Raw genomic sequence first — 144,179 nt, 5'->3', positions numbered from 1 at the left:
TGGGGCCTTGATGAAGGATTTAAATTTGGTGAATATTTGGAGAAGGGTTAATAATACAGAGAAGGATTTTTCTTTTTACTCGTCTTGACATTCATTTTCTTGAATAGATTTTTTTTGGTATCGGCACATTTACAAGGAAGGGTATTACAGGCAGAATATAAAACCAGGTTTATATCAGATCATTCTTTATTATTTTTTTCTTATGTAAGTTCAGAAGTGGTACGTTCATCTTATCAATGGAGATTTAACACAATGTTGTTGAAAAAAACAGAGTTTAATCTGTTAAAGAACAGATTACTTTATTTGTCTGAAAATGCTAAAAGTCATTTTGTGTTATGGGATGTGCTAAAAGATTATTTAAGAGGACAGATATGGCAGAAAGTTTAGAATTAGAAAAGCAAATTGACGAATTGGAGAAGGAATTTCAGAAGGAAATGACAGAAGATTAAAAAAAGTGGCTTTGACTAATTTGAAATTGCGTTATAATATGTTGCAGACTTATCAATTTGAACCTATAATTAATCAATCTAAGCAGCGTTATCATGAGTTGGTGAGAGGGCACATAAGGTACTTGCATGGCAAGGAACAGGTTTCATGGATTATTAATGCTGTAAAAAAGAATTCAACAGTTATCTATAAACCTCAGGAAATTAATCACCAGTTTTATTCATTTTATAAAAAAATTATATACTTCTGAGGAGAAACTGGATAATGGTTCTATTGATTCTTATTTATCTAAGTTAATATTATCAGCATTAGAAGAGGAGGATGTTATGGATCTGGAAGCTCCATTTACAGAATTAGAGATTAAGGCGGCAATGTTGGAAATGCCCAATGGGAAGTCACCAGGTGAAGATGGGTTTTCGGTGGAATTTTATAAAACTTTTAATGAAGATTTATCTTTGGTGTTTGAGGAGGTATTACAACAAGTGACTGAACAGCATGAATTACCAGAATCTTGCTCTAGTGCTTTAATTACTGTAATCCCTAAAAAAGATAGAGACCCATTGAAAGTGTCTTCGTATAGCCCTATTTTTTATTGAATGTTGATTATAAAATTATAGCAAAAGTGTTAGCAAATTGACTTGCTAAGTATTTACCTAAATTGATACATGTTGATCAAACAGGTTTTATTAAACATAGAAATGCTTCAGATAATATTCTTCGATTGATTAGTTTTATCAATGCATATCGACAGCAGCCCAACCATTCAATGGTGGTTGCATTGGAAAAGGAAAAAGCCTTTGATAGGGTTGAATGGGATTTTTTTATTTAAAGTATTGGAGAAGTTTAAATTTGGCCCTGTTTTATTGGTTGGGTTAAAGCTTTATATATGAAACCGACTGCTAGGGTGGTGACAAATGGTCCAAGTTTCATCATCATTTAAATTGATGCATTCAACTTGACAAGGTCGTCCATTGTCACCAGCTCTGTTTGCATTGACTATTGAACCGTTAGCTGAAACGATAAGGCAGAATGAACAGATAAGAGGGATGATAGTTATGGATGAAGAGTATAAGATTAATTTATTTGCAGATGATGTTTTGATATATTTAACAAACCCAGAACAATCATTGCCACATTTGCGGGAATGTTTATTACAATATGGAACATTTTCTGGATATAAAGTTAACTGGGACAAGAGTGAAATTTTGCCAGTCGGAGAAGGAGATTATTCAGAGCACAAAAATATTATAAAACTGAAATGGGCTGATAAAATTAAATATTTAGGAATAGTTGTAAATACTGAGTATCAATCTGTATACAAGTTAAATTATGTTCCATTATTAAAAAAGATTAAAGCAGATTTAAATAAGTGGAAAGATCTTCCGTTAACTTTAATTGGTCGAGCTAACTGTATTAAGATTAATATTATTTTCTTGTATTCAATATTTATTTCAATCAATACCGTGTTCGCTTTCAAAGTGTTTCTTTCAGGATTTAAATAAAGTTACGAGAGAATTTTTACGGAAAGGTAAATTACCACAGGTAGCATTATAATAAAGTTGCTTGGAAGTATGCGTTAAGTGGGATTCAATTACCTCATTTTCAAAATTATTATGAAGTAGTTTATTAGTAAACTGATGGATTTAGACCAGTCCCTGAGTTGGGCTAAAGTTGAGATGGCTTGTATTTCTGAAGTCGAGGTGTATCAATGTATATTTCGATGGAATGTAAATTTGTTGAGGGAATATAATATGCCAATATTAAAACATTTATTAAAACTACAGATTAAAAAAAAAGATTTTAGGATCAAAATGTAAATTGTTAATTTTAACTCCATTATATAATAATCAGCTTATTTCTTTTTCAATGTTTAATAGTCATTTAAAGAGTTGGGATTCTAAGGGTATAAAAACATTATGGGATTGTTTTGTAGAAGGACAGTTTCTTTCTTTTAATCAATTGTCAGAGTGTTTTGATATTGCTGAAAATTCTTTATTTGTTTATTATCAACTTCGAGCTTTGTTGAAAAATATGTATGGTAGTGAGATGATTTTACCAGTATTGACGGAATTTGAGTCTTTGATTTCTTCTATACCAAAAAGGGGTTATATTTCTGTTATGTACCAAGTATTACAAGACAATATGGATAAGTTGGAATGGGAGAATTCTAAGCTTAAATGGGAAAATTATTTAGCTTTTGTTTTTCCTGAAGACTACTGGGCAGATATGTGTCATGATAATGTTACTAAATTGACGAATGTGCAGTATGGAATGGTTAATTATAATTTTCTACATCAATTGTATTTAACACCAGAGAAATTGAAAAAATCTGGTTATAGTAATTCTGATTCTTGTTTTAGATGTGGTGTATATACTGGAACTTTTTTTACATGCTGTTTGGTCTTGTGTGCATATACAATAATTCTGGGATGAAATTAAGTTAATTTTGGAAAAAATATATAATTTTAAGTTACCATTAGAACTATCTATTTTTTAAATGGGTTATATGATTCCTTTAAAGGAATTAGGGTTGAATAAATTTCAAATTGCATTTCTATATTTAGCATTGTCTGTAGCTCGAAAATGTGTAGCAAGTACATGGAAAGATAATATAGTGATTAATATAATGCGATGGCATAATGAAATTAAAGCTTGTATTGTTATGGAAAAAATTACATATAATCTGCATGACAATTATTCCTTTTTTGTTAATAAGTGGTTACCATATTTGGAATATATGCATTTAGATATATTTTGATTTATTGTATACTTTTAGTTTCTGTTTATATATTTTAGCTCTCCTTAAGAGAGCTGGGTGATAAGGTAGGGGTGGGTGGGGATTTGATTTAATTTTTTATTATTATTATTATTTTATTTATTTTTGTTTTTTAATTTTTAAAAATATATATATATTCATGTAAAAGTCTCTTTATGGAATGTATTACTATTAATGATTCTTCAAATAAATAAAGTTTAATAAAAACAGGATGGATCCTGTAACAGAGACAGGGATTCAAAGTCGTAGTTTGTTGCTGGCATGACAGTTTTTGCAAGGATAATCCTCGACAATGAATTTACCATCAACACAAAAATTTAAACAGGAAAGGAAGGAAGGTTTCAAGCAGATACATGTTGAAAGAAAAGGAAAAGACTTGTTTAACTTTTATTCACATTGATTATGTACTCTTATTCCCAAAAAAATACTTGCATGTTTAATGGGAATTTGCTTTCTTAATTCTTTTATAAAGTATACAATTAATGTTTTGCAATAATTATCCCTGTTCTGTTTTATTCTATAGTTTGAATTTTACATGGAATAATTTGATTACTGATATCAATTTGTAAACTAAATTGGCCTAATTTATTGAGTGGGCACACTCACTGTTCAAACATGCCATTGCTCTGCATTTTCCTGGATTTAATCCATGAGGCTGAAATTTGTTGACCAGTGATTAACCAGTGTATGCTGATTGGCAAGGCTTCGGCATCCAATGTGATGGAAGAACCTTGTACAACAAAATTGAGTCAGATGGGTAGTCCATGGGTAGTCTGAGAAACAACTGAGAACTCCTGAAGAAAATGGAAAAACACTTTCCTTGTTTTATTTTTATTTGTCAGATTGTACGTAATCCAGTTAAAAGCAACCTTCTCATTAAATCAGGTATAATGTGACAAATAAACTTTCTTTTTGTCAGAGCTTTTGAAATTACATGTTATGGGTGTGGTCAGCAGATGCATTAAAATCATCAATGATAAAGAGGATAATGAGTTTATTCACCCAAATTCATACTTGCTGCAGACGTTCAGGCATTTGTTTAAAAAAAAAATGGCAAACTTCATTTAAAAAGAAAATAAATACATAAAACGGATAGATCATAAGTATTCACAGTTTCGTAATCTGAGTGCAAAAATAGTTCAGTCAGTCCTTTTGTATTGTCAGAGCAGTCCCCATAATTAGTGTAACAAGGGGAGGAGTGTAATGGTGTAGGGGAAGGAGGTGGACTCATGACTCTCCCAGGGGATTAAAGTATAAAGCCCAAATTAAATGAATATTTTTAAAATTAAAGTTTATTAAAAACCTCTGGAACTTACCTGCGTACTGTTGGATATGAAGGAAAAAGGAAAGAGACAAGAAAATTGTGAGTAAATATACAAAGAAAATCGAAGAAAAGCGGCCTACCTTAAAGATGGAGCCGGGCCTCAGATTCCGAAGTCCCCACAAGTGACGTGCACAATGACGATCTTCTTTCAGCTGAAGCCAGCACCACCTCACGAGAAATCCGGGGAAGATGGCGCTGGATCTATTCAGATCTCACCTGAAGAATATACTCACTTAATGCAAATGTGCCGCCCACTCATGTCCAAAGATGATGAAGATGCTTTAGAAGGGTCACTCGAAAACCCCATTCCCATTAGTATTGGAATTAAGGAACTGCAATCTGACATATAAGAGTTGTCAGAAACACCTGTAGCTTTGACAGCTGGTGATCAACAGAAAAAGGAGATCAAGAAGAATTGGATTAAGATGAAAAAGATGAAGTGCTGGGAGCGTCAGAATATAGAGATAAAAGCCCCAAATATAAAAGATCTTTACTTACTAATAATTCATCAATATCAAGTTATAAGAGCTGATATTAGGAATGTCAGATCTGACTTAAAGGAGCTTAAAAGTGAAATGTTGAAATACGCCTCAGAGGTATAGCAACAGTCCAAAGAGTTGACCTGGATGAGCAGATTATAAAATATGATGTGGATATCTGCATGCCTAGAATTGAGAGGGTCGAAAATTCAGATACTCTCTGGAAAAAGCAGAGGAAAGAAATGATAGAAAAGATGGATATGCTGGAAAATCAAAGTAGATGAAATAATGTTGATTGTTGGCCTTAAAGATTTTGAAGGAACTGGAGATCCTGTGGAATTTTTTTCAAAAGTGGATTCCAGAATTTTAGGAGAAAAGTATTTTCCAGATGGAATTGAATTGGAAAGAGCTCATTGAGCTTTACAGAGAAAGCCACAGCCAAATCAATCACCTTGGGCTAAATTGATTAAATGTCTGCGATACCAGAACAAAGATCTTAAGACTTGCAGTTCAAAAAGCAAGACAAAATAAATTTCTTTTATTCAGATTTAAGTAAGGCAGTGGTAGATAGAGAAAAGAATTTAATCCATCAAAGGCTACTCTTTGGAAGAAGGGTTATAAGTTTACTTTCAATTATCCAGCTATGTTAAAGGTGTTTTTGATTAATGAATGACCAAGGTTTTTTTACATGCGGAGGAAGCATGAAGATTTTCAGAATCACTTCCTACAGTTAAGGAAGAGCAGCAGGAATTATTGAGTTTAAGCCCTCAGCAAGAAATACAAATAGAAGTGTTGAAAAACAAATCACACTAAAGAGATTGATGTAGGAGACCTGGGAGAACGGGATTGGAAGAGACTTGGATCTAAGACAATGTTAATGGGCTGTAACATTAAAAGGAAAAGAATATCAAGTCATATGATATTTTTACAAGAAACTCATTTGACAAAGAAGGAACATTTTAAATTAAAAAGAGATTGGGTGGGCTAACTGGTAGCTTCATCTTTTAATTCTAAAGCAAGAGGAGTAGCAATATTAATAAAAAAAACATTACCAGTAAAAATTGTAGATACTATAATTGATCCTGGAGGACGATATGTTTTGATTGTCAAATTTTATTATGAAATGTGGACACATAAGTATTTATGCACCAAATGTGGATGACGAAGATTTCACAAGGGATATTTATTTTAAATTTTTGGCTGAAGCTCAGGAAAAGGTTTTAATAGGAGGATTTTAATTGTTGTTGTGACAGATAGGAGATAAACTGGAAAAGGTTTGATAGAGTAGGTTACATACAAATATTTTAAAACAGATCTTATTTGAAATACTGGAATTCTGCCCAATGCTAGACATATCAGAACTTTTGCAAGAGCTTTGAAGAGTGCTCAAGTGACTTCACTTATGGATTGTTGTTTACAAAAGGCAACAGATGAAAGAGCTTGTTGGAGCACCATATAGTCTGGAGGAGAACTTTCTGTTCTGAGAGGATCATGTGGTTTTGCAAGCAGAGAAAGTTAATCCAGCTTTTTCTCAGAGAGAGAGACACACACACAGATTAAGTGTACAGTGTTACAGCCAGCAGACAGCAGCTGGGACTGGAATAGGACAGGATGGCAAGCTTTTGGAAGCCACATTTTGGAAGATGGCCTAGTCAAACCCCTTGTGGTTGGGCTGTCTAACGTTTCACTTGGAATAAATGGAACAGAAAGGAACTCTGTAGTGACCTGAAAGAAAGAGGTTATCATCTGGAGAACTCTGAAGGGGCAGATTTCGTCAGCAAGACACTTGAGTGGCTGATGGAAGTACATCAGTTGTGTATGTCCTAGAACAACACATCTCTCTCTGAAGACTGACAAGAACCTTCCTGAGCGGTAACCATTTACCTTTCAAGCACCAAAGCCTGGTGAACTTCATAAATGTTCAATTCTGTGCACAGTATAAGAATTGCCTGCCACCAGTGAATTTGAAGGAATGAGAAGTGAGGTTGGACTGCGAACCAAAGAACTTTTCTGAACTTACACACACACACCTTACATACACGTGCGCTTAGAATTAGAAGGGAGTTAAGTTAATAGTGATAAGTTGAAGTGTGATTCTATTTTCATGTTTAAAGATAATTAAAAGCAACTTTTGTTTAAGTAACCATTTGTCTTGGTGAATATCTATTGCTGCTGGGTTTTAGGGTCATCTGGGCTCGTAACATTTTATGGGGGATTGTCCATTCGATTTGAAAATTTGAGTTTTTGTGATTTATTAGTTAATTGTTTTTTTTCAAGCTAATTTAAAACTCGTGTTTGGAAAAACAGCAGCAATGGATGTTAATACATTTGTGTCACAGCCATCACCCAAAGAACTGCAGAGCAAGAGAAAAGAGGAACTGATGGTTATTTCTAAGGCATTAAAACTGACTGAAGTTAAGCATTGGAAAATACAAATACAGAGGATTATAGTGAAATATTATATAGGTGAGGGAAATTTTGTTGAGAAAGACATAAAATTTTCCAGAGGATAGATCTGGTGAGTTGCAATTGGAATTGGAGAGATTGAGGTTGGAAGAAGAAAGAGAAAAATGGAGGGTGGAAAAAGAAAGAGAGAAACGGAGCGTGTTAGAGGCTGAAAAACAGAGGATATATGAGGCAGTGGATGCTGAAAAACAGAGGAAATATGACTTGGTCACAAAAAGTGACACATGGGAAGAACATCCAAGGGAATTGGACAAATTGTTTGCAAGGTTATCCAAAGCAAACTTAACTGTTAATTTAGCAAAAAGTCAATTTGCAAATGCCACTGTAACATACTTGGTTCATGTAGTTGGTCATGGCAAAGTTGCACCTATTCAAGCTAGGGTGAATGCAATTTCTGAGTTTCCTATTCCCAATGCAAGAATGCAGTGAGAAGGTTTTAAGGAATGGCAGGATATTATAGGAAATTTTGCAGAAATTATGCTGAGGTTTCTCTTCCTTTACCCAACCTTTTGAAGAAAGGGGAACAATTTGTGTGGACTAAAGTTTGTCAGCCAGCTTTGAAAACTTTAAAGGAGAAGCCATGCCATTGCCTTGTGTTAAAATCTCCTGATATTGACAAACCATTTTTTTTAGCATTGGATGCCAGTGAAGGGGCAGCAGGTGCAGTTTTATTGCAAAAACATAATGAAATTGACCTTCGAATTGCCTACTTCTTAGACACAATTCTGGAAAGTCAGTTCAGAATTCAGTCTTAGAAATCCTGTGTTGCTTTTTTTAAATCAGTAGTGGTCTGTCCGTGTTAAGTCAATAGCCTCTGTAGAGTGGGGTTTGATAAGCAGAATAGTAGATTAGTGTTTTTTTTCCCCTCGTCTTTTTAATGTAACATAGGTTACTGTATAAGATTCTATAAGATTTGTTAATATTCTATTTTATTCTCATGTATATATTTAACATTTATACAATGAAACTAATAAAGACCATCACAATGGTCATTATCCAATGCAGGAAATCTACTGCTTCCTTTAACCAGAAATGGGTCAATGAAAGTGGCCTTTTCTTTGGTCACGGTGTGGTTCAATAATTTCCCTGACAAGAAGAATCATCCATATTGTCCATTTCACACAAAGTCACTCTACCTGTGTTCATAAGATGACTGTTGGTCAAAGCTGCTGATCCTTTAAGTGGCCCACTCATGTGTCTCTCTCCCTACCTGTGTTCCTGGATAAATGTTCTTTCTCTTCATGGGAAATATCAACTTTTGGGCACAGTAAGTACCTGATTGTTGCCGCTCAGTTCTCTCCACAGTTGTAAACGGTCACAGCCAGTAATCCCCTTAAAGTAACAGTCACAAAATATTACAGGAGCTCATAATACCTCCCCCCAAAAAATAAAATTTTGAGGTGGAAGAGCAAATTTTATCTGCAACCTCCAATGTTTGAAATAATACATTCACTATTGTTACATGATATAATACAGACAGTATAACATTTTTCAGCAATATTGCAAACTGAACATCTTGAAAGGCAATCAACAATTACATTATCCTCGCCTTTAATATGAGTTATCATTAAATCATATTTGGCAGAATTAGATTCCAGTTTAACAATTGTCTATTTTTGTTTTTCAATTTACTCAAGAACACAAAGGGATTATGGTCAGTACACTCAATAAGTGGTCCCTGTGCTGTGCAGATGTAATGCTATAAAGCCAGTAAAAGTGATAATAATTATTTCTCTATGGTAGAATAATTTTTTTGATGTTCATTGAATTTTTTGGATTAATAAACCACTGGGTTTAGTAAACCAATGTCATCACAACCATTCTTTTGTAATAGCACTGCTCCCGCAGCTTCATTACCAGCATCTACTGCTAAAGAAAATGGCTTCTCAAAGTCAGGTGACTTAAACACAAACTGGTGACATAAAATGGCTTTCAGCTTATCAAATGCTTCCTGATAAAGTTCTGTCCAAGTAAATTTTTCACCCTTCTTCAGAAGGTTCATCAAAGGGTGATATCAGGAAAATTTTTACAGAACTTTCTACATAATACCCATGGGAATGGGGAACACAGAAATCATCTGAACTTTCACCTGAACTGGCGCCAACTTGCCTTGACCAACAACATAACCAAGGTAATTCACAGTAACAGGACCAAATTCACTTTTAGCTAAATTAACAATAAGGTTTGCTTTTAAAAGTTTGTCAAACAATTTCTCTAATTCAGAGATATGTGCTTCCCAGGTGTCATTCCCCATAAACAAATCATCAATATAAGCATCCATATGCTTATCATTCTTTGGAATATCCCTGGAGCATATTTCATTCCAAATGGTAAAACAATGTATTCATATAACCCTGATGAGCTCATAAATTCAGAAATTTTCCAAGCTCTGTCTGATAAGGGAATACACCAGTAGCCTTTTAATAAGTTCATCTTTGTAAGAAACTTACCCTTTCAAACCTTGTCCACACAATCATCCACCCTAGGGCTAGGATATGCATCTGACTTTGTTACCACATTAACCTTTCTATAATCAGTGCAAAATCTAACTGTCCCATCTGATTTAGGCATCAGGACATAAAGTGAACTCCAAACTGAGGTAGAATATCTAATAACATCATTCTTCAACATATATTCAATTTCTTGATCTACCAGTCAGTACATTTCAACATCATTCAATATGGATATTGTTTGATAGATTTTACATCTCCACCATCAACCTCATGACAAGTTATTGGGGTTCTCTAAGGCACATCAGGAAACAGTTTCCTAAATTTTAAAAGAAGCTGTTTCATCTGCTCCTTTTCCTGGGGCTGAAGATGAGCCAATTTAGCATTCAAATTCTGCAAAACAATTGAATGAGACAGACATACTAGGACAATGTTTTGTTTGAAGTGACCTTCACAAGAGTCATCTTGTTCCATCTCATGGTCACTAGACTCCTTAGTTCTGTCAACAACCAATACCTCAGTGGAAGATTGTTCTGTGCTAAAAGCCACGTTCTCAAAATAAAGTTTTAACTTGTCGGCATAGCAGCTCTGTTTTACGTCTCCAATCTGGGGATCTAACTATATAGCTGACTTCATTCACCTTTGACTCTATTTCATACAGGCCTGAAAAGTTAGCCCTAAGGGGATTAGAATTTGTTGCGAAAAAGGATTAATACTTCATCCCCAGTGTAAAAGTTCACATCATAGCCATTTTATCACACCAGACCTTCATTTTGCTTTGAGCCATTTTCAAGATCTCTTGAGCTAGTTTAAACTTCTGCAAATGATCTGTAAACTTTGAAGCATAATCTGACAAAATCAACTGCACCTCTTCATTAACCTATTGTTCCTTGAAATAATAGCCAACTATCTCTTTCTTAATTTCATCATCAGAAAGAGCCTTATCTCTCACTTTAATAAGATCGAGGTCTCTGTTCTGCCCCACTACAAACACTTTTCAGCTAACAACAAATTCTTACTCTCGTGTTTATCACCAGAAATATGGTCCAGTAAAGAAGGAGATAAAGGCTTTGGCTGGTCATTTCAACCTGAGTGCTGTTTTCCAGTCCCTTTGAAATCTGTCTGCACAGGTCTGTCTGCACTGGCAAGCATTTTAGCCATAGCCCGAGTCCCTGCACAAGCTGGATATACACCGCAGGGACAATTTTACCCTCTGCATAGTCATTTTCTAATAATAACGAGTAAACTTGATCGGATCCTTACTGTAATAGGTCCATCAGCTAATTCTGATTTCAAAATTATCCTGTGCAGATGTATCGACTCTAGATCACCCTCAAGACCTCAAATCAAATTTATTTCTCCTGTGGCAGTCTCATCGCCAAACTCCAAAACATTGACCAACATGAGTGATTAGGCAGCCCCAGTATCTCAAAAGACTTTCGCTGTCACTTGTGGTGACCTTCCTTTAAAGAAACCAAATGCTCTGACAAAAAAATATTTGAATCCATCCTTACTGTACCAGCAGGCTTAGATACTTTTTGACTTGTATGTTTTCCATTTCTTTGAATACAGGCGTTTGGTGCTGCCTCCTTTTCTCTTTTATCTCAGCACAAAAATTTTTAACTGCAACCTACAATGTTTGAAATAATACATTAACTATCGTAACATGATACAATACAGACAAATCTAACATTTTTCAGCAGTGTTGCAAACTTAATATCTTGAAAGGCAATTATATTATCCTTGCCTTTAATAATTATCATTACATAATATTAACCATATAATAACCATATAACCACTTACAGCACAGAACAGGCCAGTTCGGCCCTACTAGTCAATGCCGTAGCAAATTCCCACCCACCTAGTCCCACTGACCAGCACCCGGTCCATACCCCTCTAGTCCCCTCCTATCCATGTAACGATCCAGTCTTTCCTTAAATGTAACCAATGATCCCGCCTCGACCACGTCTGCCGGAAGCTCATTCCACATCCCCACCACCCTCTGCGTAAAGAAATTTCCCCTCATGTTCCCCTTATAATTTTCCCCCTTCAATCTTAAACCATGTCCTCTAGTTTGAATCTCCCCCTTTCTTAATTGAAAAAGCCTATCCACGTTTACTCTGTCTGTCCCATTTAAAATCTTAAACACCTCGATCAAGTCCCCCCTCAATCTTCTACGCTCCAGAGAAAAAAGCCCCAGTCTGCACAACCTTTCCCTGGAACTCAGACCCTGAAATCCTGTCAACATTCTCGTGAACCTTCTCTGCACTCTCTCTATTTTGTTTATATCTTTCCTAAATTCTGCAGAATTAGACTTCAATCGTCTATTTATGATATCACCTGAGCAGGTTTCTTACAAAAGGGGGCCAGAAAGTTTTCCTTTTTCTTGCTTTCATTCATCTTTACCCAGCACTACTTCCCGATTTATTTTCTGACTTACTTGGATAATCCATATTACCCTTTTGAAAGTTTCCACCTGATATACATTTAACCTTGTGGGTTGAACCATATTCATCTGCTAATTTTGAATTTTTTTTCCAAATTTCCACTCCCTTTTCGTCTAAATATGCTTTTCTGTCATTTGGAACATACCTTTTATTTTTCTCAAATAATACCACCTTTCTCAGTCATTTATATTTTTTGATGTGCACCATCAGTCAAAGTGCAGTTTTGGCACATGCAAAATCCATATAAGACTGGTTTACCAATATTCTTAGATTCCTGAATTTTTGTCTTTAAGCTTCTGGAACCAATTCATAAGCCTTAAGCACAACTTGCTTTACAGTCTCGTAATCAGTAGCTTGTCCGATTGTAAGAGCAGCGTAAGTCTGTTGGGATTTCACTTTAATCACACTTTGTAACATGAGGGACCAATGTTCTTTTGACCTTTTTAAACTCTCAGCAACATTCTTGAAATGATGGAACCATTTATCAATATCAGCCTGATCAAATGGAGGAACTAACCTAACATCCCTACTGGTTACAAACCTCTCATTAGAACCAAAAGGTGGAAATCCTTCTCTCCTCTTCTCTTTCTGAAACACCCTTTGCTTCTCTGCTTCCTCCAATCTACGTTTTTCTAACTCTAACTCAAGTACATGTAGCTCAAGCTGCTTTTGTTCTCTCTCAAACTGCTTTTGCTTCTCCTCCACCTCAAATCTATATTTTTCTAATTCAATTTGTTCCACTGAGAAATTAACTCCCCCCTCTCCAAACTTCCCCACGGCTATAGAGTGTTCAACTATAACTCTCTAAATCTCTGCCCTCTTCATTGACTATTTTACCGCCACAAGTTCAAACTTTTGGGTGACAGCCACCAATTCATTCCTTTTTGCCCTTTGCAATTTTGGCGATTCCAAAAACTCATCAATATCCATTGCTGATGTTTTTTCACACACAGACTTTTTAATTGTTTTTTTTTTAAAAGGAATTTAACCAATCAAATCGAAAATTAATCAATCAATAAGCTCCAAATATTGGCCAGATCTGGGAGAATCCCCCAATTTGTTACATTGCAGAGCAGCAGCAATAGAAACTCACCAAGACTATTTTTGTTTTTCTTTTAAAATATTTATTAATAACTACTAATAATATAACAACTTATCTAAACATAACCCCCAACAATATGCAAATATACTTGTGTGTGTTGGTGTAGAATATCCAAACCATTACAACTTAGGCACAATTCTGGAAAGTCAGGTCACAGTTCAGTTTTACAAATTCTGTGTTGAAATTTTTTAAAAAAACTTAGGCTTTTAAACTGTTGCCCAGAAATAATTACGAAGGAAATGGGAGAGAATGAATGATCGGACTTCTGAAAACTTACGAATCCTAGTTGAGTGTCTTCCAGAGAAATGTCCTTTCGTATGAATGGCTGCCACAACTCCCCTTTTCCTTGCATAGGGGAACAAAACATGTGACTTTTATGATGCTTCCAAAACCCAGGTACAGGTCAATCAAAATGACCATCACAATGGTCACTATCCACTACAGGAATTCTACTGGTTTCTTAACCCAGATATGAGTCAATGAAAGTGACCTCTTTGGTCATGGTGTGGTTCAATAATTCCCCTGACAAAGAGAATAATCTTAATTGCCCATTTCACACAAAGTCACTCTAACAGATGGCTGGTGGTCAAATCTACTGTTCCTTTTAAGTGTCTCACTCATGTGTCTCTTTCCCCACCTGTGTTCCTGGATAAAGCCACAAAATGTTCTTTCTCTTCCTGGCGAGTATCAACTTTTGGGCAGAGTCAGTACCTGATTGTTGCCACTAAGTTCTCTCCACAGTTGTGAATGTTCACAGCCAGTACGAGCCCTTAAAGTGACAGACACTAAATATTACAGGAGCATGTAATAATACATATTTTCTCAGTGGAAATTGACTATGTTAGAATATAGAAAATTAGAGCACAGTGCAGGTTCTCGGGCCTATAATGTTGTACTGATCTATATAAACCTATTCAACAAACTAACCCTCTATTTTTCTTTCATCCATGTGCCTGAATTTTTTAAAAATGTCCTTGTTGTACAAGCCCCCATCACCACACTTAGCAATGCATTCCAGGCACTCACTACTCTCTGTGCAAAATTCTTACCCTTGATGTCTCCCCCAAACGTTCTTCCCTTCACTTTGTACATATATCCTCTAGTGTTTACTACTCTTGCCCTGCGAAAAAGATCTTGGCTGTCCACCCTATCTAAGCCACTCATAATCCTGTAGCCTTCTATTAAGTCACCTCTCATCCTTCTTCATTCTAAACAGAAAAGTCTCAGCTCTGCTAACCTTGCCTCATACAAGACATATTCTCCAATCCAGACAACATCGTCCTGTAATGAGCAGACCAGAACAGAACACAATATTCCAAGTATGGTCTAACCAGTTTTAAAGAACTGCAACATTATCACTCAACTATTCAACTCAATCCTCCAATTAATGAAGGCCAGCATACCATAAGCCTTCTAAACTACCCTATCAACCTGTGTGGCAACCTTAAGAGATCTGTGCATTTGAATCCTAAGGTCCTCTGTGAAATGCCAGTTGATGAAGTAGACAAAGACGATGGAAGGTAACGGCCTTCTGGAGCTTTGAAGTATTGCGGTTTGCATTCTGCGCAAACAGGACAGCTTTTAGTCAGTTTCCTGACTTCTTCCAGAGAGTAAGGAAGGTTGTTAGCCCTTATGTAGTGGAAGAATCTCATGACTCCTGGATGGCACAGTCTGCTATGAATCTCTTTTAGCCCCTCCAGCTGAGCACCAGCAGCAGATCGTGACAATGCGTCAGAGGGATCGTTTAACCTGCCCGGTCTGTACTAGATCTCATAATTATAAGTTGAGAGCTCTATTCGCCAGCGTGCCATCTTATCGTTCTTGATTTTACTTTTGTGTTTAGTCCTGAACATGTAGGCTACAGATTTCTGATCAGTGACAAGAGTAAATTTTCTGCCAACTATAAAGTGTCTCCAGTAGTGAACAGCTTCAATAATAGCCTGGGCTTCTTTTTCAATGGCCGGATGTTTACGTTCAGGTCTGCGTAACGTGCGGGAGAAGAATGCCACAGTTCTGCCCTTTCGATTAAAGGTTCCTGCTAAGGCACCATCTGAGGCATCAGTTTCCACTTGGAATGGGACATCCTCGTCAATGGACGAGAGTTATTCACCACCCTCTGTTCTTCCACTGTGTTAAGAATTCTGCCATTAACCAAGTATTCTGCCTTCAAGTTTGACCTTCAAAAATGCATCACTTAAAACTTAGACAGATTGATCTTCATGTACCACTTTCCTGCTTACTCAGCAACCTGTCCACATCCTGCTGTAATTTACAACTTTCTACACTATCCAAAACACCTCCAACCTTTGTGTCACCTACAATGTACTAACCTATCACTCTACTTCTTCATCCAGGTCATTTACAAAAAAATTCAAAAAGAGGAGTCCAGAAGAAATCCCTGCATATCTCCACGAGTTATACGTTCTATCCACTATTACCCTCTCCTTCATGTGAACAAGCCAATCTGAATCCACACAGCCAAGGTTCCATGGATTCCATGCCTCATGATTTTCTGAATGAGTCTACCATGGGAACCTTGTCAAATGCCTCACTAAAATCAATATCCTCCGCACCTACTGCCCTACCTTCATTAATTTCTTTTATTACCTCTTTAAAAACTCAATTAGGTGGGTGAGGCACAACCTATTGTGATAGATTATGTTGTATTTTGAATTGTATATAGATATATTTTAAAGGAGATAAATTGTGGCAGGATTTTTAGTGCAGTTCACATGCAAACACTTCAAAACAGATCTGATTTAAAAGACTAGAGCTCTGCTCAAGCCAGAGAGGCCAGACTCTGAATGCCTTTTCAAAAACATTGAAGAATGCCCAAGAGACTTCACTAATGGGTTGTTGTTTTGAAAAGCAACAGATGAAAGAACTTGGAGGATTTGGTTTGGAGCCAAAGGCTGTCTGAGTGCAGTTTGCTGTTCTAAGAGGGTCATGTGGTTGTGCAAGCAGTGAGAGTCAAACAGGCTTTTTTTCTGAGAGAGAGAGAGAAAGAATTCAGTTCTACAGTTCAGCATCAGGGACTGGAACATAACAAGCGGGAAAGCTTATGGAAAGATCCCATTTTGAAGATGGGTTGTGAGTTCTTAGTTCAGCCTGGTCAAAGCTCTTGTGGTCCATCCAAGAGGAGAGGATTGGCTGCCTAATGTTTCACTTGAAATAAAATGAGAAACAAAAAGGAACTCTGTGGTAACCTGAAAGAAAAGGTTATCATCTGGATGGGACAAGTTTCTTCGGCAAGATACTAAAGTGGCTGATTAGAAGGAATCAGTTTGTGTCAAGCGTACAACAAATCCCTCTCTGAAAACCAACAAGAATTTTCCTGAGCAGTAACAATTTACTTTTCAAGCACCAAAGCCTGGTGAACTTCATAAATGTTAAATTCTGTGCACAGTATAAGAATTTCCTGCAACCAGTGAACCTGGGAGAATGAGAAGTGAGATTGGACTGTGAATCAAAGAACTTTTCTGAACTTCACATGTGTTTAGAATTAGAAGGGGTTGTTAGGTTAAGTAAGTTAATAGTAATAAAAGTTTGATCCTGTTTTAATGTTTAAAGATAACTGAAAGCAACTTTTGTTGAAGTAACCATTTGACCTGGTGAATATCAGGTTTTGGGGTCCTCTGGGCTCGTACAACTATTTCTCGCATAGCCATACTGACTATCCCTGAAAAGACTATACTTCCCTAAATGCTTGTAAATTCTGTTCCTAAGAATCCTCTCCAATAGTTTGCCCACCTCTGATGTCAGACTAACTGGTTAATAATTTCTAGAATTATCCCTATTACCATTTTTAAGCATGGAGATTATATTTGCCATTCTTTTAATTGCTATGAAAACTTTTAATAGCATCAATTACTAATTCACATTATTTAATAATAGATGATAAAATTTAACTATAAGAATTATGATGTAGGAGAATTTCTTATGTAACACCCATGGTTTCAATCAACATTCATCCTAGTTTCTGTCTTCAAAGCTCAATTTCTAAAACAGAAATGAGGGCCATCGCTCTACTTCCTTGGATACTTTCAGTCACATCTTCCTTTTGTTACGAGTCCAGGGGACTCCAAAACCCAGCAGCAATAGAAATTGACCAAGACAAATGGTTACTTAAACAAAAGTTGCTTTTAATGATCTTTAAACATGAAAACAGGATCACACTTTAACTTATCACTATTAACTTAACTAACCTAACTTAACCCCTGTCATGATAATGAATATGTATGAGATGTACCGGAAGTCACGTGGTATGAGAGAGAGGTAAGAACACAAGCAGGAGAACAAAGGAAATGGGAAAATAAAGCCACTGAGAAGTTTACCTGATAAAACTTGTGTTTGATGTTTTATTAACTTCACATTTTGAGCCACAAATGTGACATTGGCGACGAGGATGAAAGAAGCTTGAAGAAAATTAAAGACTAAACAAGATTACAGAGGATTACAGACAACTTCAAGGTGATAAGAATTTTCTCTTTCACTTAGTACTTTTGGGGCTGGAATATTTCCTCATGGCTGGGGCAGACGGTGACTTTCTAACACATAGTGGAATTGCTCATTTTGACCCAACGGGTGATGCAAGCACTGTAAGTGTGAAGTGGAAGACATGGCTGGAAGAATTTGAATCCTACGCCGACAGTCGTGGCCTATTTCTACATACCGGTACAGTTGAACAAAAAGCGCAGAGAAGGGCGTTACTTCTTTTCACTGCTGGACCTGCAGTTCGGGAAACATTTAAGACACTTTTGAATACTGGAAGAGAGGATGAGTACCGGAAAGCGGTAGATGCATTAAATGCACACTATGTAGTGACACCGAATGCTACATTTCAACACCATTTGTTTCGGAGAACGAGACAAGAAGATGGCCAGACAATTGCTCAGTACGTGACGAGACTACGCCAACTAGCTGTTGGATGCAATTACATGCCAGCTGATTTGGACAACCAATTACTGGATCAAGTCGTACAGCACTGCAGATCAGATAAACTCAGAAGACGTCTACTGGAAAGAGGGAGTGAGTTGGAATTCACCGATGCTTTATCCATTGCTGCTGCATTAGAGGCTGTTAAAGGGCAATTTCATACCATGACCCTGAAAGACAACTCAAGCCAGCAAATCAAGAGGCTCTCACATCGCCATAACCAGCCAAGATATACGTCGACACATGTCGTGGAGTGTTATCGATGTGGAAACCGAGGTCATTTTGGAAAAGACCCATATTGCCCGGCCAAAGGCAAAGTTTGCAGAAAGTGTGGAGGTAAGGACCACTTTGCAAAGAAGTGCAAAAGCAAGTCCAATGCAGACCAGAAGAGAAAGAGTACAACTTCCAAAGCCAAACCCTGGGGGAAAGGAAAGTATCCTGGAAAGAAAGATACCATTCGCCAGATAGACGGTGACGATGATGATACCCAGGAGGAACAGAGTTGTTACCAATTTATGTTGAATGAAGTACGTCATGAGAAGGTCCCAGTGATAATTGGTGGAGTGACAGTTCAGGTCATTGTAGACTCAGGCAGTAACAGTAATGTGATTGATCGACATTTATGGGAAAAGTTGAAAAGGAAAAAGATCATCTGTACCTCAAAGAAGTGTTCCAAGAAACTGTATCCATACACAGCAACAAAGCCATTGCAGACCATTGGATGTTTTACTGCAACTGTTGAAGCTGGAGATAAGTACACCGAAGCAGAGTTTATGGTCATAGAAGAGAGGGAGAACCATTGCTGAGTAGAAGCAAGACCTGGCAATACTTCATATTGGAGCTTGTGTCAATTCAATTCAGTCATACGAGGATATGAAGCAAGAATTCCCCGCAGTCTTCCAAGGAGTAGGAAAGCTGAAAGGTCGACAATTGAAGCTAGCGGTAGATGAAACGGTCAAACCCAAGGCACAACCAATGCGCCGAACTCTGTTTGGACTTCGTGGGACAGTCAAAGCCAAAATTAAAGAATTGATCGAACAAGACATTATTGAACCTGTGGAACATTCGACACAATGGGTCAGTCCCATAGTGATTGTGCCCAAACCAAAGGGTGACATAAGACTATGTGTTGACATGAGAATGGCCAATGAAGCTATAATTAGAGAACGACACCCTATACCAACAGTGGAGGAAATACTTCAAGAACTAACTACCAGCAAGGTATTCTCAAAAATTGATCTGAAATGGGGCTATCATCAATTAGAGCTGGATCCAGGTTCCCGAGATGTGACAACATTTGTGACTCACTGTGGATTGTATCGTTAGAAGAGACTATCATTTGGAATTAATGCAGCTTCGGAGATCTACCAGTATGAAATCCATCGAGTGATTCAAGGCATTCCTGGAGTTGCCAACATTTCTGACGACATCATAGTCCATGCATCAACGAAGGAAGAGCATGACAAACGGTTGAGGCGTGTACTATCTAGACTACAGGAGGCAGGCCTTACCGTGAATGGAAACAAGTGCCAGTTCGGTGTGTCAGAAATGGACTTCATGGGACACAGACTTACACGGGAAGGACTAAACCCTGCAGAGGCCAAGGTGAAAGCTATTGCAGAGGCACGTGCACCTCAGAACGCAACAGAGGTGAGGAGTTTCCTGGGATTGGTCAATTTTTGTGCAAAGTTCATTCCTAATTTCGCTACAGTGGCAGAACCACTAAGGAAACTAACCAGGAAAGGTGTACCATTTCATCAGAAGAAAGCGTTCACAGCGCTGAAGCAAAGCCTGACAGATGCAAAAACTCTTGGATATTACAATCCGGCGGCATCAACCAAAGTCATAGCAGATGCCAGCCCGGTTGGTTTAGGAGCCGTGTTGATCCAGATGCATGATGGAGGACCAAGAATCATTGCCTATGCCAGCAGATCGTTATCAGATGTGGAAAGAAGATAATCTCAGACAGAGAAAGAAGCACACGGACTTATATGGGCCTGTGAGAGGTTCCATGCATATTTATACGGCATTGAATTTGAACTCATCACAGATCATAAGCCATTAGAGGTGATCTATGCACCTAGATCCAAACCATGTGCCAGAATAGAGAGATAGGTACTCAGACTACAACCCTTCAAATATAAAGTAATCCACATTGCAGGGAAAACAAACATTGCAGATCCACTGTACAGATTGGTGAAGGATGGATGTCCACAATCCAAGTCAGAATTGGGAGCAGAAACAGAGAGCTTTGTACGCTTCATAGCTATTCAGTCGACACCGAAAGCTGTGACTATGAAGGAAGTCGAGAGAGAATCCGAACGTGATCCAGAACTCATGGAAGTAAGAGAATGCATACAGAGTGGACAATGGGACAAGTGTACTCACAAGGCTTACATTCCCATTAGAGACGAACTTTGTTGCATCGGACAGTATGTATTGAGAGGTTGCAGATTGGTGATACCGCAAAGATCGAGACCGAAGATTGTATCCTTAGTGCATGAAGGACACCTAGGTATTGTTGGTACCAAGCAGAACCTCAGGACCAAGGTATGGTGGCCAAGTTGTGATAAAGACGCAGAGAAATTTGTTAAAACTTGTCACGGATGTCAAATCATAAGTAGGAGTAATCCGCCAGAACCGATCCGGAGTACGCAACTTCCGACAGGACCATGGATCGACGTAGCTGTTGATTTTCTTGGACCTTTACCGACGGGTGAATCAATTATGGTAGTGATAGATTACTACAGCAGATACTATGAGTACATGGTGTTGAAGTCCACAACCACTGAAAAAAACAATACAAGCATTAGCAGAGATATTCGCAAGATATGGATTACCTGTTACAATATACTCTGACAATGGTCCACAATTCATTTCAGAGACATTTGCGGAATACATGAGGACCACAGGTATCCACCATCATAAAGTAACTCTGAAATGGCCGCAAGCCCACGGAGAAGTAGAGAGACAAAATCAGTCCATTGAAAAACGATTGAGGATTGCACATGCAGAAGGACAAAATTGGTGAGAAGCATTGCTATCTTATGTGGCTGTCTATCGAGCAACGCCTCATGCAACCACTGGAAAAAGTCCTGCAGAAGCATTTTTTGGGAGAAAAATCCGCACAAAAATGCCAGAAATAAAGGAAATCCGAGACGACCAGGAGATGAGGGACCACGATGCTGAAAAGAAAGGTGCAGCAAAGCTGTACACAGATTCGAAACGTGGAGCCAAGTACTCAGACATCCTGCCAGGAGATAATGTTCTAGTGAGACATGAAACTGGTGGTAAGCTAGACACACCTTATTACCATCAACCCTATACTGTCGTATCCAGAAGTGGCAGTATGGTGACAGTCAAGTCTCCGACTGGAGTCCTGTATAAGAGAAATGTATCAGGTGTAAAAAGGTAACAGTCCAGAGATACATCGAGTGAAGAGGTTGAAAGGCCAATACGAGATGTTGAAACTGAGAGACCTGATGATGTTCCAGAGGCAGTTACCAGCACTCCTGATGAAGTGACTAGAGCGCCAGAAACACCCGAAGCCGTGGCGAGCATTATTTCCGACGCTGAGAGTGAACAACCGAGAAGCGACGACAATATCGCAGGCAGCCCAAAACAAAACCGGAAAGTGCCCAAACGATACGAAGACTTTGTGCCATAGTTTTAATAAAAACTTTGGGACAGTATTTTAATCTTATATCATAAAGTGCATGTATGAGTGCTGTAGGAAGTAAATTTTATGTAGTTGAGTTATAGTATTATCATTAGTTACGATGTTTGTATGTTTCCGAGGGATATTGGTAAGTGAAGGTAAAGTTTATTTCTGATTAAAGGAGGGATGTCATGATAATGAATATGTATGAGATGTACCGGAAGTCACGTGGTATGAGAGAGAGATAAGAACACAAGCAGGAGAACAAAGGAAATGGGAAAATAAAGCCACTGAGAAGTTTACCTGATAAAACTTGTGTTTGATGTTTTATTAACTTCACATTTCGGGCCACAAATGTGACAACCCCCTTCTAATTCTAAGCATACATGTATGTAATGTGTATGTAAGTTCAGAAAAGTTCTTTGATACACAGTTCAATCTAACTTCTCATTCCTTCAAGTTCATTGGTTGCAGGTAATTCTTATACTGTGCACAGAATTTAACAATTATGAAGTTCACCAGGCTTTGGTGCTTGGAAGTAAATGGATACCAGTCAGGAAGTTCTTATCGGTTTTTAGAGAGAGATTTGTTGTTCGCTGGACACTCACAACTGATTCTTTGTAACCAGCAACTTCAGTGTCATGCCGAAGAAACTTGCTCCTTCAGGGTTCTCCAGATGATAACCTCTTTTTTTCAGGTCACCAGAGTTCCTTTTTGTTTCTCTTATTTCAAGTGGAGCATTAGGCAGCCAGTCTTCTACTCTTGCATGAACCACAAGGGCTTTGACCAGGCTGAACTTTTATGCTGAACTTTATTGTTCAGAATCCATGAGATGATAATAAAATAAGAGATCACTTGAGACTAATTAAATTACCTGTGTTAAAGGAGGACGGAAAGATAAGACTGCTGAGAATTTTTCAGACAAAGAAGTTTATGACATTCTAATGTTTCTACAGAATAATAAGGCACCAGGTGAAGATGGTTTCCTTCCAGAATTTTATAGAGTTTAAGGAACTATTAATACCTGTATTGATTATGGTATTAGGTCAAATGAAAAAGGTTAATGATTTACCTGAATCTTTTAAAACAGCATTAATAACTGTAATTCCAAAAAAAAGGAAAGATTGTTTACAGCCTTCCTCATATAGACCTATATCATTTTTGAATACAGACTATAAAATTGTATCAAAATTGTTAGCTAATAGGTTAGTTGAATTTTTGCCAAAATTAATAAATTTAGATGATACTGGTTTTATTAAAAATAGAAAAGCAGCAGATAACATAGTTACATTTTTAGGTTTGGTAAATATAGCACAAGAAATAAAGATTCCCACAGCAGTGACATCATTATATGCAGAGAAAGCATTTGATTGATTGTAATGGGATTTTTTATTTGAGACACGTAATGCTTTTGGGATTCTAAATACATTATAAACTTGATAAAGGCATTGTATGATGAACTAAAAGCAAAAGTGATTACAAATAAACAAATCTCACAATACTTTTTGCTTGAAAGATCTTCTATACAAGGTTGTCCATTATCATCCCTTTTGTTTTTATTAGCGATTGAACTATTGGCAGAAGTAATTAGAACTGATAATGAAATTAAAGGATTTGAAGCAGGTAATAAAGAACATAAAATTAATTTATTTGCTGATGATGTTATAGTATATTTAATGAGACTAGAAATATCTGTAAATAAGTTGAATGAGAGATTAAAATAATATGGGTTAGTATCGGGTTATAAACTGAATGTTGATAAAAGTGAAGTAATGCCTCTGGTGGATATGGATTACTCACAATGTAAAAGACTGACAAAATTTAAATGGTAAAATGAAGCAATTAACTACTTAGGAATTAAAATTAGTAGAAATGTAAGTAATTTGTTTAAACTAAATTATTTGCCATTGTTAAAAAAAATTGGAAGAGGATTTGAAAAGATAGAAAGGTTTACTAATAACATAAATAGAATGAGTGAACTGTATTAAAATGAACATTTTTCCAAGAATACAGTATTTGTTTCAATCATTGCCCATTCAAGTACCAGAATTCTTCTTTCGAAACTTGAATAAAATAATATCAGAATTTCTTTGGAAAGGTAAGATATCAAGAATTGGTTTAGAAAAATTAAGTTGGAGATTTGATCAGGGTGGACTCAGACTACTAAATTTTAAGAATGATTTTAAAGCAGCTCAATTGAGCTTTTTGACCTCCTATTATCAATGGGACGAAAAACCAATTTGGATTCAAATAGAAATGAATAAAATTGGTGAAACTATTCTGGAGCTAATTTTGTATAAATCGTTGAAAGGAACGAAAGATTTTTCCATACCGAAACATATTTTAAACATGTGGAATAAAATTCATATTGAGAGAGGAATTAAAATTTTTCAATTACCAAAAATGTTGTTGAAACAAAATCAACTTCTTCCTTTTATTTTGAATAATCCTTTATTTGATAATTGGTTCAGTAAAGGTTTACAGAAAATAAAAGATTGATTCATAGGATTTTTTAAATGAACTTTAGATCAATTAAAAGATAAATATAATATACATAATAATACAATTTTTGCATTTAATCAATTAAAATGTATTTGAAAAAGAGATGGGAGCAGATTTGAGACTCCCTAAACAAAGTCAATTTGAAGATATGATACATTAGTTGTTAAAAAATCTATTACTAATATGTATATAAAATTACAAGAGGCTATAATGAAGAAAGATTTATATAAATCAAAAATCCAATGGGAGAAAGATTTAAATATACAAATTCAGGAGGAGATTTGGTCAAAATTATGTTATAGAAAGTGTTAAGGATTATGTGTCCTGATTATTATTAAATATTTTTTACCTTTTATAATTATAATTACTCATGAGATGTACTCTAATTCTCACTTGTAATCCTGGGCCCGATGTAATCTTATTAGTTCGAAAGGGCCCATTCAGCATTTATTACACGGGGGGGGGGGGGGGGGGTGGGGGGAAGAATGTTGGGTATAAGCCTGCCCTCTGCTGGGCATCATGACACCCTTTTATATTAACCCTGTGTTTCAGTAGCCTTGTTAGTCTAATAGAAGTAAAGGATGAGAAACCACCACGTCTCCAAGTTTTAATTGTGTGAGTGCATATACAACCAAGGCCATGCTAGTTTGGGCCACCTTTATTTTAGATACTGCTGAGGCTAACTTATCCATAACAGGATCCAGCAAAAAATAAAGTCACGCCCCCTACAAGTATATTTTGTCATCCCCGATACCTTGAGAAAAATATCCTGAATAAAGAATTGATCATCATAGTTAGGTGTGTATAAATTTTAAAGTGTCCAGGGTTCTGAGTAAATCTGACAAATAACTAATACATATTGGCTTGATGATTCAATAGTTTGTCCAATCATCACTGCAATGTTTTAATTTGTCAAAAAACCACCCCTCCCCCCAGCTTTGGAATTAAAAGATGATGACAATACGTGTCATAACCATTCTCTCCTCAATTTCTTATTCTCCTGTATAGTAAGGTGGGTTCCTTGTGTAAAAGCAAAACAAATTGGCAATTTTTCTCAGCGTGTCAAGACTCTTTTCCTTTTAACCTCTCCATTTAATCCATTCACATTAAAGCTAACAAATTTCACTACCCTTTTCGTCAACAATAAGTGTATACATATATCAAAATTTTGTGACCTATTTGTAGAATCTCTGTTCAAGAAAAAATGTGTCTCTCATTATAAAATAATAAAAGGTTAGATAAAGAACTGACATAGTTAAAGAAAAACCCACCCTCCCCCCTCCCAGTGCAGACTACTGAATATTTGGCACTACCTACCCTATCAAATGGGGATGGCACTTGGCACTTGTCAGACATAACATTTCTGGCTGATTTATTAACATCTTTCAGAGCCTAAGGCTCTATCTGAAAAAATGAATTACCATATAAAAATATCCAATTTTAAATTAATGTTGAAAACACCGATTTCAAAAATTACTATTACAGAAATAGTCAATTTTAAGCTGAAGCCCATCGTTAATGGCTGTTTTTATTCCAATTCAGCACGCCCCTTTAAGAGTAGCATGAGCTCAGTCCCCTGGTGCATTGTGACATCATAATTGCTACCCAGGGTGCACGCTGGAAGGGATACTGGAGTCAGAGAGAAACCTCTGATGACACCATTTCCCCTTGGTTGCCCTGCCATGTGGCAATACAAGAGGGGCTGGTTCGCCATGACGATGAGCGCCGCCACACAACCCCGCTCCCCAGAACTGGCTACGCATCCTGTCACTTGGGCATGGCCGTCTGCACCAGCTGTGATAAGTTCAGATGGGCCGCCTTCAGGTGGTCCACCCTAAAAAGTTCCTCTCTCCCCTCCAACGTGCAGAGTGAAGGTTCTGCTGGACTAGACTTTGTATGGCCCCTCGTACGGTCACTGTAGTGGTGCACCTTGTGGTCCCCTCAGTGTGAAAACGAACTGGGCCGAGTCGAGCTCTTTCGGGAGATGAAACGGCCAGGTGCCATGGCGTGCCAGGGCTGGGGGGGTGGCTAGGGAGGCTAGTCACCTGCATAGGTCTGCCAACAGGTTTTTGTCAGTGGCCGTGGTGTCAAGGTCTGGGCCAATAAACTCACCCGGCAGGGAAAGCGATGCGCGATAGACCATCTCTGCTGCTGAAGCCTGCAGGTCCTCCTTGGGTGCCGTCCTAATCCTGAGGAGGACCCATGGTGGTTCATCCACCCAGTCTGGTCCAGAGAGCCTGGCCATAAGCGATGCCTTCAGTTGCCTGTGGAACCTCTCCATCAATCCATTTGACTGCCGGTAGTATGCTGTGGTGTGGTGGAGCTTGACCACCCAGGAGCTTCACCATCTGAGTCCAAAGGGAAAACGTGAACTGCGCCCCTCTGTCACTAGTGATGTGTGCCGGAACTCTGAAACGGGCGTTCCATTGGCTGACCAGAGTCCTAGCGCATGGCTCCGCGGAGGCTTCCTTAATTGGGGTGGCCTCTAGCCACCTTGTGGACCAATCCATCACTGTGAGGAGGTAACCAGCCTCCATGGATGCTGGCAGGGGCCCGACAACATCAAAGTGGATGTGTTGAAATCTCTGAACCGCCAGGTCAAAGTTCTGGAAGGGGGCTCGCGTGTGTCACTGCACCTTGAAGGCCTAGCACCTGGTAAAGTTCCTGGCCAGTTCCGCCACCTTCTTCTTCAGCCTGTGCCACACAAACTGCTCCATGACCATCCGCACTGTTGTCTTTACTGGTGGGTGAGCGAGGTCGTGGATCAGACTGAAGGCCTTTGCCCTCCAGTGCACTGGGACCACTGGGAACGGCATGCCTGATGAGACATCACAGAGCAATGTGTCCGGGCTGCTGGGCACCCAGACATCCTTGAGTATGAGGCCTTAGATGGCGGTCCGCAAGGCTGAGTCTCTGCATCATTCCTCTTGTGCCCGAGCTAGTTGCTCATAATCCAGGTCGTGTGTGAGAGAGTTGATGGGTGGATGGGTGAGAGCATCTGCCACTACATTGTCCTTGCTGGCCTTGTGTCGGATGTCGGTCGTGAACTTAGACACGTACGAGAGGTGGCGCGGCTGTCTGGTGGACCACGGATCCTTGGCCGTCGCCAGTGCTTGAGGGACGTGATCCATGAAGGCTGTGAACGGCCTACCCTCGAGGAAGTTACAGAAATGGCGGATAGCCAAATAAAGTGCCAGATCTCCCGATCGAAGGCACTGTATATGAGCTCCGGTGGGCACAGCTGCTTTCTGAAAAATGCCAGCAGGTGCCATTGTCCATCAAGCCATTGTTCCAGAAACCTCCCCCCCCCCTCCACTGCCGTAGCTGAGGCATCCACAGAGAACGGTGTGTGGGCCTCCGGCCACATGTGCACCAGCAGCTTGGTGCTGGCTAGAGCCTCCTTTGTCATGATGAAAGATCTGTCCGCTCCTCTGACCATGATAAAGTCTTTTCTTTGGTGGCCATGAGCACGAGCAATGGGCACATGGTGCGCGTGGCTCCAGGGATGAAACAATGGTAAAGGTTCACCATCCTCGTGAACTCTTGGAGGCCTTTCAACGTGAAGGGTTTGGGGAATCGTTGAACAGCCGCTACCTTCTCCGGCACTGGTGCGGCCCCAGCCGCCGAAATGGTGTTCCCCAGGAACTGGAGGGACTCCTTGCTGAACGAGCATTTGGCCACATTGACCGTGAGGCTGAAGTCTGACATCCAGGCAAAGATTGTGCAGAGGTAGGGTTTGTGTACATCAAGGTTGCGACTGGCAATGAGAATATTGACTAGTTAAATGAACACAAAGTCCAGGTCTTTTCCAACTGCATCAATGAGGTGCTGGAATGTTTGGGCTGCATTCTTTAGACTGAAAGGCATACGCAGGAATTTGAAGAGGCCAAAATGAGTGATAATGGCCGTCTTACCGGCATTGTCTGGATGCACTGAGATCTGATGGTATCCCCACATGAGGTCACTTTGAAGAAGACCCATGTGCCACAGAGGTTGGTGGAGAAGTCCTGTATGTGGGGCACCAGGTACCTGTCGGAGGTAGTTGCATCATTCAACCAACGATAGTCTTCACATGGTCTCCAGCCCCTGGATGATTTTGGGACCATATGGAGAGGCGATGCCCAGGCGCTGTCCGAGTACCAGACGATTCCCAGTTCCTTGGGCCTGGAGAACTCCTCCTTTGCCTGTTGGAGTTTCTCGGGTGGCAGACATCTGGTCTAGCATGCAGTGGGGGGCCCTGTGTGGTGATGCGGTGGAAGACCACATGCTGGGGCAGGGCGGCATTGAACTGTGGCTCTAAGATGGTGGGGAATTCATGGAGGATCTTATTGAACTCATCCCTGGCTGTGGCTACAGTGGTGATTTCGGGCCTGCGGGCTTCTGCTGTGTCCAGTCGGGTGGAGTGGAACTTTCGGGCAATTGACCAGTCTTTTGCCCTTCATGTCAACCAGTAGGCCATGAGCTCTGAGGAAGTCTACCCCTAACAACGTGGTGTCCACGGAGGCTAGGACGAAACTCCAGTGGAACTTCTCCTTCCCAATCTGGATCTGTGCCCTGCAGGTGCTGTAGGTCCTGATGGTGGAGCCATTGGCTGTCCGCAGAGTTGGACCTCAAGATTGGGTGCGAGTCTCTAATGCTGTAGGGGAAGGATGCTGAGCTCAGCCCGTGTCCACCAGAAATCGGCGGCCACTGGATCTGTCCATCACATGAAGGAGGCTGTTTGTGTGGCTTGCCATCACACCCATCAACGGTGGCTGGCCTGGTCATTTCCCTGAAACCCTCAGGGCTGACGGCACTTATGAGCTTGCGCTCCCCAGCGCTGGTGGTAGAAACACCAGGTCGACTGGCCTTCCTCTGGCTTGGTCTTGGGAGCGGCTTGCAATCGTCTGGCTCCTGGTCATGCCACCTGGTTGAGAGCGGCCTCATTCTCCTTCTTCGTGCGCCAGAGGGCATCCGCACAGGCTGCTGTTCTCCTCGGGTTCGAGAAGTCTTCATCTGTGAAGAGCAGCTGGATGTCCTCTGACATCTGTTCCAGGAATATCTGGTGGAAGAGAAAACAAGACGTGGTCTTCCGCCGGGGCCAGCATTTTGTCCATTAGCGCCGATGGACTACAGTCCCCAAGCCCATCTAGGTGAAGGAGCCTGGAAGCCCATTGCTGGGGAGTTAGCCCAAAAGTTCCAAGCAGCAGGTCTTTGAGGGCGGTGTACTTGCCCGTAGCCGGGGGATGGTGGATGATGTCATCCACACTCGCTGCCGTATCTTGGTCCAGAGCACTCATGACATGATGGAACTTTGTGGTGTCTGAGGAGATGTTGCAGAGTTGAAATTGTGCTATCGCCAGCCCAAACCACATTCTCGGTCGGCGGGTCCAAAAGGGGGGAAGCTTAATGGAGACCACATTAACCTCTGCTGAATCCATGATGTTTTGTGTCCAGAAAAATGTCTGGGCTCATCGGGGCCACCATTGTGGCAGAGTGAGCAGTGGAAGAGAGACAGCCACCATGTTGATGGTCGTTAATGACTGTTTTAATTAAAATTCAGCATGCCCCTTTAAGGGCAGCATGAACTTAGTCACCTGGTGCATTGTGACATCATTATTGTTGCCCAGGGTGGGCACTGGAAGGGATGCTGGAGTCAGAGAGAAACCTCTGATGATGCCATTTCCTCATGGCTGTCCCGCCACGTGGCAATACAAGCGGGGCCACAATATATTAAAATGAATATTATTTATAAATAGTAGGGTCACAGAGAGTTCTTTTGACAGATACTCACCAGTCTCATTGCCTGCGGGAAGAAGATGCTCCTCAACCTGATGGCTCTGGCTCTGATACTTCTGTATCTTTTTCTACCAACAGGTATTGCTGAACGATGCTGGATGTGAGATGGTAGGGTTCCTCTCTGATTTTGCTAGCCCTCTTTAAACAACAGTCCCATTAAATCAGATTGATGGTGGGGAAAGGAGATGCCAGTGATCCTGTCTGCCACTTTTATGGACCTGTGTATTGACCTCCAATCTGATGCTCTGCAGCAAATGCACCACACTGTGATGCAGCCGGCCAGAACATTCTCAATAGAGCTCCAGTAGAAAGTAAGAAGTAATCATGAATATCTGTTGACATTGTGGATGAGATAAACACACAAAAAGCTGGAGAAACTCAGCAAGTCAAACAGTAACCATTTTTATTCCGCAGGTGAGCAGTGACCCTACTTGAACCTGGTGAAATTTCCAGGAATTCAGGACCTCCTGGGCCTTTCACATTGCCATCCAAATTACCATGAATTTGCTCTCCCTGGCAAATTATGGGGGCTCACAGGAGTAAGTTCTCCCTCGTCTGTCGGTCACTCACCGCTCCCCGGCCATTTAGCCATCCATCAGTCATTGGATCAGTCGCCCACATGCCTCTCCTCTACGGGGCTGGTTCGGCACATCACAATGTGGGCTGAATCGCCGACTTCATTTCCCATAATTCCTCATGCAGCTGGAACTGCTCTTGGAAATACAGAGCAGTTCCAGCTGCTTGAGGGATTATGTTTAACGAGAATGGCCATTCATCCCACATTGTGCTGCTGTTGCGACGCACTGAAGCAGCCCGCTGATGTCAGGAGGTATGAATCTTTTAATTTTAATTATCTACATAACACAGCATGCAAAAGCTGATGTCACAAGGCTTCCCTTGCTTAGCCATTTGCCTTTTCACATTGCAGGGAAAGAGTGGTCTGGGAAAATTATCCAGCCAACCTTTTCACACCACAGGTTCACAGGAGGGTTCCTATGAAAATTTCCAGGGAATCTTCATTTTATACTGTGGTGTGAAAAGGTCTAGTGCCCTTTATGTAGCAAGGTATGAGGAAATGTTGGCAAGTGTCCGAACAAAAAGATAACAGGGGTGGGGGCGGAAGTGTTCAAACAAAATGATGGGGGGGTGGAAGGTTCCAGTTCAAAATTAACAGAATAGTGGCCAGTACTCTTGACTGCCTCAACCTTCCAAGGAAGCGCAGTCGCTGTTGCGTGTTACTAACAAGTGAGGAGATTTTGTGTATCTAGATCACTTGTTAAGAGGACTCCAAGGATCTTCGTACTCTCCACTCTCTCCACTACCAAGTATACATGTGTACAGGACGGTAGTCATCCTTGGACCTTCTGAAGTCCACAATTACCTCCTTTGTCTTCTCTACATTGAGACACAGGTTGTTATTCTTGCACCATTTTTTCAAGATTTTCCATCTCTTCTCTGTATTGCGACTCATCATTGTTGCTAATAAGGCCGACTACTGTTGCATCATCTGCAAACTTGAAGACTCTGTTTATGGATATGGCATGGGTCGTGGGTTAGTAGCATGAGCAGGAATGGGGTGCTCCAATGCTCAACGTGACAATGCTCGACATTCTGCTGCCGACCTGGACATACTATGGTTTTCCATTAAGAAGTTCAGAATCCAATTACAGAGAGGAGCGTCATGTCGCATCAAGACAGTTTCACCACATCTTCTAATGCATGATTGTACTAAACGCCAAACTGAAGTCAATGAACAGCAGCCTGCCATGTGACACGTTAAAGGTATGAAATGTAGGTCAGAAAAGTTGTTGAGATATGAAAGCAGAACGTAGCAAATTCTCCACACATCATGCAGTATCTGTGGAAATAAAATAACCGTCCACTTCAAAGAGTAAAAGGCAAGTTATCTAAAATTGCTGAAGTCCATCTAGATGGAAAATAAGGTGCTGAACCTCAAACTTACATGGCCTTCATTTGACTAGTATAGAAGGACACAGACAGATAGTTTGAAGAACAGAATTAAAGTAACAGACAACTGGAAGCTCAGGATCATTTGTCACTGTGGACAGAACAGAGATGTTCTGCAAAATGGTTACTGAATCTATGTTTGGTCTTCAATGTAAACCACATTTTCAGCATATTTTGAAAGACTGTAGCAAATAAACAAATCTGTTGGAGGAAGTCAGCAGTTCATGCGGCATCAGGGGAAGTAAAAGAATAGTTGATGTTTCAGGTCAGAACACTTCATTAAACTGAGTTGCTAAAGCCCATTTTTTTCCTCCAAATTCCAGTATCTGCAGTCTCTAATGTGTCTCCTTGATAGATTACAGTCTTGGGAATTTACTTGTCCTTCAGCCACGTACTTTCACATTTTCTTTGTTTCAAAAAAACACTGCTGGTTTTTGAATACAGATAGCACTTAAACCAGTCATAAAGTTGGCAAAAATATACCATACCATTGAAGTAATCCGAAGGTGAAATTGAATATTTTACGTCTTTCCTACGACTGAACAATAGTTGATGAATGTCTTGGAAATACGTTTTCTGATATTTCATCTGTTACACCAATTTTCCGCTAATACATGTACTTGCATCAAAGACATGCTTGGACACAGCCAGTTATCTTCCTCAAGAGGATAGTCATGATGGCATGGTGAAAACTGTAAATTAGTAAACAGAAAATTTACTTACAAATTACTTTTCTGCCTTAAGGTTGAGGATAATTGCAGTACTCTCTGGATTTTGAGGTAAGGGTCATTACAAGATCAAATGACTGATACAGGTGGGACATGAAACATTTGATTTGTGGGTAGTGAAAGTAAAGTAGTACACTCATTTGATTCAACAGATTCCTAACGAGGAGACTTGAGGAATCTATTCCCATCCCAGATGCTCATTCTCCATTTTCTGCTCAACTGTTGCCACACTACTTTTCTCTACATATTAGGTGATTTGAGGACCACCCTTCATTTTAAATTTTCAAGAAACTAAGATTTTGTGAAAGAAAACACTGATCTTTAAAATCTAATGCTGTAAATATTTACACAATCAAATTATTGAACAATAAACCATAGATTATAACCAACCATTTTGAAAACCGTCTCAACTTGTTCTGACACTTTCAAAAGTTTGGAAACATACCTCCCCTAATCTTAGAGCTCTTGCATTCCATTTAAAATTTTCTTCTTTTTGTCTCTTAAAGAAAACTCAACAAACCCATTTTGTTTGTCCTTCAATATACTGATATCCCATTGTTGCTTCAATTGATGACTTTTATGTAAACCTGATAAAATGCTTCCAGAACCAAGTTGAGATAATTGGTACCTATGAAAGGGAGTACATTGGCAATGCAAGTCCAGCAGCTGTCTCACAGCTCCAGTAACCAAGTTTGAATCTAATATCTGATGCAGCCTGTAAAAGGGAGTATTCCAGGGTGAAAGGAGTTTGTGTGTTATCCTTGCAACCATGTGGGTTTACCCATTTCCCTTTCCGATACTCCAATTCCCTTCCACATGCCAAAGACATACAGGTTTGTAGGTTAATTGGGTGCTATAAATTTTCCCAGAATAGGTTGGTGGCAGGATCTTTGGAAGTTGTGGGGAGTAAGGTGAATTGTTAGTGGGTAGATGTGAGAGTGGACTTTTTACCCCCTCCATAAATCTTCGTCCGCGAAGCCAAGCCAAAGAAAGAAAGAAGAGATGTGAGAGACAAGTTTGTAGGGGAAATAAGGGAAGGCATAAGGGCTTGTTTTGAGCGTAAGCTCAATGGATCTCCTACTATCTTGTACTAAAATATGGTTTTAACATTGATCCCTGAGGAACTCTAATATATTCTTCCTTTCCATCAAGAAGAACAACCCTGGGGGAAGTCACGTGATGGAGTAGTGACCGGTAAGAAAATACCAGCCCTCTCCAGAAAAGTTTAAAAAAAGTAAAGAAAAAGCAAAGCTACAAACACAGAAACCATAACAAATTAAAAATAAAAGTGTGGAGAAAATGGCAGCAAAGAAAGAAAAATCAAAAACAACGGGAAGAAAAGAAGGATGAAGGCCTTACCTGTACGAGGAGGCCCGCCGTGGAGAGAGAAGCCCACTCCCTGAGGTCAGTGGAAACCCCGAACGCAGGACTACAAAGATGGCTCAGGGAGCCAAACGTGAATCCTCGCGCATGCACGATGCACAAGACAAAAACAACACCGAAGGGAGTGGGGGACCAGCTGAGGAGTAAATCTCCACAGCTTAAACAGACAAGAATAACCTGACAGAAAGACTCCCAACAGGAAAACATAGAAAATAACGGAAACAAGAAGGAAGAGAATAAAAAAAGGAAATCGGATAAACAACAGATGACTAACCCAGAGGAAGAAGACCAACACCAAGACACCTTTAATAAAAATAATAAAAACAAAAATACCCAACAAAATAAAACAAACAACCCAACAAGAAAACCAGAAGAGACAGAGGTAAAGGACACAGATCCTGGAGTGGACTCAGAAGAAGAGGAGGGAGAACATCAAACTCTACACAGAGAAATGGAAGATGAAGGGAAGGGACAATACATGGATAAAAATTTTTTAAAGAATATATGGAAACATTAAAACAATGGCTGACACAAGAATTCAGTGAAATAAAAAGAATAAAAGGTACAGAAGAAAAAGTGAATAGATTAGAGATGGTCATGACAGAAATAGAGAAAAGAGTAGACAAGGTGGAAGAACAAGAAACAGCCATAGAAATGGAGGTAGATGACTTAAAAAAGAAATTGGAAGAATCTGATAAGAAAAGTTAAAGAAACACAGGAACTGTTAGCTCAGAAGATAGATAAAATGGAAAACTATAATAGAAGAAACAATATAAAGATAGTGGGCCTTAAGGAAGATGAAGAAGGCAAAAATATGAAAGAATTTATAAAAGAATAGATCCCCAGAGTCCTAGGAATGCCAGAATTACAGGAAGAAATGGAAATAGAAAGGGCACACAGAACATTAGCCACAACAAAATCCAAGATCCATTCTAGTAAAATTCCTAAGTTATATGACAAAATATATTGGAGAAAGCAATGAAAAAAAATAAGAGAAGACAAAAAGCCACTGGAATACAAAGGTCAAAAATTTTTTTTCTATCCAGATATAAGTTTTGAACTCCTGAAAAAGAGGAAGGAGTTTAATGCAGCAAAAATGAACCTATGGAAAAAAGGTTATAAATTTATGTTAAAATATCCATCGGTGCTTAAAATAGTTATCCCAGGGCAGCAAAGCAAACTGTTCTCAGATCCAGAAAAAGCACGAAAATTTGCAGAACACCTACAAATCAGACAGAGAGATGAAGAGATATAACAAGAACAAAAATGACAACAAACTATATATGAAGAAGAAGAATAAAGTATAAGTAAGAACTAAGAAGCGAAAGAAAGGGAAGAAAGGAAGTAAGGAGGAAATTAATAGAGTGAGCTTTGTTATATATGAAGATTAAAATCTTTTCTGGGAGGACTGGGTGGGGAAGAATAACAGTCACTGCGAAATCAGTTGACGCTTGCGAGCGGGTTCGCAAATCCAAATGAAGAGGGGAGATATGGTTGCCCGACAAGGGACAAAGGGCAACTCAGAGAGGGGAGGGACTATTGGGGTTAAAGGAATTTTAGATATGGGAATAGTGGAAATATTTTATGTTTTAGAAATGTTGTCTTACAATGTGTTCAAAAACAGAAAACAGAAATGGATAAGAAGGGAAGGTGGTGATGAGGAAACGGAAAGGAAAGATAAACAAAGTATGAAATGGCCATGTTGAACTATATGACTTTAAATATTAACAGAATACATAACCAAATCAAAAGGAAGAAACTGTTAAATTTACTTCAGAAAGAAAAAAATTGATATAGCATTCATGCAAGAAACACATTTAACTGAAGTGGAACACAAGAAATTAAAGAGAGATTGGATAGGACATGTAACAGCAGCATCATATAATTCAAAAGCCAGAGGAGTAGCTATATTAATCAATAAAAATGTACCAATCAAAATAGAAGAGGAAATAATAGATCCAGCAGGGAGATATGTAATGATAAAATGTCAGATATATTCAGAATTTTGGAATTTACTCAATGTATACGCACCTAATGAAGAAGATCAAAAATTTATGCAAGATATCTTTTTGAAGATCACAGATATGCAAGGGAATATACTAATAGGAGGGGATTTTTTTTTTGAAATTTATTTATAGTATCTCCATACATTCATTTCAAATTGACTTAGTATAATATTACATAATAGATACTAAATAATTTTCAAATTTTCACCTCCCCCCCACCTCCCCTAACCCCTTAGGAAACCACCTTGTGGTTAATTCCCAAAAACCCAAATGGGTGTGGTATAAACCACAAGTGGCATATGACTTTCGGGAGCAGAAGTACCACCCCCTCGCCCCCCTCCCCCAGGCAGACAAAATACACGTATAAACCGAAAAATCATCATTTCTTATATCCATAAAACCCCGGTCCATCAATTTAACCAATCTTATTCATAAACTCTTTTTTTTTTTGAAAATCCAAACTTGATATTAAATTTTGCACCCTTTCCACCCTCCCAACACTGAGTTAAACATTGTTTACAATTAATAAAAGCTTTTTTTTTAAATTTTTTTTTCAAGTCTTCCTGAATTTCATCCACTGAATTAAAACACCTCTGAACATCCCAGTTCAACACCGAATCTTCCATTCTTCTCAGTCTCAAGTTGAATATGTAGCTTACTTTCAAAAAAAGTTTTTTCAAATCTTTTAAAATTTTCTTGAACATAATTCCTTCGGTCTTGATCTTCTAAAGCATCAATGTTATTCATAAGTTCTTTCTTCTATGTTTCCCAATTTAATATCAAATTTTCCACTTTGTCAATCTTCTCAATGTTAAGTTGAAATTATTGTTTATTTTCAAGAAAAACTTATTCAAAATTTTTAACTCTTCTTGGACATTGCTCCTTCAACTTTAATTTTATAAATCATCAATCTTTTTCATAGTTTCTTTCGACTGAGTTTCCAAATTTAATAAAGTTTCCGTTTTTCCAATTTTCTCAATATTAAACTGATCTTGTTGTTTAGTTTAAAAAAAAACCTTCTCAAAACTATTAAAATCTGTTTGCAATGTATGCATACTCACAGATAATAAATTCACTCTTCCAATATTCCATCCAAGAAAAAATCACTGATAAACCTTATTGCAGATCAAGGAGTTCCATATATATGTTTATCTTCAGAAAATATTTCAAATATTTCAAATCAACATTCGTCGCCATCTTTCAAAAAGGAGTCCGAAATCAACTTTAATAAGTTCTGTTCTTGAGAAAATTCCAGCACCAACTCCGGCTCTGTCTGGGCAAATAGGTCAAATTTCTTCCAAAGTCAAAGAATGTAATTTTGTTCTGTATTTATAGATAATAAGTTCATCCTTCCGATATTCCATCCAAAAAAAATCACTAATAAACTTTAATGTTATCTGGATTTTTAAAACTCACGGGCAACCAATGCCAATTACTGCAATTTATCTTCATAAAACATTTCAAATCAATATTCATCACCATCTTTCAGAGGGGTGTCCAAGGCCAGCTTATCCGACAGTCCAATTAATGAGCTCCGTTCTTAAGAAGATTCCAGCCTTGACTCCGTGGTTCTGTCTGGGCAAGTAGGCCGAGTTTCTTCCAAAGTCAGAGAGTGTAGTTTTGTTCTGTATTTGAACTCTATTTTCCTTAATCTTTGTTGCCATTTTAAACTAAAAACAATTGATAAACAAAACAAAGACTTTTAACAGAAAAGAAATATTCTTAAAACGGGTATTTATATAATTGCCTGGGGGAGACCGGGAAGGCACGTCCGCTCCCTACGCCATCTTGCCATGCCCCCTAGGAGGGGATTTTAACCTTAATTTGGACTCAAACATGGATAAAACTGGAAAAAATACTAACAGAAAGAACAAAGTAATCAAATTTATAATTAAATCAATGCAGGAAATGCAACTTTTGGATATATGGAGGAAACAACACCCAAAGTAAAAGAAATATTCATATTATTTGAGTAGACATAAAATATACTCAAGGATAGACCTATTCCTGTTATCAGCCCACATTCAAGGAAGAGTTATGAAAATGGAATATAAAGCTAGATTGTTATCAGATCACTTACCCCTGTTATTGGCAATTGAGCTAGAGGACATCCCACCAAGAATAGAGATTAAACTCCATACTACTTAAAAGACAGGATTTTAGAGAATTCATTGAGCGACAAATTAAAATGTACTTTGAAATAAATACGGAATCAGTGAAAAATAAATTTATACTATGGGACACAATGAAAGCATTCATCAGAGGACAGATAACAAGTTATGTAACTAAGATGAAGAAGGACTACAATCGAGAAATAGAACAGTTGGAAAGGGAAATAACAAATACAGAAAAAGAATTAGCAATAAAGGAAGATACAACTAAAAGAAGAGAATTGACAGACAAGAAAATAAAATATGAAACACTACAAACATATAAGGTGGAGAAGAACATAATGAAGACAAAACTGAAATATTATGAGCTAGGAGAAAAAATGCACAAAATACTAGCGTGGCAGCTTAAGATAGAACAAACTAAAAGAACGGTACTGCCATCAAGGAAAAAGGACAAACAAATTACATATAACCCAACGGAGATCAACGAAAACTTCAGGGAATTCTACGAACAATTATATCAAACTGAAAATGAAGGGAAAGAAGACAAAATAGATGAATTTCTAACTAAAATTGAACTACCGAAATTACAAACAGAGGAGCAAAATAAATTAATAAAACCATTTGAAATAGAAGAAATACAGGAGATATTAAAAAAACTACCAAACAATAAAACACCGGGAGAGGATGGACTCCCAATAGAATTCTATAAAACGTTCAAAGACTTATTAATTCCTCCTCTCCTGGAAGTAATGAACCAGATTGAAAAAACACAAAACATACCAGATTCATGCAAAACAGCAATAATTACAGTAATACCAAAGACAGGGAAAGATCCACTAATACCAGCATTGTATAGACCAATATCTCTACTTAACACAGATTATAAGATAATAGCTAAACCATTAGCAAACAGATTGGCCGACTGTGTACCAAAAATAGTAAAACTAGACCAAACTGGATTTATTAAAAAAAGACAAACAACGGACAATATTTGTAAATTCATTAACTTAATCCATGCAGTACAAGGAAATAAAATTCCAACAGTAGCGGTTGCTTTAGACGCAGAGAAAGCCTTTGACAGAGTAGAATGGAATTATTTATTCAAAGTACTACAAAAATTCAACCTACCAGAGAAATATATTAATTGAATTAAAGCATTATATAAGGGACCATTGGCAAAAGTCACAGTAAATGGATATATATCAAACCAATTTAAATTAAGCAGATCAACAAGGCAGGGATGTCCACTATCTTCCTCACTGTTTGCATTAACCACTAGCAGAACTGATAAAAACAGAAAATAAAATACGAGGGATAAAAATAAAAGAGAAGGAATATAAAATCAGTCTATTTGCAGATGACGTTATAATATACTTAACAGAACCAGAAATATTAATAAAAGAATTACATAAGAAATTGAAAGAATATGGAAAAGTATCGGGGTACAAGATCAACGCAAATAAAAGTGAAGCAATGCCAATAAATAATGCGGATTTCACAAAGTTTAAGGAAGAATCACCATTTAGATGGCAAACACAAGCAATTCGATACCTAGGTATACAACTAAATAATAATCTCGGCCATCTATATAAACTAAATTATCAGCCATTAATGAAAAAATTACAAGACGACTTAGAGCACTGGAAAGATTTACCACTAACACTGATAGGAAGGATAAACTGTATTAAAATGAACATCTTCCCAAGGATACAATACCTATTTCAATCATTACCAATTCACCTAAGAGAGAAATTCTTCAAGGAGCTAAAGAAAATAACAAGGAAATTCTTATGGAAAGGGAGGAAATCGAGGATAGCACTAGATAAATTAACAGAATGGTACAAACAAGGAGGCTTACAACTACCAAATTTTAAGAATTATTATAGAGCAGCACAATTAAGATACCTATCAGATTTTGATCAAACAAGGGAAAAACCAGATTGGACCAGATTAGAGCTAGATAAAATAGGGGAGAAGGTACCTGAGCATATACTCTATAAGTGGGATGAAAAATTGGTGCAACGTAGGAATTCACCAGTATTACACCATCTGCTCAACATTTGGAAGATGATTCACAAAGAAAGAAATAAAATAAATTATCAACTACCAAAATTAATATTGACATAAAATCAACTAATCCCTTTCACAATAAATAACCTTTCCTTCAGAGAATGGGAGAGAAAAGGGATCAAAAGAATAGAAAATTGTTTTTTGGAAAATAAATTATTATCTTTTGAACAAATGAAGGACAAATATAATATAACTCACGATACAAGGTTTGCATACCACCAACTGAAAACCTACTTGAAGGACAAATAGGGAAGCAGATTGAGGTTACCAGAAGGAAGCAATTTTGAATATGTGATTACAGAAACAATGATAATTAAAAAATTTATAACAAACATGTACATCAAACTGCAAGAAAAGGAGAACGAGGAAACAAACTATAAACCTAAACAAAAAATGGGAACAAGATCTAAACATAAAGAATGAAACATGGGAAAAGCTATGCTCCGGAACTATGAGAAATACAATAAACACGAGGTTACGCACAATACAATATAATTGGTTATATTATATAACCACCCCAAAAGTTAAATAAATGGGACCCAACAGTATCAGACAGATGTTTTCGCTGTAAAAAGGAAACGGGAACAACAATACATGCAATTTGGACATGTGAGAAAGTGGAAAAATTTTGGGAAGATCTAAACCAGATATTAAATAAAATCACAAAAAGCAATATACCAAAAAAACCCAGAGATCTTCCTTCTAAGTAATATAAGAAATAAAGAATTTGGACTCAATTTGGATGGAGCACAGAAAAAAATTATTATGATAGCCCTAGCTGTAGCAAAAAAAATGTATTATGTCAACCTGGAAATTAGAAGACAACTTGAGAACACCACAATGGTACATAGAAATAAATAAATGTATTCCATTAGAAAAAATAACATATAATTTAAGAAATAACATCACAATATTTGAACAAATATGGGAACCATACATGAAATACAATAGAGAAATCCTATCATGAACCTCCACCACCTAAAATGACAGAAGGAGAAGACAACAAAATGAACTGACTCAGTATATAAAAGTAAAAGATAAAAATTTCTTGTTTATTTTATTAAGTGACGACATTGTTTAACAGATTTAATGTATCTTATAGATTGAATAAATGAGAAGGGGGGAGAGGGAGGGAGGGAAGGGAGGGGGGAAAAGGAGAGAAAATAACGCTGTATATATTCAAGAGAAAAATGTCTGTACGTATTTTGGTCAGTATGGTTTATTGTGTGAAAAATAAAAAATTTTTAAAAAAAGAACAACCCTCATCATTATAGTCAATCTATTATTCTGTGGCGGCTCACCACTAGGCAGGCGAACCGGCCCCGCTTGTAAGCCACACGGCGGGGCAGCCGGCCCAAAATGGCACCATTGGGGGTTTTCCCTTCCTCCCAGCATGGGGCTCAGAAGCCCACGCTGGGGGACCACGTGACGCCCGGGTGACGTCAGCACCCTCCATTGTGGGTCTCAGCCAGGTCCGGGCTGGGAGTATAAGTGCAGCCCAGCAGCCTACAATAAACTAGTCTGCTCACTGAGCTCAAACCGTTTGGTTGTGTGTGTTATTGCAGGAGCAGAGTAGCTGCCGCTACAATTGGTGACCACGACTGGTTCAAACGTCTTTGAACCCATCATGAGCGAGCCTGGGATCAGTGCTATAGCCATGAAAATGCCTGAATTCTGGGTTCAGGAGCCGGAGACCTGGTTCGGCCACATGGAGGCTGTTTCACCTCTGCTCGATATCATCCAACATGACCAAATTCTACCAAGTGGTCGCTGCCCTGGACCAAGCCACCACCAGATGCGTGCTGCACCTCGTTCACCACCCACCCGCCAAAGACAAATACCAGACCATCAAGCGAGTGCTTACCAGATCCCACGGACTATCCAGACACCAACCAGTGTGCCACTCGGATGCTGCACCTCGACGCCCTGGTGGACAGATCCCTGATGGAGCTGATGGATGAGATGCTCATGCTCATGGGTGAGCAAACCAACTGCCCACTGTAGAGCTCATCGAAAGAACCAAAGACTTGTTGATCCAAACCAAGGCTTTTATTAGCAAAAGACAGGAGCTCTTCACAGGTGGCTGACCAGTCTGGAATGATCCGACCTGGCTAGGGACACAACCCTTTAAGGCCCAGACAGTAGCTGTGGCTAAGCTCTCAGCCAATCGCTGTAAGCACAGTCATTACACTCTAGATACTGTAACTATATACATTGGTGATAGGTCTGTACTATCACACCCACTCTTCGAGCTCATTTTCCTTGATCATATGCCTGGGGACGTTTGGCCGCTGCTGGCCCAGGAGAGCTTCACTGACCCGAGGAAGGTCGCCCAGAAGGTCCAAGAGCTATGGTTCGCACGATTCTCGGAGGGCTCAGCAGTTCAGCAGGTCACGAGGCACGGACATGGGCACGACCATGCCAAGCACCCCCCCCCCCCAATCCCAGCGCTGGTAGAGCATCCAGCCCCTGCATGGGACTCCAAGAGCATAACCAAGGCCACAGCATCTGCTCCAGGCCTCTGCGTCTACCACCAGCACTGGGGAGACAAGGCTCAGAAGTGTCGTCAGCCCTGCTCCCCATTCCAGGGAAATGACCAGGCCAGCCGCTGTTAATGGCTGCGGCAGCTGGCCAAGGACACAGCCTCTTCTACCTGCGGGACTCAGTCAGCGGCTGGCGGTTCCTCGTTGACACTGAAGCTTAGATCAGCAACATCCCAGCCATGGTCGTCGAGTCCAGGAACTGACCTCATAAACTTCCCCTCCATGTGGCCAACACAACAGAAATCCAGACGTATGGAGACAAGACAGTCCACTTCCAGATCGGCCAATGAAATTTCGTGTGGAGGTTCACCGCCTCATCCCTCCTGACCGCCATCCTGGGTGCAGACTTCCTCCTTGCACACGTGCTTCTGGTGGACTTTTGAGGTAGGTGCCTGGTGGACGCCCATACCTTCCAGGCCGTTCGCCTCGACGCCTCTCGCTTGGAGGAACCGCAGATGGCCACGATCAGCACGCCCAGAGACGAGCTTCAGTGAATCCTGGATGAGTTCCTGACACTCCTCAAGCCACAGTTCTCTGTTGCCTCGCTGCACCATGGAGTGTTCCACCACATCCCCACCCAGGGCCCACCGGTTCACGCTGAGGCATGCCGGCTCCTGCCTGACAAGCTCCAGGTGGCGAAGGAGTTTTTACACCAGTTGGAACTGGGAATCATTCGGCGGTCCGACAGCCCATGGGCCTTGCCGCTCCACCTGGTCCCGAAAGCCTCCGGCGGCTGGCATCCCTATGGAGACTATCGACGGTTTAACGACGCAACAGTTCCTGACCATTATCCCATCTTTCACATCCAAGACTTTACGGCCAACCTGCACGGTGTGAGGGTTTTCTCCAAGGTTGACCTGGTGCGCGGACATCACCAGATCTCGGTGCACCCTGAAGACATACCCAAGATGGCCATCATCAACCCCTTTGGCTTGTTTGAATTCCTGCGCATGCCGTTTGGGCTCAAGAATACCACTCAGACCTTCCAGTGGCTCATGGACTCTGTGGGCAGAGACTTGGAATTTGTATTTATTTATTTGGACGACATCCTCGTCGCCAGCAAGGACCGGGTGCAACACAAGGCCCACCTAAGTGCCCTTTTCTCCCAGCTGGCCGATTTCGGCCTTACCATCAACCCAGCCAAGTGCCAGTTTGGGAAAGAGTCCATGCAGTTCCTGGGCCACACCCACTGCTGCGAAGGTCGCCACTATCAGGGAGTTCCTACACCTGGACAGCCTCAACGGGCAGCAGGAGTTCACAGGTATGGTCAAGTTTTACCACTGCTTCATTCCAGGAGCTGCGCTCATCATTCAGCCGCTATTCACCCTCATCACTGCCAAGCACAAAACACTCGCTTGGAACCCAGAAGCCTGCACCACATTCGAGGTCACCAAGGTTGCCCTCACAAAGGCCACCATGCTCACCCACCTGCACACCGACCTGTGCCTCTGCCACAGCCGTCAGTGTAGTCCTGGAGCATCAGGTAAATGGACTTTGGAAGCCGCCGGCATTTTTCAGCCACCTGCTCCACCCGCTGGAACGCAAGTATAGTGCCTTCAACCGCGAGTTACCTGGAGGTGCGGCATTTCCGCTATCTTTTGGAGGGGAGGACTTTTACCATATTCACCGACCACAAACCCCTCACCCAGGCGCACACGATGGAAAAGGATCCTGGTCGGCCCGCCAGCAGTGTCATCTCTCCTTCGTGTCGGAGTTTACCACCAACATTCAGCACAAAGCGGGGAAGGACAATATGGTTGCTGATACACTCTCACGACCAGCCATCTGTGGGCTGATGCCCGGCCTTGACTTTGACCAGCTTGCCTGGGACCAGAAATCTGATGAGACGAGGGCCTTCAAGACCGCCATCTCGGGCCTGCGCTTCTGAGACCTTCCAACTCCGAGTGGCAAAGACACCATCCTGTGCAATATCTCCATGGGCACCCCATGACCAGTGGTTCCCCAGCAGTGGGACAGGTAGGTCTTTCATCACATCCACGACCTTTCACATCCGTCCATCAGGTCCACAGACCGGATTGTGGCACAACGGTTTAGATGGCATGGGCTGCGGAAGCAGATCGCGGGCTTCGCCAAAACATCCACCCATTGCCAGATGTCCAAGGTGCACCGGCACACCAGGGTGCCCATACAGGAAATCGAGCACGTCCGGGAACAGTTCAGCCACATTCACGTGGACATCGTTGGGCCCTTACCCTTTTCCCAGGGCAACCATTACTTGTTTACGATGGTGGACCACACCACTCACTGGCCCGAGGCAATCCCGATGCCAGACGCCTCCACCGACTCCTGCTCCCGAGCACTGTTGCATGGTTGGGTCGCCTGGTTCAGCGTCCCGGGCCACCTCACCAGCGATTGGGGCGTCCAGTTCATATCTGCGCTCTGGGCACAGCTCACCAACAGGTTGGAGATCCAGCTACACCGCACCATGGCCTACCACCCACAGGCCAATGGACCTCTGCTCCGCCACCTTAAGTCGGCACTCATGGCCCACCTCACCAGTCCCAACTGGGCGGACTAACTACCTTGGGTGCTCCTGGGCATCCACTCCACTCCCAAGGATGATCTGCAGGCGTCATCTGCTGAGCTGCTCTATGGTGCGCTGCTGGCACTACCTGATGAGTTCGTCAAGGCACCTCACAATCCCAAGCGGTCGCCGCATGAACTACTTCCTCACCTCAGAGCATGCTTGGACTCATTTGAACCCCCACTGCTGCCCAGGCATGACACCCGCCTGTCTCACGTTCTCAGCGAACTGCTTTCCACGGAGTACATTTTTGTTCGGCGGGGCCCAACCGCGGCACCTCTGCAGCGACCGTACGAGGGGCCGTACAGAGTTGTATAGCGTTCCGGCTCTATGTACATGCTGGACATTGGCGGCAGGCGGGTGCTGTTTATAGTGGACAGGCTGAAGCCAGCGCACCTCGATCCCACCGTAGCCCAGCCCAAGAAGCAAGGCCGCCTGGCGGAAAAGGACATTGGCGCTGGTTCTAGGGGGCTGAGTGGTGGCTCACCACTAGGCAGGCGAACCAGCCCCGCTTGTAAGCCACACGGCGGGACAGCTGGCCAAAATGGTGCTGTGCTGGGGGACCACGTGACGCCCGGGTGACGTCAGTGCCCTCCACCGCAGCTCTCAGCCAGGTCCGGGCTGGGAGTATAAGTGCAGCCCAGCAGTCTGCAATAAACTAGTCTGCTCACTGGGCTCAACCCATCTGCTTGTGTGTGTTCTTTCAGGAGCAGTGTAGCTTCCGCTACAGTTCATAAATTTTATTGTATCTATTCTGACACTGTCCCATTTTATCATTTGAGTTTTAATTCAACAGCAATTTATCATATTGAAGACTACTTCAATGTATATGTTGATATCTATTGTGTTATCCACATTAATCTTCTCCACTCAATTAAGTTAATCAAATATGTTTTATGTCTGACAAATTTTTAAGTCTGTGTAATGATGTTTCCACTGTTGCAACAAAAAAAAACTGCAGTCAGAGGCTATAATTCCAAACAGAAAATAAAACTGCAGTCAGAGGCTATAATTGCAAACAGAAAATGTTGTGAGAACTCAGAAGATGAGGCACCAACCATGGAGAGAGAGAGAGAGAGAGAGAGAGAGAAAGTTAACATTTCAGGTCCATGGTGCTTCAACAAAAAGGTAAGAAAAGCAGGTTAGTGGCAGAAAGGTGGTGATCACAGAAATGTCTGTGATCGGGGACAGACCAAAGATGTCAAGTTAATAGATGCCTCAGTTTCTCGCAGTTAGAGACAGAAAGGAGGAGGGGAACAAAAAAAACCACACAAATGCGAGGTTTGAAACCGAAATCGCCAGCGACATCAGTTCAGGGAGACAGAAGGTGGCTGGTTACCTGACATGCTCGATGTTGAACTCCCAGAACTGCAATGTGCTGAGGCTGTGTTCGCCCAGATGCTGTGGAGGTGGTGAGACAGTGAGAGAGAGAGAGAGAGAGAGAGAGAGAGGGAGGGAGGGAGGGATAGAGAGAGGAGAGAGTGAGAGAGAGAGGGTGGAGAGAGAGGGAGGGAGCGAGAGGGATAGAGAGAGGAGGGATAGTGTGAGAGAGAGAGAGGGGGAAGAGAGAGAGAGGGGAAGAGAGAGAGAGAGGGAAGAGAGAGTGTGAGAGAGAGAGGGGGGAGAGAGAGTGTGAGAGAGAAAGGGGAAGAGAGTGTTAGAGAGAGAGGGGGGAAGAGAGAGGGGGGAAGGGAGAGGGGGGAAGGGAGAGGGGGGAAGGGAGAGGGGGAGGGAGAGGGGGAGGGAGAGGGGGGAGGGAGAGGGGGGAGAGAGAGAGGGGGGGAAGAGAGAGGGGGGGAGAGAGGGGGGGGAGAGAGGGGGGGGGAGAGAGGGGGGGGGAGAGAGGGGGGGGGAGAGAGGGGGGGGGAGAGAGGGGGGGGAGAGAGGGGGGGGGAGAGAGAGAGAGGGGGGAAGAGAGAGAGAGGGGGGAAGAGAGAGAGAGGGGGGCATTCCAGGAGGCTCAGGGCCAGCCCCAACTGAAGGGAGGGGCTCTGGAAAGTGCCCTCGGTTTCTCAGTCCTGTGCAATAGGCAAATGGGAAGAAGCCCATTAACTCGATGGTATCGTGATAGAAATACGTCCTCTCGCCCGAAACACAAACGGCTGGACTTTGAGCCACATTCCTCACACCGACGAACCCACATTTCTGAAATACCCGCTGCCACTTTAATCGCCGAGAACAATTTTTCAACCCATAGACGGTCTGGTTCGGTTTCCTAGTTTATTACCCCTCTCACCTTTGGGGGATGAGGGGGGGGGGGGTTTGAGGAACAAAATTTGCAATTAACCCCCCCCCCCCCCCCCCCCCCCCCAAGTTTCAGAGACGAACGAATTCTTCCCCTTGCCGGAGTCTTGAGCCTCGCGACCCGCTCTCGTATCCCGGGCGGGCGCCGCGACCCGCTCCCGAGACGATCCGGTGGACACGAGCATTGGTGGTGGGGGGTGGGGGGGTCCCCGCCGTTGAGCTGCGACACGTGCGCAGTGGTGCAGGCGCCGGGTGGGCTGGGCGCCGGCGTCGGGGGGAGGCTGGAGGAGAGCACTTTGGATGCCTTCGGCCGCCTGCAAGTGCGCGCTTATCCCTCCCTCCTCCGGGGGCGGCTCCCCTCACCCATTCTTGGCTGGAAGAAGCCGGCGAGGGGGGTATCGCCTCCGATACCCGCCGGTTCCCCTTTGGGGGGGGGGGGATTTCATTGCTCAACTCTCTGATGAGACGAATGGAAATATTCCTCCCGTCGTCTTGATCTGCGATCGGAATCCCATTTAGGTCAACGGGAAGGAGTTCCTGGAGGAGCAGATTGGGTGGGTGGGTGGGTGGTGGGAGAAGATAGCCGGTAGTTGGAGTGTATTCCTCGCCTCCGGGGCAGATATTGGCGGTTCCAGTGTGAACGGTGCTCTGGGGGGCGACCCCGTCACGGCGCGGCTGAACGATACCAAGTAAGTGGGCATCCTCGGGTCGTGGCTGCTGGGCTCGGCGGGAGATCGCGACTGGCAAAGTATTAGACGGCATCTTTTGTTTTGAGGGCGAGAGAGCAAAGATGGTGCGTGGTGTTTTTTTTAATTTTAAAACCATGAATGTCTTCGTCGTCCGAGAGTCGGTGTGTGGACTACGGGAGGGACGCGTTGTTTCCCTTCGATTTCCTGTTGCTCGTCCAGTCGCGGGCAGCAGGAGTCGGCGGGCTCGCCCGCCGTGGGGGACGGGGGAAGCAGTGCGGCAGTGGCGGGCGGCTTGCTTCGTCGGCGAAGGGTGCCGCAAGCGGACGGGGGGGGGGGGGGGGGGGCTGCCAGGGGGCTGACGGTCCGCTCCGAAGTTCAATTCGATCACGACCCGCCAATCCCTTCGGAAAGTTACGGTCCGCGGGAGCGTCGGGGCATGGTTGATTTAGCGCTTTTAAAAATTTCAAAGCGAGGGAATGTGTGGATGCAGAGCAGCCCAACTGTGGGGTCGGGCAGGGGAGTGGGGGGGGGGCACTGATTCTGGTGAGCGACGCCGCTTTTAATGTCAGCTCCCCCTCCCGCCACAAGAGTCTGCACGCAGTTCAGGAAAGGGTGTTATTCCCACCGGGTCGGGTTTGTTGCAAAATAAGAAAGGTGCATTGCCTTCACGAAAATAAAACCAATATGGCCATCGTCCATTCAATGCTCGAAGTCCATTGTGGGGGGTGCAGATGTCACCATGTGGAGGAGGATCGCTGGAAGGTGCCTCTTCGCGATGCCCGGGTTTATGGCGAGGGGTCCGAAGTGAAGGAAGTTGCTCCGAAAGTTCTCGTGTTTGGTCGAGGGACGATCCAGAAAGGATCGGATTTTTGCGGGTCCCCATTCACCTGGAAGAGGAGACGCCGTGTGCTGGGACCGAACCAATCGTCCGTGTCGGAGCGACTCGGTCGCCAACCGATATTAACCTCGACGATACGCCCTCCCCCTCGGTGCAACATTTGAAATCCACAAATGCATTGTTGATGGTCAATGTCTTTCCAATAGAATTTTAAAGTCAAATTCAAAAAATGGGTTCGCTTGTAATTAGAGGAGGCGATGGAGTTTCCAAAGGCTCGGCGTGGAATGAACCTATTTAAAAGAGTGCCGAAGTCGTGACCCCTATTCCGATTCAAATGCATTGTGGCCATTCCTGCATTTATTATGTCAAATGTATTTGAGGGGGGATGCCGCAAAAATACAGGCGATTAAATATCCCACAAGTCCCCCTTAGTTTTACTGTCATGTCCCTCTCTGAAAGAAGCCATAATGAAACTAGTTTGCCCTCCTTCTTTACATTTCTCTTTTTTGTATCTGCGAGTTCGGTATTTTGCTCCACCGTTCAGTAGAAATTCTGCTTGACCTGCAGGGGGGAAAAAGAACCTCAGGGTTGTAGGTGACGTCATGTGCATACTCTGACAATAAATCTCAACTTGGAAATTTTGCTGGCTGAACCGATTAACCGTTCTTTGAATTCCTGACAACATCGTTGTTATTGGTCCTGTCCACTCAGTGGATGCTGTGGATGTGATTGGAATTTGTCACATGTGCTGAGGTGCAGTGGAAAGGTCTCTCATTGAATGTGTCACTTTTTCCTCGCATTCCTATCGCTCACCTCACTCAATCTCACCCCATCATTTCCTTGGATATTATGAAATGCAATCGTCTCCAAACATTACTAAATCTCTCCAATTCTTGAAGACTATTCTTGGAAGCATATTTCTTCATTGAACTTGTGCAAGTCTCAATACGCATTGTTTTTTTTTCCCCAATATATTTTTTCATTTCCCATGTCCTGTTATTTTTGCTCTGTTTCAATGCTGGTTTTCTTTTCACATTCAGTTGAATCAATTTGGAAAAGACCCGTGAATCTGCATTTATGCATCATTGTATTCTACTATTGTTATGGGGTATGTTAGAATGGTTATGGATAAATAAGAGATAGATTGTGGGGGTCTGGTAGATTACACTTCACATTTAAAATGCAAGAGCTTTGCTGAAACTAGTCGTTGAGACTCCGGTTGACCTTGCAGGGACAATTAAACCATGTGGGAAAGGAGGTGCAAATGGAACAAAGTCCAGGCTCAAATACAGATAAGATCTTTCAAAGATTGGATTTGGAGCCCTGTAAGAGGCTTTTTTTGGGTTTACAAATAGAGAGAGGACAAAATGAGCAGGTGATTTCTCTTTTGGGAGAGAGAAGTCAGTTCTACAGCAGCAGTTGAGGCTGCAGGATGACAGCCTTGTTGAAAAACCCCATTTTGAAGATGGGTTATGAATTCTGAGTTCAGCCTGTTCAAATCCCTTGTAGACCTTACAAGAGGAAATGGCTGGCTAAAGTGTTTCTCCCGAAATAAGGGAAATAAGAGGAACTCTGTGGTCACTTGGAAGAAGAGGTTATTTGGAAAACCCATGATGGGGCAAGTTTCTTTGGCAAGACATTGAAGTGACTGGTTGGGAGGAAATCAGTTTGTGTGTGTCTAACGAGCAACAAATATCTCTCTGAAACCAACAAGAACCTTCCTGAGCGGTAACCATTTAACTTTAAGCACCAGAGCCAGGTGGAAATTATAAATGTTGAATTCTGTGCGCTGTATGAGAATTGCCTGATAGCAGTGAACTTAGAGAAGTGAGAAATGAATGATTGGACTGTGAAACAGAGAATTTTCCTGAACATATACATATTGCATACACGTATGCTTGAATTAGAAGGGGGGTTAAGTTAATAGTAATAAGTTAAAGATTGATGCTGTTTTCATGTTTAAAAAAAATTAAAAGCAACTTTTGTTTAAGTAACCATTGTCTTGGTGAATTTCTATTGCTGCTGAGTTTTGGGGTCCTCTGGGCTCATAACACTATAGCAAAAGAAAATATATGAAAATATACTTCTTTACAATATTTGCTCTGCCATTAATCTTTAGTGCCCCTATCATTTTATTTGAGGCTGAATGTGAAAGAGGTAGATGCCATTTAATTTCACAGTGATCAAAAGGAAGGGTTGTTATCCAATACTGTCTGCCTGATAAGATCTTCTATTGAATTCTTGAGGGTAATGCTCGACCCCTCTTGGTAACCTCTTCTAAATTCTTATCTATGAGAGCCCACAAATTATAATGGACCACTCTTCCTGTTTTGAGCCCAAAAATTATGTGAATTTCTTCCATTATTGCATTCACAGTTCTTTGATGTAACTACTCTGTAATCCCATTTTATGCAGACTCAAGAAATAGGAGTAAAAGTGAGCCATTTGGCCTGTTGAGACTGCTCAACTTTTCAATATCTATGAGAATGTCATGCTTTATGGCCGTTTCATAACATTGAGTTGTTTGGCAGAAAATACAAAATATTTGAATATAGCCATACTGTTACCTCATACTTTGGTTCCTTTTCACTATTGTTAATAATATAAAATGAAAATCATCCTGTTATAGGGTATATGTTGTGCTTCAGATGTTTGTAGCAGTGTTTTCATCCAGCATTCTCCACAATCTATCCAGTATAGCTTCAGTTGGGAGGCTTGATATTTAACATCATAATCATATTGGGAGAGAAGAACAGTCCATTCCTGCATTATTAAGGCTACCATCATGGGAATTGCAGGCTTAGATTGAAAATTAATAAATTAGAGCTTGCGGCCAGTGAGCATTCTGAATGGCCTATTAACTGAAACCATTGATTCCAATGTGTTTGCCAGCATCTGGGCCTAATTCTACTCCTGCTTTGTTAGCATTGGTGTTAGTGTCCAAGCAAATTTCTATTACTGGCAATTATCCACAAGGTCCACACAAATGTAGAAATTAAGAACAGAATTTAGTCACTTGAAATCTTCTCCGGTCCCTTATATCCCTGCTCCACTATATAATAAAATATGACTGAAGTGATGTAACTTCAATTCTACATTTCTTTCTACCATTGTAGCCTTTCACCCACTTTTGTATGTCTGTCTGAAAAATGTTCACTGTGCTTCTCCCACCATTTGAGGAAGAGTTCCAAAAAAGGTATGACCTGCTGAAAAAAGAAACTTCACCACATATTTTCTCGAGGAAACATCCTCTTCATATTCAAATTGTCAACATCCCTTGGGAGCCAGTATGCTGCAATTCCCCTCTCATTTTTGTAAGGTCCTGACCTGTATAACCTTTCCTAATCTCACTACCTTCTAATTCCAGTCTGATAGATATTCTCTGTTCTGGTACCAATGTATTTAAATCTTCCTTAAATAAGAACACCGATACTGTGCAAGTACTATTGGTGCAATCTCACCAGCGTCCAATCTAACTGAATTTCCCAATTATTGTGCAATACAGATGAAGAATCCATAGAAATTAAAAGGTAACCAACATTTCGGGCTTGGACCCTTGTCAGGTATAAGCAAAAACAGGTAGATGTCTAAATATAAAGGAGGGGAGAGGTAGGGCCAGGGAAAGGAGCACAGACTAATAGGCAAGAGATTATAGGTTGACACAGGTGAGAGAGTGGAAAAGAAAACAAAATGTTGATAAGTGATGGAAGAATTCCAAGGGCAGCTCTCTGATAGGGAAATGGGGTGGGGAGCTGGAGGACAGGAGAACAGAGAGACATAGTGGAGGAGGTTAATGGAAATGTGTCCTCAATGATAGTGATCATGGTTGCATTAGACTTGGCTGCCAGCAGGAGCTGACACAGAGCAAGAGACTACAGTATCTAAGATCTGTAATGGAGGCTTGCAGCCTCATGGCATGCTTCATGGTGCTGTTTACATCAATTTTAAAGTAAATAACCTTTTTCTTCATCCATGTGTTGTCTAAGAAATCACACATATGAATACAAGATAAAACATGTACCATCCCTCTATCTCTTTTCCTCCAACTCCTCACCTATCCTTATATCAGAGCTACATTTGGTCTCTCCTTCCTCCCATTCAGTTGAGAATCTGGGTAAGACTGAAAATAAAGTACTCTATTGGGCAGAAATTTTGGATGGGGGTGGTTGGAGATGTAGCAATTGTTTGATTTAATTTTTTTTAAAAATTAGACATAAAGCATGGTAACAGGCAATTTTGGCCCACGAGCCCATGCCGTCCAATTTACACCCAATTAATCTACAACCCCATATATTTCTAATGGTAGAAAGAAACCAGAGCCCCCAGAGAAAACCCACGCAAACACTGGGAGAAAATATAAACTCCAAACAGCGCAGAATTTAAACCCTGGTCTTGGTCACTGGTGCTGTAAAGGCATTGCTCTAACTACTACACCAAATGTGCCACCTGATGTTGAGTAGATTGTTGTGAAAATGGGTGTGTGGAAGTTGGGAAACAAAGCACACAGGAGAGCCAAGCAATTGAGTGATTTAAAGGTACCAATCTAAGATATTTCTGTAACAGGACAGGATACGATCATAGATGACTATTCAAGTTCTAAGAATCCGAGGTGCCTGGAATGCCTGCTTCTGTATGACTAGCCAGTGCACTCCACAAATTTATTTTATTTATTCAAGATAAGTGTTTATCACAGCTGAGCCAGCTTTTAATTGCCCAAATCCAAGGTGTCCTTTAAAAGCTGGTGGTGAGCTAAGTTCTTAAACTGCTGCAATTCTTGAGGTGTGGGTATTCCCCCCAATTTGGTTCGGGATAGGATTCCAGAATTTTGTTTCAGCTACAGTAAAGGAATAGCGATATATTTCTAAGTTAGGATAATGTGTGGATTGGAGGGAAATTTTCCAGGTGGTAGTCACTTTTCTGTCCTTGGTTGGTAAGGGTTATTTATAGGTTTGGAACTTGGTGTCTAAGGAGTCTTGAACCCTAACCCCTCATTCCTTTCCTTAGGCAAGATCCATTCAATAACATAAAATTTTATAGCTGTGGTCCCACAAATAAAACATTTGTTACTATTTCACAGCTGTAGAACTCGTCAAAAGAATCAAAGACTTGTTGATCCAAACCAAGGCTTTTATTAGCAAAAGACAGGAGCTCTTCACAGGTGGCCGACCAGTCTGGAATGATCCAACCTGGCTAAGGACACAACCCTTTAAGGCCCAGACAATAGGCGTGGCTTAGCTCTCAGCCAATCGCTGTAAGCACAGTCTAGATACAGTAACTAGATACACTATGTACATTGGTGATAGATCTGTACTATCACAACAGCCAAAATTTAACATATCTTTGCTAATATTCCATGCTAATGTCAGAGAAAATGTACATATTCTCTGCTGTCTTTGTTCACAAAATGTTCTTGTTTTCCTTGTTTTTATTTTTCCTACTGATCTTCCTCTTTCAGTTTCCTGCGAATTACTGTCTCTTCTTACCATTCCTCAGCAAATGCTAAAGTTTTCTTTTTCAGACATTTGTCACAAAGCCGATGCTGAGAATTTTATCCTTGTTTCAAAAATGTAAGACTTTTGAACAATATACAGTAAAATCCCTGGTAACTGGAATTCAAGCCAGCAGCAAAAAAAATCGAGGAAAATAAATCTAAAAATTAAAATATGTAACTTTAAAATCGTAAAAGTAAATGTTCTCTGAAGTAATATTTGCAGCAAATATTCAGCCAGCGGAGTGCCTTGGTCATGTTTTGCTCACACCAGCTGTTTGATTAAAGTTGTGTGGAATGGCAATGGCATTGCCCAGGATGAAGAGCTGGTTGATGCCACTCACCATTGGGCTGACTCTCTTAAAGTGTCTCCTTATCCCTGCTTAAGAAGAGTTGCCCTGATCAAGGCTTTATCTGTAAACTTGAGGAGGAGCTGTTAATTATCTATAATATTGTTTGTCTTTCAGGGAGTGGTGTGCAGTGACACTTAAATGTTTACAAAAAATGTAATTAAAAATAAGATAAAATTTTTAAAAATGCAAATAAAATTTGTTCAGTATAAGTTCAGTGTAGTATTTTTGTCTTTTAAACTGTTTATTCTTCATGCAAGTGTATTAGTTAGGCATTGTAAAAGTACGTCTCAGGCAACCGGAAAATACCCATAGGTGCCGGATAGCAGTGGACTTATTGCTGTGATTATTGCTTTTTATGCAGTATTATTTATTTTTTAGGTACCATATATTCCCATGTAGTCATCGATACTGTGTAATAGTCCACCCCTCTTTTGGCCCCAAAAACCATGTTTTTGAATGACCCCTGTAAAAGTGGACCCATTTTTTTTCTTTTTTGGCCCCAACTGCCCACCCATCTGTTGTCCCAACTGCCCCACCCATCCAAGCACCCAATACCCTGACTGCCTTCCCATCCGAGCTCCCAATGCCCCAACCACAGGTCCTCATCCCCACCGGAGCTCCAGACACCCCAACCATGGATCCTCGCCTTGGCCGCCCGCCCATCTGAGCTCCCAACACCATTACAACAGATCCTCACCCTGGAAGCCTGCCCATCAAGCTCCCAGCCATAGACTCTCCCCTTGCCCCCGGCTGCCCATCCGACTCCTGATGCCCTGACTGGACTCACCACCTGCACCGGGCCATCTAAGCTCCCTACATGTTGATCAATGGAGTTACTTACCACAGACAAAAGTATGATCCGTGTAAAAGTCAAACCCCCCCCTAAATTTGACCCAAAAAATTGATCCATAAATTTGATGATTATATGTGTATATACTGTAATCGCACTGCTTCATGGTTCAAACCCATTTATTTCTCATCCTTTACACTCTTTGTTTAAATAAAGCTACACAAGCTAGTTTCCCTTTCCACAAAAATTCCCGCACTGCTCTATTCAAATCTTGAAAGAAAACCCTTAAAAGTGAACATGGTATAGACTGAAACAAATATTGAATTCAAGGAAAAATATTCATTTTAATGCAATTTACTCAGCCAATTAATGTCAACGGTAAATCTTTCCACTTGATCAAATCCATTTTGATCTTTTTCAATAAAGGAACATAATTTAATGTATATAACAACTGATAATCTGCCCTTACTACCACTCCCAAGTACTTAGTCCTATCGGACCATTTTAATTTTATACTACTTTTATACTCTGAATAATCCCCATCCCCAACTGGCATTATTTCACTCTTATCCCAATTGACTTTATATCCAGAGAATTCTCCAAACTTTAATAAACAATCTTGGAAATGTTCCAAAGACTGTTCAGGCTCTGTCAAATATATCAACACATCATCTGCAAATAAATTAATCTTGTATGCATCATCTACAATTTTCATTCCTTTAATCTTATCATTCTGTTGTATTGTCTGAGCTAATGGTTCAATAGCCAACACAAATAAGGCTGGTGACAATGGACAAACTTGTCAGGTCGATCGCAGTAATTTAAATGATGAAGAAATTTGGCCATTTCTCACCACCCTAACAACTGGATTTGTATATAAAGCCTTAACCCAGCCAATAAAATGAGGGCCAAAATTAATCTTCTCTAATACTTTAAATAAAAATATTCCACTCAACCCTATCAAAGGCTTTTTCAGCATCCAACGCAACCATCATTGGATGGTTGGGTTGCTGCCTAAATGCATTGACCAAAGTTATCAATCTAAGAACATTGTCAGATGCATTTCTATTTTTAATAAAACCTCTTTGATCTATATGTATCAATTGAGGTAAATACTTAGCAAATCTATTTGCCAACACTCGCTATAATTTTATAATCAACATTTAATAAAGAAATAGGCCTATACCAAGATACTTTCAATGGGTCTCTATCTTTCTTAGGGATCACTGTAATTATAGCCCTCATACAAGATTCAGGGAACAATTGTTCTTCAGTTACTTGCTGTAAAACATCTCCAAATACAGAAGATAAATCTTCATAAAATACTTTATGAAATTCAACTAAAAAACCATCATCCCCTGGTGACTTTCCATTTGGTATGTCCTGTATAGCCTCTTTAATCTCAAAATCCATAAACGGAGCCTATAACTCTCTAATTTGGTCCTCCCTAAAACAGATAGATTTAATTTAGATAAATAAGATTCGATAAAACCAACGTCCTGCTTTCCCTCAGAAGTATATAATTTTTGGTAAAAAGAATAAATTGGTCTTTGATTTCCTGTGGTTTATAGGTAACTATTGAGTTCTTTTTCACAGCATTAATAATTCACGATGCCTGTTCAGTTTTCAGTTGCCCTCCTAATACTGTATGAGCTCTCTCCCCTAATTCATAATAATGTTGCTTAGATTGATTAAGTAAATGCTCATACTGACAGGTTTGTATTGCATTATAATGCAACTTCATCTTCATTAAAGTAGCTTTTTTATATCCTCTCTAACATCTTTCTGAAATTCCTTTTCCAATTCAGTGATTTGCTTCTCCAACATTGAACTTTATGCAACATATTGCTTTTTAACTTTCGTAATGATCTGTCCTCGTAAATAAGCTTTCAAAGCATCCCACAATACAAAATTACTACGCACTGAATTAACATTCTCAGCCGAAAATAATCCAGTTTCCTCCTTAACAAAAGTAATAAATTCCGGTTTCTTCAATAACATTGTATTAAATCTCCATCTGTAAAATGAGTGTGTCACCTCTGAACTCACACAAGAGAAAAATAACATTGAATGGTTTGATTTCACCCAGCTTTTATATTCAGCCTGCACTACTCTACCCAACAAATGCGCTGACATTAAAAAAAATCTCTTCTAGAAAATGAATCATGTCAAGGCGAATAGAAAGAAAAATCTTTCTCTGTAGGATTCACTCTCCTCCAGACATCAACCAAATTCAAATCTTTCATCAAAGCCCCTATTTGTATTGTTGTCTTTGATTTCCTTGTACCTTTTGTGGATTTATCTAATAAAGGATCCAAAGCACAATTAAAATCTCCCCCTACCAATATATTATTGTTAGCCTGATTTAACAACAAAAAAGTTTCTGACATAAACCATTCATCATCTACATTAGGAGCGTAAATATTTAACAAGGTCCAAGATTCAGCAAAAATTTTGCAGTTAGCCATCAAAACCCTACCCGCATTACCTTTAAATGATTCCAACTCAAATGGTAATTTCTTATGAACTAATATCGCTGCTCCCCTCGCCTTAGAACTAAAAGAAGAAAACACATGCCCAACCCATTCCCTCTTCAGCTTCAAATGTTCTTTTTTAGTCAAATGCCTTTCTTGCAAAAAACAATACCAACTTTCATTTTTTTTATATAAGCCAAAACTCGTTTACACTTCATCGAGTCATTCAAACCCTGAACATTAAATGTTGCAGAAGTCAAATTAGACATCACTAAATCTAATTATATATCACAATACTATAGAATAATGCCCCCCTTATAAATCACACAATAGTCAAATTCCAAAAAAAAAAGAAAAAAAATTCCAAAACAAACTACTATAAAGTAGTAGCCCCCTAAAAATCTTGGTGTGGTAAAGTCCACAAGTGGTAAAGTCCACAAGTGGTAGGTGACTAGAGGTCTCAGTGTAACCCACCACCCCCCCAGTCAGACTTCACAAAGTACTAAAACAAAACCATTTAACCCAGTGATTCCAGTCCCAATCATTGTTCCGGATCTTCAATATCAAGAAGACTTTGCATCAATTCAGCTTTTTTCCCATTCTTTCCATATTTTCCATTTTTCCCATTTCCTCGTAAATCTGGCAATGAATTAGCAAAAATTAATGCATCTTGGCCATTTTCAAAAAACTGAGATTGAAAATTCCCATAAAAAACTTTCAGTACTGCCAGGTAATGAAAAGCAAATTTATATCCCTTTCACTACAATGGTTCTTTAGCCGAATTAAATTGTCAGCGTCTTCTAAAAATTTCTTGACTCAGATCGACATTAAAACACCCTGTTATTTTGAACCACCATTGGAGCCTGGTTCTTCCATGCTTTTTGCACCGCCAATCAGAGTATCATTTCTCTATCTTGATATTTCAAACAACCAATCAGAACTGCTGTGGTAATTAGCCTGGAAATGGTTTCTTCCTTAACGCTCTATGTGCTCGATCTAATTCTAGAACATCTGGGTGCTCCTGGGCATCCACTCGACACCCAAAGAAGATCTACAAGCCTCATCACTAGCGCTACCCAGTGAGTTTGTCAATGCACCTCACAACCCCCAGTGGTCTCCGCATGAGATACTCCCCCACCTCCGGGCCCAGTTGGGCTCCTTCGCACCCCCACCGCCACCCAGACATGGCACACGGGCCTCTTAGGTCCCCAGCGAGCTGCACTCCACTGAGAATGTTTCTATTCGGCGAGGCCCATCCATGGCACCTCTGCTTACTAAGGGCCATACAAAGTTGCCCACCAGTCAGGGTCCACGTTCACACTGGACATCGGTGGTAGGAGGGAACTGTTTACGATGGACAGGCTGAAGCTGGCACACCTCGACCCCTCTGAACCAGTAGTTGTGGCCCAACCCAAGAAACGAGGCTGCCTGACTTAAAAGGACATTGGCACCAGTTCTGGCAGGGGGATGTGTGGCAGCCTCATAACACACATGGCAGCGTGTGTTACAGCCTGCTTGTAACACATGCAGCGGGGCAGCCGGCCAAAATGGCGCCATTGGGGGTATTCCCTTTGACCTCGGCACTGGGCTCAAAAGCCTGCGCTTGGGGACCCACGTGTAGCCCCCTGGTGATGTCAGCACCCCCAGCACAGTTCTCAGCCCGGCCCGGGCTGGGAGTACAAGGCCAGCCAGGCAACCTGCAATAAATCATTTCTGCTCACTGAGCTCGGCCTGTCTGGTTATTTCAGTTAGCAGTGTAGCTGCCACTACAATCTAATCTAAACCATTCATGAAAAACAGGATCATATAAAGAAGGTTGAAAAAGATAATTGGATAAAATAGGACTTAATGATAAAAACTATAAAGTCCAAAGTGTTTTCTGAAATGCACTCAGACTTTCACAGTGTGCCTGACAATAAGATAATTATTGATTTATTTAAAGTGAAAGGAAGTGAGGATCCAAGAAGTGATGGAATGGATAGGTTTTTATCAGAATTCAACTCCATTGCTACCCATGCTGGACTGTCCACTCAATTATGAAAATGTAACCAAAACATAAGGTTACATATGTTGACTGTCAAGTAGTAAAATATGAAATTGGGTAGAGCCATGCCTCCGTTCCTTTTAGGTTTTTGAATAGGAACTATGTTTAGACAAGGGCGCTTAACCTTCCATATATAAGATAATATAATCAAATCAAAAAACAATTTGGGAATTAAAATTGGTGTAGACCGAAAAAGGCATAAAAATTTAGGAAAGATATTTATTTTAGTAGAATGAATACGATCAACCAGGAATAAAGAGGAGGGCAACCATTGTGTTAAAGTGTGTTTCACATGTTTTAATAGTGTAAAAAAAATATTTAAAAACATACTTTTGATTCTTTATAACTGTTTAAGTTGGTTATCCACTATCTTAAAAGGGAAATTGGTATACACTGAGGCAGGTGCATTCAAAGGGAAAAGTTCACTTTTATGCAGATTTCATCTATATCCTAAAAACATGCTAAATTGGGAAAGTATTGACAGCATGGATGGTAAAGAAGTGTCAGGGTTTGATTAGTAAAGCAGAAAATCAGCTGAATAAAGGGAAACTTTATGTTCCATTCCCTCTTGATTAATCCCTGAAATGTCCCCATACTCTTGAAATGCAATCACTAATGACTAATCCTGGATCAAACAATAGTGGACTTGTAGGACTCTCTTGATGGCTTCTCCATTGGAGATTGAAAAGTTGTGATTTTTGGAAATTAGTGAGAATTGAAACCATAGGACATGCATACGTTAATTTAATCCATGAAATAAAACCTGATCAAAACTAAAATTGTGAATAAATATTTCCATTCATCTCGAAAGCTACTCTGCATCAAGGAAGAAAATACATTCGGGAACCACACTTAAAGGTAAATATAAAATATCTAATAAGCAATGTATCTTCAAATAAGAGAAACAGTTTTTAATAAAACCAGCCTGGTATTCTCCAATCTATGGGCAAAAACTTTAGCCAAAGTGTTTACATCAACATTTAATAAAGGAATTAGCCTGTAAGAGGAGCACTCAGTTGGATCTAAAATTTTCTTTATAATAAGAGATATACACACTTTGTTAAATGTTGCCAGAAGATTACCCCACCTAAACAAGTCTGATAACACTGAACTTAATTGAGATGAGTCGTTGGGAAAAAGGTTTGAAAAAAAAAACTCCACAAGAAACCCATTGGGTCCTGGAGCTCTTCCTGAATGTAGTGAAGAATTAGTAGCAACTATTTCCTCATTCAATATAGTTTCATCTCATCATATTTGTTTATCCCAAGAAAGCATTGGTATATTTAAACAATGCAGGAAAATTTCCATTGAATTATTATCATTTGTGAATTCAGAGGTGTAAAGTCGAGGGGAAAAAATTGGTGAATGCGCCATTTACGTCAGAATGGACCATCGTCCTTTTGAATTTTTGTAATTTGCTGCTGGTCTGGTTAGCTAAAACCTTGCCTGATTTTCATCATGGTACAAAACTGACTCATACTCTTTAACAATTGATTTTCAATTGGATATGTTGAAAGAAAATCAAATTTATTTTGAAGTTTAACTTGCTTTTTATGTAATTCAGAATTTTAAGTTTGAGCATATTGTTGATTAATTTGATTAACTAATTCTAATCTTTCCATATTGGTCTTACTTTTTATATTCAGATTATATGAAATAATTTTCCCCCTCAGAAAAGTTTTCATAGCATCCCAAGCAATCAGACTAGATGTTTCTGACAAATTGTTAGTATCAAAGAAAAATTATATTTGCTTTTCCATAAATTTCACAGTCATTGTCTAATAGTAAACTTGAATTGAAATACCAATGGCTTTTTTATTTGAGGAAAGTCAGGTAAAATCATAGAAAACACAACAGGGGCATAATTATGATATTACTATAGTTTATAACTACAGGATTGAGTCAGTGGGATCAATTAATTATCAATAAGAAAATAATCAATTTGTGAATGTTTGAAGAACATGTGAAAAGAAAGAATTACTCTACTATTTGGATAAAGAAAACACAAGCATCAGAAATCCCATGATCTGATTAAAAATAAAATGAATTTAATGAGGTAGATTTACTCATTATGGCAGGTTTAAGAGATGAACAATCCAAAGCAGGATCTAACCAACAATTCAAATCTTCAGCAAGTACTAGAGAGTATAAACTCAAATATGGAAAGGAAGAAAAAAAGTTTGAAAAAAACCCACATCATCTGAATTAGGGGCATAAATATTAGCATTTTATTTTTCTATTTTCCTGAAACAATGATGTATTGAATATTTGTATCTAATTTGACCTTGTGATGGACAAAAGGAATATTTTAATTAATAAGAATGGACCTCACCTCCCCCACCATGGCTCCAGCTTGGAAGGAGGAATGAAAATGTTAACCCTTCCACTTTGTCATAAGGCCGGGAATTATCACAACTATGAATATGCATTTCTTAAAGTATAATAGTAGCTTTAAGCTGTTTAATATGCAAAAATACTTAATTCCTCTTAACCAAATGATTCATACCTTTTACATTCCAACTAAGAAAGTTAATAGAATTATCCATAATTTTCCATAATGTAGATTGATTAGTAGAACTAATATGTGACCACCAGGTGACAGCCTTGAAGTAAAAATATGAACCTGTGATATATTGTAAAAATTCATTATACAATTAAAGTTTAAACATATTCCTAATGACATAACAACCTTGAAGAAAAGAAAATCGCACAACATCCCCCCCACCAACCCTCACCAAACCCAGACAGCTGCTAAAGATTCAGCAACAAGCTTACCAAAGCAAACCATTTCATACACAATTAATTTTCCATGCTAGATCTTTTGGCATTAACACCATTGCTGAAAATGTAAATATAAGCAGCTCTTCAAAACAATGATGTATTCTATTATGACTACCATCAAAACAATGAATACTTTAAAATTTATCATGTATTTTTTCTTGTGAAGATTAAATAATTCAAGAAATTTAATAGAGAAAACTAAAGTAAAATTGAGCCAATATTACTAAAAATAATGAAAATGTATTTCTTAGTATTCATCTTGTAATAATTCAATGTCTTTAATAAAAAGATAAGGAAAAAGTACTTACATAAAATCAATCTGAGTAAATTTAATATCCCAGAGGGAAAAAAAAACAAAGAGAAAAATTGCCCAGGCCAAAAGAACCAACAAATGTTATGTAATAAATGTTGGAAAACCTTAAAATTAATAATAGCCAATTATCTTCAATCCTCAAGTAGAAGTTTCTACTGGGCATGATGTATTAGTCAAACCTTCTAGGTAGCTCCGAGCCTCTTCAGCAGAATGCAACAACCTCTTCTGATCATTAGAAAATGTAATGCAGAGATGTGCAGGATATTACAGGGAATGTTTTCAACCACGTTTATACATCTTCGACATTTCTTCTCTGTATTCACCATGCTGCTTCATGACTTAGAGTCAGTAATCTCTTACAATTCTGACATGCTGATTGTGATATTGTAGTGTCCTCCTCAATGGGCTTCACGAATCGAAGACTCCTTTATTTCATAATGATGTAGTCAAAGAATGACTGAATGTGGTTTCTGCTCGCAAGCCAGCTTAGGTAATAAAGAGCAATGAGCTCTTTCAATTACTGGAGGAGATGAAAGAAGGGCCTTCCCAAGGACCTCGTAAAGCAACTCCAAAGAGAATTATGTAAATCGTACACTTTCTATAGATACATCCAAGCCCAGGATACATCAATTTTGTCGTCTGCTCCTACCTTCAGGATCATTGACCTTTGCCATAAGTTTCAAATTACTGTCACTTTATCTGGAGCATGTATTTTCCATTTCATTGATATGTTCAGTTAAGAAGCTCAATTCCTGTTTAACAGTTATCAAATGTTCACCATGTTCTTTAGTTAGTTTTTGGACTTGATCAAATTTAGTGTTAATGACGCAAGATTTCTTTAAGATTGTTGGTTATAGAACATAGAGCAATAGCAACCCATATATTCCTTCCAAAGTAAAGCACTAAACCCTCCCTAATCCATAACTCTGTTAATTGGACATGCTGTGGAGTAATGGATTATTGTTTTGGAAACCAACAGATGAACGAACTCAGAAGATTAGTTCTGGTGCTGCAGTCTGTCTGAGTGCAGAGTGCTGTTCTAAGAGGGTAATATAGTTTTCTCTGTGAGAGAGAGAGAATTCAGTTCTACATTTCAGTAGCAGGGACTGGAACATAACAAGCTTGAATGCTTGTGGAAAAATCCCATTTTGAAAGTGGGTTGTGAGTGCTTAGTTCAGCCTGATCAAAGCCCTTGTGGTTCATGCAAGAGGATAGGACTGGCTGCCTAATGTTTCACATGAAATAAGTGAAACAAAAAGGAACACTGGTAACCTGAAAGAAAGAGGTTATCATCTGGGAAATCCAGACGGGGCAAATTTCTACATCAGGACACTAATGTGGCTGATTAAAAGGGATCAGTTTGTGTCCAGGAACAGCAAATCTCTCTTTGAAAACTGAAAAGAACTTTCCTGAGTGGTAGCCATTTATCTTTCAAGCACCAAAACCTGTGAACTTCATAAATGTTAAATTCTGTGCACAGTATGAGAATTTCCTGCAACCAGTAAACTTGAAAGAATGAGATTGGACTGTGAATAAAGAACTTTTCTAAACTTACACACACATTACATAGACATGTGCTTAGGTTACTTAAAAGTGATAAGTTAAAGTGTGATCCGATGTTTATGTTTAAAGATTAACAGCAACTATTGTTTAAGTAACCATTTGTCTTGGTGAGTATCTATTGCTGCTGGGTTTTGGGGTCCTTTGGGCTCATAACAATTTTATGGGCTCGTCCTTTCGGATTGAAAATTGGAGTTTTGGGATCTTAAACTTTTGGAGTTATTGTAATTTATTAGTTAATTAGTTTTTTCCAAGCTAATTTAAAGCTTGTGTGTGGAAAAACATAAACAATGGATGTTGAATCATTTTTGTCACAAGCATCACTTGCAGAGCTGCAGATCATGAGAAAAGAGGAATTAAAGGCATTGGATGAGCAAAATACAAATACAGAGGACTATAGTGAAATATATAGGTGAGGGAACATTTGTTGAGAAAGACATAATTTTCTGGAGGATAGATCTTTTGAATTGGAGTTGAAGGAACTGAGGGTGGAAGAGGAAAGAGAAATGGAGGGTGTTGGAAGCTGAAAAACAGGATATACGAGACAAAGGATCTGAAAAAGGATATATGAGGGAGAGGAATCTGAAAAAACAGGATATATGGGGTGAAGGAATCTGAAAAACAGGATATATGGGTTAGAGGTAGATGAAAAAAGGAAGGAGGAAAATGAAAGGGACAGACGGTTTCAATTAGAGAAGTTAAAAATTGAGATGGAGGGAAGAGAATTGAAGCTGTAACTCCTGGGGAGAGGTTTTTGGCTAGTAGAGAGGTAAATCTAGTTCCTCCTTTTGATGAAGAAGCTATAGATACATATTTTCAGCTTTTTGAAAAGGTTGATGAGAGCTCAAGGTGGCCAAAAGAAAAATGGCCTCGTATGCTCCAAAGTGTATTGAAGGGAAAAGCACATTTTGCATATTCTAGTTTGACTACAGAGCAAGTGGCAAAATATGATACTGTTAAACAAGCAGTATGGAAATCTTATGAGTTGGTTCCAGAAGCATATAGACAAAAATTTAGGAGTTTGGTGAAAACGTGGAACCAATCATGTATGGATTTTGCTCTGGGAAAATCTGTATGTTCTGACCGTTGGTACACCTCGAAAGGAATAAATAATGACTTTGACACATTGAGAGAATTGATATTAATTGAGGAAATTAAAAGGTGTGTTCCAAATGAGATTAAATTATACCTGGATGAGAGAGACATGGGGACATGGCAGCAAACAGCAAGATTAGTGGATGAATTTGGTCTAACTCACAAAAATAAATTTCAGAATAGGAAGTATTTTCAGAGAATTAATGTGGAACAGATTTAAACTAAGTCTGGGGAGAATGTTAAGAGAAAAGATGAAGGTAAGGTGGGAAAGGACAGAAGTTCTGGATTTGTATGTCGTTTTTGTAAGAAACCTGGTCATGTTATTGCGAATTGTTTAGTGTTGAAAAAGAGACGAGAAAAGGAGGTTTTACCAGAAGCATGTATTCAGACAGTTGAATTTCAAGAGAGCAGATGTTCCAAACCTGTTAAGGGTGTTATGGATGTTTTTAAACTTTTTGTGTCAGAGGGCTTGGTCTCAGTAAAGGAGGGAGAATCATAGGTTCCAGTTGAAATTCTTAGAGACACTGGGACTGCTCAGTCACTGTTGTTGGAAAATGTTTTAACTCTTGATCATAAGACTGACACAGGGGAGATGACTTTGATTAAAGATGTAGGAGGTGAGGTAGGGTCAATATCTCTTCACGACATAGAGCTGAATTCAGAATTAGTTAAAAGACCTTTTGTAGTAGGAGTAATATAAAAGTTACCCATGCAGGGAATCTCATTAGGGAATGATTTGGCAGAGGATAAAATTAGATCAATTTTGAGATCGACAAATCAGCCTCGTAATGATGATGTTGAAGAGGATTGTGAGATACATCCTGCATCTGCTGTAACAAGGATTTTGTCTAAAAAAAATGATGAGAGCTGAGCAAGATCCAGTTGATAAAGACTTGCCCAGTGGTTCTGAAATAGTCTTGAAAGAGCAGGGTAATTGTGAGAGTAAGGATTTCTCTTTATTAATTCAGCCACAGAGGACAAATACAGATCTTACTGATTTAAGGGACAAAGCAGAAATGAACAGGAGATTAAAGGAATGGCTTGTTGATATTACTTGAAGGGTGAAGTGTTGATGAGGAAATAGAAACCTCTTGATATTCCTCCTGATGAAAAGTCAGGGGGGGGGGGGTGGGGGTGATTCATCAGATGGGCATTCTGAGAAATTACCAGAATGAAATTTTAAATCTAGCCCACGGTACACCTTTGGGTGGTCATCTTGGTGTAATAAAGCCATGAATAAGATTTTGAGACAATTTTTCTGGCCTGGTTTGAGGAACGATGTTTTAAATTGGTGCCGGACATGTCACTTTTGTCAGGCTGTGGGGAAATCTATCCAGGGTCCTCCAGTAGCTCCATTGCAACCTATTGCTGTGGTTAGGGAACCTTTCACTTGGGTTATTGTGGATTCTGTAGGTCCCCTGCCTAAAACTAAATCTGGGAATCAGTACTTGTTAACAATTATGTGTACAGCGTCGAGATTTCCAGAAGCTATACCATTAAAGAATATTAAAGCCAAGATGGTGGTAAAGGCTTTGGAAAGATTTTTCACAGTTTTTAGATTATCTAAAGAAATCCAGAGTGATCAAGGATCTAACTTTATGTATAGGTTGTTTCAGCAGTTGATTTATGAGTTGGGAATAAAGCAGATCACTCTATCTGCATACCATCGTGAAACTCAGGGAGCTTTGGAAAGATTTCATTCTACTCTTAAAAATATGATGAGGATTTATTGTCTGGAGAATGGAAAAAATTGGGACAAAAGTATTAATTTATTGTTATTTGCAGCAAGGGAGGCTGTGCAGGATTCATTAGGTTTCAGCCCTTTTGAAATTGTGTTTGGACATCAGGTTAAAGGACCTTTAATGTTGATAAAAGAACAGTGGGTTTGAAGTGCCAGTTGATGAAGTGGACAAAGACGATGTGGTCAAACAATAATCATGGCTTTTATTAGCAGAAACTCATGGTACAATAATGAAAGACAATAGGTGCATATACAGTTATATCCAAGGGGAGTGTCCTTAACAGTAGAGATAATGCACAGCCAATGTTAGTACAGCAAGGCTCACCAGAGAGGAGACAGGCAGCTTGGCAGACATTCACCACAGGGTTAATGAGGATGTGCAGTTGGACTTGCTGGATTATATTTCTAAATGTAAAGATAGGTTACAAAAATTGTGGACTTTGGCTCAAGAGAATTTAGAAATGGCTCAGGGTAAAATGAAGCGTTTATTTGATATGAAAACTGAAGTGAGGAATTTTAAGGCAGGAAGTAAAGTTTTAATTTTGTTCCCAACACATGACAATCCTTTGAGAGCTAAATTTTCTGGACTGTACATATGTTGTTAACACTCCAGATCAAAGGAATAAAACTCAGGTTTGTCACATAAATATGTTGAAACCTTATTATGAAGTTATGGTGTTACGAGCCCAGAGGACCCCAAAACCCAGCAGCATTAGATATTCACCAAGACAAATGGTTCCTTAAACAAAAGTTGCTTTTAATTATCTTTAAACGTGAAAACAGGATCAAACTTTAACTTATTACTATTAACTAACCTAACAACCCCCTTCTAATTCTAAGCGCACATGCATGTAATGTGTATGTAAGTTCAGAAAAGTTCTTTGATTCACAGTCCAATTTCATTTTTCATTCCTCCAAGTTTACTGGTTGCAGGCAATTCTTATACTGTGCACAGAATTTAACATTTATGAAGTTCACCAGGGTTTGGTGCTTGAAATGTAAATGGTAACCACTCAGAAAGGTTCTTGTCAGTTTTCAGAGAGAGGTTTGTTGTTCCTGGACACAAATGTAAATGGTTACCACTCAGGAAGGTTCTTTTTGGTTTTCAGAGAGAGATTTGTGGTTCCTAGACACAAGCTGATCCCTTTTAATCAGCCACATCAGAGTCTTGCTGAAGAAACTTTCCCCATCAGGGTTTTCTAGATCACCACAGGTCACCACAGAGTGCCTTTTTGTTTCTCTTATTTCAAGTGAAACATTAGGCAGCCAGTCCTCTCTTACATGAACCACAAGGGCCTTGACCAGGCTGAACTGAGCACTCACAACCCATCTTCCAATTGGTGTTTTCTTCACAAGCTTTCCAGCTTGTCCTGTTCCAGTTCCAGCTGCTTTTTGTTAACTGCAAGCTGCACTACAATTCAACCTGCGGCTCCAAACTACCCCTCCGATCTCTTTCATCTGTTGTTCTTGAAAACAGCAGTCCACTAGTGAAGTCTCTTGGGCACTCCCAAAAGTTTTTGGAAAAGCCACCAGGAGCCGCCCTGTCTGGCTTGAGCAGAGCTCCAGCATTTTAAATGAGATCTGTTTTGAAGTGTTTTTATGTGACCTCCACTAGAAAACTTCCCCAATTTATCTTCCAAAAACATATCTATATACAATACAAGCACAACATAATCTGTCACAATTGACATCCAGCAATTACATCCACTAGTCATCTGTCATAGTCAAACATGATTTTGAATTAGAGAGGCAGTGAGTAACTGATTTTGGATGCTGACGTAAAGGCAAAAATCCATACACTTAACTGGTGCTTGCACATGTGAGATGCTCTTTGAGCAGTGATGGTGATACATATCTGATGTACCCAGCTGGACCAGCCTGCCAAAGAAGAAAGTTATTTTTTTTAACATAATTTTAGGAGAAATTTAGACACTTAAAATTGTGTTCCAGGATTCATAAATTACTTATTGTTATCAGCAAAAAGTTGTAGATATTTGAAATAAACAGAATGCTGATTTATTATTTTCAAAATTTTCTTTTGATATTTATAATGAGATCTAAGCAGTCTTCAGAAAATTTGTTCATGTGATTTTTGTCAATCCTTGCTATTTGTATGGTCACATCTTTTACAATTATTATTTCTGTTTTGAATTATTTGTAGCCTAAAAATTGTTTCCCATAAGACCATCCAAACAAGGCTAGTGAAATGCAATGTAAGAGGAAGGTCTGCTTTTCTGCTAGGCTGTGTGTCACATTGGGTAATTTGTGATTTTGTTCTTCTGTTGGAGAGATGCAGGAAGTGCAGAGCATAATGCCGGAGAAGTGTTATAGTTAATATTTCATGGAGTAATCGAGCTTTACAGCATGTAATTAAGCCCTCTGGACCAACTTGTCTGTGCTGACCAACCAGATCCCATCGCCTGTGTTACGAGCCCAGAGGACCCCAAAACCCAGCAGCAATAGATATTCACCAAGACAAATGGTTCCTTAAAAAAAAGCTGCTTTTAATTATCTTTAAACATGAAAACAGGATCAAACTTTAACTTATCATTATTAACTAACCTAACTTAGCCCCCTTCTAATTCCAAGCGCACATGTAAGTTCAGAAAAGTTCTTTGATTCACAGTCCCATCTCACTTCTCATTCCTCCAAGTTCACTGGTTGCAGGCAATTCTTATACTGTGCACAGAATTTAACATTTATGAAGTTCACCAGGCTTTGGTGCTTGAAAGGTAAATGGTTACTGCTCAGGAAGGTTCTTGTTGATTTTCAGAGAGAGATTTGTTGTTCGCTGGCCACCCACAACTGATTCCTTTTAATCAGCCACATCAGTGTCTTGCTGAAGAAACTTGTCGCATCTTGGTTTTCCCAATGACAACCTCTTTCTTTCAGGTCAGCACAGAGTTCCTTTTTGTGTCTCGTATTTCAAGTAAAGCATTAGGCAGCCAATCCTCTCCTACTTTCCAGCTTGTCCTGTTCCAGTCCCAGCCGTTGCTTGCTGCTGACTGTAAAACTGCAGAACTGAACCCTCTCTCTCTCTCTCTCTCTCTCTCTCTCTCTCTCTCTCTCTCTCTATCTCTAAGAAAAGCCTGTTAGACTTCCTCTCTGCTTGCAAAAAAACTCCATGACCCTCTTAGAACAACAAGCTGCCACCCAGACAGCCTGCGACTCAAAACCTTCTCCGAGTTCTTTCATGTGTTGCTTTTCAAAACAACAAACAATTAGTGAAGTCTCTTTGGTGCTCCCCAAAGCTTTTGCAAAGGCTCTTGGAGCTGGCCCGTCTAGCTTGAGCAGAGCTATGAATTTTCACCAGGCTCTGGTGCTTAAGGGTAATTTGTTACCTCTCAGGAAGGTTTTTGTTGGTTTCAGAGAGATATTTGTTCTCGTTGGGCACACACACACAAACTGATTTCCTTCGATCAGCCACTTCACTGTCTTGCCCCATCATGGGTTTTCCAAATGATAACCTCTTTTTCCAGGTCACCACAGAGTTCCTCTTGTTTCCCTTATTTCAGGAGAAACACTCTAGCCACCCATTTCCTCTTATAAGGACTACAAGGGTTTTCAACAGGCTGAACTCAGAACTCACTACCCATCTTCAAAATGGGTTTTCAACAAGCCTGCCAGCTTGCCATGTTGCAGTGTCAAAAACCACTGTAGAATTAACCTCTCTCTCTCTCTCTCTCGATAAGAGAAGAATCCTGTTTTCTTTCCTCTCTCTCTGCATGTAAAAACCAGAACCCCTTTCAAGGCTCCAAATCCAATCCTTGAAAGATCTTTATCAATACTTGAGCCCAGACTTTGTTCCATTTGCACCTACTTCTGAAGTTCCTTCCAAAACAGTTCCATTGCCTTTGTTCATTAGGACCATGTATTAATCTTCTGAGCCAGACTTTTGAAAGTCCTTTTCTAAATGAACAATTTGTTCCATTTCACCCACCTCCCTCTCATATTTGTTATTTATTGTTTTAGTATATCCGATTATTTGACCCCTCAAATACGTTTTGAGGGTGTCCTATAAAAGGAACTTATCTGGAGTGTAGGTGCAGTTGGCCTCACGGAACAGATCTATCTGCTCTGATAAAATTACAAAACTCCAGTTTCTTCAACAGTAATTCATTAAGATGCCATCTATATACAGTTTTCTGCTTATCTGGCATTTCAATCTTAACTACTAAAGGCAAATTATCTGAGAGTAGCCTCACCATGTACACAGCTTCCATGATCCTACCCTCTACATGCGCTGAAGCCAGGAAAAAATCTATTCTAGAGAAGGGGTCATGTTGCTTTGAGTAGAAGGAATAGTCCCACTCCCTTGGATGCTTCCGCCTCCACACGGAGGTAGGTGCAAATGGAACAAAGTCTGGGCTCAAGAATTGATAAAGATCTTTCAAGGATTGGATTTGGAGCCTTGAAAGGGGTTCTGGTTTTTACATGCAGAGAGAGAGAAAAGAAAACAGGATTCTTCTCTTATCGAGAGAGATAGAGGTTAATTCTACAGTGGTTTTTGACGCTGCAACATGGCAAGCTGGCAGGCTTGTTGAAAACCCATTTTGAAGATGGGTAGTGAGTTCTGAGTTCAGCCTGTTGAAAACCCTTGTAGTCCTTATAAGAGGAAATGGGTGGCTAGAGTGTTTCTCCTGAAATAAGGGAAACAAGAGGAACTCTGTGGTGAATCATGGAGATTCAACTCCTCCATGCCATAATAGCGGCACATGCTGCCTTTGTTTTCACTATTTTTGTTGACTTATCCAAAACAGGGTCCAGTCAAAAAATTTAACCTCCCTCAGTTAGAATATTCTCTTTTGCTTCTGCTAATCTCAGGAAAATATCCTGCATAATTTTTTTGTCATCTACATTAAGGGCATATAAATTCATTAGGGTCTAGGATTCTGAGTATATTTGACAGTGTACCATTATGAAACTACCGGTTTGATCTGTTGTCACACTCTACCCTCTTACTGGAACATTTTTTCCGATCAGAATTGCCAAACCCCTTGCTTTCAAACAAAACGAGGAGGCCAGCACTTGGCCCTCCCACCCTCTCCTTAACTTTTGGTGTTCTGGTTCTGTTAATTGAGTTTTTTGGAGGAAGGTCAGGTCAACTCCCATTTTCTTGATGTGTGCCAAGACTCTTTTTCTCTTGACCATTAACATTGAAACTTGCAAATCTTGCGCACACCCTGGGCAGTGATTATGATGTCACAATGCACCAGGTGACTGAGCTCATGCTGCCCTTAAAGGGGCATGCTGAATTGGAATAAAAACAGTTGTTAGCGACCCTCAATGTGGTGGCTGTGTTTCTTCCACTGCTCACACCGCCAAAGTGGTGACCCCGACGAGCCCAGATGTTTTTCTGGTCTGAAAACACCATGGATTCAGCAGAGGTTAACACTGTCACCATCAAGCTTCCCCCCTTTTGGACCCACCGACTGAGAACGTAGTTTGAGCAGGCCGAAGCACAATTTTAACTCTGCATCATCTCCTCAGACGCCACGATGTTCTATCATGTTGTGAGCGCTCTGGATCAAGATACAACAGTGAGGGTGGATGACATCATCCACCACCCCCCAGCTATGGGCAAGTACACCGCCCTCAAAGACTTGCTGCTTGGAACTTTCAGGCTAACTAGCCAGCAACAGGCTCCCAGGCTCCTTCTCCTAGATGGGCTTGGGGACTGTAGTCTGTCGGCACTGATGGACGAAATGCTGGCCCTGGCGGAAGACCACAGGCTTGTTTTCTCTTCCACCAGATATTCCTGGAACAGATGTCAGAGGACATCCAGCTGCTCCTCACAGATGAAGACTTCTCGAACCCGAGGAGAGCAGCAGCCCACGCAGATGCCCTCTGGCGCATGAAGAGAGAGAACGAGGTAGCCCTCAACCAGGTGGCATGACCAGGAGCCAGCTGACCACAAGCCACTCCCAAGACCAAGCCAGTGGAGGGCCAGTCGACCTGGTGTTTCTACCACCAGCGCTGGGGAGCGCAAGCCCGTAAGTGCTGCCAACCCTGCAGGTTTCAGGGAAATGACCAGGTCAGCAACCTTTGATGGCTGCGACGGCTGGCCACACAAACAGCCTCCTTCATGTGATGGACAGATCCACCAGCTGCCGATTCATGGTGGACACAGTGGCTGAGCTCAACATCCTCTCCCCCACAGCATTAGAGACTCACACCCGATCTTGAGGTCCAACCCTGTGGGCGGCCAACAGCTCCACCATCAGGCCCTACGGCACCCGCAAGGCACAGATCCAGATCGGGAAGAAGTTCCACTGGAGTTTCATCCTAGCCTCCCTAAGCACCGCGCTGTTAGGGGCCAACTTCCTCAGAGCTCACGGCCTACTGGTTGACATGAAGGGCAAAAGGCTGGTCAACGCCCAAAAGTTCCACTCCACCCGACTGGACATAGCAGAGGCCGGCAGGCCCGAAATCACCACCATAGCCACCACCAGGGATAAATTTGACAAGATCCTCCACGATTTCCCCGTCATCTTAAAGCCACAGTTCAACACCGCCCTGCTCCAGCAGAGGTCTTCCACCATATCACCACACAGGTTTCCCCCTCTGCATGCTAGACCCAGACAGCTGCTGCCCGAGAAGCTTCAGCAGGCAAAGGAGGAATTCTCCAGGCTCCAAGAACTGGGAATCGGACAGCGCCTGAGCATCGCCGCTTCATATGATCCCGAAATCGTCCGGAGACTGGAGGCCGTGCGGGGACTACCATCGGTTGAACGATGCAACCACACCCAACAGGTATCTGGTGCCCCACATACAGGACTTCTCCGCCAACTTTCACAGCGCAGGGGTCTTCTCCAAAGTGGACTTCGTGCGAGGATACCATCAGATCCCGGTGCATCCAGACGAAGTGGGTAAGAGGGCCATTATCACCCCTTTTGGCCTCCGAGTTCCTGCGTATGCCCTTTGGTCTAAAGAATACAGCCCAAACGTTCCAGCGCCTCATGGACACGGTTGGAAAAGATCTGCACTTCGTGTTCATTTACCTGGACAATATTCCCATTATCAGTTGCAACCACAACAAACACAAAGCCCACCTCTGCACACTCTTTGTCAGTGTGGCCAAATGTCAGTTCGGCAAGGAGTTCCTCCAGTTCCTGGGGCACACCATTTCGGTGGCTGGGGTCGCGCCGGCGCCGGAGAAGGTAGCGGCTGTTCAACGATTCCCCAAACCCTCCACCCTGAAAGGCCTCCAAGTGTTCGTGGGGATGATGAACTTTTACCATTGTTTCAAATCCAGAGCCGCACGCACCCATTGTTCATGCTCATGGCCAGCAAAGAAAAGACTTTATCGTGGTCAGAGGAGGCGGACAGGATTTTCATCACGACAAAGGTGGCTCTAGCCAGCCACGCTGCTGGTGCACCCGCGGCCGGAGGCGCACATGGCACTCTCCGTGGATGTCTCAGCTACAGCAGTGGGGGGCGGGTTCTGGAATAGTGGCGCCATGGACAATGGCATCTGCTGGCCTTTTTCAGCAAGCAGCGGCGCCCGCCGGAAATCAAATACAGTGCCTTCGACCGGGAGCTTCTGGCTCTGTATTTGACCGCCCGCCATTTCTGTTACTTCCTCGAGGGTAGGCCATTCATAGCCTTCATGGATCACAAGCCCCTCACTCAAGCACTGGCGATAGCCAAGGATCTGTGATCCGCCAGACAGCAGTGCCACCTCTCGTAAGCGTCTGAGTTCACGACCGACATCCGACACAGGGCCGGCAAGGACAATGTAGTGGCGGATGCGTTCTCCCATCCAGCCGTCAACACTCTTGCACCCAGCCTGGATTACGAGCAACTGGCTCAGGCACAGAGGAACGATGCAGAGACGCAGGCCTTGCAGACCGCCATCTCGGGCCTCAAACTCAAGGATGTCCGGGAGCCCAGCAGCCCACACATTACTCTGCAACGTCTCAACAGGCACACCGCGCCCAGTGGTCCCGCCGCACCTGAGGGCGAAGGTCTTCAGTCTGACCCACGACCTCGCTCACCCAGAAACAAAGACAACTGTGCAGATGGTCGCGGAGTGGTTTGTGTGGCACAGGCTGAAGAAGGAGGTGGCGGAACTGGCCAGGAACTGTACCAGGTGCCAGACCTCCAAGGTCCAGTAACACACGCGAGCCCCCATCCAGAATTTCGACCCGGCAGTTTGCAGATTCCAAAACATCCACGTTGATGTCATCGGTCCCCTGCCGGTGTCCAAGGAGGCTTGTTACCTCCTCACAGTGGTGGATCGGGCCACAAGGTGGCCGGAGGCCATCCCTATTAAGGAGGTATCTGCGGAGACATGCACCATGATTCTGGTCAGCCAATGGATTGCCTGTTTTGGAGTCCCGGTGCACATCACTAGCGACAGAAGGGTGCAGTTCATGTCTGCCCTTTGGACTCAGATTGTGAAGCTCCTGGGGGGGTCAAGTTCCACCACACCACAGCATACCTCCCGCAGTCCAACGGGTTGGTGGAGAGGTTCCACAGGCACCTGAAGGCATCGCTTATGGCCAGGATCTCCAGACTAGACTGGGCGGACAAACTACCCTGAGTCCTCCTATGGATTTGGATGACACCCAAGGTGGACCTGCAGGCTTCAGCAGTGGAGATGGTCTATGATGCACCGCTTTCCCTGCCGGGTGAGTTTTTCGGTCCAGACCTTGACACCACGGCCACCGACAAAAATCCTGCTATCGGACCTACACAGGCAACTGGCCTCCCTAGCTCCCCCACCACTGGCACGCCACAGCACTCAGCCATTTCAGCTCCCCAAAGAGCTCGACTCGGCCCAGTTCATTTTCATGCGGAAGGGACCACAAGGTGCATCGCTACACCAACCGTACGAGGGGCCATACAAAGTCTTACACCGGTCCGGTGGAACCTTCACCCTGGACATTGGGGGAGAGAGGAACTTCTTACAGTGGATCACCTGAAGGTGGCCCATCTGGACTTATCACCAGACAGCCATGCCCAAGCGCCGGAGCCAGCCGCCAAACTGACAGGACGTGTCGCCGGTTCTTGGGTGGAGGGTTGTGTGGCGGCGCACATCCTCATTGCAATCCAGCCCCGCTTGTATCGCCACGTGGCGGGGCAGCCATGGGGAAATGGTATCATCAGACCCTCGACAGGCACGCCGTGCCCGGTGGTCCCACCGCACTGGAGGGCGAAGGTCTTCAGTTTAATCCATGACCTCGCTCACCCAGAAACAGACAACTGTGCAGATGATCGCGGAGTGGTTTGTGTGGCATAGGCTGAAGAAGGAGGTGGCTGAACTGGCCAGGAACTGTACCAGGTGCCAGACCTTCAAGGTCCAGTGACACACGCAAGCCCCCATCCAGAACTTCGACCCGGGCAGTTTGCATGCTGGAAGGGATGCTGGAGTCAGAGAGAAACCATTTTCAGCGAGGACAGGCCCTCGTGGCCCTTCTGTTTGATTAGTCTTATCTCTCCTTTAAGAGAGTCACCCTGATATTGGGGTAAGATAAAATCTTATTCCCGACTACTTCCATGGTACCCCTCTCTTTTTAGCCCCAATTGCTGCTGGCCTCAGTATTTCTTCCATGTCCTGGTATCGTAATAATTTTACCAGGACAGAGCGTGGACTCTGTCGAGGGTCTGGCTTCGGAAGGAGGGACCTATCCTATGTGATATTTCCACCTGCACTTTCTCCCCCAGTACAGCTTTTCCCAGCACGTTGGGGATCCATGTGTGAAAAAAGCATATGGGGTTCTGTCCCTTGGTCTCCTCTCTCAACCCCACTATTTTAATGTTGTTCCTCCTCCTGAAATTTTCAAGGGAATCTAGTCTTCCCCCATATCTAATCCCTTTCTTTCATTAGGGTATCAATTTTCCTCCCCATGTTATTAATGTCCTTTGTTGCCCTCACTGTTTCCTCAACCTCCGATACCATTCCCATTAATCCTGTACAGCCCTCCTGCATTTTATCTAGCTCTTTTATCCATAACATGGGAAACCCAACCTTCTATAAGATCTATAAGATTGAGTGCTTTCATAATATCATGCAGGGAGGTCTCTGAACCTCCCTGTGTGGTTTGCCTCAGTTAGGCTTTTCTCCTGAGTCCTAAGGCTCCTCGGGGGCTCCCTTCTCCAGGTCCATTGCTGCCTGGGGCCTCACCACAGTTCCCAACCTCCTCGCATTCGCTGCTGCCGCTCTCCTCTTCAGCTGATCTAACACTGGACCCTCTGCTGGAAACACATCCACAGCCGACCCAATGCTGCCTTGATCCACCTCACCCACAGATCCACCCCACCTGTGGCTGGATCTGCCACCAGGGCTCATATTCACACCAGGCCCGATGCTGCCTGGCTCCTCCCGACCTGTTGCTCCACTCGACTTGGGGCTGGACCTGCCACCAAGACCCAGGTAAGCGCAGCTTTCCTCGGGGACAGTCCCGGTAACTGCACCCACAACCTCTTCGTGTGCCAACCCGCGTCCGTCTCCATGGTGGTCCGTGCCCCTGGATCATGATCCTCGTGCCCGCTGGGACTGCTGCTCGGATCTCGCACACCACCGGGCTGCGTGCTCTGATGCTCGCACTGTGGGGTGGGGGGAGGGATACCAGTCCTTTCTCTCCCTCCACTGCTCAATCCAGGGCTTCCTGCTGCTGTTCAATGGCATGGGGCAATGTCTTCTTTAAGGACTGGTCCTCCTGCTTAGCAGGCTGCTCACTTGAAGTGGCCATTCTTTCAGTGGGCCTCGACGCAGCCCCACCATATTCCTCACCACAAGGCTCCTCCACCTTGGTCTTTAGCTTCAAAGGTGCTTCTTTACCCTTGTTTGACATGGTCTTTCCTTTTTTCATCATTTTTATATTCTTGGCGTGTTCCCATGTCCCCTAATTGTATTCAGATGATTCTTTTGTAAGTTTTCTTTCATTAATTTTTGTTCTATCTTAAGAGCTCTGAGATTCTGCCTCCTACTCTCTCCCCATCACGTGACCTCCTCCACATGTCTAACTTCAGCAAAGCTCTTGCATTTTAAATGAGATGTGAAGTGACCTACACTAAACCCATTATAATCTATCTCTTTTAAGAACATATTTATATCTAATATAATGTATAATATAACCTGTAACAGTCAGATTGTACTTGTGCAATCAGATGATAATAAACTTGACTAAACCTTTTCCTATTTATATATCCCACCACCATTTGTGTGAAGGAAATACCCCTCTTTTAAAATCTTTTACCTCTTATTTTAAATCTATGTCTTCTAGTTTTAGATTCTCATCCCTGGGAAAAAAAGATTTTGATCATTTATCTATGCTCCTTAAGAATATCTTAAGGTTCCTCTCCTTCCTTGCTCCAGGGATAAATCTCAGCCTATCCAATCTCTCCTTTTAATTCAAGCAAACCAGTCCTGGTAACATTCTTGTGAGCTTTCTTGCACCCTTTCCAGCTTAATTAGTTCTTTCCCATAGCTGGGTGGCCAGAACTGCACAGAAATGGGGTCTCAGCAACATCTTGTGCAGTTGTAACTGTACTGACAATAACCACACCAGCAATGCGAGTATAATTTAATAAACTAATATGTACACTAAGAGGTCTTGTCTCTCTGCAAGACGAACCTGGAAGGTTGGACTGTAGCTCTGGACTGCTTTATAGACAAGGTCACCGGGATGACCCCTGGTGACCAAGTGGTGTAATTACAGATCACCACAGTAACATTACATCTCTGCTTCTGTACTCAATTTCAGAAGTGGAAGTTAGTAATTTGTAGATTGACTAAATGTCATGCTTTGTGCTCATTTCCTATTAGTATATTGGTACTGAGGTAAAGTAATTTATCATTGACATAGAAACTAATGTTGCACATAGATGATCATTATATTCTGAAGACATCAATAACTAGACAGGAATGGAAAATGCCTTTGGTAGGCAAAATTTGTATAGGACAAGTAAAATGTATGGTAAAGAAGATAATTTTATTTTTAAAATATTTTCTTGATATTTATTCAATAGAAAAAAGAACAATGCAATTATATGTCCTGCAGAATTAGTAAAAAGTTACAATAATGATCATACATAGAAATTCAGAAATACAATAGCACAAACATATAATGATACAATAGAACCTAACAAAAAATAAAATAAATAAGAACAAAAAAGATAAATTCTAAACCCCTTCCTCTAAACTAGGTTGACATTTAAAAAGTTCAAGTGTCATAATCTTAGAGACAGCATCATGCCAAAATTCTAATTCAACACTAAATCTTAAGGTTACGATAGTCGTCCATAAACAAGCCCCATATTGTTTGGATTTTGATATTTTAATCAATAACAGCATATCTTATTTTTCTACATTTAAACAAGACATAATGTCCCTTAGGCATTGTGTATTTATAGGTGAAATATTGTCCTTCCATTTAATCAAAATTACACATCTGACCATTAACGAAGAAAAGGATAACATGAGGCATTGAATTAAAGTTGGTATAATATTATTGTCACAAAATATTCCCAAAAGAGCTATTAAAGTGTTAGGTTCCAATTTTAATTTAAAAATAACTGATAGAGTTTGAAAAAGCTCCTTCCAAAATTTTTCACAGGTCCAGAACATGTGAATTAAAGAGGCGCACCTGTTTTACATTTGTCGCATCGAGGATTTATGTCTGAATAAAAACAAGACAATTTAATTTTAGACATAAGCCCCTTTCACACTTGCAAGTGATCCCAGGAATTAACTGAACTTTAATGTGCCTAGTGTGAACATAAAATCAACTCAACACTGGCATCAGATTAAGTCATCTCAAGCCAGGGATTGAGATGACCCCTATTACAATCCCCAGCGTCTGCAGACACCGGCATTACAATCAGGCAAGTGTTAAAGGGGTAATTGCATTGTGGGATTGAAATGACCAAAGCTTTTGTGTGAGTGCAGGAAGAAAAAATTAAAATGAAGGTATAAGCTTTGCCATGGGAAAGTTGCATTGGAAGAGAGAGAGGGGGGGGAGAATAAATAGCAATAAATAGCAATAGGGGTCAATTTTTAAACAGTGTGAGAAATTTGGTAGTGCTATAGCACACAATTTATAAAGACCATGGGGTGAAAAACAATGGCGAACCTGACTTCCCAGAATGCCATGCAGCGAAACCCCTCTATGAATGCTCCATGCTTGCAGCTGGACATGCGTCCTTTCTCTGCTGCATGGCATTCTGGGAAGGCAAGTCCGCCATCGCTTTTTCCCATGGTTTTTATAAATTGTATATGATAATGCTACCATCTTTCCCATGCTATATAAATTAAGCGCTATAGCACTACCAACTTTCTCACCTTGTTTAAAAATTGTTCAGTATTGCTATTTATTGCTCGTACTTTCCCACAGTCCCTTATAAAGCTTTATATAGGTTGGCATAACAGCAACAGGGGCTGAAGGGCTCATACTGCGCTGTACATAAAGCTTAATTATCTTATAATTATGCATGTTTAATTTTGTTCAAATATAAGATCATAATACATTGATCAGGATTTAGGGCAGGTCCACCATCACTCAATGTGTCATGACTTCACCGATAGAAGATAGAACAGTCCTAACCCTAGGGATGGCTCCTTGCAAGTGTGAAGTGATCAAGTGAAAAGCCAAACCCTCATTCCTATCACAGGACACTGAATGGCCAATTTAGTGGGATTCAAGTGTGAAAGGGGCTATATGCTCTATGAACCACTTTAAATTGCAACAGACAATGGCATGCACAAAAAGATGTAGTATTAATCAGTTTAAGAATAGAATTCCTCACCTCTTTGGACATTAAAAGGTTCAAATCCTGCTACCAGATGCATTTTATTTTAATTAATGTGACATCTATAATTAGCCACTGTTCTAAATAAGAGATATTAAGCCTTTATAAGGAGGTTGTAGTTCAAAAAATGTATTAAGAATATTTGCCTCAGAAATTCAAGGAAAATTAGGAATCTCGAATTGAACAAAATGCCTAATCTGTTTTTCTTTCTTTCTTTGGCTTGGCTTCGCGGACGAAGATTTATGGAGGGGGCTAAATGTCAACGTCAGCTTTAAATATCTAAAAAATGGACTTTAGATAAATTAAATTTTACAACCAATTGTTCAAAGGATGCAAAATTGTTGTCAATAAAAGGGTCTTTAAAACATTTAATTCCCAATCTATGCCACTCATTGAAAGCTGTGTCTTGCAAAAAAAGTTGGAAGAGCTGAATGGATATAATTGGGCTAATAAGACATTTTGAAAACCAAAAAGCCTTCTAAATTTTGCCCATTTTCTCAATGTGTGTTTAATAATTAGGTTGTCAGCTATGGATTTGGACCCCAATGTCCTTCTGTTCTTCCACACTGTTAAGAATGCTGCCATTAACCATGTTCTTACTCTGTATTCAAGCTTGACCCACAAAAATGCATCACTTCACACTTACCTGGATTAAACTCCCACCTGCCACTTTTCCATCCAACTCTGCATCCTGTCTATATCTTGTGGTAACCTTTGACAGCCTTTTACTCTCTCTTTGTCTCATCTGCAACCAACCTTAGTGTCATCTGTAAACCTGACTCATCTCTACTTCTTCATCCAGGTCATTTATAAATATTACAAAGTTCATGGGCCATTAATAATTTAAAGTTAGAAGAAAACTTCTGCAAATATATGCAAAGCAGCAACTTTAGTAAGAAAAAGTTTTGAGTCATCAATTCGTGTTAATTCTGTTTCTTTACAAATGTTGTTTGTTCTGTTGAATATTTTAAGCACATTTCATTAACCAGATTTCCAGAATTTGTATATTCTGCTTTTGTAATAAAAATATTATTCTGTTTTTAAGAAACAAGACGTTGACATGCATGAAGAATGGCTCAGCTGTACTACAAAAGAAGTGACAGTGCACCATACAGAGATCGAATATCTCTTCGCATTGTGAGAGCAGAATCTGAACTCTCTCCTGCAGAGAAGAGTTACCTAAGTGCTGTTGAGAAAGGTGACTATGCAAGTGTCAAGCAAGCACTTGAAGAAGCTGAGATTTATTTTAAAATCAACATCAATTGCATTGATCCTCTGGGACGGACAGCACTTCTCATCGGCATTGAAAATGAGAACTTGGAAATCATTGAACTACTTCTGAGTTTTAATGTTTATGTAGGAGATGCTCTACTACATGCCATCAGAAAGGAAGTTGTTGGAGCTGTTGAACTATTGTTAAATTATAAGAAACCTAGTGGTGAAAAGCAGGTAAGTTGATTAAGGAAAGTGCTGTGCAACTGACCTAAATGAAATCTGAGCTTATCGTACAACATTGTATTTTCTCTCTATTTTTAATGTTAAAAGTATGATTCAGATATTGAGAACTTTAGAGATATGAATAGATACTGGAAAAACAGTTGAGATCTGATCCATTCTACAGTGCCCTCCATAATGTTTGGGGCAGACATATTTTTCCTTTATTTGCCCCTATGCTCCACAGTTTTAAATTTTTATTCAAAAAATTCACATGTGATTAAAGTGCACATTCTGGATTTTCTTAAAGGGTATTTGTGTACATTTTGGTTTGACCATGTAGAAATTACAGTACTTTTTACCAATGGTCACCTCATTTCAAAGCACCATAATATTTGGGACATAGCAATAGTATGTATATTAGTTAGGTTTGTTGCATTTCCCTTGCATGCAATGACTGCTTGAAGTCTGGTTCATAGACATCACCAGGTGCTGAGTATCTTCTCTGGTGATGGTCTGCAAGGTCTCTACTGCAGCCATTCTCAGGGGTATTGAGTTTTCCCTTCAGCATATGGAAGGGATGCTTAATTGAATTTAGATCGGGTTACTGACTTGGCCATGCAAGAATTTTCCAATGTTTAGCTTTGAATAACTCGTTTTTGTTAGTTTAACACAGTGGTTTTCAAACTTTTTCTTTTCACTCACATACCACCTTAAGTAATCCCGATGCCATAGGTGCTCTGTGATTAGTAAAGGATTAGGGTGGAAAGTAAAATTTTGAAAACCACTACTTTAGCAGTATGTTTGGGATCATTGTCTCGCTGTTATCTTGCACCGACCAACAAGTTTGGTTGCATTTTCTAAAACTTGAGCAGATGTTTCTGTGCACCTCAGCATTAATTTTGGTGCTGCCATCAACAGTTACATCATCAGTGAAGATAAGAGCACCAGTACCTATGGCAGTCAAATATGCCCAGGCCATAGCACCCCTACCACCTTGTTTCACAAATGAGGTGGTATGCTTTGGATCTCAGACAGCTCCTTTACACCTCCTCACTTTGCTCTTGCTGTCACTCTGATATAGGTCCTTCTTGGTGTCATCTCTCCACAAGACATTCTGCAGGCTCTTTTAAATACTTATTAGAAAACTGTAATAGGGCCATCCTGGTTCTGTGGCTAGCTAGTGGTTTGCTTCTTTATTTCTGTTCCTGAAGTCTCCTGCAGACATTAGTCATTGACACATCCATACCTGCCTCCTGAAGAGTGTTTCTGATCTGTCGGACTGGCATTTGGGGATTTTTCTTCATTAGGATGGGAATTCTTCTGCCATCATCAGCGGAGGTCTTCCTTGGCCTACCAGTCCCTTTGCGATTACTAAGCTCAACATTATGCTCTTAATGATGTTCCAAACTGTTGATTTTGGTTATCCCAAGGATTGGGTGATAACTCTTACTCTTTCATTCATGTTTTTCTGCCTCGTTGACTTTCATTGGCACAACTCTGGTCCTCATGTTGAAAAATGACAACTATAGATACCAAACGTGATCAAGAGCTTCAAAGCCATCCTATCTCTTACACCTGTACCAATGAAGCAGTTGAATGTTACCTGATTACTCACAAATACCTGTGAAGTCAAATGTCCAAAACAATATGGTGCCCTGAAATGTATAAAAGGCACTGTCATTTCTACATGGTCAAACCAAATTGTATACAAATAATCTTTAATTAAATCTTTCTTTTCTTTGGCTTGGCTTCGCGGACGAAGATTTATGGAGGGGGTAAAAGTCCACGTCAGCTGCAGGCTTGTCCGATGCGGGACAGGCAGACACGGTTGCAGCGGTTGCAGGGGAAAATTGGTGGGTTGGGGTTGGGTGTTTCCTCCTTTGTCTTTTGTCAGTGAGATGGGCTCTGCAGTCTTCTTCAAAGGAGGTTGCTGCCCGCCGAACTGTGAGGCGTCAAGATGCACGGTTTGAGGCGATATCAGCCCACTGGCGGTGGTCAATGTGGCAGGCACCAAGAGATTTCTTTAGGCAGTCCTTGTACCTTTTCTTTGGTGCACCTTTGTCACGGTGGCCAGTGGAGAGCTCTGAATGTGCATTTTAATCACAGATGAATTGTTTGATTACAAATTTAAAGTTGTAGAGCGTTGGTGGGGGGGGGGGGGGGGGAAACTTTGTCTCAAACAATATGGAAGGCAATGTATGTTCAATGGAAAGGTTAATTATGCAGAAAGGAAAATAAGTAATAACTACTCTTAAAGTAATGAATAGGAGGAAAGATATTACTCTGGACATAAACAACAAGTAAGGGGATATAAAAAGGAAAAAAAAGAGCCATAGAGAGAGGGAAAGAGAGAGAGATCAAATATAAATAAATATATCAAATATAAATATCCATATATAATTATATTTGATGCATCGATTACTTGTACTTATTTAGCTACTAAAGCATGGAGTATTCAAACTGTTATCTTGCCTACTTAGGAACTTGGACGCATAGGAATTCCTCATCAGAAGTTTTTGTAAAAGTTCTTTTGAATTCACCTTCTACTGTCCTGGTATCCTATAACAATAATTGAAATATTAACTAACCTGGCAATCAATCAGTAGCAATTGCATACATAGCATTGAGGTGAAGAAACCCCCTGTGAGCAAGTTTTGCTGAAGTCTGCCATGTCTAGTGACAGCTCCTCTCTCTCCTCTTCCCACCCGCCCCACCCCAATCATTCTTGTCATGTTGTCTCAGTCAACTCAAATACTAAGCCCCAAAATACTTTCTAGATCAGATCTGTTCAAACTGTATTTGAATAAGTCAACTGCTACTTGGTTGCATTGTCTCTGGAGTATTTATTTATTAAGTCCATCTTAATGGAATAATGGCCCAGGACCTTTTGAACTTGATTGTTTGAAAGTGCACTCTGTGAGTTGATTTTTCCCTTCAACTTTCAGTTACAATTCATTTCATGATGAAAGGAAACCGAAGTATTACAACATCACTGGCATATGTTAATCAGACATGGTCAAGGAAAGGTCCTGCTGTTTGCCACCTTTTGTCTTCCCTTAACTGATGAATCATTCCTCCTCCATGTTGAATATCACTTGAAAAAAGCACAGCAACTAGGACAATGTGAGGGTACAGTACTCTGTGCTGGGAGCTTCATTGTTCAACACTAAAGTCTGTGCCATCAGTGATTCACTTGACAATATTGTTTAGAATGCAGCAGTATGTTGGATTCTGGAGCAGGTGGTAGGGCAACCAGCATGATGGATAAATCTGCTTTGGTCACATTCTTGCCAATCTAATTGTTGCATATTCATTTCCCCATGACTATTCTAACATGAGTAACTGCTACAGTCTTTGAAGCAAGAAATACTTAATCTTGAGGATATCTGTCATCTAGTACTTTGCATGATGTGACTGTATAATTGAGCCAAATGGAATACAGACAGATCTAAAAACCTTTATATTTATTTACCTATACATCTATGAGGCACTAAAAAAAAAACAATAGAAGCAGAAATAATATCATTATCTATAGTTTCAAGATCAGTATATGTCATTCTATCTTAAAATAAGATACTAACCTGGTGAAATTACAAAACAGAACCACATAGGAAATAAACAAGGACGTATGGACAGAGCTAAACAGTGCAACAAAACTGCATCAAATGAAAGAACCGGAGCACTGCCATGTCCAATTATAAATAGTGGTGGATATTTGAACAACTAATGAGAAGAGGTGGCTCAAAGAATGTCCCATCCTCAATAATAACAGAGCCTAGCATACCAAAAGGAAGGCTGCTATTTATTTAACCAGTTTTAGATAGAAATACAAGAGTCCATCTTGCTGGTCATTTGCCAATTTGAATTTTTTTTATGTTTCAGGAAACTTCTGAAGTGTATTTTTGGCAGGAATTTTTTTTAGAACAAATTACAGGAGTCCAATTCCTACTAAATCCAGAATTGTTTTTATTAGGTGATATTGTAGGGATAAGACCTAAATTGAAACTAACTAAATATCAGATAAAATTTGTTAAAATTGCATTAGCAGTGGGCAGAAAGTGTATTGTAGTTGCTTGGAAATCTGACTTATACTTAAGTTTGGAACAATGGAATGCAGAAATGTATAGTTGTATTCCCCTCGAGAAAATTACGTATAATTTAAGGAAAAAAATTATATATTTTTACAAATTTGGTGCCGGTATCTACAAAAATAGAGCATTGAATTTTTAATTTTTAAAAATTTCTAATTGTTCTTAACCTGCATGGAACCCTATTAATTATGATTAGATGGATTCTAACATTTTCAACAGTCCATTTCTTTTTTATTTCTCTTTTAATTCTTACATTTTTCTTACTATTCTAATATTTTGTATTTTCTTTCTTCATCTTGGGATTGTAGGGGTTGAAGATTGTTGGAGTATTATCATGTATCTGATACTTAACATTATTGATATTCTGAAATATATTTGAATGCATGTATGTTTAAAAAAATTAAAAAAAGAAAGCTCTGAGGGGACTAGTTACAGTGAAAGCTATGTGATATAATACGTAATCCAATGATTGTAGTGTTGGAGTTGTACAATAGAACTGCTCATCTGACCAAGCTAAAACGACAACATCTATCTGACCATGTTGAAATTGTCTGGAATGCACCCTGCTCACAAATAATTGGACAAATGCAATCTGAAGAATTAATCTGTTCTTGACCATCAATAAAATGTTGGAATATATTGCTACAAAGGAACTTATATAATAGGTGATTTATTGATATAGTTTAGGACTTGGCAAGATCAATCAGTGAAAGACTTCATCCAAAAAAAAAACTGAACTCTAGAGGTTAATTCAGAGCTAGTCTTGTTACGTGCCCATAGGACCTAAAAACCCAGCAGCAATAGATATTCACCAAGACAAATGGTTACTTAAACAAAAGTTGCTTTTAATTATCTTTAAACATGAAAATAGAATCAAACTTTAACTTATCACTATTAACTTAACTAACCTAACTTAGCCCCCTTCTAATTCTAAGCGCATGTATATGTAATGCACATGTAAGTTCAGAAAAGTTCTTTGATTCACAGTATGATTTCACTTCTCATTCCTCCAAGTTCACTGGTTGCAGATAATTCTTATACTGTGCATAGAATTTAACATTTATGAAGTTCACCAGGCTTTGGTGCTTGAAAGGTAAATGGTTACCACTCAGGAAGGTTCTTGTTTGTTTTCAGAGAGAGATTTGTTGTTTCTGGACACAAACTGATCTCTTTTAATCAGCCACATCAGTGTCTTGCTGAAGAAACTTGCCCCATCAGGGTTTTCCAGATGATGACCTCTTTCTTTCAGGTCACCACAGAGTTCCTTTTTGTTACTCTTATTTCAGGTGAAACATTAGACAGCCAGTCCTCTCCTCTTGCATGAACCAAAAGGGCTTTGACCAGGCTGAACTAAGCACTCACAACCCATCTTCCAAATGGGATTTTTCCACAAGCTTTCCAGCTTGTCCTGTTTCAGTCCCAGCTGTTGCTGCTGACCTTAAAACTGCAGAACTGAATTCTCTCTCAGAGAAAATGCTGTTCAACACTCTCTGCTTGCAAAACCCACAAGACCCTCTTAGAACAGCAAGTTGCACTCCAGACAGACTGCGGCTCCGAATTACTCCTCTGATCTCTTTCATCTGTTGCTTTTCAAAACAATCCATTACTGAAGTCTCTTGGGCACTCCCCAAAGTTTTTGCAAAGGCCTCCAGGAGCCGCCCTGTCTGTCTTGAGCAGACCTCCAGCATTTTAAATGAGATCTGCTTAGAAGTGTTTGTATGTGACCTACACTAAAAAGACATGCCCCAATTTATCTCCAAAAAACATATCTATATACAATACAAACACAACATAATCTGTCACAGACCCCTAGATGCTGAGGCTGTATCTAACTGAAAATGGTGTCAGGAAACTAGTATCACAAAAGTTAGTTGTTACCAAAGGGAAAACATTCAATATTTGCAGTCACATCCACCAAAAGATTTAGTTATGGGCTTTTGGAATCTCAGCCCCAGGGTATTACTACTGGAATTCCTGTGGATGTTGTGCTTTGGCCAGTAATCTGTTCCATCAATAACCTGCCTTTTGGGTAAATGGAGCATGCAGTAAGACCTTTCTTCCATCATAAGGCCAGAAGTGGAGAATATTGCTGGTTTTTAATTATAATTTCAATTTCTGTTCCTCAGATAATGAAGGAACTTGTGCATGTATCCAGCAATACTTAGAGAATTTCAGATGTTAACTGAGTAGTGACAAGTAACACAGTTGCCCAGGAATATGAAAGAACTAACCACAGTGGCCTCAGAAATATGTCTGAACCTGGGTATTTTGCAGCCCTTCACTCACCCCCAAAATCCACCATCCCTTCCTAGTTCCTTCATTACAAATCAGTTCAATAGACAGTGAAAAGAAAAACTATCATCCAGGTCAAAGCTGCTTGCTAGATTAGACCAAATCCTCCATCATCAGTAATAATTACGATAACCATCGCTGAAGCATGGCTGCAGTAAAAACCATTTACAAAATTAATTCCCGTGACAACCGGAAAGCCTCCCACTGAGTAATGCATTATCATGGTATCAAATAAATTGTAATTTTTCATTGTCATAGAGCTTAAATACAGGAACTTTCTATCATATATAACTGTGATATTACCATCATTGGTGGGACTGCAAAAATTTAAGGAGATGAATGACCACCATTTTCACAAAGGAAATAAGGAACCGTAAATAACTGGCCGAGCTGATTTGCCATAAATGAAAAACTTGATGATGTATTCTCTCTCCTGAACCCATTAATTTTGGATGGATCATGGCTAACACCAACAAAAAAAATTAAATCAAGAGATTCAATGAAAAGAGAGAATTCAGACTTAGAGAGGGTTGACTTATGGCATAAAGGACTTCCTTTTGGTTTCTCACCCTGATCTGGATTCTTTCTTGTGCTAAAACGTGAAATGCTGATTAAAATATCACGGAGGATGCCATCGAGGTTTTTGAGATGAGGTTCAGTACTAGGTACAATCAAAATATAGTCCTTCCCCCAGAGAAGGAATCGCACTTTTTCATCATCTGTGCCATGAGGATAGTCACAGATGGTAACAAGAGAAGCTGTTTCTTTTGTGTTGTCCGAGTACATCTCATGGCTTGAAGATTTCAAATTAAATTTCAAAGACAAAAAAGCTCTACTTCATCGCGAAGACAATGGCAGCTACTCTGCCAATGTTTTGAAGTTCGCTGAACTATTGTTGCAGGCCGTCGTGATCCGCACTACATACCAGTTTCCTCCTCATAATGATGTAAAACATCATCCAAATTTAATCTGTATGCACGCACGCTTGCATTGAGAAACATCATTTATTTCGTGTTTCATCATTCCCTTTTTTATAGCTCACTCTATTGTAATAAATGTTGAACTTGCTGTGCAAGAATTGCAGCTGGTCTTCAAGATAGATCTTCCAACATAAAAAGAAAAAAAAATCATCATACCCAAATGCTTACATCTGTAATGATTAACACACAAGAGGAAAGGTGAAGAAAGGGAAATTGTTATGATGCTTCAGATTCTACATTGGATTCCTCTGTTCTTGACGTTAGTGCTTGTTTGATTTTAAAGTATTTACTGCATGCTAATGGAAAAATCATTACAGTTCACAATTCAGACATGCATTTTTGCATGAGCTCAAGGAATTAAGGGCAACCTCTAAGGCAACAAAATAACACGTTTATCCTCTGTGTGTAATGCTTCAGTTTTATTTGTAAGAGAATGTTCAGGCAGGGGTCTTTTTGGTGGTGATGTCATTGACTGGATTTGAGAGAATGTGTAAAAATGGAAAGGAAATATTGAAAGTTTATTCTTCAAGAAGTGACAGATGATTTGTTGTATATCTCGACATTTAAACATTTGCCATCCAGAAGTGAATACGTGAAGCTTATTTTCAAATTAGTCCCAATGTCAGCGAATGCTATGTCATTTGAAATGTTCAAGACTGACAGTGCCAGATTTTTATTGGGTAACATTATCAAGCAAAAGGATCAAGTGCATGTAATTGTATTTTGATTTGAGTTAATATTGGAGTAGGAAAAGACTGATAAGGAATCACTTCAAGTTTCTACTAAAATTAATTTACAGATCATTATCTAAATATCTTTCATGAATCAGCATGAGGGCTGTGTGATTATTTTTATCTTCCTATTAAAAGTATTTCTGCTTTTAAGAGGCTGGTTTAATTAATAAAACAGTTTTAAATAAAAGCATTTTTAATTAGAGAATCCAGCTTTCCATCTGGATTTAAAATATTTGAAGATAAACTGAAAAAAAAAGCCCAAATGAAATGACTTAATAATTCCACTGTAGTGCTTGTAACTGTGGTAAGTTTCTTGGTGATTTTGAGGTATTTTAAAAGACTACAAACTGAGCCACCTGTCCATCTAAGTGTGTTTTAAAGAACAAGCTTGAATCAATGCATTCACCAAAATCATGATTGGCTAGAAATTGCTTGAAACAGAATTAAACAAAAATGAAAAACACAGCTTCAGTACTCCTCTACCATAACAATTGGTCTTTTTTTTTAACTGATTCAACTATTTATATGCCGATTACAGATAAAACAAACAGAACTCAAAATTAGTATGATTAGTTAAACTGACGCATTTCCTGTTTGTACCTCAGGTTCCACCAGTACTACTGGATAAGCAGTTTTCAGAATATACACCAGATATTACGCCAATAATTCTCGCAGCTCACACCAACAATTACGAGATAATAAAACTTCTTGTTCAAAGAGGAGTTTCAATACCACAGCCTCATGAAGTTCGGTGTAACTGTGTGGAGTGTGTTTCTAGCTCAGATGTTGACAGTTTGCGTCATTCCCGATCGAGGCTGAACATATACAAAGCTTTAGCAAGCCCGTCTTTGATTGCTTTGTCAAGTGAAGACCCCTTTCTTACTGCATTTCATTTGAGCTGGGAACTTCAGGAACTAAGCAAAGTGGAGAATGAATTTAAATCAGAATATGAAGAATTATCACATCAATGTGAATCATTTGCGAAAGATTTATTGGACCAAACGAGGAGTTCCAGAGAATTAGAAATTATACTTAATTATCGAGATGATAATAGCATTCTGGAAGTCCAGACCACAAATGACCTTTCCAGGTTAAAGTTGGCAATTAAGTATCATCAGAAAGAGGTAAGGGTTTTAGATGTTAGTTTTTTTTAAAATATGAATGATCAATGGAATGTGCACCATAAATAATTGAACCAGTGAGTCAGCAAACATTCTAGATTTAATGACATACAAATACTTATGAAGGTATAATCTAAATTTTCTTTCAACTTCATAAATTGCATATTAGCATTATTTAGGAAAAATGTAAATGATAAATAATGGTAGTTTATTACAGTATAAGAAAAATATTACTATCACATGAAGTGATTAATGTAACCAGAATAATATTACTCTACAGAATGTTAACTTTTGCAAAAAACATGGTTGGCTCGTTGTAACCCTTTGCATTCTTACTTGAAGGGATAGAGGCAGTGTTTCTACAGATCTGTTACTGGATTTAGAAGTGAGAAAAGATCATTGTTTATTTTATCATTGTCTATTTGGAAATAAACCAGCTTTGTTTCAATAATTACGATTAATATCTGTTTTTTATAAACAAAAAATACTGTCTTTTAAACCTACACTCTGGAGTTACCTCATAATTGTAACTGAAAATGCATATGTTCAAATGTCAAGTCACACTTTTGAAATGGGAGCTGGAGGGGATCACAAGTATAGCCAAATCTTTAGTGGTTTTTTTAGTTCAAGCAGCAATAAACTTGTTTTGACTACTGGTTTATTTCATGTATCTCATTTGGTCACATTTTTTCTTGTTACTTTCAATTTTATATGTATTTTAAAACATCATGACACAATTGCACAGTCAAGCTTTATGCCATTGGTGGCATTAACTGAGAAAAAAGTATTTTATGCTTGTGTGAAAAAGAACTTATCAAGTCCTGCAAAACAAGTTTTTTTTTGGAGCCATGCACAAAATTGGTATTCGACCACCCTACCATTACCTTCACAATTAATCTAACAGATACTTTACAGTTCATGGCATAGAAACCAACAAAACAAAAAAAAATGTTTAATGTATACTGATCTATGTATAATGATCTATGAACTATTGGCTTGGGCATGCCAATCATATTATGGAGTGTTAATTGGTTATTGAGGAAAAAAAAGTACCTAAGTGAGCCTTACACATGGTAGTCAGTCATAAAACTTCTCTGTTGCTTAGGAAGTGCAGACATGGTTAGATATGGATTTGTTGTGTGAAAAAATGTGATTTCCAATGTTCTTTATTTTGAAAAGCGGAGTAGTCCACATGTTGCAATCAGTTGATGTGCTGGTACTGCTACTAAATTAGATCTCAGCGATGCATCTAATGCTATACGTTGATTCAATCCTTATCACGAATATCTATTAAACATCAACAAAGAATCAAGCAGACATTGTCTCGGTCATCTCTTAGTTCATTCTGCCTGGAGGTCAGTGACTAGAGGAATTCTGCAGAGATCTGTACTGGGACCCCTGCTCTTTGTGATTTTAATAAATGACCTGGACAAAGAAGAAGAGGGATGGATCATTAAGTTTGCGGATGATGCGGAAGTTGGATGTGTTGTGGATATTGTTAAAGATTGAGGTTACGACAGGATATAGACAGGATGCAGAAATGGAGATGGAATTTAACGTGTATAATTATGAGGTGATGCATTTTGGAAGGTCAAACTTGAAGGCAGACTACATGGTTAATGGTAGGATACTTAACAGTGTGGAAGAATAGAGGGACCTTGGGGTCCAAATCCATACATCTCTGAAGTTTGCCACAAGATTGATAGGATAGTTAAGAAGGCCTATAATATGCTGGCCTCTTGTGTTGACTTCTGGTCACCTCATTAGAGGAAGGATGTGGAAGCAACGGAGAGAGTGTTGAGGATAGGAAAATGTGTCTTATGAGGCAAGGTTAGCAGAGCTTGGGCTTTTCTCTTTGTGGCAAAGGCTGAAAGATGACTTAATAGAGGTCTCTATGATTATGAGAGCCATAGATAAGGTAGACAGCCAAAAGTGTTTTCTTTTCCCCCAGGGGGAATAGCAAACATGAGAGGACATACATACAAAAAGTGAAGGGAGGAAAGTTTAGAGGAGACTTCAGGGGTAAGTTTTTTTACTCCGAGAGTTGTGGATGCCTCGAATGCTTTGCCATAATGCTGGAAAAGGGACTCTTCAGCACCTGAAGGGCCTGTACTGCGCTAATTATATTATTAAAATATGCTGCTGAGGACAGCATGTCACGATGTAAAATTATATCAGAAAATGCTGAACATATACTGCAGAGGTCGTTGCATCTGTGGAGAGAGTAAGAGGGTTAATGTTTCAGTTCACCATTTTAGCTTCCAATGGAAAGTACTTTTTTTTGGCATTAGAATATTATGGCAACCTAATAATAAAAAGTATTAATTACTTGCACATGAAAATCAAAAAACTGCCCATGCTAGAAAACTGAATGTGAAAATACTAGAAACACCCAGCAGGTCAGACAGCATTTATGCACATAATAATGTTATCACGGTAGTTGTATAATTGATTGAAAACTGCTGATGTTCAGTGCAGGAGACAATAAATTATTTTGGAAGACAACCTCAGCTTGCTCTGTGCTCAGAAATCTGTTCGTCCTTCTGCAACTGGATTCTCAGCTTCCTAATCGGCAGACCACAAAGTGAAAATTGTTAACATCACTTCCCACAGCCCCAACCCAAGCCTGCATGCTTCATCCCCTATTCTTCTCCCTGTACATTCACGACTGCCAAGCCATGTTTGGCTCCAACTCGATCTTCAATTGTTCCAATAACATCATTATTGTTGGCCGAATGATGCAGAATAGAGATTGAGAATCGATTTGGGTGGCGCCAGAACAACAATCGTACTGTCAACATACCCAAGACCAAGGAGCTTATTGTTGAATTTAGGACGATGGGATGGAGGTGTAAATTATTAGAACCTTCAAGTTTCTGGGATTCCATATTTTAGATCTGCCGTGCCGCCAGCACATCAAGAAAACTTTGAAGACGACAAACTAATACCTTGACTTTCTAAGGAATCAGAGGGGATTTGACATGTTATCAGCTACGCACTATGGAAAGTATATTGACTGGTTGCATCACAGCCTGTTTTGGGGGGTTTACTTGCTGAGGAAAGAACAAGGCTCCAGAAGGCAGGCTCTGACCTTCCATCCATTGCACGGATCCATGTGAAGTGCTGCCTCTAGAAGTCAGCCAACATCATAAAGTAACCCCATCACCCTGGTCACAACCTCTTCTCATGGATACTTATTGGCAGAAAGTACTGAAGCCTGAAGGCCCGAAACAGTAGGTTCAAGAGCAGTTTCTTTCCAACTGCTATCAGGCAGTCTATCTCCCCTTGTAACACCACAAAAGGATTGTAAAATCATTTGTGGCACTGCAATTATGTCTTATCTATCTTTTTATATTTATCGTCTCTTTTTAATTCTAGTATACTTAGCCATGCATATTTATTATATATAATTTCTATTTATTGTCTCTTAAATTGAATATACTTTTTGTTAGTATTTTTTATTTACAAAATGCCTGTTCAGTTGTACCAAATTTGGTGAATTTGTACATTGTGCAATAAACTCATTCTCAGTATTAAAAGTGCACCATTTTATGCAATGCGTTGATGCAAGTTGCTTGTCAGTAGATGATATTTGGGAAATATTCAGCTGGACATGTGATCCCCTCCATGATTGAATGAAGTGCAAATGCTCATTACTTGGAATATCATATTAAGAATAGAGACACTGCAATGATCCAAATGCCAATGAAACCATAACCCTAACATGATTTACAGCCTTTAAGAGAGCTTAAAAATATCAGAGCCAGGGCATAAAATTAATTGATTGTAAAGTTAATTTGTGGACATTAAAACCTGTATTTTAAAGTACATGATATAACCTTATTAAATGCACTAATGGTACTATGAATTTGAGTTTATTCTTATTAGTTCTTTTGCATTAATTCATTCTTCATTTTTTAAATATATAATTCTTGTCTTCTAGTTTGTTGCTCAGCCTAATTGTCAGCAGCTTCTTGCTTCTCGCTGGTACGATGAGTTTCCTGGCTGGAGACGGCGGCACTGGATTGTTAAATTCATAACCTGCATCAGCATTGGATTATTATTTCCAATTTTTTCTGTATGCTATTTGATAGCACCAAAAAGCACATTAGGACTTTTTATTAGAAAACCATTTATTAAGTTTATCTGTCATACTGCATCATACTTGACCTTTCTTTTTCTGCTATTATTGGCTTCTCAACACATTGACCAGACAGACTTAAATATGCAAGGTCCTCCACCGACCATTGTTGAATGGATGATACTGCCCTGGGTGCTGGGTGAGTTATTTGGTATGCAGTATATACAACTATTACAGTAAATGTAATGAAATAATCGATTCAGTATTGCTATTTTGTTGATAACAGTGAATTTTATGTTGTAGTTTTAATGAAGCAAACTCATTCATTCCTGGTTATATGAATTAGCCGCAGAAACAATTTGAGAACATTGCAAATGTCAGAGTTTGTAAACTTTAAAATTATGTCAGTGTCTTTCTGTAAAAATGAAAAAAATGTTTAATAGTTTTATGGAATAAAATGCGCATACCATTTCTATTTTGACCACATATATTTAAAATGAAATTTATAAAATGGATTATCAGATAGTTCAATTTAATGTTTAAGAAAAATAGAAAGTTCAATGAGTTCCAAGTCTACTTATATATTGAATTGTCTTGAGTAGGCTCTTGTGGTTGATGTCATTAGAATAACGTGGAGAACATCAGAAAGGATTCCTGTTCTTCATTCCCATCTTATTGGCTTTTGTTGAATGGTTTTAGCATAATAAATTTCAGAATTATTCATGAAGAATGGTTTATCGGTTAGGTTCCACAAAGCATATTTGTGGTATTTTTTTTTAGCAGAATAGCATTGAGTATTGGCTTCATTTCTTTGTTCAATGAAGAATTTGTGATAATTCCATTCAACCCAACATTGTAGGAGGAAATTAATTCCAGGGCCCCAGAGTGGAGACTTTCACCTGACTAGATCAGCAGAATATTATTTAACAATACTCTTATTAAAAGGAAGACAAATAAGAGAAGTGAGGGCCATTCAGGAGCTTCGGTTTATAAATAGATGAATAAGATAAAATAAATGTATTAATGCATTTTAGATATTTATTGATATGGAATATTCATAACTATGTGTACTCAGCCACTCCATAATTTCTGATTTCCACCTTTGGTAGTTGCCCAGGAAGCATCTTGATTGGAATTGAAAGATTATATTAAATTCGTATACATTCTGACAACACTGGCTCCCAGTTTCAGACATCAGAAACACTTCCTCATATTTACACTGGGTAAATTGGTTTGGACTTTTGACTCCTTCCACCTTTTACTGAGATTGCTGATATAATTTCTCTCAGTGTTCCAGTTAAGGAAAGCATAAATTAGTGAAATAATTTGCTCCTGATCACTCTCCAGTAATTTCAGCTGTGATTTTCCTTTGACAAACCTGCATATATGCACAGTTGAATTTATGAAAATCTAATGCTGCCTTCATCTATCATCAACTCACAAACTGGGCTGGTACAGCTCGTGAACTTGATCGAGGATTTTCAGACGATGCATCTAGGATATTGCTGGGTTTTCAGGAGTTGAGTTTCAGGGAAAGATTAAACAGGTTAGGACTATTCCTCGGAGTGAAGAAAAATGAGGGAGATTTACAAGATTTTGAGAGGTATAGACAGAGTTGATGCAGGTAGGCTTTATCCACTTAGATTAGGGGAGGTAAATGCGAGAGGTCATAGTTTTAAGATGAAAATGAAAAGGTTTAGGGGGAAGATTAGGGGAAAGTTCCTCAATCAGAGAGTGGTGGGAGTGTGGAATGAGCTGCCATCTGATGTGAATGTAGGCTCAATCTTGAGTTTTAAAAATAATTTGGAAAGATGAATGGGTGAGAGAGATCTGAAAGGTTATAGAATGGAGCAGGTTAATGGGACTAGCGAAATAATAGTCAGCTCAGGCTAGAGGGGCTGAATGGCCTGTTTTCTGTTCTGTAGCATTCATTGGTTCTATGCTTCTAATGTTTGGTAAATACTGGTACCTATTTTGAGAAATGACTAATTCCAGAATCAAATTTCTATTTTAAAATTAATGTAAGAACAGAGCTATGTAGTTTGTTCTACTATGTAAAAGGAAATGAATAGATAAGGAAATAATAGGAAATAAGGTAAATACCTGTACCAGCAAAGCATGCTTTAACCTTCCATTGAATTCAAAGAACTGTTACAATTAAAAACTTGTAAAAGTTTAACTTTTAATATTGTTTCACATCATTTTCATAACAGCCTATCCAAGAGAGTTTTATTTAGTCTCTGACAGCAGACAGTAAGTTCAGCTAGTAAAATCTCACAATAGGGACAGTGCAGGTGACATTGACCTGTGTATGTGTCATGCTGAAAAGTATTAGCACTAAATACCGCAAAGCAAAGTACAGTAAAATCTGGAATTCAAGCAAGGGGCAAAAACAAATTGTGGAAAATAAATGGGTAAAAAATACAGAAGTTGAAAACTGGCACGCCTCCCATTTAATTTACCGATCTGTGCAGCAAGCAATCTCAAGCAACTAGAACATTCACTTATCCAGCATATCCCAATCTCCGTAGGTGCTGGATACCAGAGGTTTTACTGTACCTAAAATTATTGGGACAAACTGGAGCTACATTCTATAGTTTGTCTTTTATAATCTAATAAGATAATATTCTACCATAGGTACCTTCGTAGTATTTATTTCATTTCAGCAATTTATTGTTACACACGTCATGAGCAGAGCTGTTTGAAAATATGATTCTAGATATTAAGTGATACCCATTGTGTTTTTACCTACAAGGCATGCTTTTCACATTGAATAAACTCTTCTAAGTGGCAGTGAACAAGATGCATGCAGATTTGGGCCTTTAGCTCTGTTGCAATGTTGACAGAATGTGAGAATACTCAACCAAGCAAAGATCATTCTAACAGCTGATTATCATGTAACTAAATCAGTGGTTTGAAAGCTGAAAAAGAAGGATTGGTTTGTGAATAAGATATGTCATGCTAAACAGAAGGGAAAAGTTTTGATGCAAGATCAAAGTAGAAAGTGAGAAACAACTGCAGGAGAGGAAGGATAAGAGGCTGGAAAGTGGATCGTGATGTTAGATTTACAAACTGGGAGATGAGATCACATTTTCTGAATGAGTTTGGGGAAAACACAAATTTTACTGGTTCCACTTTTAGTTCATTGAATGTGAAAAGCTTGCCTTGTAAGTAAAAATACAATACTGGACAAACTCAACATTCAAACAGTGTCTTTTATATAGCAAAAATAAAAATACATAACCGACATTTCAGGCTTGAGCCCTTCATCAAGGTCTGTAAAAATGTCAGCAGGCATCCGAATAAAAGGGTAAGTGGGGGGAAGCGTGGTTGCAAAGGCAGGAGGTAAAAGGTGGGGAAGGGACAAAAGCCACAGAAGCAAGCCAGGGGAGGAGGGATGGCTAGGTGGAGAGGGGGGAGTGGAGATCTGACAGGGGGAAGGGAAGGGAGGTGGAAAGGAGAGCAGATTGGCAGAAAGTGGAGAAGTCAATGTTAATCCCCAGACAGAAAATCAGGTGTTCTTCCAATTTATAGATTTTAGATTTATTGTCAGAGACCATACATGACATCACATACAACTCTGAGATTCTTCTGTGGGCGCAACAGAATTACCACTTATTGGTAGTGCAAAATGTGCACAGCATATACAGGTAAATAATGAATTGTAAACATATAATGAATGTAAATAATCTGGCTGTGCAATATAGAGAGAATTTTTTTTTAATCAATAAAATGCTCAAGTAAGAGTCCTTAAATGACTCCCTGATTGAGTTTGTCGTTGAGGAGTCTGATGGTGGAGGGGTAGCAGCTGTTCCTGAACCTGGTGGTGCGAGTCTTGTGGCCCCTATACCTCTTTCCTGATGGCAGCAGTGGGAACAGAACATGTTCTAGGTGGTAATTGCTGCTGTTCTCTGATGCCAGCATTCCTTGTAGATGTTCTCAATAGTGGGGAAGGTTTTGTCTGTGATGTCCTGGGCTGTGTCCACTACCAGACTGTGATGCAACTGGTCAACACCCTTTCCACCACATAACTGCAGAAATTTGCTAGATATGTGAGGAAGTAGAGGTGCTGGCGTGCTTTCTTCACAATACCTTTAGTGTGTTCAGTCTAGGAAAGATCCTCTGAGATAGTGACACCTAAGAGCTTAAATTTACTCAGCCTCTCCACCTCTGATTCCTTCCACGATCATTGGATTGTATATCTCTGGTTTTCCTTTCTTGAATTCACAACCAGCTCCTTAGTTCTGGTGATATTGAGTGGAAGGTTGTGGTTGGTGCTCCATTTAGCCAAGTTTTCAATCTTCCTCCTGTATGTTGACTCATCACCTTTCTTTATACAACCCACTATGGGGGTATCGTCTGCAAATTTGTAGCTGGTGTTATTGTCGCACCAAGCCACACGGTCATAGGTGTAAAGTGAGTAAAGCAAAGGGCTAAGAACACAGCCATGTGGTGCTCCAGTACTGATGGAAATTGAGGAGGAGATATTCTTGCTAATCCTCACTGATTGTGGTCTGGAGGTGAGGAAATCCATGATCCAATTACACAGTGGGACGTTGAGTCTCAGATCTTGGAGTTTGCTGATCAATTTTGAGGGGATGATGGTGTTAAATGCCAAACTAGCCGACAAAAAGCATCCTGATGAAAGAAGCTTTACTGCCCAGGTGTTCCAGGGCTTTGTGTAGAGACAGTAAGATGGCATCAGCCGTAGACATGTTGCTCCAATAGGCAAACTGAAACACGTCCATGTCACCGCTCAGACAGGAGCTAATATGTTTCAACATCAGCTCTTCAAAACATTTTATCACTGTTGATGTAAGTGCTACTGGCCGATAGTCATTAAGGCAGGTTACTACACTCTTGATCCCTGTTTGAAGCAGCTGGGTACTATACCCTGCTGAAGTGAGATTTTGAAGATATCTGTGAATACATTGGTAAGTTGGTCAGCACAGATTTTTAATGCTTGACCAGGTACTCTGTCTGGGCTCGATGCTTTCCTCAAATTCACTGTAATGAAGACAGCACGCACGTCATCCTCCAATTCAGACAGGATGGAATCATCGGGGTCTTAGGGGTGCAGAAGGGTGGTTTTTCAGTGATAATGTCATCAAATTGGGCTTAGAAGGCATTGAGTTCTTCTGGAAGTGAAGCTTCACCATCTGCTAATTCACCAGATTTGGTTTTGTAGCAGGTTTTGGCATTTAGGACCTGCCACGGCTGTTGGTGTCCCTTGTTGTTGGTCTTGGTTGGATAATACATGAGACCATGGACAGGCATGGGAGTATGACGCAGAACTTCTCTGCAAAGTCTTCTGTACAATGGAGAGACTGGGTGCAGACTGGGAGATCGCTTCACTGAGCACCTTCGTTTTGTACCTTGAAGAAACATGGCAACCTTTTATGTCTTATTTTTATTTGATGTAAATGTTTTTAATATGATTAGATGTACTCACTCTTCCAGATGAGATGTAGTCTTACCTTTGTTTTTTGATTCACGGTATGAATCAAAAGCTACAAAATATTTGTAACCCTCAGGATAAGCTGCTCAATTGGTTTTTTTTTGGTTAGGTTTTTTTAATAGAGTAGGTTAGGTGGTTTTTAAAAATATTTTGGATGTTTATTCTGTCTTCTTCTAGTGCAGTGGAGGGGAGAACTGAGGTTATACTGTTTGAAGTTTTATCTTGATAGATATACAAATGTGGTATTATATTTTCAATTCCACTCCCTTTTCTTAATTGTACTGTAATTATTATAAAAACCAATAAAAAAGATTGAAAAGAAAGTTTCCAGCCATTTTAGTTCTGCGTAACACTCCCATACTCATGCCTGTCTATGGCCTCATGTAATATCCCAACAAAACCACCCATAAATTGGAGGTAAAACACCTGATTTTCTGTATGGGCACTGACCAGCTGGATGGCATTAACTTATAATTTTCCTTTTTCTGCTAACCTGCTCTCCTTTCCCCCTCCCTTCCCTTCCCCTGTTAGCTCTGCACCCCCTTCCCTCTCTTCATCTAGCCATTCCTCCTCCCCCTTGCTTGCTGCTGTGCCCTCCTTCCCTTCTCTACCTATTACTTCTTACCTTTGCGACCATGCCTCCCCCTCCCTTGCTGACTTTTTTCCATCCCTTGATTAAGGGCTCAAGCCCGAAAGATTGCTTATGTATTTTTTTTATCTTTGCTATATAAAGGACACTGTTTCACCTGCTGAGTTTCTCCAGCATTGTGTTTTAATTTAACCATGGTGTCTGCAGACTTTAGTGTTGTAAGTAGTGGGTAGTTACAAGCCATGATTTGAGCTAGTACAGTCAATACTGCATGGGCTTTGAAAAGGAAACTATTCCTGAAGTATAGTCTCAAATATTAATATTTATAAATACCTGTATCATCATTTCAGGTGGTTTTCAATTTTTTGGGTTTTTTTCTTTTCCAAAATGATGACCAGTATGCAGCCTGCCATGTTTGCTAAGACAGTTACCCTCTAAGAAATATTCACGAGTAGCTAAATTTATAGTCTTTGATATTTCTTGATACATTTTTGATAGTCATGAATTAGTAAAGACCAAGAAATTTATAGTCTTTGATATTTCTTGATAAATCTTTGATACAGTCATGAATTAGTAAAGACCAAGAAATTTATAGTCTTTGATATTTCTTGATAAATTTTTCCAATCCCTACAACTTTCCTACAAAATAACATATATATAACATATAACATAACAATTACAGCATGGAAACAGGCCATTAGGCCCTTCTAGTCCGCACCGAACCAAACACCCCTCTCTAGTCCCACCTCCCTGCACAATGCCCATAACCCTCCATCTTCTTCTCATCCATATACCTGTCCAACCTTTTCTTAAATAATACAATTGACTCCGCCTCCACTATATGCCAACAATTTTCCAATAAAATTTATTTCCATTTCTATGCTCACATCTTTTGACTAACAATCTCCTGTCTTATGAAATGTCTTTTGGAATTTTATACGAAAAGACCCATTGATACTCATTGCTCATCTTTTGCAAGAATCAAAATTTATTGTCATATTTTAATATAAATACAACAATGAATATTACTTGTCCTGTCATCTTTATAATAACAAATATAAATATAATGAGTTTAAATGAAATGTTGTTTTGTAGCAATATCACAGTACAAATCTTTTTATAAACCACCTTACAATTTTTTATAAAGTGCAAGGAAAAGTCAAGGTAAGACAGTGTCTGTGGTTCATTACTTATTAGGAATTTGATGGCAGAGGGAACGAAGCTGTCCCTGTGCTGCTGAGTGCTCATCTTCAGGCTCCTGTACCTTTTTCCTGATGGTAGCAGAGTGAAGAGAGCATATTCTGGGTGGTGGGGGGTCCTTTAGGATAAAGGCTGCTTTCTTAAGACGCCATCTCTTGTAGATGTCTTCGGAGTGAAGTCTGGTACCCAAGACATTGCAGGCCGAGTTAACAATCCTCTGGAGTTTTCTCCTGTCCTGAGCATTGGAACCTCCGAACCAGCCAGAATTTTCTCCATGGTACACCTGTAGAAATGTTTGAGAGTCTTCAGTGACATACCAAGTCTTCTCAAACTTCTCTCAAGTATAGTCGCTGGCAAGCCTTCTTTGTGTTTGCATCAATGTGGAGGCTCCAGGACAGGTCCTCAGAGATGTTGACACCCAGGAATTTGACTTTCTTGACCATCTCCAGTGTTGAGCCCTCGATGAGGACAGATTCATATTCTCCTGACTTCTGTCTGAAGTCCAAAATCATCTCCTTGGTTTTGCTAATGTTGAGTGCAAGGTTGTTGGTGTGACACCGCTCAGTGAGCTGATCTATCTCCCTGCTGTACGCTTCCTCACTGCTGTGTTGATTTTGCTTGATAGATTCTTTGCCAAATGCAGTCATTCTTAATGGGTTTTTTTTTTGGCTATGGCCCCCTTTGGACTCTGCTCAAAGTTTATGGGCACCCATCCCTGTGATACAGTGAAGTCTAGTTGGCTTCTTCCATATTTCTACCAACTACATAAAAACATAAAATGCATTTTATCATTTCAGTCCACGAGCCTGCTTTAAGTGTGCTGTGGCCCCTGTTGAGAATGGCTGGCCTAAATAATTGCTTGGTAGCTCTGGTTCTGTTAGTTTTTAATAACTTTCTGCCATTTGCTGTTTAAATTATCTGTTTGTCATTTTCTCATAATTCCATCCTTCCTTCTCAAACATGAATTGACATTTGTAATTTTTTCACTTTCAAGATACAATTTGCTAATCTAACCTCCTGATGGCCAAAATCTTTGGTTGTGGGCCACTTACAGAAACAAATAAGGAATCATAATATTAAAGAAACAATATTAAGACCAGCAGTTTTCAACCAGTTACACTGCAATAAAAATTGTGGGGTTTTTTTGACCAGAAAACACCTATACCATCACAAATTCATTTTCTATCAAAACAACTCTACGACATTCCTGAACAGTTTAACTGTTGACATTACAGTAGCTTATTGATGTGCTCACATATTTACAGTAGGCATTTCTGTATCTGGTATTCCTTAATTTAAATGAATACAATAAAACTCTTTTAAACTTTCATTCAAAAAGCTGATACTCATTCCTCTTCTTTTGCAAGAACAAGCGAAAAAATCAAGAAAGGGATAAGGCAGTCTTAAACTTTCTTGCACACAACTCTCAGTGAAAACAGTACATGTCCCAAGTGTATGATTATGATGCAATGAGTAAATCTGTAGATAGGCTATTAAGGTAGGCTATTAAAGTTAAAAGATTCTTTGCAAATCAAACACCCTTCCCCTTCACTTCCCACTGTGTCATTTTCCTACTGTGTCTGAAATTTCCCTTGCTATTTTCCACCTTTTCAGTTCCGCCTTGTTTAATCAACTGAGGTAAATATTTTTAACTAAGGTAAATGTTTTCATCGATGCGTAACATTTCAACGATTAGACTAGTAGTTGTTCAAAATGGCAGCGATATTTACTGTTGAAACTAAGTGCAGTTTATTGTTATAATGATCCATATTCAATATTATTTTTAAAATTCTCCCTGGGACTCTTAAAAATGGACAACAGGCCACAGTTTGCCCACACCTCATCTAAACCATTTAGGAAATTATAAATAAATGCAGAAGACAAGGGAAATGCAAAAGAACTACAAACCAAATGTGCATAGATTTCAGTTCAATGACGTGTCATCTGCATTGTAATCTGAAATGTTCACTTGTAGTGCCAAGAAAAACTCATCCACCACATTGAAAGTTGTTAATGACTTTTTTATTCAAATTCAATGCCAACTATGTGTAGTCAAGGCCGGAGGCGAGAGTGTTGATCATCGGACAAGGGAGCGCATCCGCCATGATGTTGCCTTTGCCTGCCTTGTGCTGGATGTCGGTGGTGAACTCTGACATGTAGGAGAGGTGGCGTTGCTGGCGAGCCGACCATGGATCTTTGGCCATCATGAGTGCCTGTGCGAGGGGCTTGTGGTCTGTGAACACCGTGAAGGGCCTGCCCTCCAGAAAGTATTGAAAGAGCTGGTTGGCCAGGTACAGCGCCAGGAGCTCCTGGTTAAAAGCGCTGTACTTGGAAGTGCAGCTGTTTGCTAAAGAAGGCCAGCAGGTGCCACTGTCCATTGAGCCACTGCCACGGCTGAGGCGTCCATCGAGAGCGCCGTGTGTGCCTCTGGGTGTGGGTGCACCAATAGAGTTGCGTCGGCGAGGGCCTCCTTTGTTGCAGCAAAAGCGGTCTATGTCTCCTCCGACCAGGTCAGGACTTTCTCCTTAGTGGCGATCAATGCAAACAGCGGTCTCATGGTGCGGGCAGTGCTGGGGATGAACCGATAATAAAAATTCACCATCCCCACAAACTGCAGGCCCTTGAGGGTGGTTGGTTTGGGGAGCCGCTGGACGCGATTTTCTCTGGCATCGGGGCAGCACCTACTGCCGAGATGGTACCCCAGGAACTGCAGTGTCTGCTTGCTGAATTGGCATTTGACCACATTGACTGTGAGGCCAAACTCTGCCAGTCAGGCAAACAGAGTACTGAGGTGGGCCTTGTACTCTTTGCGGTTGCGACTGGCAATAAGGGTATCGTCCAGGTAGATAAACACAAAGTCCAAGTCCTTACCTACTGTGTACACGAGGCACTGAAAAGTCTGGGCTGCATTCTTGAGGCCGAAAGGCATACACAGGGATTCAAAGAGGCCAAAGTGGGTGATGATCACCGTCCTGCTGATGTCCTCAGGGTGGAGTGGGATCTGATGATACCCCCGTACCAGATCGAGTAGACTTGCCCGCCGTGGAGATTGGCGAAGAAGTCCTGAATGTGGGGAACCGAGTACCTGTCTGGTGTGGTTGTGTTGGTCAAACACCAGTAATCACCACAGGGTCTCCAGCCCCCAGAGGATTTGGGGACCATGTGGAGAGGGAATGCCCAGGTGCTGTCCTAGCGATGGACGATCCCCAACTCCTGCAGTCGGGAAAACTCCTCCTTTGCCAGCTGCAGCTTCTCGGGCAGAAGTCATCTGGGCTTGGCGTGCAGCGGGGGGCCCTGCATGAAGATATGGTGGTATACCCCATGCTGGGGTAAGGTGGTGCTGAATCATGGTTGTAGGATGGTGGGGAACTCATGGAGTATGTTCGAATACTCAGCCCTGGAAGTGATGATGGCAGCGATCTCGGGCTTGCAGGCGTCCGTGGTGTCCAGGCACACTGAATGGAAGGTGCGAGCATTGACCAGCCTCTTGCCCTTCATGTTGACCAACAGTCCATGTGCCCTCAGGAAGTCAGCCCCCAACAATGCAGAACCTATTGAAACTAACACAAATTTCCAGCGCAATTTTCTTTCCTGATCTGGATCTGCGCCCTGTGGGTACCGAAGGTCTTGATGATGGAACCATTGGCTGCCTGCAGGGTGGGACCACAAGGTGCATGTCTCGAGGGTGCTGGGGGGCAGGACACTCAGCTCCTGTGTCCACTAGGAAACACCGGCCAGTGGACTTCTCGGTAATGTGAAGGAGGCCGTCCACTTGGCCAGCCATCACAGCCATCAACGATGGCTGGCCGGGTCATTCTCTCTGGTAGTCACACAGTTGTCGGCACTTACAAGCTTGTGCTCCCCAACGCTGATGGTAAAAGCACCTGGTGGAATGGTGCTCCTCCAGCTTGTGCTTGGGGGAGTGTTGCGGCCAGCTGGCTTTTAGTCGCACAACCTGACTGAGGGCTGCCTCATTCTCCCTCTTGGTGCGCCAGAGAGTGTGCGCTCGGGCTGTGACTCGGCATTGATCCGTGAAGGCTTCATCCACCAGGAGTAGTTTGACGTCCCCGGGCATCTGCTCGAGGATGATCTGAAGGAATAGGAAACAAGGTTTGTGATCCTCCGCCAGTGCCAGCATCTCGTCCATTAGGGCCGATGGTGTGCGGTCCCCAAGCCCGTCAAGGTGCAGGAGCCTGGAGGCATGGTGCTGAAGGGAGAGCCCAAAAGTACCAAGGAGCAGATTCTTGAGAGCAGGTTATTTACCCTCAGCCGGTGGGTTGTGTATTAGATCATCCACCCTGGCTGCTGTTTCTTAGTCCAGCATGCTCATGACATGGTAGAACATCGTGGTGTCTGCTGGAATGTTCCTCAGTTGAAACTGTGCCTCCACCTGCCTGAACCACATACGCTGGTGGTAGGTCCAGAAGGGGGGCAGTTTGATGGCAACGGCGTTGATCTCTGCCAGATCCATGTTTTCAAGACCAGAAAGGTATCTGGGCTCAATGGGGTCACCAATGTAGTGCTGGACACAGCCAAGAAAAACTCGGCCACCATATTGAAAGTCATTAATTACTGTTTTTATTCAAATTCAGCGTACGCCCCATTAAGGGCAACATGAGCTCAGTTATCTCATGCATTGTGACGTCATAATCACTGCCCCAGGCACGCTCTGGGCAGGAGACTTGAGGCAGGGAGAAACCCTGACAGCACCATCTTCCCATTGCTGCCCTGCCACGTGGCGTTACACATGGGGCCGGTTCGCCATGAGAGAGTGTGCCGCCACACACTCCTATTTTATCACTCAAATGGAGCCTCATAACCCTAGAGTTTTTTTTTAATTTCAAGGCCCAATTTACTTATTTATATAAAGCCCACTAAGTTCCTCACTTGACTTATTTTTAGATTCCCTTGTACTGCTGATAACTTGTCCTCTTCCTTCCACTGTGAAAATGGATTCAAGATACAAAATTTGCCATGTCCATGTTTGTCTTTATAGTCTTGCCTGCAACCCATTTTGGGGTTCCCATTCCCCTTTATTACACTTTTTCAATGAAAATAATTACAACATAATTTGCTACCATCTTTCAAATTATTTCTCTATTTTTTAATTATAATTTTATTTGTATCCTATCTTTGCTCTCCCTTTCAATTATATTTCCACTTGCCTTGCATATGCAATTTTGTTTGATTTTTGTCACAATTACTTAACAATGCAAGTGTAACTTTGCTCTATTAGAGATATGTACTGGTTTGGTGTAATCAGAAAACTTAATTTTAATATTTTTTTGTTTTCTATTACCCAATTACAGCAATGAATTTATTTCTCATCCTTAAATTTAAATTTAAAATCTTGATATATAATTTTTTCTTGACTTTCTCAATCCTAATATCTAATGTTCTTGGCATCAAATTGTATTCTAATTCTCTTTTCTCTCATCAATAACTTCTCTGTTCCGTTCTTAAAGATGTATCCAAAAGATTGTCCAAACGCATGTCAAGAATATAAATTTTTTAGTATTGAAACAGTTCTGCTTTCTCCAATCAACGAGAGCATTAAAACTAGACCTTGGTCATAATTTCAAATTCACTCTCCCACTTCCCTTATTTTACACACACACACACACACACCACACACACACACACACACACACACACACACACACACACACACACACACACCACACACACACACACCACACACACACACACACCACACACACACCACACACACACACACACACACACACACACACACACACACACACACACACACACACACACACACACACACACACACACACACACACACACACACACACACACACACACACACTGTTCCTCTACTTCTTTCTGACAATACCTTTCATTTTTTTTAAATTTTTCAGCCTGCCAGTAAATATCAAGGTAAATCATTCTTGGCAACCATTAAAGTCGAATTATAAACACTATTATTACAGGGTCTATTTAAAAAAGAGAATTCTGGCCCTATACTGCTTCAGAGAACTTTGAAACATTTATTAAATTCAACAATTTAACTGCAATATAACACACCTAAACTTACCCTAAATGTCTAAGCTGTAATTGCATTTATCCATTATTTTAATGGATATTTCATATTTTAGTGTCAGCTGTGATGTAATTGGTAGCACTCTTGCGCATTATTTACCCCAGACATGCAAACACATAAACCTAGTATAAAATAGTTCTGCACCATCAGAAGAATTTTTTTTTGTATGAAATTTTAAACTGTGACCTTTTTTTTCCCTCCAGCAACATTACTTGAAGAAGAGCAGAGAAATTTACCATATTGCCCATCATTTATTTCTCAATCCATGTCAATAAAAAAAATCTGATCATTGTCTAATTACTGTTTGTAGGAGTTTGTTGTGTGCAAATTAACTGTTGCACTCCTTCCTTTACCAACCATCACTACACTTTTTAAACTAGTATTTATTAGGTGCAATGAGTAATAAATTGTCATGAACTTATGAAAGCTACCAAATTGGTTCTAGTAATTTTATTTAAAAAAATCAATTAATACTTTTCCTTTATTAAAACTAAAATGCAGAAATGTTTATGGCATATTTAACTGTAAAGATGTATATTTTCTTCAACAGGTTGTTTAAGTGCATAGAAATACTGTCAGAGTCATGTCGGAATACTTTCATTTCAAAATAAAAACAATTATTTTAATTAAAAATTTTAAGTTATTTTTCCTGTGACACGTTCTGATTTGTTAAGCATGTTGAATGAATTTCATTTCATTGAATCATAGAAATAAAATTCAGATTAGTTTTATATTAGACAAGCAATCTCCTCTGATTAATCCAAATATTCAAAATCAAAATTTACTTTCTTCTAAAACTTAATAGTAATTTGATCAAATTTGTTTCACCTTAACTTAATTGGTCCACAATTTTAGATTTATTATGTTTTCTTGCAATGTAATACTTAGGGCAAAAAATTGCTTCTTACATAAAGTGTTATAATTGAACATTCATTATTTCATAATGTGAGAAACTAAGTACAATTTGATAACAAAATAATATAAAATGGCAGGGGTATAATATGACTCAACCAGAAAGAGACAATTCACTGTTGCTTCTCTCAGTTAAGAATTTTAAGATACATCTTTATACTTAAGAAGATCTATAAATATATTTTCAGAAGTATATTCTTTCTTTGATAACAGGTTTCATTTGGGGTGAGATAAAGCAAATGTGGGATGGTGGACTTCAAGATTACATACACGATTGGTGGAATCTAATGGATTTTGTAATGAATTCTTTATACCTAGCAACAATTTCACTTAAAATTGTTGCTTTTATTAAGGTACTTCTTTTTCTTTACCTCACATTCTTTTCAACCCCAGAATCTTTCAAACAAGCAAAGAATTCTATAGGCAAACACTTGGTTCTAATTCAGACAAAATGTTGAATCTGGCAAGGCTTGCAATAGTGAAAAAGGTCTTAAAAGTTCAAGCAGCAAACATCCTGCTCAATTTTAATATTAAATAATTATTTAAAGAATGAACCAAAAATAGGGTAAAATCAAAGTTAAATAAAAAGGACAAAACTGAAGATTATTGAGAAAAGTGGGAGTACAGGACAAAGACAAAAGAGAGAGGTACAAAGAACATAAAGATAAGGAGAGAAATGCAAAGAAAAGGTTTCAGGATGAGAAACTAATAAAAATAAAGAGAAGGTAATTGAAAAAGAATGACAAAGTCAGTAAGGGAAAATATGAAGGTGTAAGGGAGAGAAACTAGTGGTAGAAATGTCAAACCGTAAAAGATTAGATACAAGTCTGATAAATTCATTCCTTGTTGGCACATGCTAAAATACTAGATAGCAATGCCACTATATTCATCTGTGCTTTTGAAATTCAAACCACAATAGCATAAATTTGAGAGGCAAATACTCTTCAATAATTTTTAGGCAAATTTATACATGCCCTTTTATCACAATTTCTGAAAGCACGTGGCAGAGTATAAGTGTGCTTCAGACAAAATAATTGTTAATGAAATATCCAGGCCACAAAGTGTATTCAACGAATGCTTCAGGATCAGACAGGATCTTCACTTCTTCAGACCATATCCCCTGTAAGGATTTTATTCCTTTCATTTCTTTAGTCTCTGTCACATCTGCTCCCAGCATGAGGTCTTCCATTCCAGATCATCCAAGATGTCCTTCAAAAAGCATGGCTTCCCCTTTACCCCCATCAACATAGCCCTTATCCACTTCTCCTCTATTTCCCGCACATCTGCCCTGTCCCCCTCTTCCCCTAGACCCAACAAGGACAGGATTCCCTTATCCTCACCTACCACCCCACCAGACTCTCCATCCAAAATATTATCCTCTGCAATTCCCATTGCCTACAACATGATTCCACTACCAAACATATCTGCCCCTCTCCTCCCTTCATCACCTTCTGCAGAGACCACTCCTTCCATGGCTATACTTGCACCAACACGTCCTCCCTCGATGGTATTTGGTGCCTCAATTCACTTGTGAATTTGTAGAGGTCATCTACTGCATCTGGTGCTCCCATGTCACCTCCTCTACATCAGAGGGACTGGACACGTACTGAAAGATTGTTTCTTTGCGCCTCTTCACTTAATCCGCTGTAATAGCCGGGACATTCCAGTGGTCAACCATTTCAATTCCTCAACTCACTCTCACGCCAACATGTCCGTCCATGGCCTCATGCATGGCCAAACTGAGTCCACCAACAAATTAGAGGAATAACACCAAATATTTTGTCTGGGCACTCTCCAACCAGATGGAATTAATATCGACTACTCTGATTTCTGTTAGGCCCCTCACCTTGTCTCTCTCTTTCCATCTGCTTCTTTCTCCTTTCCTCCAGCTCCCTACCCCCTTCCCTTTTCATTCAGAGCTACCCCCTCCACCATCACTTCACATTTTTTCTCTTCTGTTCTCCTTCCTAGTTACACTTATAGCCTCTTGCCCGTGGGCCTCGGCTCTTCCTCCTGCTCCTCTCCCCACCATTGTTGCTCATACTTTGATAAAGGCTTAGGTTAGAAATATTGGTCATGTATCCTTGCCATAAAGAATGCAGCATGACCTGCTGAGTTTCTCCAGCAATTTTGTGTACTAAACTACAACACATTGTCTGCAGACTTTATTGCTTAACTTCAGGGAAGATATACTTTTATACTTGTGTAGAACATTGTGTTGCATACCTAGTACTGTAAATGTTTGATGCTACTTGGAATATGGGTGATATCTCTTATTTTACTATGTGAAAATGCTTAGAAAATCAAGTCTTGGGTACGGAATAAACTAAAATTGTTTAAATTAAATCTTGGTAAGGAAATAGATTATAATCATAATGAAGTTAAGGTAATATTGATATGCCTTTTTCATGCATCTTTTATATGGATTATTGGTTTTGATCAAGAACAACATTTTAAAAATATGCTTTTCAATTTTATAACTATTTGTATTTATAATCATTTTGAAACTTCGGAGATTTCACTATAACCATTTGCCCTTTTTATGAGGAATCCTGAAAATGTAATAATCTTTGATAAAAGTTATCAATATTCTAAAATGAGAAATAGTCAGGTCTGCTCAGAACTACTGTTAAACTATTGAATTATATCTCTAACAATTACAATTCCTCATTATCAAATGCTGTGAGTTCTGTTTTCCAATTTTAATTAAACAGTAGCCCTTAATTACAAGGATCTTGAAGAAAAAATTATGCTTTGCTGCATTTCCAGATCAATTGAAACACACTAGTTTATACAGCAGTAATAATTATGTTTTCAAATAGATCAAATAGCTCTTGGTTTAAAAATATCAAAAATATACTCCATATAACAGACAGTATTTGTAAGCAATCAAATTCTATATTTAACATCAAAATCTCAATAAAACAGTAAGTCAAGGCATTTATTTGGTTCCATCATTGGATTTGATAACAATAATTAAATTTAACAATAATTATGTTCTCACATCTTGAAACAGTTATGATAGATATTAAGGATGGTAGAGTTTATATTTAGATTGTGTAAGACAATAAAAATAAACTCATTTAAACATGATTTATTATGATCATTTTCTGTTTTATAAAATAGAACATGTATTATTATCAACCTTTATCAAATACCTGTATTGAGAAAAACAAAGTTAATAAATGTTTTATACTGACATTATTTTTTTATTTAAAGTACAGCGGATCACGCCAGCGTGAAGACTGGGAAATGTGGCATCCCACCTTAGTTGCTGAGGCATTATTTGCTATTGCAAATATCTTCAGTTCGCTCCGCTTAATCTCACTGTTCACTGCGAACTCTCATCTTGGGCCCCTACAAATATCTCTTGGACGAATGCTCTTGGATATTCTGAAATTCTTATTTATATACTGTCTGGTGCTACTGGCTTTTGCAAATGGACTGAATCAGTTGTACTTTTATTATGAGACAAATGCATCAGAAGAACCAAATAACTGCAAAGGGATAAGATGTGAAAAACAGAACAATGCCTTTTCAACGTAAGCATCATTTCTCATTTTAATTGCAAAATGGGTTTTAATGCATGTCCTTTTCCAAGTTTGTGACCATATTTCCCATATACATTAGAAAATTATAGATATTTGCAGGAAACTAGAGCAAAATCTTCTTCAGACATTTCATTTGTGCATTTGAACCAATAGAATAAGCAAAAATCCTGCAAATCAACCATAAACCATCCACTCTATTACAATAGACTGGTAGGCAAGCTGAAAGCTGTCACAATATTACATGACGAACCTTAGTCTCCAAAAAAAAAGATGCTTTGTCCATGCAGCATTCTACAATTGGTAAAGAAAAACAAATCCCATTGGAAATGAGTAGATAGTGCCATGTGCTGTGAAAATGGTGGGTGAATGCCTATTTTTAACACTTTCATTTTCCTTATATCATCAAATATATTAATATGTTAAAAGTGTTTAATGTGTTAGGTTTCTTTTGCCTGAATGTGTTAATGGTACTGGTGTTGTTGAATATATTTAAATGGTTTTTTTTTTAAATTTTGGATTTTATAAAATTCCAACTTTAGACATCATAACCAATGGTGTGAATTATTTATGCTCACATTCTGTTGTGAGTTATTGATTTCAGTAGACCAAGGATAATAGAGTCAACACCTGCTCTTCAGAATTAATAAATAAAGAAAATTCTTGTATAATAGGTCATTTGCTGAGGAAAATAAGCCAGAGAGGAATAGAAGATTTTATTTCTTATCGTTTTTGATGGAACTGAGTCTTCATCTTGCCTTAATTACCTTTGTTTAATGTTCTAAACTTTACGTGCATTAACCTATTATCTTTATGATTGTTCGCTTTTATAAATGAAATAACTCTGGATTTTCTTCTTATAAAACTGTTGAAATGTGCCATATGTTAGGACTTGTTTTGAAACCGAAATGTAGATTTAATTTTTTTTAACTTTTGCAGATTGTTTGAGACTCTCCAATCACTATTCTGGTCAATATTTGGTCTCATTAATCTATATGTGACCAATGTGAAGGCTCAACATGAATTCACAGAGTTTGTTGGAGCCACTATGTTTGGAACATACAATATTATTTCTCTTGTGGTTTTGCTGAACATGTTGATAGCTATGATGAACAATTCTTATCAGCTTATTGCGGTGAGTTCATCCTGTATATTAAGTCATACAGGAAGGCCCAAATGTCCATTTCAACCAAGATGGGCTCATCCCATTTGCCTGCATTTGGCTCTTCCAGTTTATATATCAAATGTTTATATTCCAAAGGTCTTTTGAACATTATAATTCTATCATCTTTTATAGCTTCCTTTGACAGCTTGTCCCAGATATGGACTAGCCTCCAAGTGAAAAAGTTGACCCTCATATCCCTCTTGATAGGAATTCTTCCTATTTCATCTTAAACCTCTGTCTACTGCTTTACAATTATTTATCCAAAGAAAAAGACTGAGAATTTGCTTTATTTATGCCTCTTATTGTTTTATAAACCTTCTTAAGGTCACCCTCAACCAGTATGCTCTGGGGAATAAAGCCCCATCCAATTCAATCTCTCCCTTTAACTCAAGCTCTCCAGTCCTGGCAATATAACCATATAACAATTACAGCACAGAAACAGGCCAATTTGGTCCTTCTAGTCCACACTGATCCAAGTACCCTCCTCTAATCCCACTTACCAGCACTCTACTCATATCCCTCCATTCCCCCTTCCATCCATATACTTATCCAACTCTTTCTTAAATAAAAACATTGACCCTGCCTCCACCACCTATCCCAGAAGTCCATTCCACACAGTAACCACTCTCTGAGTAAAGAAATTCCCCCTCATGTTACTCCTAAACCTTTGCCCGTCAACTCTCAACCCATGACCTCTTGTATCCATCTCTCCTACTCTCAATGGGAAAAGTCTTTCCACATCAACTCTATCTAACCTTCTCATTATCTTAAACACCTCTATCAAATCCCCTCTTAGCCTTCTACGTTCCAAGGAATAAAGACCTAATTTGCTCACTCTTTCCTTGTATTCCAGATGCTGAAACAGGCAACATTTTTGTAAATCTTCTCTGCACTCTCTCTATCTTGTTAATATACTTCCTATAAATCGGTGACCAGAACTGCACACAGTACTCTAAATTTGACCTCACCAATCCCTTGTACAGTTTCATCATTACTTCCCAACTCCTATATTCTATGCACTGATTTATATAGGCAAGCATACTAAAAGCCTTCTTCACCACCCTATCCACATGCGCTCCTACCTTCAGGGAACAATGCATCGTTATTCCTAGATCTTTCTGCTCCACTGCATTTTTCAATGCACTCCCATTTACCACATGTGTTTTGCTTTGATTATTCTTTCCAAAATGAAGCACCTCACACTTATCAGCATTAAATTCCATCTGCCATCTTTCTACCCTCTCCTCTAAGCAGTTTAAATCCCTCTGCAATCTTTGAAAACCCTCTTCATCATCCACAATTCCCCCTATTTTAGTATCATCTGAATATTTACTATTCAATATTCATATTCTCCAGATCATTAATATATATGACAAACAGCAATGGTCCCAATACCAACCCCTGAGGTACACCGCTTGTCACCAGCCATCATCCTGACAAACAATTATCTACTACTACTCTCTGGCACCTTCCTTCCAGCCACTGTTGAATCCATTTGACTATCTCCAAATTAATACCCAAGGACTTAGCCTTCCTAACTAACCTCCCTTGCGGAACCTTATCGAAGGCCTTACTGAAGTCCATATAGACAACATCCACTGCTCTTCCCTCATCAGCATTCCTAGTCGCCTCTTCAAAAAGTTCAACAAGATTGGTCAAACACGACCTTCCATGCACAAATCCACATTGAGTGTCCCTGATAAGACCTTGTCCCTCCATATACTTATATATACTATCTCTAATAACACTTTCCATCAATTTACCTACCACAGACGTCAAACGTACAGGACGGTAATTGCTCGGCTTGCTCCTTGAACCCTTTTTAAACAAAGGAAGCACATGGGCAACACGCCAATCCTCCGGCACGATACCCGTCTCTAATGACATTTGAAAAATCGCTGCTAGAGCCTCCGCTATTTCCTCACTAACTTCTAACTTCTCTCAAGGTCTTGGGGAAAATCCTGTCAGGACCCGGAGACTTATCCACCTTTATATGTTTCAAAAGCTTCAGTACTACCTCTTTCTTAATTATTATAGTCTCCATATTTACCCCCTTTGCTTCCTTTACCCTGCACAGTTCAATATCCTTCTCATCAGTAAATACTGAGGAAAAGAAATTGTTCAGGACCTCTCCCATCTCTTTTGTCTCCACACAGATTTGTTCTTTCTGATTCTCTATTGGAACAATTTTATCTCTCACTTTCCTTTTGCTATTTACATATTTGTAGAAACCCTTTGGATTTATTTTCACCCTGCTTGCTATAGCCACCTCAAACCTTCTTTTATCTTTACTAATTTCTTTCTTAAGATTCTTTTTAGATTTAATATAGTACCCAAACATCTCCTTTTTTCCCTGTTACTTATATTTATTGTAGTACTCCCTCTTTTTTCGAACCAAGTTTCCAATATCCTTTGAGAACCATGACTCTCTCAAACTTTTGACCTGACCTTTCAACCTAACAGGTCTATAAAGATATTGTACTCTTAAAATCTCTCCTTTAAAAAACTTCCATTTCTCTATTACATCCTTCCCAGGAAACAAATTGTCCCAATCCACCCCTTGTAAATCCTTTCACATCTCCTCAAACCTAGCTTTTCCCTACTCAAAAACCTCAACTCTGGGCCCAGACCTATCCTTTTCCATAATTACCTTGAAACAAATGGCACTATGATCACTGGACCTGAAGTGCTCCCCCACACATACCCCTGTCACCTGACCAATCTCATTCCCCAACAGTAAATCCAACACAGCTCCCTCTCTAGTTGGTACCTCCACGTATTGATGTAAAAGGCTATCCTGCACACATTTTACAAACTCCAACCCATCCAGCCCTTTCACGGAATGGGTTTCCCAATCAATGTTCGGAAAATTTAAATCACCCACAATCACTACCCTGTGCTTATTACAAACATCTGCTATCTCCCTACTAATTTGTTCTTCTAATTCGCGTTCCCTATTCAGTGGTCTATAATACACCCCTATTAACTTCCCCTTTCCCATTCCTCAATTCCACCCAAATAGCCTCCCTAGACAAGCCTTCTATTCTGTTCCACATAAGCACCCGCTGTAATATTTTCTCTAACAAGTAGTGCAATCCCACCCCCTCTTGACCCCCCAGTTTTATCACACCTAAAGCAACTAAATCCAGGAATATTTAACTGCCATTCACATCCCTCCTGTTACCATGTTTCACTAATCGTTACCACATCTTACTTCCAAGTGTCAATCCATACCTTCAGCTCATCCATCTTCCTAACAATGTCCCTAGCATTAAAACATATGCATTTTAGAGATTTCCCAGTTTTTACTTCCTGTAGGCCCCTTTATCTTTACCAACACCTCTCTTATGATCTTTTGGAGTCGACCTCTGTCCATCTTCTTATAGAGCATCCACCTTTTCTATCACCTGCCTTTCCCCCCTCAAACACTGTCTACAAGCTTTCTCTGATTGCCCTCTAACCTTCTTGCTGTTCTCCTTCATTTGGTTCCCACCCCAGCCATTCTAGTTTAAAGTCTCCTGAGTAACCGTACAGGTCACACCTACCCCAAAAATGGTCCCAGTGATCCACAAACTTAAATCCCTGCCCTTTGCTCCACCCCTTAAGCCACGCGTTCATCCTCCATCTCATTCTATTCCTGCTCTCACTGTCGCAAGGCACAGGCAGTAATCCAAAGATTACTCCCTTTGCGGTCCTTCTTTTTAACTCTCTACCTAACTCCCTGTACTCACTTTTCAGGACTTCTTCTCTATTCTTCCCTATGTCATTGGTACCTACATGTACTACAACTTCTGTCTCATCTCCCTCCCCCTTTAGGATGTCCTGGACTCGAGCAACAACATCCTGGACCCTGGCACCAGGGAGGCAAACCACCATCTGGTTCTCCTTGCTCTGTTCACAGAATCCCCTGTCTGTACTCCTGACTATCGAGTCCCCTATGACTATTGCCCTTCTCTTCCTTTCCCTACCCTTCTGAGCCTCAAAGGCCAACCCAGTGCCAAAGGCACAGCCACTGACACTTCCCCAGCTGGGCTGTTTCCCCAACAGTATCCAAAGAGGAGTACCTGTTGTTGAGGGCCACAGCCATAGCAGTCCTCTCTACCACCTTACTATTCCTCTTCCCTCTCCTAACTGTGACCCACCTGTCCTCCTCCCGTGGCCCTGGCGTGACCACCTGGCTGTAACTCCTATCTATGACAACCTCACTCTCCCTGACCAGAGCGAGGTCATCGAGCTGCAGCTCTAGTTCCCTAACACAGTTCCTGAGGAGCTGCAGCTCAGCACACCTGGTGCAGATATGGACGTCAGGGAGGCTAGAAGACGCCATGACTTCCCACATCTGACACACAGAACAGCAAACTGCTCTCACACTCATCCCTTCTCTCTCCTCCTTCCTCAAATAAGTAGAAATTACTAAAGAATACAAAAGCAATTAAACAGTATTGCCTTAACTTGACAAGCTTGACCTCAGCCTCTGCTCGCCGAAGCCTCTTGAGCCAAAGCCTGAATTCCCCACTCCTTCCCTGTCCACTCACTCCCTGGCCGCTCCTCACTGGCCTCTCTTTTACCTTACCCTAATTTTATTTGCCCTCTACCAGTTAACCCTGTCAGTCACTCCTCGCCCTGCCTACCCTGGACGACTCTGAGCCCGACTTCAATGGCTCCCTGCTCGAATCTACTTTAATTACAGTACTTACCTCTCCTCCTGCTCCTCCGACTCCTCGACACACAAGGTGTATCTTGATGTATCTTCTCTGCACCCTTTTCAACTTACTAATTTCCTTACTATAGCTGGGGGACCAATACCTCATACAGTTGTATCATAAGATCCCAGCCTTAGTACCCAATATCATGTCCAAGAAAAGCACACGAGCCAAATGCCATCATCACCATCCTGCCCATCTAAGTTACCACAGGTTCCAGCTTTTTAAAACAGAATCAGTTGAAATATATGATTGAGCGTTTATATACCCCACATAAAATTAGAGATTAAAAATGCTGGAAATGCGAAATGGGAATTTGAAAGAAAAATTAAAATTTCTTATGTAATGTGTTTGTTTCTGATAAATCTGAACTTTTTGTCTGACTTTCTATTTTATATTCTAACTTGATTCTATGTAGTAATTACTGTACTTTTTTCTGTTTAAATTGAATCTGTTTATATTAATATGAAGATAGCAAGACTGATCTTCTGTAAAGGCCAAAAATTTAATTTAATTTTAATAACAGTAATTATGCAATAATTGAATAAAAACTACAAAAATAGAATTGCCATACACTTTTAGTAATGGATCTAACATCTGAATAAATTTAACAGCATCAGAAGTAGGTATGGGAGGCTGTGAGATGCATTTATAACTGATTTAAATGAGTATCATTAACTGATTTGATATATTGCAGGATCATGCAGACATTGAGTGGAAATTTGCAAGGACAAAGCTTTGGATGAGTTACTTTGAAGAAGGTGGGACTCTTCCAACTCCCTTTAACATTATCCCAAGTCCAAAATCTGTCTGGTATTTGCTAACATGGATAAGAAATCATTTATGCCTCAAATTTTTCTGCAAACAAAAGCGAAGGAAACCTGAAAGTCTTGGGTCTCTTGGTGTAAGAAAGTTCATTTCTTCCTGCATATCTTTCAAACATTAATACTTCAATTAATGCTTAATTTGCTTCTTCAAATTATTCTCCTTCAGTTATTTATTCCATTCATATATTTCTTTTTAAAGAGACGTGCAGCTAACAATCTAAGACGAAATCATCAGTACCAGGTAAGTACACTTCTTTAATATTTCAATTTCTGAAGCAGCTACTTTAAAAAGCACAATTATTCCATTGGTATTGAGAAATGCAATATTTGTATCGATATATCATAAGTATCTGCACACTGGTTTTATTCATGTCATCTTCTGTCACCATAAATTTGGGAGAAATATGACAAAATCTATTAATAATAAATTGTTTCTGGTAAAATCTGAAAATTCACATTGACAAAATGGTAACAGCTTCAAAGTTTCAGGCTAGGGAAATATAGATCTTTTTCATATTGTTAAATTTTGGCTTGTATTTTTCTGCTGTGATTTTTGATGGAGTAATTTTAAAAATCCCTATTGTAGCCACTAATGTTGCAGTGGGTAATTCGAGAGGAGAGTAATGAGTTGCAGTTGAAAGGAAGTTCAAACAAAACTCTTAACTTTACAGATAGGCACAACCTTTTTAAAAACATGCTTCACGCATCGTGATCTCACCGCGTCATGTCATCATGATGGTTGGAAGCCGGTTTGCTGGAACTTGTAGTGCCACTATATTGCACCCCGCCCCCCCCCCAGAAAGTTCCAGTTCATTTGTCTTTGGTGGCCAGCCACACCATGGAACTGTTCGGTGTGGCACAAGCCGTTCTAAGTCAATGCGTGCAGGTTTTAACCGGTCCACTGTAAACGCTTGAGATTGTTCTCCAATGTCTAAGATGCATAATGTCTTAGAGCTTCACAGCACTTTATATGGTCCTTCGTAAGGTGTTTGTAGGGGTGATCCGTGTGCTCCCCTTTGGACGAAAACGTACTCACAATCTCTGAATTCCTTAGGAATGAAGGAAGATTGTGTGCCATGTCTAGAATCTGGTGTTTTGAATGTTCTTCGTGGGTGTGGCTAGTGACAAGAATGTCATCTAAGTAGATGAAAATGAAGTCCATCCCATTCCCCATTGCATCCATCAGGCGCTGGAAATGTTTTGCAGCATTTTTCAGCCAGAAGGTCATCCGCAAAAATTCAAATAAACCGAACAGCATTACAATTGCTGTCTTAGGCTCATCTTCTGGGTTAACAGAAAATCCTGGCCCCGAAAAAATTTGCTGTAAAGTCTTGTATATGGGGCACAGGATAGCGGTCTGCTGTTGTTGCATTATTTGGGCATCTGTAATCACTGCAGGCTCTCCAGCCTCCCGTGGGTTTGGCAGCCATATGCAATGGTGACTCCCATGGGGTATCCGACCTGCATATAATGCCTAACTCCTCCATTTTACTGAGCACCTGCTTTGCAAGGCGCAACTTTTCAGGCAGTAGTCGACAGGCTCTGGCTTATACAGGCTGTCCTTGGGCCAAAATATGGTGGCTTACACCATATTTCACAATAGCAATGGAGAACTGGGGAGTGATGATGTCAACAAAGTCTTAGAGGATTTCGGCAAATTCATTCTTCATACATTAAAGGGCATGCAAGTGTGGGGCGAGTAACCTTGAATCTCCAAGGTAGAAGGTTTGGAGTCCTTTCATACCCACCTTTAGGGATTGGGCACGGAGGAAATCTGCTCCCAGCAATGGCCTAAACACGGCAGCAAGAGTGAATCTCCATGTAAACTTGCAGCCGTTGAATTTCACAGCCAGGTTCTTGTCATACGGATAGTGTTGTTATTTACAGCTGTGAGGCCAGAACCTACTCTTCTGGTACAAGTGTTGAATCCTGAAGGAGGAAGGACGCTAACCTCTGAACCAGTCTCCACGAGGAATTTTCATCCGGAGAGTTCATCCCAGACATAAAGCAGGCTGTTTTGGTGGCCAGCCATCATAGTCATTATCAACGGCTAATAAGCAGGAAAAGTGCTTTCAGTGCCTCATACTGCTGTGCGGCAGTGTTTCTTGAATGAAATCCACAATGTGGCCGGCAGTATCCTAGTCCAAGGCGCTAACTACATGGTAATACTTGGTGGCATCCACCTCTATTTTTCTGATGTGGAATTGCACTCCACCTGTCCAAACCAGACTTTGGGTTGCGACATCCAGAAGACGGGCAGTTTTAAGGATACTGCTGTGCTGTCCATCACCAATTGTTGGGTCACCAATTGTAGCCACTGATGTTGCAGTGGGTAATTCGAGAGGAGAGAGTAACAAATCACAGCTGAGATGAAGTACAAACAAAATTGTTTACGGACGCATGCAACCCTTTTAAAAACCCCATGTAATGTGCCCCAATTATGTCATGACATGCGGGAGCCGGTTCACTTGAACTTGTAGTGCGTCTACACTATGAAGTTTTTCCAATATATGTACTTCCCTCGGTTAATTTTTGGAAAGGGAAGAATTAGACTGAAGGAAGGACAAAAGGGATGTTCATACGTTCCAAATTCAACTTCCCTTCAATGCAAGATTTTAGTTATCCTGAGGCCAAAACATTAAAATGGCTTCCACAGCGTTCAAGGATGTGCGTTCTAATCAAAATACTTAATGTCCAGATGCAGCTGTTGTTGATGAGTTCTGGCTTGTAATATAAACTGTATATCCAGTCAGAATTATATCAAGCAGCTACATATTACATTCCATGTTCAAGTCACCTGATGCTCATTGGAGGGAAAGTTTACCTTAGTGAGATTCCTATAAATATTACCATTATTTCATAGAAAACCTTCTTTAATTCCACAGTCAGATCTACCTACATCTGCATCTTTCTAGCATCTTTAACTAAAGTTTAATACATAGTTTTGTATTTTCCAAATTCAATTTCACTAAGAATTAGGCGTGTTTTTAGTTGCAGAGAAGGGGAATTGCAGAGAGAGAGAAGAAAGAATTTCTGTGACAGGTTGGGGACCAAGAGAGACTACAATATAAGTAGTAGTGGTGGCAGCTAATAAAGGGAGTGGACTTCTTTTTTGGAGACAATCTGTCTGAAGTAGATTTCACTAGAAAGTGATGAATGAGAAAATAGAAGAAAATGCTAGAACTCTAAAATATAAAGCAGGGAGGTTGCTGGAAACCTAAAGAAAAGGGAAAGCTAGAAATACTCAGACTGTATCATGGGAGAAAAAAAACTGTTAAAGTTATATGTTGATCTGTCATTAGAACTGAGTAGTCTGATGTGAAACACAGAAGTCTGCAGACACTGTAATTGTAGTTAACAAAATAAAAATGCTGGAGGAACTCAGCAGGTCTCACAGCATAAATGGGAGGTTAAACTATATAACTAATATTTCGGATCTGGGCCCTTCTTCAAGGTATGAGGGTATAAGCTCTCGTATCTTGAAGAAGGGCTCAGTCCAAAGGACTTCAATATCTCCAGTCAGAATTAGAACAGTACAGCACAGGAACAGGCCCTTGGACCTGCATTAAACTAAATCTCTGCTGCTGTGGGCTGTACACATTTGGCTGCAATGAGATTGGAAACTTTTGAGAATAGATCACTTGAACAAAACAAGTTCAGTGACTGTTTGAAAAACAATAGCATGATGTTTATTTTAATGGCCTAGAGAGAGATACGAGGAGGTGTCGGTGTAACAACATAGACCAGGAACAATAGAAATTCACCAAGACAATGTTACCTTCAAATCAATAATTTTCATTAATAATATAAAATCTTACTTAACTCTAAACTTAACCCACAACTACGCACAAATGCATATACAGTGTATATACAAATGTATATACAGTGGAACCCTGTTATAACATGATGGTTCAGGTGCAAAAAATTGGATTGGGAAAAAAGCGAAGTCACATTAAATCAGGGTTTCACTACTGTGCACAATACACACATCGATCGCGGCAAAAACCCCATCACTCCCATTTGTTTATGGTGGCACTCATCCCCCCACCCCTTGTTTGTGGCAGCACTCATATCCCACCCTGTTCACGGCAGCATTCACTCTCCGTCCCCACCCCATTCACACAGAGCTCACCCCCCACCCCCCCCTTTCGTGGCAGCACTCATCCTCCCACCCAGTTTGCATCAGCACTCATCCCCTCTATTCACAGTAGCACTCACCCCCCAGCCCCGTATTCATGGCAGAACTCACCCCCTCTCCATTCACGGCAGCCCACTCCCCATTCACAGCAACCCTCTCATCCCCCCACCCCGTTTGCGGCAACACTCACCCCCACTTCCCCATTCACGGCAGCACTCTCCCCACCCTGTTCGCAGCGGCAGTCACCCCCCCATTTCCAGCAGAAAGAGATGTGGCTCTGTAGCCTTCTTTAGGGAAATATTTCTTCTTGTTGCGAACTGTAAAACAAGTAGATGAGCTCAAAGCTGCAGTGTACATTTTTAAAGGGAAAAACAATGATGCACCTTTACAACCTCCTGCCACCCCAGTGAATCAGTATTCCCAGTTTCTGAAGCTGATGTGAAAAGAATGTTTAGGAGTGTGAATCTTTAGAAATCATCCAGTCCAGACCATGTACCTGGCCACATCTTTAAAACTTGCACTCTTCAACTGGCTGTAGTTTGAATACATATTTTCAACCTCTTGTTACTACAGTCTTAGGTTCCCACCTGCTTCAAAAGACATCCATGATACCAGCAAAATCACAGAAATGCTGAAGGAACTCAGCTGGTCCCATAGTGTCTATAGGAGGTAAAGATACACTGTATCACCAACTTTTCAGGCCTCAATCCTTGCCTGAAATGTCAGTAATATATCTTTACCTGCTATGAACACTGCTGGATTAGCTGAGTTCCTCTAGCATTTCTGTGTTATTACTACAGTCACTTCATCTGTAGACTTTTGTGTTCCACTCCATCATACCAGTGCAAGGTATCCTGCCTCAAGCAGAACGAATGGTCTGGAATACACCCAAATGTATAACAAAAATGTACTATGGACTCCAGAGTGAAATTGCAAAACCAGGGGTGCAGAAGTCCAAGGAAAGATGGGAGTCGGACTTGGGAGTGGTGATTTCAGAAAGAAGCAGGTTAGATTTGTGTAAGGACAGCATGACATAATTTATAAATGCAAGATATGGACTGGTTCAGTATAATATTTTTACACCAGCTATATCTTACCCCACAAAAGTTACACAGACCAAAAGCTGAAATTTCAGAGATGTGTTTCAGATGTGGGACTAAGACAGGAACTTTTCTACATCCCACGTGGTCGTGCATGAAAATGAGGCCATTTTGGCAAGAAATCACAGAAAAATTAACCAGGATAACAGGAGTGGCTTACGGGCAGCCCAAAGCTATATACATTAGGTAATTTCATGGAAATAAATGACATATTGACCAAATATCAAATCTCATTTATAAAAATAGCACTGGCAGTAGCAAAAAAATGTATTGCAATCACTTGGAAGTCCGACTCTCATCTATTCATAGCACAATAGACGGCAGAAATGAACAGCTGTATACCCATGGAAAAAAAATCACATACAACTTAAAGAATAAATATGACACTTTTGTAAAGGTCTGGCAGCTATACCTGGACCACATAGGGACCCAGATACAGTAATAAAAAGGGGTGGAAAAGTATAAATAGTAAATATATACACAAAAATGTAGTTCCTCCAACTGTACTTTATATACTTAAAATATGTGTAAGCTCTGACGGTGAATGGATCTATATGTATGGGAGGGAGGGAGGGACTTTTGTTTTTGTTTGTTGTGTTTATGAGAGAAAGTTTAATATATTGTATATTTAAAATGTTACTGTGTATGTTTTTTTAAAAAAAGCAAAAATAAAATAGTTTAAAAAAATGTATTATCTTCTGCCTTGGTATATAATGATAACTTACTGTATACTTTTAGAGTTGGTGTAACTTACCTGTTTGATACCAAGAAATAAGAATTTTGGTGCATCTGTACATTGTAATTACAGATGTGACAATAAACTCTCACTACACATTACCTATAAAAAAACTATCAAGGTTTAAAAGTAAATAAAACAAATAAAAATCCCTTCCAAGAGGATTAGAGATCTTCTTGAAGTTAAGCAGCAAAGAATTCAATAGAATTCTACCTATACTAATTTTTTTTCAGCAAAAATATGGTGGAGGAATTCAGCAGGTAGAGCAGCATCTGTGGGAAGGAGTGAGAGTGGAGGGAGAAGATAGACTATGTAAATAGAGGGGAGGGATGATACAGGGCCATCGGATGACAGATGGACCAGGGAGGGGTGAAGGTTAATGAGCAGGTTGGGAATGAGGGAGGAGAGGTGGAGTTGGGAGTCACAGACAGATGGGGGATTGGTGGAAGGAGATAGGAAAAATAAGGTGCAGATGAAGCCTGGTGAATGGAGGGCAAGATAAAGCTGAAAGGTGCTGGAGGGTGATAAGCAAGATCAGAAAGGCTATTGGAGCTGGAATCTGATCAGGAAGTTGTGGCCCTCCCTACATCAGAGACACTAAGCACAGACTAGGGAACCATTTATCAGAGCGCTTGCTCTCTGTCCACAATGACCGTTCCAGCTTCAATTTCATAGAGTTTTCATATTGACTGAATAATTATTAACTGCCACTTGTGAATGGACTTGACAGTATCTAGAGTTAATCTGATACATTGACTCTGGGATTAGAGCAAGAGAGCATAGAAACGCTTCAGCCCGACTTATCCTTGTCGACAAATTTGTCCATCTGAGTTAGTTATACTTCCTCTGCTTGGCCCATATCCATCTAACCTTTCCCTACCATACCTATCCAAATGTATTTTCATTATTGTAAATGTGCCACCTCCACCGTTTCCTCTGCCAAATCATTCCACATATGCAGCACCCTCTGTGTGAAAAATGTGCCTGTTAAGTCCCTTCTAAATCTATCCCCTTTCATCTTAAAACAATGGCTTCTAGTTTTGGACTCCCTAAGACTTTGACTATTCACCTTTTCTATCCCCCTTATGATTATGTACACCTTTATAAGGTCCATCCTGTCACCTTTTCCTCTCGAGGGAGAAATGTCCCAACTTTGCCAGGCTCTTATAATTCTTCTCCCAGTAATATCCTCGTGAACCTTTTCAACATCAATTCCAATTTAATAACTTTCATCCTGTAGCTAACCTTACCAACCTTGTACAACTGTAGCATGACATTGTAGCATTTTCTAACAGCAATGCTACCAAAATGAGTGATGTCCACACAGCACAAAGGTGAACCAGTAACTGAACTTTATTTTGAATTACTCACACTGCTTAAGGGGACTGCCCACTTCTTGTGAGGGGCGCGCTGACCTTAGGGAGTGATGTCAGTGCACCATACCGTCACTACCTGTCCAGTAGCATGCAACCAGGAATCAGTGCCGTCCCCTGGGCAACACGTGTTGCCAACCGCAGGCTTCTCCTTGGAAGGGAAGAGGGGCCAGCGCCATCTTGTGTTGGATGACTAAGGCAGCAATTCAGCCCATCTAACCACATAGTTACTCACCCCCCCCCCCCCAATAAACGCTACCACCCATGAGAATTGTCTTTGGGCAAAAGACCTCTGTGTCTGACCTGGGGATCCGGGGCAGGCTGGCTTGAGTCCAGATGTGCTGCCTTGAGGCAGTAAATGGTAAACCTGTCCCACTGCCTGCCAATGTCCAGGGTGAAAATGACACCATCGTGCTGCATCACCTTGAATGGGTCTTTGTAGAGGCATTGTAGGGGTGTTCTTTGCTGTCCTCTTCGAACAAAAACAGATTTGGTTGACTGCAGGTTTGCTGGAGCGTGGCAGGGTGGAGAACCTTGTTGGGAAAGTGGTGGAGGTTTCTGTTTACCCATTTGTTCCCTCAATCGCTGGAGGAAGTTTATAGTGCTGGGTTATGGGCTGGGAGGATTGAAGTGAATGACCCCTGGGATGGTAAGTGGGGAACCATGCATCATCTTGGCAGACAACACTGGTAGGTCTTCTTTTGGTGCTGTGTGAATTCCTAACAGCACCCATGGGAGTTTGTCCATCCAGTTCAGGCCTTGTAGTTGAGCTTTCAGGGCTGCTTTCAGATGGCCATGGAAACATTTGACAAAGCCATTTGCTTGAGGATGGTAGGCCATGGTGTGGTATAACTGGCTGCTGCAGAACTTGGCTAGGTTGGCCCAGAGCGAGGATGTGAACTGGGCCTCTCGGTCCAAGGTGATGTGGGTTGGGACTCCAAAGCATGTGACTCAAGTGGATGAGAAAACTCTGGTGCAAATCTCTGTGTCACATGTGGTTAGGGGTATTGCTTCTACCCAATGAGTAAAACGGTCGATTACTGTGAATAAATACCGCAAACCTTGGCTCACAGGTTTTAGGCTGACAATGTCCACATTCACATGGTCAAAATGGTACTGCACCAGGTTGAAACTCTGGAGTGGGGCCTTGGTGTGTCTGTGCACTTTGGTGCATTGGCAGTCCAAACAAATCTTAGCCCACAGGGTTACATTGTGGTGGAGGCCGTGCCACATGAACTTGTTGGACAGCAGGAGGACTATGGACCTTATGGAAGGATGTGAAAGACTGTGAATTTGGTCGAACACCCGTTGATGCAAGGTCATGGGTAGGATGGATCAGGGAAAGCCTGTGGACACGTCGTACAGTAAAGTCAGGCTCCCCGGTGAAGGACAGAAATCACTAACCAGGCTAGTGATGGCAGTCCGGTAGGCCTGGACATCCACATCCTCTGCTTGGTCTTTGCCTAGCTGTGCAACATTGAGTCCTCCTGAGGTAGCAGTGATGGCCGGTCTGGCCAGGGCATCAGTCACCACATTAGATTTGCCTGCGATGTGGCGAATGCTCGTTGTATACTCAGAAAGGTAGGAGAGGTGTCATTGTTACCTCACCGACCATGGGTCTGAAACCTTGCTGAGTGCATGGTGAGTAGTTTGTGGTCTATGTAGGTGATGAAAACCCTTCCTTCTAACATGTACCAGAAATGTCATATTGCCAGGTACAAGGCCAACAGTTCACGGTCAAAGGCATTGTACTTGAGTTCTGGTGTCCAGAGAGGTTTGCTGAAGAAAGCCGGGGGTGGGGGGGGGGCAGGGTGCCACTGTTCATTGACCCACTGCTCCAGCACCATGCTGACCGGTCAGCTCTGTCTGATGCATCTGTTGTAAGGGCCAGGGGTGAGGAAGAGTCTGGATGGGCCACAGATGTGGCCTCCACTATTGCCACTTTGGTTGCCTGGAAGGCTTCAATGGTTTCATGTGACCACTGGAGCACTTGTCGCCAAGTTTGATGAGGTCCAATAGGGGTTGCATGAGGGTAGCCGCTCCTGGGAGGAAACGATGATAGAAGTTCACCATCTCTCAGAATTCCTGTTGGCCTTTAATTGTGCTCAGCCTGGTAAAACATTGAATGGCTTCAACCTTATCTGGCCCCCTCTTGGGTGATACAGTATCCCAGGAAATCAATAGTTTCCAGGCCGAACTGACACTTAGCCGGGTTCACTGGGAGTCTAAACTCCTGCAACCTGTCGAAAATGGGAGTCAGGTGCTGGCGTCGGGGCTGGTGATGAGAATATCATCCAGGTGGAAAAAGATGAAATTGAGGTCCCTGCCAACCACGTCCATGAGTCACTGAAATGTCTGGGCTGCATTCTTTAGTGCAAAGAAACTCAAAAAGGCCAAAAGTTGGTATAATGGCCGTTTTCGGGACATCGTTGGGATGTACTGGAATCTGATGGTACCCTTTGACAAGGTCCACCTTGGAAAAGATCTGGCAGCCCTGGTGAAATCCTGGACATTTGGGATGGGGTATCTGGGATGGTGGTGTCATTTAGTCATCTGTAGTCACTTCGCAGGAACCAACCGCCAGAGTTCTTCTGGACTAGGTGCAGCAGGGATGCCCAGGGGCTTTTTGAACGGCGGACGATACCCAACTCTCCCATGTTAGTGAATTCAGTCTTGGCTTGGAGGAGTTTGTCCTGCCAGAGGCGCCATACCCTTGCATACACTGGAGGCTCTGTGGTCCCGATATGTTGCTTCACACCATGTGCTAGTTTAGCATCGTGGAGGTTGAGTGCCAATGGTGACGGATATTTGGCCAATAGACAAGCATATTTGTTACGGTCCAGAGCGTGGATTCATAACAGTAGAAAGGGATGTTGCCATAAAGTAAAGGAGTATGAATGGAATGTGGAGGTGTTGACCAAATGGCATCGGTTCATGTCTACCAGGAGCTTGTGTGCCCGGACAAAATCTGCTCCGAATAGGGCTTGTCCCATGGACACAATCATACACTTCCAGTGGAAAACTATGTCTGCGGCATGGATTGTGACCAGACGGGTGCTGAAACTCGAAAATGAGGAACCATTGGCTGCCTGTAAGGGAAGGCCTTTGGAATTGTGTTTAAGTTCAAAATACGTCAGTGAAATGAGGATTATCTCTGAGCCTGTGTCAACTAGGAAATATCTCTTTGTTCACTGGTCCCTGAGATAGAGTAGGCCTTTATGTGTGCCAACCACTGAGGCCAATATCAGCGGCCAGCCTGTCCATTTCCCGCCGTGGCACTTGACTTGGCATTGGGGTACGAGCATGGAGGGATGCACCACCAGGCGTTTCGGCCCATCTGTGGTGGTAGAAACAATAATCGATCTGTCTCAGTGCTCGTTACATTGCATTTTGCTACTGCTGGAGGACCCGGCAGGGGGGCTGAACCAGCAAGGTGCAGAAAAGTCTGTTTCCTTGGCTACCAGGTGTGGGGCACTGTAATCAGATATTGTTGAGGAAACATGTACCTGTAGCTTGGAGAGGAACAGGGACTCAAACAAAAAACAGTTTGTGTATCCGTCCGCTAAGGCCATCATTTTGTGAATGAGCTCAGAAGGGTTCCTATTGCCCAGGCCTTGCATATTCAGGATGCGGACAGCGCACTTGTGCCGGATAAGTTCTAGGGAATCAAGGAGGAAACAAATAGAATTGTTTGTACTTGCATTTCATAGGAGGATTTTCCATGAAGGGGTTTACTTTTGCTGCGGTAGCGGCATCCAGGGCACTGATGGCGTGTCAGAACTTGGTGTCCTCTGAGACAATGTCTCTGATCTGGAACTGTGATTCAGCCAGTTGTAACCAATTCCTGGGCTGATTTGCCCAAAATGGTGGCAAATGCATGCCCACAGCATTGGTCGCAGCCGTTGCAACTATAGCAGTAGTAGAATCTTGCATTTTTCGCACTCGAGGTGGATTCCAAAGATGTAGTGTCTGCAGCACTACCGAAATGAGAGACGTCCACACAGCATGAGGGTGAACCAGTAACTGAACGTTTTTTTAAATTACTCGTCCTGCTCAAGGAGGCCACCCACTTCTTGTGAGTGGCACACTGGCCTGAGGAGAATGTCACCGCATAGCGGTGCCACTACCTATCCAGCGGTGTGCAACCAGGAAGCGGTGCCGTCCTCCAGGCAATGCATGTCGCCAACCATGGGCTTCTCCTCTGAAGGGAAGGGGGCCCATGCCATCTTGTGTTGGATGACTGGGGCAGCGATTTGGCCTGTCTAATTGTGTGGACGCTTGGCCCACTACAACATCACATTTCGTGTGCTCAATGCCTTGAATGATGAAGTTAAGTATGCCAAATTCCTTCTTCACCAGGCTATATTGTGACTTTCAGGGAACTATACAATGTACCTGTACTCCCAGTTCTTCCACTGTTTAGCCTGTATATATTTGTGCTATAGATTCGCCAGTTGGATTTTTTTTTCAGCTTCTCATTCAGGACAAATATACTATGTGCACCTACTCCTTCCCAACTACTAACCTTGTACTCTCCTTCCAAGATTTATTTTCCCAGAAAGTACAGTTTAACGTGCATGGAACACACAGTCATCTAGCAGTGCTTTTTGAATATCTCATAGATTCCAGTGAACAAAGATGGTACATGCCTTTTCAACTGATAGAGATTAAGTAGTCTTCATTTACTTTCTAATGAATTAATCTTCCCAGCCACTATTTGACATATTAGCAATATTTCTTTCTTTCTTTGGCTTGGCTTCAAATGACTAATCCACATTTTATTGAAATACCTAATTCTATTTAAAATTGTGATTTTTTTCAATTTTGTTCCAGAATGCAACCTGTTAGATAATATAATTTTCTCCAATTGAAAAATAACTAATTCCTCTTTTTTCCAGGAAGTTATAAGAAATTTAGTGAAAAGATATGTTGCAGCAATGATCAGAGATGCCAAAACTGAAGAAGGACTGACTGAAGAGAATTTCAAGGTAATTATTGAAATATTGTTTCACAAATTCTGTTCTTAGAAAAATAATTTCTGTAACATATACATAATTTCAACAGTTGGCACTCAAATCAAAAGTGGAAAGGGAAATATGACTGAATAAAACATAGAATATTGAACATTATAGCACAGTACAGGCTCTTTAGATATTCTGCCCACCTCGATATACTGTACCTATCAAAAAAAACTAAACCTTCCCATCTCAACTCTCTTCCTTCATCCATGTGCCTGCTTAAGAGTCTTTTTAAAAGCCTCAATTGTTCTAGCTTCCACCACAACCCTTGCAATGCATTCCAGAAACCCACAATTTTATTTGTAAAAAAATTTACCCTGATGTCACCCCTAAACTAGGTATAGATGTCCTCTGATATTTGCTATTCCTGCCCTGGGATAAAGGTGATGGCTGTCTACCTTCTCTATGTCTCTCATAATCTTGTAGACCTCCATTAAGTCAACTTTCATCCTTTTTCCACGCCAAAGAGAAAAGCCCTAACCTGCTGCTAACCTTGCATCATAAGAAATATTTTCCAATCCAGGCAATATCCTGGTAAATCTCTGCAACTTCTTCTTAGCTTCCTGTAATGAGGTGACCAGAACTGAACACAATATTCTAAGTGTGGTCTCACCAGACATTTATAGAGCTGCAACATTACCTCATGATTCCAGAACTCAATCTCCCGACTAAGGAACCCCAGCATACTAAAGGCCCTCTTAACCATCCTATCAACCTGCCCAACATCCTTGAGAGATCTATACATTTTGATCCCAAAGTCCCTCTGTTTTTCCACACTGTTAGTATCCTACCATTAAACATGACCTCTGGCTTCAAGTTTGATTTTCAAAATGTTTCACTTCACGCTCATCCAGATTAAACTCCGCCTACCACTTTTCTGCCCAATTCTGTATCCTGTTGTAACCTACAACAACCTTCAACAAAATCCACAACACGTCCAACCTTCTTATCAACTGCAAACTTTCTGACCCATCTCTCTGCTTCTTTGTCCAGGGCATTTATAAAAATCTCAAAGAGCAAGGATCCCAGAAGAGATTCCTGCCTTTTTAAAATATGGGGACCACATTTTCCATTCTCCAATACTCGGGTACCTACCATGTATCTAACGAGGACACAAAGATAATTCCCAATGCCCGAGCAATCTCTTCTCCCCTCCCCCCTTCTCATAGTAACCTGGTGTATATCTTCTCCGGACCCAATGACTTATCGATCCTAATGTTTTTAAGAAGATCGAGAACTTCCTCTTTATTAACATCAACATGCTCCAGCATATAAGCTTGTTCTATACTGACCTCACATTGACCAAAGTCCCTCTCTCTGGTGAACAGTGAAGCAAAGTATTTATCACTAACCCCTCTGTCTCCAGCCACGTGTGGCCACCTTTATCCTTGTGGTCCTACCCTCGCTCTCATCATCCCTCTGTTTTTCATGTATGAATAGAATTCCTTAGTTTTCCTTCATCATACTTGCCAAGGCCTTCTTATTCTCCTTTCTCAATTTGTTAAGTCCTTTCTTAAGTTCCTTCCTAGCTACCATATAATTCGCTTGAGACCTTCCTGTTTTTTGCTAGCTAAATCTAATGTATGCTTCCTTCTTCCTCTTAACCAGCTACCTCACCTGTTTTGTCAACCACATTTCCTTTTCTACCCTTTTCCTTGTCTCAGTGGAACAAACCTATCCGGAAACTCGCACAAATGGTCCCTAAACATCCTCTACGTTACTTCTGTGCTTTCTCTTAAGAGCATCTGTTCACAATTTACTTTCCCCAGTTCATGCCGAATTAGGCTTCTCCAATTAAACACTACCATTTTGTCTGCTTTTATCTTTTTCCATAGCTATGCTAAAGCTCAGGGAAGTGTGATCACTATCACCAAAATGCTCCCCCAACCAAGAGTCTTTCACTTGATCAGGTTCATTATCCAGTACTAGATCCAGTGTGTCAGGAATCCTTCTTGGACATACCTGACAAATCCTGCCCCATCTCTCCCTCTTGCAGTAATGAGGCACTCATCAATATTTGGGAAGTTGAAGTCTCCCATAACAACCAACTTGTAATTTCAGTACCATTCCAAAATCTGCTTACTTATCTGCTCCTCGGTGTCCCAAACACTATTTGGGGGCCTATAGACTACTCCCAATACAGTGATTCTCCTTTCCTATTTCTGACTTCAACCCACACTAACTCAGTAGGCACTCCCTCCACAGCATTCTTCCTTTCTGTGACTGTGATGCTATCCCTGACCAGCAATGTTACTCCCCCCTCCCCTTTTAAAACACCCAAATCTAGATAGCTGCATCAGCCAATCCTGTCAGCCAAGTCTCTGTAATGGCCACAACATTGTAATACCACATACATATTACTAAATTCATCTCCTTTATTTCTAATATTTCTTGAATTGAAATAGGCACATTTCAAACCCTCCAACTGACTGTATTGAGGCTTCCTCTCCAGTGTGTCCTTCCCCACAAACCCACAACACATTGCACCATCCTTTCCACCTTCTGCTCTATTCTCTGCCCTCACATTCTGGTTCCTATCTCCCTGCCAAACTAGCTCTTTAAAAATACTTATTTATATGGAAAATATAGATAGTTTATAGTCTCATCCTTCACTGTGATTGAATACAAGAGGAGTAAAGAAACCATGATTCAAACATCATTAATGGTTTGGCATAACAAGCAAACAAATGGAACTCCCATCGCACCTTTGTTCCACTTCAGTTACACCCACACGCATCCAAAATTGTCTATCAATCTCAGTATCAGGAAGTCTCCATACAAAGTATGCCTGGAAACATATTTTATACTTGTATAAGTTTGAGTTACAGTAGCATTGATATGCTCAAAGATTTTCATTTCATTAATAATTTTGAAGATAAGATTATTCTTAAATTGCAATTATATACCAATTCTGTTTTGAAATTCATTTGTTGGTCCTCTTAATGTATATTTAACTTAGTCTTAATTGCTAAAGTGGAGATTTACGGTTCAAATAAAAAAGCAAATATTATAAGCCTGAGCAGTATGAAGTTTCTCCATATATTCTTGATACTATCATACCAAGATGCGAAGAAACTTAAATTAATTATTTACTTCATTATTATTTAGTTAAAATATTTTATTTTGGCTTTCCTCTGGCATGGCTGAATGTTAAAAAAAAACTTTAATTATGGTTAAAGGAACTGAAACAGGATATTTCCAGCTTTCGCTATGAAGTTTTGGGTCTTTTAAAAGGGAACAAGCTTTCTGGTGTACAGGCCTCCAGCTTTAGCACAGCATCCAGAATATCAGATCTAAATGAAGTATTTAAGAATGACGATCAAGCAACTCAACACATGACTGTTTCAAAAAAGATAGCATGTGCAAATGAACAGAAGAACAAACTAAGCTTTTATGATTTAACATCATTAGTTTGTACAAGACCAATGTCTAAAATGTCAGACTCTCCAGGATCTTGTAATACCTTGAGCAATGGGTCAACTCCAAAAGCAACTGACATAACTAAGGAAAAGCAAATCAGTAAAAGTATTGTTAAAGATTCCATCAAAAATTTTGGATTTTTTCGAAAAAGAACAAAACCATGCAATGCAGAACAGAATCGCAATAAGATTTACACAGTTTCTGAAGAAATTACACAAGAAATTACCCTACTGAAAAACAGAGGAAGTTCCAACAACGATGGTATAAAAGATTTGGAGCAAACGATGGTCAATGACACTGACTCAGACGCAAAAGATTTAAATACCAGTAATAATACATGGGATTCAGAAATTGGAGAAAAATGTAATGCATTTTCACGTAAACAATCACCAGATGGCACTACCAATGCTCATTCATTAGAAACAACAGAGGATACTCTGGCAAATGAATCAGGGAATGAAGACAGTGTGAATCGGTGATCTGTGGCACAGGATGATGTGACAATTAGATTATAACAGTATTTATTTTTCAGATTGCCTTTAAAATTATTAATAAAGGAATTATATTAAGAAGATACAGCAAACTCATATTAGCTTTGCTTGTTTCTTCAAGTTACTAATTTTTCTTCCAGTACTTTTATACGTATATAATTATTTCAAATAACCTGAGTTTTGGAGTGAGCTGAAAGGGTCTAATTTAAATCTCTCATTTACATGTGAAAATTTTTCAGTGTCATTTAGTATTTCCTAAGAAACATTGCAGCTGTTGAAAATGGAAGATCACCTGCTACAAGTAATTTTCTGGCATTTCAATCTATTTTCTGTGACTACACTTTATAGATTTGTCTTGTGCTGTTGTAAGGAATTTGTTGGTTCTCCCTGTGTCAGCGGAGAATTTCCCCAGGGTCTCTGGTTTCCTCCCACCATTTGAAACATACAAGGGATGTAGATTAATTGAGTGTAAATTGGGTGGCACGGATTCATGGGCCAAAATGGCCTGTAACCTTGCTGTACAGTATATCTCAATGTCTAAACAATTGACTTTGAAGTGATGAATATGCATGATTTGAAACAATGTAATGAGGAAAGTATTAGATATATTCTGTTTAAGAAGGTAATTTCTAGTTTTCTAAATATAGTTTGGCCAAGGTGATACATCAGAACACAGAAATTTGCAATGTGTTTTTGATTGTCTTATTATTGTCATGTGTACAAGGCAGAGTGAAAAGCTTTCTTTTGTGTGCAAATCAAAGGCTGACAGAGTCACCATTCTCTGGCACCACCTTGCAAAATAAAAGAAAATCAAGATTCCACGAAGACATTGAGGGTAACACCACCTCCTTATGTACCTGCCTCTACATTCCCATTGTTTCACCATGTTGTCCAGCAGCTGGAGGGGGGGGGGGGGGGGGGGGGAGGAGGGGCTCCAGGTGCTGAGCCAAAACTTGAGCCCTCATATTTCCCCCCTCCACCCACCACCACTTTATCTACTCTTCACTGCACCTCCTCAACCCCTGGACCAAATTCCCTGAAGTTTTATTACTATTCAAGAATTTTAAATGGGGTATATGGCATTGCACAGAGCTCAACGTTCTGCTGCATGAATTTACAGCTGTATAATAGTTGTAATACTATTTGGCTCCCTCGGACTGTGTCCCATTTAATTATGTGCTGACTGATTTCCAACTAAAAGCCACATTCCCAACGTTACTTCAGATTTACTTGATTGTGATAATTGCTCCATTTGTTCTAGTCTATTAGTGGGGAATAGTGTTCCAAGTGTGTGGCAAATTTTTATTTCTCCTTGGATAAACTGCTTTTGAATTTCCCTTCTAAAGGATCATGCTCTTGTTTTAAGATTTTGTGCATTCCTCCTCTTTATTCCAGATTTAATTTTCCAGATTATGTTTCTCAACGTTAGTAAAATACAAAATAAATAATTATGTATTTCCAAATAAGAGCACAGTAATAGATTTTTTAAATTAAATTCCCCTGTGTCTGTCTGTAAGGGATCCATGTTTGCCATCACCAGAAACAACAGGAAAAGTGGATTACAGAAGAAATAAAGTGTATTATATCTCAGGAATGGGCAAACATAGTTATCAGAAGAAAGCCTGATGATTGAGAGTCTGTTAGAATTAAATAAATTATGAATTTGAAACTGATAAATAAAGGAAAATAATGAGACATGAATAAACTTGCAATCAACATATAAGATTGATAGTAAGAGCTTGTCTTGGTATTTAAAAAGGAAAAGTCTAGTGAGGGCAAATTTGTTTGAGTCCCTTGCAGAAGGGGGAGAATTAATAATGGGGAAGAAGGAACTAGCAGAGGAATTAAACAAATACTGCCTGTCCTGGAGAAAACTCCACCCAGAGACTCCATAGAACCAACCATTCAGATGTAAACAAGAAAATAAATCAGTATTATTAAAAAAATTTACTGAAAAGATTAATGAACAATAGCATCCCAAGCATCTCATGATCTGAGTCTATGTCAAAAGAGACGGGGTTCTATAAATTCTGGACTTGTTCCTTTAGGCTCAAGGTTAACAACTACTCATAGGAAAATTTAGATTTAAGAATTTAGAGCTGAAGTAGGCTACTCCATTCAACAAGAACATGATCTGGTTGTGAACTAAATCCTCCTACCTGCCTTTTCACCATACTTTTATTTCCCTAATATGTAAATATTTATCCTTGAGCAGAGAATTCCACAGATACACTATTCTGGTTCTTCCTCATCTCGGTCTCAAATCTACACCCCCAAATCTTGAGGCAATGTCCTCTAGTTCTAATCTCATCTTCGACTGGAAATGACTTTCCTTCTATGTTTATCCCTTTCATAATTTTATGTTTTTATAGGACCTCTTCATATTCTTCTTCATTTCAGTGACATAAGTCCCAGGCAATAGGAAACTGCACTCTTTCACCATTTAAATAATCAATCCAACTACCGTATATACTTAGACGTCTAATTTCCAACTTTTTTGGACTACTTTTTCGGGCCAAAAAAAAGGGGGCTTGATTTTTACACGGGTCAAACTTTTGACCTCAGTAAATACCAGCAACATTCAAGGTGTTGGGAGCTCAGGTTGGTAAGACCACGTTTGGGTCATCGGGAGTGTTGGATGGGCAGGTGACCGAGGTAAGAATCCTCAGGTGGCCATGGGCATCGGGTGTTTTGGTTGTGCGGGAAGATGGGGCGCTGGGAGTTCAGATGCGTAGGTGGTCAGGGCGAGGATCTGTGGTCAGGAGCTCAGATGCGGGGGCAGTCAGGACCAAAAATAGGGTCTATGCAGGTCGTACAAAAACTCCAGATTTTGGGGCCAAATAAAATGGGGGCGTTGACTATTACACAGTATCAACAATTACATGGGTATATACGGTACTTTCTGCCAAAGTGTATGACCCTGCATTTACTAACATTCTACCCAATCTACTAGATCCTTGCGCATTTATTGAACCCATTTATATCTCAATTTGGACTCTGCATTCTTTGCACGATTTGTTTTTGAATTCAATTTAGTGTCAACAGCAATTTTCAAAAGCTTGCAATCAGATCCCACACAAGCAATTGCTGTACAAAGTCAAAGCAGGTAATAGACCAACAAGGCTTTAGGGCTGATTATTATAGAGAAAACAAATAGTAAGAGCAAATACTAATCAGGTTGAGAGCTTGTTATGTGTTGGGTACCATAGGGAATGGTGCTTGGACACCAACTATTCACAATGTATACAGAATATGATGTTTATCTGTGAGTAGTAATGGGGATGCAAAGAAGCTCCCACAGGATATAAACAGAGTGACAGGGCAACAATATGATAGAAGGTGTACAGAGTGTAAGTGTGAAATTATTAATTTTGATAGGGAAACAGATATGTCTTTTAATGATGACAAATTGGGAGATGTTGCTGTTTCATCCCACTTGGTGCAGCAGACAGTTAGAAAGAAAAATGATACGTTGGTCATTATTACAAGAGAATTCAATATCTGAGTAAAGATTGTCTTGACAAGACTGGTACACTTGGTAAGTAAGTAAAATGTTGGTTTTAACTTTAAATGCATTTGCCTGCAATGGGCAAGGTTTGACATGTGAGGGGAAATTAAATAGCCTATTCTTTAGCAGTAAGGCCACATAGAAATATAATAAATTATTCGAGACCTAAATAGGTTATATACTGGGAGGATGTTTCCCTTGGTTAAGGAATTTGGAAGTAAGGGATGTGGAGGGGGGGTGGGGGGGGGGGGGGAGGAGAGGCTCCAGGTGCTGAGCCAAAACTTTCTAAACTCAAGAGGTGATAAATCTTGAATTTTCTACCTTGGAGCAGTGTGGAAACATTGTCATTGCATTTGGAACTGAAATTTATAGATTTCTGGAAATTAAATTGAAAGTTACGGGAACGGGGCTGAAAATACTGTAGAGGTAGTGGATCAGCTCAGATTTTACTTAATTAGTGGATGAGTGTCAATGGACTCCTAGGTATGTTTAAAATGAAGAAGCTCAGTGATGTATCACTGATGCACTGAACCATGCAGTGGCTCTAAGAGATTCATTTTGCACTGCATTTCGCTCCAAGATTAAGCTGTATGTTGTGCCATAAGGACACCAGGCACTTCTCCAAAAGCAGATTTCGGGTAGAATTTTGATTTGTTCTTTCAGTCTGCTTTAGAGTGGTATTCATAAAGTATACAAGTCCTGATTCAGCCAAAGAAGTGAAATTGCACTCCAGTGTAATCCTGTTGACTTTAGGGGCTGGGTATCTGGGTGCACCATTATTGCTATGTTACCTGTCTATTGCATTTTGGAAGGACAAACCAGAAGGCTGAGTACAGGGTAATTGGTCAGTTACTTAAGAGTGTGGATGAACAGAGGGGTCCAAATCCATACATCCCTCAAGGTCACCACAAACGTTGATTATGATAGAAAAGAAGGCCTGTGGGACGCTAGGCTTCATTAATAGGGGGATTGAGTTCAACAGCAGAGAGGTCATGTAGCAACTCGACCAATCTTTGGTGAGACCACACTTAGAGTATTGTGTTCAGTTCTGTTCACCTCATTATAGAAAGGATGTGTAAGCTATGGAGAGGGTGTAAAGGAGATTTACCAGGATGTTACCTGGATTGGAAATGACATTTGATGTAACGTTAGCAGAGCTGCGACTTTTCTTTTTGGAGTGTAGAAGGATGACAGGAGACTTCATAGAGGTCTACAAGATTATGAGATATAGATAGGGTGGATAGCCAGCACCTTTTTCCCAGGGCAGGAATAGCAAACACCAGAGGACATGTGTATGAAGTGAAGGGAGGAAAGTTTAGGGGAGGCATCAGGGTAGGTTTTTTTTTAATAGAGAAATTTGTGGGTTTCTGGGATGCCTTTCCAGGGATGGTGGTGCAGGCTGAAACATTAGAGGCATTTAAAAGACTTGGATGGAAGAAAAATAGAGGGTTATGGGGTAGGGAGGGTTTAGAACATTTTTTTTAAAGAATATATGGGTTGGCACAACATCAAGGGCTAAAGCGCCTATACATTGCTTTAGTCTTCTATGTACCGTGTTCAATTCCCAGATCTCTGTTGCATCTGCTCCCAGGCTGAGATCTTCCATTCCAGAAATGTCTTCCCTCTTCAAAAAATGTGCCTTCTCCTCTCTGCCATCAACTCAGTCCTGACCCGTATCTCATCTATTTCCTGCACATCTGCCCTAGCCCCCTCCACAGCTAGATGCAGCAAGGTCAGGATTCCCCTTGTCCTCACATACCACCCCACCAGCCTCTGCATCCAACATATTTACCTCCGCAATTTCTGTCACTTATAATATGATCCCACCACCAGACACATCTTCCTCTCTCTCTGCCTTCCGAAAAGACAGCTTTCTCTGTGACTCCCTTGTCCACTCATCCCTTCCCATTGATCACCTAACCCTATGACTGCAGGAAATGCTACACCTGCACCCACACCTCCTCCCTCACCAGTATTCAGGGTCCCCAAAAGTGGTGTATCTACAGTGGTCATCTACTGCATCCGATGTTCCCTTTCTGGTTTCCTTTCCATCAGAGAGACTGAAAAAGCAGACTGGGACATCATTTCATTGAGCATCTTCACTCTGTCCACTGCAATAACCAGGACCTCCCAGTGGCCATCCATTTCATTTCCACACCCTATTCCCACACCTACATGTCTATTCATGGCCTCATGCACTGCCAAACTAAGGCCTAGCAGATTGGAGGAACAACACCTAATGTTCCATCTGGATACTCTCAAACCAGATAGCATTAAGATCACCTCAGCTTTTTTTTTCCTTCTCCTACCCTCAACAATTAAATGCTCTGAAGGTTGTGGAAATTAACAATTTAAATGGCTAAGATGCTAGATAACTCCATTATCTCAAAGCATTTCTAATGATCTTCCAACCTTTGAGCACAAACTTCCAATAACTGTCATATATCAAAGCCTTAAAGGTGGGAACTGTCATCTGTAATTTCCATTAGAGCTTTCACTAAATATGCAAATAAAATGCAGAAGATTAGCATTTTACAAATTGAAATATAAATAGTGTTCAATTTCAAATCTAGCTCCCATTGAAATCTAAATAAAGTAATTGCATTGGTTAAAATCTTTTTTTTGCAATTCTAGTTCTAAAAGACTAACTTTGACAAAAGGGAATAAAATGTGAATGGCAACCCAGTATATAGAGGTTTTCAATTTTATCACTTCATATGATGGCTGAAATATAATACCAAAGGTAATTCATAGAACCCCATTAAAATAAATTGATTTAATATTTCATAAAAAAAGCATTGAGAAGAATTTCCATATTAACTGTTCATCAACAGTATCTATGGCTTATTTGCCTTGCTTGGCTCTTATATTTTAATTCTTCATGATGTCACTCTACTTTTTATTCAGTAAAAACAATAAACCACATATTTGCAACAGGGAAAAAAAAAAGTGTCTTTAGTGCTTGGCTATCAGTTTGTATCAGATGAGGACTCAGAAACCTTACAAAGGCTCTAAATGATACCACATATCAGCCCAGTGGCACTGTTCACAAGATTCTGCATTCTTTCTTCCCACAAAATTATTAAGTGCCTTAAATCTACTCTCTGCTGTACATCTTGTAAGATTCCAATTTGAAATGTGCTGTAAACAATGAAGATTTTTATATGTAATAATCATGTTTAATTAACTGTTGATTACAGAGTTTAGGTTTGCAAATGCCCTTGTCAATATTGCTGTCTTTCTACCACTTGAACATTTTGCCCATGAATATTTATTTATCAGTTAATGATGTACAAGACTTTCT

The 144,179-nt window shown here is 40.3% G+C and overlaps 1 protein-coding gene across 1 annotated transcript; it reads left to right on the top strand.

The window, feature by feature from the left end:
- The first annotated feature begins 74,158 nt into the window (after nucleotides 1-74,158).
- On the top strand, nucleotides 74,159-137,393 carry trpc4b (transient receptor potential cation channel, subfamily C, member 4b). The gene is made up of 11 exons (XM_069891713.1): nucleotides 74,159-77,601; nucleotides 82,932-83,335; nucleotides 92,026-92,544; nucleotides 96,485-96,821; nucleotides 111,062-111,201; nucleotides 114,068-114,390; nucleotides 115,336-115,531; nucleotides 120,962-121,168; nucleotides 121,291-121,332; nucleotides 133,337-133,426; nucleotides 136,636-137,393. The coding sequence occupies exons 2-11, from the start codon at nucleotides 82,958-82,960 to the stop codon at nucleotides 137,353-137,355; spliced, it is 2,952 nt and encodes a 983-aa protein (XP_069747814.1). The 5' UTR covers nucleotides 74,159-77,601; nucleotides 82,932-82,957; the 3' UTR covers nucleotides 137,356-137,393.
- Nucleotides 137,394-144,179: the final 6,786 nt, after the last annotated feature.

The sequence above is a fragment of the Narcine bancroftii genome, chromosome 7 (assembly GCF_036971445.1).
Source record: "Narcine bancroftii isolate sNarBan1 chromosome 7, sNarBan1.hap1, whole genome shotgun sequence".
Classification (NCBI taxonomy): Eukaryota; Metazoa; Chordata; class Chondrichthyes; order Torpediniformes; family Narcinidae; genus Narcine; species Narcine bancroftii.
This window is presented reverse-complemented; position numbering and strand designations above follow the sequence as displayed.

Coding starts and splice junctions, on each gene's coding strand:
- trpc4b (XM_069891713.1), top strand. CDS start 82,958: ATGGCTCAGCTGTACTACAAAAGAAGTGACAGTGCACCATACAGAGAT. Junction 121,169..121,290: donor AAAGTCTTGGGTCTCTTGGT/GTAAGAAAGTTC, acceptor TTCTTTTTAAAG/AGACGTGCAGCTAACAATCT. Junction 121,333..133,336: donor GACGAAATCATCAGTACCAG/GTAAGTACACTT, acceptor TCTTTTTTCCAG/GAAGTTATAAGAAATTTAGT.